General features: G+C 36.1%; 4 protein-coding genes across 6 annotated transcripts in view; 2 read left to right on the forward strand and 2 right to left on the reverse strand.

Annotated features, from left to right (window-relative positions):
- Positions 1 to 18,970, forward strand: part of LOC113228555 (sodium-independent sulfate anion transporter-like) — a 90,448-nt gene extending 71,478 nt beyond the window's left edge. For 2 of the 3 annotated variants that reach the window (XM_026461903.1, XM_026461904.1), the window contains exons 7-13: positions 3,080 to 3,234; positions 8,765 to 8,926; positions 9,199 to 9,311; positions 12,060 to 12,233; positions 12,647 to 12,797; positions 13,896 to 14,069; positions 15,730 to 18,375. In XM_026461903.1, coding sequence (XP_026317688.1) covers positions 3,080 to 3,234; positions 8,765 to 8,926; positions 9,199 to 9,311; positions 12,060 to 12,233; positions 12,647 to 12,797; positions 13,896 to 14,069; positions 15,730 to 15,926 — 1,126 coding nt within the window. In that variant the 3' untranslated portion in view covers positions 15,927 to 18,375. Of the gene's footprint in view, positions 1 to 3,079; positions 3,235 to 8,764; positions 8,927 to 9,198; positions 9,312 to 12,059; positions 12,234 to 12,646; positions 12,798 to 13,895; positions 14,070 to 15,729; positions 18,376 to 18,893 lie in introns of those variants that run through there. The other variant, XR_003310319.1, reaches the window with a different exon arrangement.
- A 739-nt stretch (positions 18,971 to 19,709) lies between these two features.
- On the reverse strand, positions 19,710 to 28,313 carry LOC113228557 (FK506-binding protein 3). Its single transcript, XM_026461905.1, has 8 exons — positions 28,175 to 28,313; positions 27,803 to 28,008; positions 26,422 to 26,517; positions 25,902 to 26,333; positions 22,903 to 23,107; positions 22,203 to 22,707; positions 21,191 to 21,325; positions 19,710 to 20,072 (listed from the first exon to the last, which is right to left on the reverse strand). The coding sequence occupies exons 2-8, from the start codon at positions 27,999 to 28,001 to the stop codon at positions 19,935 to 19,937; spliced, it is 1,710 nt and encodes a 569-aa protein (XP_026317690.1). The 5' UTR covers positions 28,002 to 28,008; positions 28,175 to 28,313; the 3' UTR covers positions 19,710 to 19,934.
- Positions 28,314 to 54,368: 26,055 nt separating this feature from the next.
- LOC113228591 lies at positions 54,369 to 121,470 on the forward strand. The gene is made up of 24 exons (XM_026461947.1): positions 54,369 to 54,578; positions 90,506 to 90,658; positions 91,107 to 91,264; positions 100,317 to 100,483; positions 105,165 to 105,234; positions 108,099 to 108,228; positions 111,202 to 111,394; positions 111,916 to 112,053; positions 112,255 to 112,484; positions 112,738 to 112,863; positions 113,009 to 113,161; positions 113,299 to 113,474; positions 113,595 to 113,733; positions 113,817 to 114,088; positions 114,286 to 114,459; positions 114,683 to 114,859; positions 115,099 to 115,302; positions 115,560 to 115,802; positions 116,105 to 116,289; positions 116,495 to 116,763; positions 117,304 to 117,453; positions 118,772 to 118,918; positions 119,641 to 119,797; positions 120,130 to 121,470. Exons 1-24 carry the CDS (start codon positions 54,562 to 54,564, stop codon positions 120,316 to 120,318), a joined length of 4,017 nt encoding a protein of 1,338 aa, XP_026317732.1. The 5' UTR covers positions 54,369 to 54,561; the 3' UTR covers positions 120,319 to 121,470.
- Positions 121,471 to 122,237: 767 nt separating this feature from the next.
- Positions 122,238 to 142,024, reverse strand: part of LOC113228592 (serine-threonine kinase receptor-associated protein) — a 21,581-nt gene continuing 1,794 nt past the window's right edge. Inside the window, exons 2-8 of the mRNA XM_026461948.1 lie at positions 131,029 to 131,163; positions 130,023 to 130,181; positions 128,560 to 128,681; positions 128,119 to 128,200; positions 127,447 to 127,614; positions 126,692 to 126,903; positions 122,238 to 122,544 (exon numbers count right to left, since the gene is read on the reverse strand). Coding sequence (XP_026317733.1) covers positions 126,713 to 126,903; positions 127,447 to 127,614; positions 128,119 to 128,200; positions 128,560 to 128,681; positions 130,023 to 130,181; positions 131,029 to 131,163 — 857 coding nt within the window. The 3' untranslated portion in view covers positions 122,238 to 122,544; positions 126,692 to 126,712. The remainder of the gene's footprint in view (positions 122,545 to 126,691; positions 126,904 to 127,446; positions 127,615 to 128,118; positions 128,201 to 128,559; positions 128,682 to 130,022; positions 130,182 to 131,028; positions 131,164 to 142,024) is intronic.

Raw genomic sequence — 142,024 nt, forward strand, 5'->3', positions numbered from 1 at the left:
TTACACTTTACTATGTATATTATTATTGTCAATGTATAACTTTACTCATAGTCGTTATATTTTTGCTTTCTAATAACTTAATCCCTCTCGTTGGTTCTGACTGAAAACCAGCGCCTTAGGAAACTTTGGCATATGCTGAGTCAGCGCCGTTTCACTGCTATGACAATCATGTTTTGTTTTTTCTTTTATGCTTAATCTGTATTTGTGTTATATCAGTGAATAAAGTGTTTATCTATCTATCTATCTATCTAACTTTTTCTTGACATCTTTATTCTTTTATTATCTCTCTTATTAATTTTTAACTATGTTATTTAATGTTTATTTTTCCTTTTTGTATTAGGTAGAGTAGTATTTAATACTTGTTCGTTTTTTTGTTGTCTGTCTTTTAAATGTATTTTCTTTTTATAAAAACCTAAAATATTTCAAGATGGCGCCGTTTAAAAAGAATTCTGAAATTCAAATGTAAATTTTAGGCAACCTTAACAACTGACAACCATGCCGGTGAATCCTGTCTTTTGTTCAAATTGCGAATAAACTCGCAGAACGCTGGGTGAATAATTTTCAGATTTGCTCGGATAAGTCCTTCACGTGGAGCCGTCAAACTAATTCTGGGAATACGGAGCCTTTAATCTAATCGGGAATTGATAGCTGTCCTAACTTGCTATGATGAATAGTGCAATACAACCACTACAGGATCAACATGTCTGAAAGCCGATATTTGGAGTTAAAGGATTACATAACATGAAGTTTTATGTTTCTTCAGTTATTTAATTCGTAATTTCGTCAAGATATTCATTTTGTTGATAAAAAAATATGAAAAATACGACTTTTATAGTTATTTTATAGTTCAAGTATAAAGGGACATGATTAATTCGATGTTTTTGTAACCTACTAAGATAACCTAGTAAGTAATACAATTTTTTACAGAAAAGTTTTTTTTAAATACTTCGATACCCTAACATACCCCTGAAACACATGTTCATTTATTTGGTAATAAATGCCAAATAAATAAACACTACTTTAAAAAGTATCTAAACCAAGTGTAAAACAAATCATACCACGCGTTAAACAGTTTTTTAAGTTTACAACCGACTTCAAAAAAAAAGAGGTCTCAGTTCGACTGTCTTTTTTTGTATGTATGTTACGCGATAACGCGATAATTTGTGAACCTATGTTAATGATTCTTATTTTGTTGGAGAAAGGGTACTAGTGGTCCCATTTATTTTTGAAGAAAATATTATTTTATTATGTATATAATAAATAAAATGTAAAATTTTATTATGTATATGATAAATAAAGTGTGTAAATATTATATTATGTATATTGTAGTACTCTGTACTGATTAATGTTTTAGGGGTCGTTTTGAAAAAAATGTAATGTCAATCTTTTGCCATTTACATTATTAAATGTTGTACTATGTTTCATCTTTATAAATTCAAGGAATACTATTTTTCATAAGTATCTTTTTATACTTTTTCACCCTCTTACGGCTTGGCCACGACTTTTGGCTTAGCTAGGTGCGAGGCGGGTTCGGCAAGCTGCGAGTTGTCCATACCACGTACGTTTAGCGACGGCAACAGTAGTGTAATTATTTAGACATGGCGTTATCTAAAGTTGTGCTTCTAGACACGAGGGAACGAATCCACAAATTGAATAAAGAGCGGTATAAATATGGCGAATTTTGTAACATGTACGAACTATACACAAAATATCCTGACAAGTTTTACTAATACACGTAGATGTACAAATTTTTAAAATGTATATTTGTAACACCATATTGAATCAAGAAGGGTTGTCAGTGTCACCAATTCAGAAAAGTTGTTACTCTCATTATAATATTTTTAAATTTATGCTGACTGTGTTTTGCCATCCATGTTGGTGGCCAATTTAATATTTCACCAATAAATGTCTTCCGCTCTGGAATGTTTTCAAATATTTTGTTTCTCTGGTCGCCGCTGAGTGTGTCACTCGTTTACCGCTGGCGCCGCTCTTGAGTCGCTCTGAGTCGTGGCATCTCCTTCGTTCGCGAAAATCGCGGGCGATGTCACTCAGTGAGTCGCCTCGTGGCGTGATTCATACATTTCAATACTTTTGTACTTGCCGCTCGTCGCCCCGCACTAAGCTGCCGCTGACAGCAGCACGGGCGTGGCCAAAAACTTAAGAGGTTAAATTCGAAAAATCCGTGCTTAATACGACTACACTACATAAAAGTAACGAACCCTCGAGTGTTCATGTTTCTAGGACATAAGTTTTTGCTGTGCGTATACCACTGAATTGCTCTGGATCCTACTCCTTCATGTAACTATAGATTTAATTTAAAGAATTAAACCAAAGGTATTGAAAAAAATAACTTTACAGATACGGCGTAAACACATTTTTTGCAGTCTCGTTTACATTGCAGTAAATGCCTAACTTCAATGTTTTACAGAAGTCATTAGTCACCTTTAAAGAAGTAATACCAATAATACACAATGTTTTAAGTTGCGATGCAATGTTTATTATATAATTGTAAAAAAAGTTTAAAAAAAAGTATTATGTAGATACATTAAAGGCGGATACAAACATTTGCTTATTTTCCATAACTATCAAAACATTATATTGCCAAGTTTATTTTGAAAATTTTACGACGCAACACACACAAACGACAAAACACATTTGATTATTTTACGACGTATTTTAACTATATGAATTTTTAAATCCATTTTTTTTTAATTAAAAGTAAAGTAAAATAAATTTATTAAACCATATTACTTCAATCTTATATCTGCTTGAAATTTTACATCACAGCAATTAATTATTGGAGCCCAAACCGGTGACACGGAGAAACCTAAAAACCGACTTCCTTGTTGATTTTTTTTTATTTCAAAGGCCTCTCGCAGCACCTTGAGTTGATAACGGTCTTCTTTTGCAACGAACTCGGGTTTGTCGAACTTAATTGTATATGTAGGTTTATCTAACAGACTGCAGTTTGTTCCGCATCGTCGCGTATTATTTAATATCTAAAATAGAATGAATAGCGAGGCCGGGGCTATTCTCTCAATATAACATTATGTCCTAACTTAAATGTTATTTGTTTCAGAGAAGGGCTTCCATCCTGGTCGGCGCCGCCATTCAGCACCGAAATCGGTGAACGAAAAGTGTCTTTCATAGAAATGTGCTCCGACCTCGGATCGTCTATTGTGTTAGTTCCTATTATTGGCGTACTGGGAAACGTCGCCATTGCTAAAGCTTTCGGTGAGTGTGTTATTGTTTTAATAACCGAACTGGTATACCATCTGCAAAACCTATTTATATCTAATTATCATAAAGAGAATAACATGTGTATGTTAACAGCATTGTGTATGATTCAGGGATTGTGTAGAATACCTAGTCATTGTATACAATACCGGTCTTCTTCAGGCAATATATATGATTTTTAAACTATGATACACATTTCCTAAGCGTTGTATAGAATACCCAGGTATTGTATAGAATGCCGTAGATATGACAAAGTATGAAATAAACAGTTTCTAAGCTTGTTCGACATGAAAATTGAAGCTGTGTACAGTAGTGCAGTGAATCAATATGTTACTAGAGTTGCTATAAAAATTGTATTTTCTATAACGATGAAAATTATGAACTCTTTTCCAACCTGCGCTTAACTCCATTATCATTGATATAGTCTTTCCCATCGGAATGCAAAGACAAATATAACGCGATTTACCGAAGTTTCTTAATTTGTAACAATATTGCAAAAAAAGTGCGCACAAATTCATAACAAAAACGTTTGTTATTCAGGCATAAAGTTTATTGCACACTCATGACGCTTAACCCTCACCTGGGGCTCGGACTGAAATTCTCAACTTGTTTGCAACAACCTTCGTTCCGCCCCAGTAAGTCGATGTCAAATTTTTAAATGACAAATCCTTATTTCTTCTCCTTCTTTCAAATGTTATGGCCCCGTCGAAATAATCAATGATTTCGCTAATGTCAAGTAAAAATGACTATATACAATTGGCGAGGCGTGAAAATTCTTTTTGGCAAAGCCGAAGCTTTAACTTTTTGAAAAAACAACAATTTTTTAACAATAATTCTCAAAAACTTCTTTTCCAGTTGAAAAGGCATTTTAGGCAATTACTTCACTTCATATCACAGATTAACTTTTTATACACATAAAATAATCATAGCTTTTAAAGTAATTTTACAGTTTAAGCTGCCCGTCGCGATACGAAAGTTTGTAAACGAACTCATGAATGCTATGTGTTGCTATTTTAATTACCTACGAATTACCATAACCTTTTGCATACATTATTTACGTAGTCCTATTAAAAAGAAACACCCAATTAAATATAGATCCTTATGTAACACTATTTATCGTTAAGATTTACAAAATAGAAATTAACCATATTTTGTATTAATTTGCTATTGTAATAATTTTGTTATATTATTTTATGAAAGTTTTACATCTGGCTACGATTATGACATTAAAACAAATTAAACTACACTCTTTTGCAAAAAAAACGGGCACCTAAGGAAATTGACGTTCTAAAGTCGATTTGACTTAATTAAATGAAATTTATTTCTTTGACTTAGTCTGTATACTTATAATCGTGTAAATTAATGCGCGTGAAGTGAATTCGGGCAATTAAAAGAAAAAAAAACGATGGGTTCTTTAAAACCGATGTACACGCCCAAACAATAACAAGTGGTCGGCAATAAAATCAAGATTTTTTTTACTTTTTTTAATTAAATAAAGTTACAAATGTAAAAACCTAATAACGAGTGTGACCTCCTCTTGCCTAAATCACAGCTTGAATCCTTCTGGGCATGCTTTCCACGATGTTTTTAATAACGTTTTGAGGAATACGTTCCCACTCTTCTGCAATGACTCTTTTTAGCTCCCTGATGTTTTGTGGAGCAGGTTGCACTGATCTTACCCGTCTCTTTAGAACATCCCAGACATGCTCAATTGGATTGAGGTCAGGACTTCGAGCTGGCCAATCTAAACGACGGATCCCAACTTCTTGCATGTACGCTTCCACGTCGCCAGAACGGTGCGGGCGAGCATTGTCGTCCATAAAAATGGAATCTTCCCCAAGTGCAGTCAATGTGGGTTGTGCATATGGAATTAGGACTTCCATTATGTAACGGTGTGCATTTAATGTTCCATTTTCTATGAAAACTAACTCCGTACGCTCCGTCGAATTAATTGCTGCCCAAAACATAACGGAGCCTCCGCCATAAGGAGTGATTTCTTCGAAACACACTTCCGCATAACGTTCCCGTGGTCTTCGCAGCACTCGCCGGCGTCGGTCCTCTCCACACAAAGAGATTCCAGCTTCATCAGAAAACAATACTTTATTCCAGTCCTTCAGAGTCCATGAAGCACAGTTCCGAGCAAACTGAAGTCGAGCAACACGGTGCTCACGGAGTAATTTAGGGCCCCGAGCTGGGCGGTAACTCCTGATATTGGCAGCCAAAAGCCTCCTCCTGACCGTCCACAAGCTAACTTCTACTCCTCTTACTTCTTCAAAGCTCTTCTTCAGGTCCACACTTGACGCGTTACGATTGCGCAACGCCTGACTCACCAAAAAGCGGTCATCTCTTGGTTCTGTGCATCGTTTTCTTCCCGAACCGGGTCTTCTTTTGATCGAACCGGTCTCTTGATACCGTTGCCAAGTCCTCTGGACAGTTGAACGACTCACATTTAGCCGCTGAGACACGTAAGATTGCGAACAACCTTCTTCAAGCAGGGCTATAATTTTACCGGCCCTTATCACTTTATCACTCATATCAAAAAGTGGTATTTAATGTAAAAAGAAAGATTAAATTGTTTAATTTGCAGAAAATATCCAAAAAGTTTTAAAATATCGTAATCAGTTAAAAATCGTTTCAGCAATTCGCGCCATTAGTAAAGCAATTTTAGAATAATCCACAATAATCATTATTTTTCTTTCATTAATTTCAAATTTTAAATTTGGAACGTAAAGAATCATGCCAGGTTGCTTCAAATAACATGCCAATATATCGTCAAATTAATAAAACCTATTTCTTGTTCTTCTTCATTGAAGTAGAGAAAAAAATCTAAAGAGCCCGTTTTTTTTGCAAAAGAGTTTATATTGTTGGAACAAGGTTTAAATTTAAGTGAACGCTATTCGATAATAACTCGAATTATTCCGGCTTCTTGGCCGCCATTTCTTTAGATGCATAAAGCGGATTTTTGCGAACGTGTGCGTATATTTTGATGGGAGCGCGTAGATTTAATGAATAAAATAGAACGTTGAGATGCATCGGGACAAGTTATTACGCGTAGTGGTGGAGTATGCGCGCTGCCACTGGTACGCGGAAATTTTTAGGTAAGCCGCACAGTGGGTCCAAATTAATCATTCTTGGACATAGGAATAACTTTTGGAGTATCGAGCTAATTTTTTACTTTATATGATAGATAAATAACATTCCTTACAACGCACCTTTACTTTCAAAGCCGCAAGTACATGTAGACAGATTATTTTTTTCTACATAGAAAATGATTGGAACTATACTGTAAGTAACCCACGCTTATTACATTTTCGTATATTTTGAGATAAAAAATAAAATGTGTATTTCTCCATACATAAAAATAATTATTATTATTTTTACTCTGAAACTATCAACTTTTCAAGAAATTATAGTTAAAAGTTGTTAAGGATGTTATTATCTATCATATAAAAAAAATTAGCTCGGTACTCCACAAGTTATTCCTATGTCCAAGAATTATCAATTATTATTTAATCATGGGAACAATTTTAGGAATACAGAGCTGATTTTTTTCATATGATAAATAATAATATTCCTGATAACTTTTATTCTTATGTAATTTCTTGAAAAGCTGTTTGTTTCAGAGAAAAAAAAGAAATTTGTTTTTTTTTTGTTTGGAGAAATACACATTTTATTTTTTATCTCGAAATGTAGGAAAATGTAATGTGCATGGTTTATTTACAATATAGGTCCAATCATTCTCTTTCTTTCATTCATTATCTATCATATAAAAAAAATTAGCTCGATACTCCACAAGTTATTCTTATGTCCAAGAATTATCAATTTGGGCCCGTTGTGAGCCGATCGGAATCGAGTTATAAGGACTTCGCCACTGCTATGTACGGTACTTTTGCAAAAACAATATAAAAATTATGGCGGACGACGCCATTAGCAAGGCCGGTACCTTCCACAAACTCCCGACAAAATCCTTAAATTCGTTGTCAAATTTTTGACATTTGTGTATTTATTTTGACGTTACTCAAATTACGATTAGTATTTTGACATCTATTTATATTTTACAATTAATATTAATAAATTTGACCCATGTAACTATCATCGCGTTGACTGACTAACCTATTGAATCTGTCTTTAGTGCACGACCATTTCTTGCGAAAGAAACATATTACACCTAGCTTAGTCTGTCAAAATACACGTCAATGAATGTATACCTTCAATATTTGTATGCCTAATGTTTGACTGGACACAGTGAAACTTTACTTATTTTTAACCGACTTCAAAAAAGATGAGATTCTCAATTCTTCTACATATATCATTTTTTGTACCTATGTTACGCGATGTCTCCGCCATTTGTGAACTGATTTAGATCATTCTTTTTGTTGGAAAGAGGGTACCTCAGTTGTGGGTCCATTTAAATTTGAAGAAAATATTCCGTCTCTAAAGGTGGCAAACTAGGGGATGAATCCGTTTTCGCACACTCTCCGGTAACCGATTTTAATAAAACTTGGCAAGTAGTCATAATTCCACGAACTTTTGAGGTCGGTTTTTTTAGTACTCTGTACTGAGATTACGTACATGTCAGCTTCTATACAGCCTGTGTTTTCACAAATAAATTAATTATGAATTATTAAATTTTTATTAAATTTGAAAAAGAAATAAATAAATATCGAAAAAGTATAGGTAAACAGCAAAAATTGACAGCTATTTATTCCAACATAAAATTCGCTTTGCGGACTATGTCTATGTTATCGCGTAGAGTATTTGCAAATGAATATGAAGTTACTCAATTTTCAGTTTCTCACAGGAGCGCTGACGGCGAAAAGCCCTTTAAACCTTACAAAAAAATTTGTAACGACTGATGACATGGTCTGTAATTAGTTATGAGCATTGAGTAAGAAATAGAGACGAAATGTCATTTAATTTGTTTGAAAACTATTCTGCCAAATCATTACTGTGACAACTGCGCTCCGATTGGCCAGCCCGAATTCGAAACAATTTTATTCTAACAATCATAATGGTATTGACGGGTGTCGTCAATTGTTTTACTTCAAATCGACCAGCTTAACTTGAGTTTTGCTATAATGGGCGAAAATTGGAAAATCATATTATATATTTAATTACCGATGATATGTGATTCCGTTTGTTTTGTAATTAGATGTTTTGCTGTTTTTCCCACACCACCGAATGGAACAGCCCTCATTGTTAGAGATTATTATCTTTATTGCAATAAATACAGAATACTTTGGGAATATACGGAAACGTACACACAGGTCAGTAGTTGGCGCTGTACTATTTCAGTTTTCTAATTTGTGATTTCAGCGCAAACGAAAGTTGATATATTACCATTTAATGAGTTGCCAGTAATGGATGGTCCTTATTTCGTCTCTATTTCTGGTTATATACTCGATGGTTAAGAGCGATGGCTCCAGCATGGAAACAGATATTGGTGCGAGTTCACTCGATCGAAGATTTTTTTTTGTGTTCGATCTTTGTATTTATAATTACAATGTACTACTTTCGTCAATTCCAGCCAGTGGAGAATCAGTTGACGCTACGCAAGAGCTGTTAACGTTATCACTTTCAAACATTCTCGGATCATTCGTCGGAGCGATGCCCATCACTGGTTCCTTCTCCAGAAGTGCTGTGAACCACGCTAGTGGCGTCGCCACGCAATTTGGCAGCTTGTATACAGGTATTGCCAATACGAATGCATTTTTATAGAGCATAATTTTCTCTTATCACACAAAGTACTATGTAAAATTATGCCAGAACTTAAAATTGCTGTTTGGTTTGTCAACACGATTTTTTAAAACCTTTTATTACTAATCCTCCATTTGAAAGAAACGTATTGCATAATATTCATTTTTAAGCTGCCCATGTTTGTGTGTGTGCTGGAAATTCGTTCGAAATATATAAGAATAGCGTTACGATGTACTAACTAACCATTCTGCTTATTTGTTTCAGGTATCCTGGTACTGCTTGCATTAAGTCTCCTAACTCCATACTTCTATTTCATTCCGAAAGCGTCTCTCGCCGCCGTTGTAATTTGTGCTGTGATATTTATGATAGAATACGAGGTAAGTAATACATTTAATTATTTATATAAATACACACATCAAAAGTGTCTAGGGATCAAGTGAATATTTTTTAAATAAAAATTATTTAAGCAATATTTACCAAATCCAGTCTTCCAGGACGACTTCTTACTTTAATGCTTATGTTTTATTTAACCGCTTACCCCTATATTTAATTAAAATAAACTAAAATTGATGTTTTTGCAAATTGTGGGAAAAAACTCAAATTAACGGCGTCAATTAAATGACAAAAAAATGGCGAAAATGATGATTTTGCTCATTTTTATTGTAAAGATAAGAAAATTAATAATCTGTATTTCCACCATTAACACGAATCACACAATTACTGCGATTTGGCATGCTTAAGATGAGTTCATCAAAATCACTTTGAGGAATGGCCGCCCATGTGTTTTGTAACAAGTCAAAATATTGTTGTAGAGTATGTACGGTATGCATACTCGGCACAGCTCTTCTTTGAAGCATATCCCATGCGTGCTCAATTGGATTGAGGTCTGGCAATTGAGCAGGCCACGGCAGAACGTTGTTACGAGCTTCGGCAAGAATGCGTGTTACGACTCTAGCCGTGTGTGGACGTGCGTTGTCATGCATTAGTTGAAATGAATCACCCAACTGGCCTCGCAAAGGGATGATAACATCTGAAACAATCCTCTCTTACGCAGAGAGGTTACTTGAGCATTGAGGTTACCCCTGATCCAAATGAGATCGGTTCTTCCGCCGATCCAAATACCGGCCCATATCATTATTGTTCCCCCACCATATGGATGAACTTCCTGACAATATCTCAAACGTTCATGACGTCCAGATGTTCTCCAAACTCGAGTACGTCTTGTATCCGGTCTCATACCGAAGCGGGATTCATCCGAAAAGCACACATAGCGCCAGTCTTCTTCCTCCCAGTTTCTGTGTTCGCGAGCCCATCGTAAACGGGACCTGCGATTGCAGGGTGCAATAGGTGGGACTCTGAGCGGCCTTCGGGATCGCAGACCCACTTCACGTAAACGATTTCGGATTGTTTAATCGCTTATTAGTAAGCCTGAGGAGCTGTGGAGCCTCGTAACCAACATCATGGCGGTCATGGTACGATTCCGTCGAGCAGTATTTTGGATATACCGGTCCTGTCTGCGAGTCGTGATGCGAGATCGTCCTCCATGTCGCTCGGCCACGCTGCCCGTCATGCGATAGCGCGTCCAGAGGCGACTTATGACGCTCTGTGTAGTGTTAAGAGTGAAAGCCACAGCACGTTGCCTGGAACCAGCTTCCAACATTCCGACGGCTCGCATCATCACTTCTCGGGTTAAATGATGTCGTCTCTCCATAATAATGTAAATTGTTTCGGTTCCGATGCAGATATTGTAATGATTTTGTCAAAACGCTATAACTCATTTTTATACAAAACCACATTGACAATCGATTTTCTTCTTATTATCGAATTTTAAACAATATTCCTTATTTAAATGTTAAAACTCACTAAAAAGTATCAATAGCGATACAAAAAAGTTAATATAATTAACCCTAATTGCAGCAATACTCTTAAACGTACTTGATCCCTAGACACTTTTGATGTGTGTATTAGCCAACATCACGTACGTTGCTCCCATCCCAAAGTAAGTAACTAAAGCACTTGTGCTATGGAAATTGTAAACAATGACGGTCCCACAAACACCCGGACCCGAGACGATATACAAAAGTTAGTTTTTCTACATTGACCCGGCCGACGATCGAACCCAGGACCTCAGAAATGGCGACTTCATGAACACTGGTGCGCGAACCACTCGACCACTGAGGTCGTCAAATTTGTATTTATTTATATACTGTGAAATAAAGCAAGTAAAGATAAAAGTAAATTTATTTCAATACAATACAATGCAAGTAAAACAAATGAAGATAATTTGACTTACACTAATATAATAAAAACTTCGTGCTCTCTTTCTTAAAATTGAGAACTAGGCTCTTGTCGGTGTAGTAAATACCATCCAGTCCTGTAAAAATCCAATAGACCTACTACTTTTTTATTTTTAAACAACTTCAAAAAGGAGGTTCTCAATTCGACTGTATTTTTTTGTATGTATGTTACGCGATAACTCCGGTATTTGTGAACCGATTTTGATGATTATTTTTTTGTTGGAAAGAGGGTACCTCCATAATGGTCCCATTTAATTTTGAAGAAAATCGTCCACCTTTACGGGTGGCTGTTCACGCATGAAGATTCATTTTTATATATAGTGCCTAAATTTTATTATAAGGAGCAATAATTTTTATGATTGATTTTGCTATTCTCCAATTCAAGGCATTTTTCTCTCTCAATTACTTTGAGTAGTGAGAACCGATTCTTATTATCTCCTGTGTCAAGTCCCGTATAGTGGCGAACTAGGGGATGAATCCGGGTTTGCGTACTTTCCGGTAACCGATTTCAATAAAAATTGGCAAATAGATGTAATTCCACGCACTTTTGAGGTCGGTTTTTTTAGTACTCTGTACTGAGATTATGATTACGTCAATTTAACATTTAACACTAAATAGTGTAAAAATAATTAACATTTATATTCACCTTTAGTTTACTTACAAAGTTAAGTAAAGCCCAAAGCGTTGTTATCTATATATCCAATATAAATTCATAATCAATACAAACAATCATACATATAATATTATACATTACTTTTAAAAAGTTTTTGCCTTGTGTGCTTTTGGATTATTTGATATATTGTGATTATCAATCATTACTCTTTGTAGGTGGTTAAGCCGATGTGGCGATCTCGACGCGCTGACCTTGTTCCTACGTTCGCGACTTTCGCTCTCTGCCTCATAGTCGGCGTCGAGTTAGGTATTTTGGCTGGAGTCGCCATCAACGTCATATTGCTGCTGTATCCCAGTGCAAGGCCACAGCTTGACGCTGAGATTGCTACGGTATGGTTTATAATAAATTATTTATTAACTGATAAGAGACGCGAGAAAGAAATGTTTTCGTCAAATCGCCCTAAAAGTGTCGAGCAAACGCTGCCTCTAACACACACACACCGGCATTTTTAGTGTAACAAAAAAAGTGATAATAAAAAATTGTTACGTTTATATTTAAATAAATAAGAATTAGATATAAAGTAGCAACTAAATTAGCGTCTTTTAACATCGCCCCGGTACAGTATTACTCAACTTTTTTTGGGAAAAAAAAATAGTACGACACTCTTTCAATTTATGGTTTATGGTTCCAGAAACCATAAATTGAATGAGTGTCGTACTACTAAATAGTTACTCTGTCCTCGACTAGAACTGGATTGCTTTAATAGAATGGTTATTTAATACGATTCTTTTCATATTTCCAGTCACCTTCAGGCTTCAACTACCTTCTAGTGACAGTCGGCAATAGCTTATACTTCCCTGGAGTGGAGTACATCAGACAATATGTGGAAAGAGCTGCTAAGAAGAAGGGTGGATGCAGCATGCCCATTGTTATAGACTGTCGATATGTACTTGGTAAGCCATTTTTTAAGTGAAAATGAAATATAATACGAGTATAATACATATTCTCACGACTTTGCGATGCGGAGGGAAACTACTTTAAATGTTGTAGATATAGAGAGGTTATTTTATTTTTAAGATTTTTTTATATATATATATAAATATATTTTGTGGGCAATGCCCGGTTACTGTCCTATGATCTTATTTATTTAGCTATAGTTAGTTTAAGACTTAGGCTACCTTTCCACCAGAGATGTGGGAGGTAGCGAGGTTGTGTAACGGCGCTGTGAAACGGTGGGATGTTTTTCCACCAAAGCTGTGCGAGGTAGCTAGGCGGTGACATGATATGCAGCGGCGAGGTGCGAGGATGCGTTATGGACTCTTTCAGCTTTACGCGGGCGGAGTACGGTGTGGTGGGGTGAGCGATGGCGATGTGTTAGTGTCAGTTAGTGTCATAGTTTTTGCTCTAATTTCCTACACCGGTTTGCACATGTTCCTCGCCCGCATCCCTCGCACACAGCTGTCGCACACATCTCTCGCTATTTTGTTTGTACAAATACGTTCCGCTAACCCTGTTCCACCGGAGCTGCGCTAAGCGAGGCTAGAACAATGAAGTAATCCTATTAGTGGATTTTATCCTCGCACACAGATCGCTACGTCGCACATCTCTGGTAGAAAGGCAGCTTCTGTGTTTAAATTCAACTGTATGACACTGTGACTCTACCACGAGTTTACTGTGACAGTTGTCGCATGATCAGAACTGTGACTCTGCCACGAGTTTATTGTGACAGTTGTCGCTAGCGATTACTTCACAATTTTGTATGGCAAACTATTCAGCGCCCGTAGCGGTGACAAGAAGAAACAATATTTTGTATACAAACTTTTTACGCGGTCGCTAGCGATGACTGACACTGTAATCTCATTCTAGAGGCACTGCTGAGTGTCAGTTTGTAACAGCAAGTATTTCGGTCGAGTTTAGGCTTTATGAGGGAACAGACAAATACATATACATACATTTCTATACTGCTACAATCATAACCTTCTTTTCGGCTTCGCTTTAGTCGTACAGCAATAAAGTCAAATCATTTTAAGAGCTGCTAATTTTTTTTACAGGTGCCGATTTCACAGCAGCGAAAGGTATCTGTGCGCTGTCAAGCTCGTTACGAGCACGGGGTCAACCGCTAGTACTGCTGTCGCCGCGCAAATGCGTCACGTCTGTTTTCAGCGGGGCTGGCTCCAACGTGGTTATTGTCATGGCCCTGAATGATCTTGATAGCACTTTACAAGGTATTGTTAAAAATAATAAACTCCGGTCATCCTCGTTAACAGCTTGACGCGGTTGGATATCTGTGGCTTGTCACTTCCAGCACAAATGCAGAAAGCGGTTCTGCTCAATACTGCACGTATTGTTCGCCGGTTGTTGAACCTGAGTCCCTGACCCCAGCTAACTGTGCCATTGCCGGGGAATATCGCTTTTCGAAAATTCAAAAATTCATAATTAATATTTTAGGCTATCGCTATTTTGTTTGCGGCTATGACACGCCCCACGTCAGTTAGCTTAGTAGACTCTAGATTTTTATTTTGTCACTCAGAGTGATACGATGACGCGTTCCATCTTTCTTTGTGCCGCCCGCAGGTTTTAGATGCATTGTTGTGTGAGGGTCTAGTAGACCATACCAAGACTTGGCCTCAACTAGAAAATTCCCTGTATTCTAAACACCACCAAAGCCACGACGTTAACTTAGTGGTACTACCCAGAACACCCAAACCAATTTATAAAGGTTTGTTTCCCAAATTGGTACTCTTATATCATCTTAATGGATTTTTCAAGACCTCTTCATTCAGCGCAGCGCCCACATTGTTGACTATGTATTTGTTGATCGATGTTTGAAATACAATATAATGGTCGAAACACACTTATAGACTGCAATAGGCATTATCGAAGCGGGTATGAATACCAAATAAATTACAAATTTAGTAAAGCAAAATTCCTTTATTGACTAAGATGAGTCATGTTTTAGATATTCATTTTATTTTGTAATATTCCAAATTGATCATTTACTTGTTACTTGGTCCACATTGCTGGTCCGCAATGAAATAGTAATGTCTGGTATCATTCATATGTACTTTGGCGTCCTGATTTCATTTGTTTTGCTTGTTATGTTTTTATGGTGTAACTGTATTAATATATATCACTTCTAACCAGTAAATATTTTCTGCCGCCAAGCAGTAATGTGAGCATTTACTGCCTTCCGATTTTGAAAGGTAACGGTGCTGGTAAAATTGCAGGCACATGGGTATTTTCTACTTATGTCTCAGGGCGATGGGCGCAGAGGCAGTGCATCTCAGATCTTTGCGATTTAAAGCTCTGAGTGGCACTGCAACTATTATGGAAAGGCGTTCGTAGGTCGTTTACGGACTTGTTCGTCCCATTACTTAGTATCAAGAAAAGAAGAAAAAAATAGTAACATTTAAATAAGATTAACGATGATTGTTTTTGTGGTAGACCTTTTGTTCCTAATTGTAATTTGTTTTCCGTTGTGTGTTGTTGTATTCCGACAATGTCTTTGTTGTGCTAACTGAAACTGTAACTGTATTTTTAGCAACACCTCCCGCGTGTTGTAATTTATAAATATAATTTTAGTGGTGGGTGCTGTCTTTTGCTACCGCACAGACTTATCTCCGTTGATATATCTATATTTGTACGAAAGTAAAATCTAATGAATGAAAATGAAACGTCGTGGAACAAAAGTTGTTGTTTATGATGTTTGTAATATAATCCTGCGAAGTATAATAAAGAAAAAGAATATTTGATAAAATATCCTTGGGTGTGTGTGTGTGATTGTTTTTCCTGAATAAAATCCTATTTATTTATTTCATTCATTATTTATATTTAAAGTGTACTTTTAATATCCATAACTAGTATTTATTTGGTTTTTATTTTCAGACCTCACTGGCCAAATTCCCTTACCATTAATCAACAACACGAGCAACGTATCGCCTCCGCCGACATACGAGTCTTTGAAACAAATTGACGAAGATTTTCCTGAAGTAGTTATCGCACAGGGATCCAATAGTATACCTTTGTTAAATGGCAAGAATGGTACACTAAAATCGCTGCGAAATGAGGTCAATGACACGTAGCTTTAAGATTTTCTTTGCATTTAAATTGACTTTAAGCATAAATGATTTGTATTATATATATTTTAAAAAGTCCAGTACCGATGTTTTTTGTCTTCAATTCGGAATTTAACTTGCTCTCAATTATTGTACGTATTCGGTATTGTCTAGCAAAGGAAATGCTAATACTGTTTTACCTATTCTTTAACCTTTTACGACCCAGCAAACTACAATAGGAAATACGCTAAACGTCCAATGTACATTAATATGTACTAAATATTAATTAATATGTACTTGCTTCAGGCTCACGCAAGAATGCCTTCATTTTGTATGAAAAATGTTATTTTCCATATACTCTATGGCTATATAGATTATATTTATAGCGCTAAATTTGAATGCCAGGTTTTCATTATAATGAACACAGCGAGTTTACGTGATCAAAGGAATAATATTGCCTGGGTCTGAATCACTACATATTATATACAGTCACGGCACGTCAAGCTGCACTTTGCCCAAATATTGCCTTGTCACTCACATTTGTGAGATACTAGGATGATCTACGTGGTCAAGTGGTCACCTCTGTCGCCACCTCTGAGGTCACCGGATCGATCCCCAGCCGGGTCAATGTAGAAAGTAGAAAAACTAACTTTTCTATATTGTCTCAGGTCTGGGTGTTTATGGTACGGTAATTGTTTCCGATTTCCATAACACAAATTCTTTAGTTGCTTACTTTGGGATCGGAGCAATGTATGTGATGTTGTTGTCTAATAATAATACTAAGAACAGATACATTCCATCCACATACAACGTGCGTTCAAAACATATGGGCTCGAAGCGGCGAAGCTCTTTACAATAACATTTGCCGGCTTTACCTATGGTGCAGGGTGTGCGGCGCAGGGGCGCGGGGTCTTCAGAGGCGCCAAGTGCCGCTCGCTTCACCTCCAAAAACTGCCTCGGTGGCGTGACCGAACGTTTACCATGGTCAGCCAAGCATAGGTCCAGGGTGCGATTCCCGGACCGAGTGAAATATTTGTATGGCCTACATTTATTTATCTCGTGAGTTTGGGTGTATTTGTGGTTTGCTTATGAGTCTGTCCGTGGTACCCGCAACACGGTTTCTCTGGTCCGGGGCTCTGAAAGCTTCACAGCTTTCAAAAAAACACTTCACAGCTTTTAAAAGAGCTTATGTCGCTCGCGGCACAGACGAAATAAACGGACTATTGCTTCCTAACATCATTTGAGGTTATTAGCTCGAAAGTGGTGTAACCCACATTCAATTTTTTTTTCTACAATATTACTTTAAATGATACTAAAGTACATAATTATTTTATATTTTAATGCTATTGTCACGTAAAAATATTTAATTATTATAATTTTTAAATATAGTGAAACAAATTTAATGTCAGTTTCACCATTTTTGCGCTGACAGCCTCGTTTATAATTGCATCATTTGCACACGAATTTCCGATCACTGGGCAGAATATAACATTGTAATCGCGTGCATGCCAGAGAGCGCCAGGGTAATGGGTGCACCCGGGCGCTATATGGGCTGGCGCTTTACGCAGTCTTCTTTCACAAGCCTCTCTAAGGCTTACGCGATAAGCCGCGATAGTCCAATGGTTTTTTAACTCACTAATTAACAATTTCAAATGTAGTACTTCGAATCCCCTGCGTTGCTGCAAGTTTTTTTACAGTTGACGCAAAATAAAGGTGCAAATACACATGCTTAATCAAAAACGTCTTTACATTTAAAAAATCGTACTTTGTTCTACTACTTTCGTTTTCAAAAATACACGCATGACGTTATACTAGGAATTAACATGTGTGTTGCTACCTCAACATTGACAATTATTGACCGGAATTAGAGCAAAATGTATAGAATTGTGTGATTAGTAATTAATTATTAGAATGTAGTTTATTTTTAAGTGATGTGAGTGTACAGGTAATAAGTAAAAAGTACTTTGGAGTATGAAAGGAATTTACCAAAGATTGGAGGCAGTCATATTGTTTTTGTACATATTTTTTAAATGTATGGAGCAAAGCCCCATCAGAGCCTTTTAAGTATTTAAATTGGTTGTGCTCATATCGTACCTTTGGTATAATAAAGCCATATGTCATCATATATCAAAAGTATTTTTATCACATGATTTACATGATTAAGTCTTAAAAATAATGCGAACTACATAAAACAAGTCGATCCGTCCTATGTAAAAAATTGTAAGCCCAAATTCACAATTCTACAAAGAAATGTTTTAATGTATTTGAAACGACTATAGTGAGCTTAATACTTACGATTCTCAAGGTATTACAATTAAATCTGATACATAGTCATTATTTTTCACGTATAATTTTACTGCAAAGTATAATATACTAATAATATACTTGATATAAAAATAAAATTATTTATTACAAAATTTACCTTTTTGTGATTTACGATATATTATGGAGGAGGAGTCGAAATTACGTATATATGAAATTTTATAAAGTTCCCATTGAACTTAAAAAGTTATTAACTAAATTCAAAATTTCTTAGAATCTCTCCTAAAAAGTTGTTACTTTGCAGATGTGGCCTTATTACATTGAGGGTGCGCTATAAGGTGTTTTTATGTAGTTCGCGCACTCTACCGGCCGCCGCGGCGACACGCGACACTAGTATATCGCATTGAGTTGCATAGAGTCGCTGACAGTGTAGTTATCGCGTAACAGAGTCGCGTATTAATGCAACAGACTTAAATTGAAGTGTCGCGCGTAGCGCTGTGATAGCCGCCTTAAATTTTATACTTAGCGAACTGATTTAATAGAAGTTTTGCTTTTTTCATTGTGTATAAGAGTACTATCTAGAAGTCCATAATTTTAAATATCTTTGTAAAAACTGTTGTTGTTATGGCTTATTTATTTCATTTTTTTTATTATTTACTTAGATTGTAAGTTTTTGTGGTTTTACGTTTTTCGTTTTCGTTTGTGTACTTAATTCACTACATAAATCAACAGGTTATCTAGCTTTCTAAATTAAACTTACATAGGAAATTCGCATACTTAACTACTTTTTTCTACCATTTTTGTTTTTTGGCTTCCTTAAGACAAATGAAACCCAGTTTCTATTATTAAAAAAGTGTAATATTATGTCGTTAAATAAATAGCACCTAAAAGTAATCACTAGGTATTTGTTTAAATAACTTAGCACCATTAAATTACATGTAATAAATGCATTATCGACTATACAAAAATAATGAGTATCTTATACAACTTAATTGTTATTTTTAATTTTTCCCCACTTCAACGAGAGCTGTAAACTTTCACAGTCACCAGAATAACATTTTATTATTGTTCTTAAACAGGATCGCCTCCTTTTGCAAGTATTTTGATTTCAGCTCTTGTTCCAATAAAAATCCAATTAAAATACTAAATGCACTATTCTGCCGTAAATTCGCTAAAATCAGTCTAACATCTTCAATGGTAATCGTTGTATTAAGCCAATTATTTGAGAGGTGAATGTTTTTTATAGTTTTTGAATTTTTTACGTTTATATTGGAGCATGTAATAGCTTCAATCTATGCATGAACGCATGACCACCAGTTAACACTGACATCCATTAACTCTCGACATAAACGCGAGTGAAACTTTTATTTGCCATTATTGGTGGTACTATTCAGATAGAAAAAACACTCATATTATGCTTTATACAACGAATACCCAATCTTAACCTACAACTATAAAGTTCACAATGATGTATTTATGCCGTATGAGTAATAGCATTTTATAAGTGACACAGAAATTTAAAGAACCCGTTGACTATATACGACAGTAACGTCTAAAAAAATCTTTCTTGGTATGTAAAAATATAAAAATAAACCTATTGATTACGAGAATGTTGTCAGTTTAGTAATTGTTTATATAATACAGCTCTTTGAACTTTTAAGCTTAAATCCATCATCCATTGGTTTTTAAATGGAGAATATTGTGCCACAGGAATTAATTACACATCCTAATGGAATTATAGTTCAAATGCACCAATTGAACAATAAGAACTATTTATTGCCTTTCGACTATTTGTTGATGGAACATGGGTTTGGACGCCGATAGCAATTTCTCAGAAACGACATGGGCGATTCTCGCGCTACGTCGCCATACTAACTCACGGGTGCGTTCATGGTTGCTGTCCACGCGAACCTGGGTATAATAGAAACACTTTACATGACAGTTTGAAACAAGTGGAATAAATAAATATAATAATAGAAAAAAATAGTAAAATTAGAAATTAAACTATTTTATCGAATCTAAATTGCGTATATTTGTTTTTTTTTAAAAAAAAACGATATTTCGGGCCCTTTGCAGATGCCCATGGTCACGGCAGACTGTCAGTCAGTTGGTTTGTTTTGAAAAAAAAAAAAACAAATATACGCTAGGAAATGAAACTATTTTTCCGGATTTAAATCGCGTATATTTGTTTTTTCAAACAAACCGACGTTTCGGGCCCTTTACAGGTCCCATGGTCACGGTTGACAACCGTGACCATTTCATTTCCTATGTGTAACAATCGCGAAAACCTAAGAACTCGATAAATATACGCTATTTGAATCCGAAAAGTATATCATTTGCCATTTAAAAGGTTAGTTTTAGTAACATACAAGAGCAGATACACAAGATACATTTTTTTTAAATATTAGAATGAAGAAAACAAATGAAGGAAAGAGGAGCCCTATAAAAATTACTGTCATCAGCATGCTGATTTTGATTCAAATCAGAATCGAACCGATCGGGTAGTCTCGAAAACAAATGGCTTTCCGAGCGAGAAGATGAACCTGGGGTCTTCTCTCGATCTCTGTCTGACATCCGTCCGAAACAATTACTGCCAAATAAGCAATACTTGACCAAATGAAAAGACGCGTGATGCAAATGAAGCGTCATACTGGATACTTTTATTTTAATTTTGTCGAATATTACTTATTTGACAGTAATTGTTTCGGACGGATGTCGGACGGAGATCGAGAGTAGACCCCCTGATTCGTAGTATATCTTTCTAATTTGTGAGTAAAATGAACTATTGTTCCGATTTGAAATGTCAAAAGTTTCCGATCGGCCAGTTGTGAATCGCAATTATGCGTCTCGACTCTGAAGAGACACAGATTCCGATCGGGAGAGGCAATCAAAATGACGCTGACATAATTATATATTTATATATTTATTTCTCAAACTGATTTTTAAAGTACTTTATGTACTGCTACGGGGATAAGAATCTGTCTAAACAACAAAATAAGGTAAGAGTAAGTGATTTGATTTATACACACCTGCTTAGGTTGGAGAACCTTGATAGCATGTAACGAAGCGACTCCTTGGTTGTTCACCCTCAAACTGATCTTTCCTGTCATTTCCGCTGTAGTTGCAGTTGCCGATTTGATTTCCTTTTTAGCTCCACGTCCAACCTTAAAATGGATTAACCAATTATTTACAAGTAAGATTCCTGTCGCGAACGTCTTGGCTGGCAACCTTAAGGACTTTTCAAACTGACGCAAGCTTTGCAGGAACGTGTCTTAAAATGCCGTGATATAAACTTTGCTTTATTCAGCTTCTCACGTGTCTGGCTTAAATTTCGCTGTAATTTATACGAGTTTTCGCATATAGACAAACTGTAACTACCATGCCTGGGATGACTTAAACTAGTTCTCCTGTAAACTAATAGACCGCCATCCACGTGATATTTCCATACCTTTAAGATTGCGTTCGAAGATTAATAAGGTTCCGCACTATGACTTTGAATATCATATCCTTTTAGACCACAGACACTAGATGTCTGTGTTTCAGACCATTTTCAGAAAGCATGCGGATCATACATAGCATAGGATCAAACGGTTTTTTTTAAATGCAGTTTTGTTCGAGGAAACTGCACGCAATGAAGCTACTTTTTCAAACAAATCAACGTTACAGGTTCCATGATCGCAGCTATGATCATGTCTAACATTAACGCAAACCACCCTGTTCTGAACTATAGTTACAAAAATTATAAATTTAAATACCTACCTCATTCTTAATTTACCTAAACACATTCTAATTTACGCTACATACGATTCTCCTTGAAAAAACAAATATACGCGATTTAGTTTGTTATTATTATTTAAACAAAGATCGAACAAATATAAAGAAAAATTCCTTCGATCCGGCTAAACTCGAACCTATTTTTTTCGCTAAACCGGTGCTCTCCCAACTGAAGGGAACAAGGTAGCAGACCTAACATCTAAATAGTCTGAAATTTTATATAAGCTATACTATCAATCATCTTAATAACCATCATTGTTTACGCACCTCCTTTTCAACTCTTAATATTAACGGACCAACAGCAAAATTGCTCTTCACAGTAGTATGATCACTCATAATATTCACAGCTACGTCACCAACTCTTCTCAATGACGATAGGCCATACAAAGTGCCTTTAGCTCTGGGCTTGCTCTTTACACTTGTAGTTTTTACTTTACTCGGTTTCGTAACAGGTTTCTTTGTTGTGGTTTTTACGGGCGGTTTAGGCTTAGGTTTAGTGGGTTTTGTAGGTGCTTTAGGTCTGGTACTAGTTGGCTTAGCTTTTCCACTTTCAGTCACTTTCTCTTTCAGCGCTCTAGATTCAGACGCGACGTTTAGAACTTGCTCTGATGGTTTCTCCTCGGTCATTGGGAGGGTGGGTTTTTCTTCCTTGACTGCGTTTTCTTCCTTGACTTTTTCATTATTTTTCTCTGGTACTGCCGTGACAGCAATGGGGTCTTTTGATTTGTTGACGGTGCCTCTAGCACTATTCTTCTTCTTGTGTGAATTTTTCCTATAGTTAGATGTTTAGAAAATGATAACAATAGTTAATTACATTATAATAAAAGTTTTTAATTCAGGTATTTCAGATCAAAGTTTCCTTTAGTACTCATTTCACTATGTAAGTTACCTATATGAACACGACTTTGTTTCTAATTATTTAATAATTCTCTTATAAAATTTTCAACAATATGAATGTTACCCTTACCTCTTGTTTGATTTTGTCTTATTTTTCTTTGGTTTTGTGATCTTCTTGTTAGCATCAATGGGCTGTAACTTGACACTGACCGGATCGTATGAACGGCGCAAGACATCGTTCATCTTCTCGAGAATGTTGTCAATGAATCGATTGTATTTGACTATGTACACCGCTGGTACGGGCGTCCTTTTTATCGGCGTTTCAGTGAGGGCACCTGCGTTCAAATACCATTACGTTACGATAGTATTCTTTATCATTATCACCTAATGCACGAACTGTACCTATTACAATGCCATCATCAGAATTTGCAGATTTTGTTTAAGCATTTGCTTCAGATCAATGAATTTCGTTTTTCAGGTGATCAATGGTATTAATTTACATACGCCTATGTCCCATATCTTTCTACATAAGTTTTGTTTATAGTGCCCCTCCCTATCAAACACTTGGTTATGTGGCATGGGCACTATGGCCTGTGCGACCGAACCCGAACAGGGACCACCTGAGACAGATCCTAATCCTAGTGCCTTAGGTGGGTCGCCCTGGGTGCAGGTACAGCACCCTTCCTATTTTTAGATAGGTACCGTAGCTGCAGGCACGCGCCCTTCCCGTCGCGCTCCTAAGTACTTACAGTCAGCTGTTGACTGTATGTACATACAGTCAACAGCGCATGAAGGTGTATAGCTGTATCAAATATTGCCTCCATTGCAACGGCACAAGACCCATCAACATGTAGATTGATATGCTGCAAACAAACAAACAGTCAGTATGCACAGACGTACATACTGCCTGTTTATTTTATGTTACTTACATCAAATCATTAATAGCTTTTTTCTGTTTTTTGTTTAACACGATTGTCTATTTTTATATTATCTTAATTAAAAATTATATTATTGACTTGTCGTGTGTGTTACGTACCTATGTAGTAGGTAACTACTTAAAATCAAGATTGTTGACCAATAGAGAGCTGTGACAAACTCATAACGGGAAATTACATTAATAAACAATTTCTCTTTCGACGGATACTATTCTTGTTATTCAACTATACCAATGTTTACTTCACCAGATATGCGTATGACATTTTTTAATTACTTATTTCCATACGTATATACCTATATAATTTATGTGATTGGTGCACATCATTCTAACCACGTCGCTTTAGCACGCGAACACCTAACTGTATCGGTTTGTTCGAGTCCATTGTTGAATTCTAATAGCTTGTCACAATTAAAACAACCACTCAACGGTGGATTTTCTATTTTCCACACGTAAAAGAAACTGCGTGCCGGACTGGGTACAGTCGAAGAAATCTAATTGCGACATACATAGCACAGAACGCTTTTACAGGCCGTTTAATTTGTTGGATCTCTGTTCAGTTAACGGATAGTTATCATCCAAGTTTCAACTGCTAATAACCTTGTCAGATCATCCCACGCATTTTTCTCATCCAGCTGTTATGCAACCGTGGTTCATAGCTGTCTTACAGGCTATTCTATTTTTGTTACGAGCTTTCAACAATTAATCTATTTTAATATTAATTAATACATCAGTCAATAAAAATTTTCGAATTACGTGAAAGGAAGCAACGACAGCGTCTGGGCGGTGCACCTTGTAGACAGTGCCACTCGCAAACAAGTTCCATCTGGGTCGAATATGACTCCTCGCGACTCTCCCAACATTTCACGACGACAAACATTTAAAATTTCTCTTTTCGCATCTCATTATCTTGTTTTCACTATTCCGGACGTTCCGACATGCAAATTTCGCGGTAAATTTGTCTTTAAGTGAGAGTAAACATTCAATGCAATTTACTTTCTACAGATGATGTCGAAATACTGAGATGCATCAAGGTCGGACCTGGGCATGACCGCAGCAAGGTCAAAGAAAGTGTCAAGGCTGGAGAAGAAATCGAGCGGGTTCATCGTTCGAGCGACTGTTGGGAAAGTAAGCGGACGCGGACAGGCCGCAGCCGACCCCTTAACACACATCTATATCGAACTAGTTCCTCCTCAAGAGCCCGGACGCGTTGCCTTCGTTGCGCCCGCCTCCACTTCTAGATCGCTATCTGATACCACTCCCAATATATAAGTATATAACAATGTCTATAATGTAATCCAGCCTTCCTATCTCATATCCACTTGTCGTTGTTCCATAAATAGACGGGATAAAGGGAAAGGATCATAGATTGGTTTGTGCGTTAGATTACATAGATAAATCGGTCAAAAGGCTAGTTATAAAATTATTTAGTAATCTACATTTTAATCTGTACATATACAATAATATTACGTAACTGTACTATAGAAATAATATGGGAGTTTAGGTAAGATATATGAAAATATAATAATAAATCATGTACAACTATGAACATACGTAATACTGATGGGTAAGGGTAAGAGGAGTATTTATAAATACTTGATAATATTGACTAGTACACATTTATTGTCACAATCAAAATTAAATTAATATCACTAGATAATGTCACTCATTTAACTGACAAATGAACGCAATTTTAAACAACTAGAATTCTGACCGATCTAAGGTGCCCAAAGTTACTCTAGACGTATATAGAAAATACTTAGTACGCACAAATCGTAGGTAAAGTAATAATTTCACACAACAAATTAGAACAACAGATTTATTTCAAATAAATTGCCACGAGACCGGTGTGACATGATCTAGACATTAATTCAACTTTAACTCTTTCGGTTCCATACTTACACTTTCACACATCAAACACACTCACTTAATAAATAAAATAAATTAAATAAATAAATAAATAGTCAATAAATAGTTAAGCTAAAGGAGGGGACCGCGAAGGTCTCTCAGGTGGATGTAGGGGCGCGGCTCGCCCTGGGCTACGCGGCGTACTCACTATCTGAACTTTTTGTGTTCAGGGACGGCTGCCGCGGCGGATGTCGCTTTGGTTTTCTTTATTTTGCCGATGTAGTTTGCTTTTTTGCCGGTCTTTTTCGCATGCGCCGCGACGCTCGCCTTTAGCTTTCTGGACTCACGTGAGTGCTTGACGGAGATATTTCTGCCGAGCGCGTCTGTGATGTCGTCATCGTCATCGTCATCGTCGTCCTCCTCGTCGTCCTCGTCATCGTCCTCGTCGTCCTCAGGGTCGAGCGCGTCCGCAATGTCGTCCTCTTCATCATCGTCCTCCTCCGCATCCGCGTCAGCGGCAACTGCGTCGTCAGAACTGGCGGCTGCGGCAGCACTCTCTACTTCGGCACTAGCGGGCTCTTTTTGTCCAGCTTCAGGTTCGATTTCCTCAGCGGCGGCATCAACATCACTTTCACTGGCAACTTCCTCAGACGCAGCTGCTACTTCCTCTGCAGGAGCCGCTGCGGCGGCAGGAGCCGCAGGAGCAGCCGCAACAGTGTCGGCCGGTGCTACGACGGGCTGGACGGCTGATGGTTCATCATCGTCATCGTCGTCCTCACCTAGAAAAAAAGTTGTAATTAGTAAGTTCAATGCTAACACGATTAAGGATGGAAATACGATTTTTTTTCTAATGCAATTTGTCCTTACCTCCTCCTAAGATGTCATCAAAGAACCTTTCGAGGTAGTCGTCGTCATCATCATCGTCACTCTCTTCATCATCCTCTTCCTCGTCGTCATCATCATCTACAATAAAAAAGAAACTTCTAAACTTGCCAATAATTTCAAACCAGTTGCAACCCTAATAACCAGTATTGTTACAAACGAGTTACTGTTCTTTTCTGATGATTCTATTCCATTACCGGCATCCTATATTTAGAAACGAGCATTTAATAAATACATGTGCTATTACCGCAATTATTGACACCTACACATAAACCGTACGACAAACGGTTAATCAGAACTGGCGGTACGGTGATGCCGGCGCCGGTGCGTGACGTCCGGAGCCAGGCCAGTAGAAAGCAGGGGAGCGTCAATTTCTCTGATTGAGTCTTTCTGTTTGAATTAATTAACGATTGAGAGCGGCTGTCACGCTGGCCGCCTCACATTCCGCTTTGCCCGCCGCGTCCTGATTCTCAGGAATTTTTATCGATGAAACGTAACACTTTCTTAGTACAACATGATTAAAACTAACATTATTTTAATTACGATAAGACAGCTTGTTGTAGATCGAGAAAGTTATCAGTTTGTGTATTAGCTTTCGATTGTAAAAATCGTTTAGTGACGGCGACTTTTACAAATTTAGAAAATTTCTGTTGATTTTTTTAAGAATTAATAAGTGAAAACTGGACATTGCAATACAACAACACGATATTTAAAAATTTATGTTAATAAATGCATATTGGCATAGTTTACTGATGGATCAATTTTACATTTAGAGTTGGCACATCTGTAAGCTAAAGCATACACGACAATTTCAATTCCTATTGAGGATTTCAATAAACCGCACAGGTGTTTCTAGAGCGCGTAATATTTTGTAAATTGTGTTAAACAATGCAAAATGCTGCCTGCACACGATGAATGAAGCGAAAATCGCACGAGATGGTAGTCTTACAGCTACCGTTATCACTCCTGATCATTTCAACGGTAAAGCCCATCAACAGGTCACTAACTTTATCTGTCTGCAAATTCACACTCACTATAATCGGTTATTTTACGACCACCTAAGCGTAAACTTGTCATAAAAAAACAGACGTATGTAATCGTATAATATGTACAGTATGATTCTACTTAACTGTATTTTTATGATTTATTTCTACCTGTAATCTGATAAGTTAAGACTAGTCTAATTTACTTGATTTCTAATTTTAGACATCCTGGTAAAAGAAAGTTCATATCTGGATTACCTTGCTATAACTTCTACCTAGTATCACTATTTGTTGTTCTTCAAAATGGTTTAAAACTGTGGGCTACTTCTAAAACTAACATTGTACAAAACTTACGATTGAAACGAATATTTTTATAGACGTACCAGATAAGGCATCATCAAGGTCTACATCGTCATCATCATCGTCGTCGTCATCGTCTGAAGATGCGGCTGGTGCAGCAGCAGCTGCTTGTCGGCCTACTTCCTTTGCAGGCTCAGCAACCTCCTCTGGTCGCACGATGGGACTTCCGTACGCCGACAACACTAAGCAGCACAACGCCGCTAATAAGAATAACGACCTCATCTCGTATCTGAAACAAACAGGAGGCCTTTAATTAGAGCACCCTCGCTGACACCGCGATTGCGACAGTGCCAATCCACATCAGACACTATCACTTGGCCACTGTTGCTATCACGATATCACAACACTGCATCACGAACACAAAAGCACGTGCACTGGTATCCTTGTCACTTCACCTTTTGTTGAACTAGTCACTGTGGGCTCCAGCGGAAGAGGTTCCGCTCGCGTCCTTCTTTGCCGGTGGTCGGGACGCTATGGCCGAGCCTGGCGAGCGGAAACGGTATAGCGGCGGCGTCTTCACCGCACACTCTTTTATAGAGTTACGTCACACACGCAGGGAAGGAAAGTAGTGATGGTAGTCGTAGTGGGCACAGATCACCAACGACACAGAAGCGACTCTCTTACCAGAGCCCTGGCTGGATTATTAAAGTCCCTTCACGTGTCCCCTCAATTTTATTTTCATATTTATTAATGATACTTTTATAATACTAAACTAATAATATGAAACCGTACCTGTGCATCAATTGCAGCTTACAAAGTGTCATAAGTTACATACTTTGTCGCGTATATAAATGTTTTATCTATGATGCTTCAAGAGGGGTTGGTGAGGTTAGATTGATTAATTTATTCAACTTATTTCCGACCGACATGTCTCGTCGGAGAAAAGTATGGACATCGGTCGTGTGAAGCCAGAATCTTAAAACATTTTGAGCATTAGTATGGGGAGGCCTGCGTCATACTTTCACTAAAGATTATGTATGTAAATTAGCCTAAAGCCATTGATAATGTGACGTAAAGCGTACGCGGTTGATAAAAAAATTATGCTATTTATAATTTGTAATATCGAGCTATGTAATTATTGAAACTAAACAATGAACTTATTTTAATCAGTTCTTTAACTTTTTTTAATAAAAACTTTAGTCAATGGTTAGATTTTATTAGTAACTAATTTCTAAACAAAATCTAAATTTCAATGATACAAATCAATTCCCAGAATACCAACTTAATAACATAATTAGGTCTAAGATTTACAAAAGCTATGTTACACAACAAAAACACCACTCCTCAGCTTTAAGAACAAGAAGGAAAAACACCGATAAATGTACATAATAACAATGAAAGACATACAAGATGGTTTTAATTTAATAACTTTCAAAATCTTTTGTGTCGAGGGCATACAGTCAAGGCCAATATATTTCGTGTGTTACTTTTACTTACCAACTCATGGAGTATTTATCTAACACATAATTGATGACATTTAATTGCATTTATTATTTATTTACTTAACTTTGAGAAGGTTGTAACAAACGTGTTACAAAACTTAGCTTAACATCACTCATGTTTCCATTTTTTTATTCCGTCAACCATAGCGGCTCTATAATAGTCTAGAAACTAAGTGTAGAAGGCTTTTGAGCCAGAAGATGTATCACAGTTAATTTTGCTTAGTAATAAAGTAATGCTTTCATCTAAACGATGCAGCTGAATAGCGTCTTGATTTTTATTGCACCGATAAGAACAAAAATAAACGTAAATAACTTCTGAAAGTTTTGTGTACAGCTGGAGTGCATGTACCTAAATATATACACACAAGCAATGTACACAACTATTAATGAAATTACATTTACAAAATACCTATGTAATTATAAAAGTAACTTCATAAATAATGTTTTTGTTGTTTGCGGTCGTCGTTTACACGCAATCTTGTAAATTGCGGGAAAATATTATCGATTCGATACCAACTCATGTACGTCTATCAAAACGAACCCATCTACATCGCTCCATATAAACATGTCCTCCTAAAAGTCAGACCCTGAAATTTGTTGCAAGTTTTTTTATGTGAATCTGCAAATGGGTTATAAACACGACGACGTAAAGGCAAAAACTTCAACACTTAACGTGTAAGTACAAAATATTAACAAGATTATTCTTCAAACATGACTTTAAGCTATGGGGTGCATGAAAGAAGCCTTCCCGCACGAGGTATTACCATCCTTTCCTGTACCTTACGCCGATTGTCAAATCCTTCCATTATAACAAGCATTACAGTGTAAGCCATTGATATGATAAGAAGAATTTTAATCGGCAATTGAATCGGCTAATATGACAAACATCGTTTGCTGTTTTTTCTTGTAATGTAATCCACATTATATAGCATGCACAGAAACGGTTTTTTAGTATTAAAGCGTTACATACTTTTATGATTTTTATTAAACACGCAGGACTTTCTGAACAAAGGCGTGTCTAGTATATGAATGGGTAAGATTATTTAATAAAATAAAATATTATTAAATAGGACACAAAAATTGTTATATGCGTAGTGGAGCAATTTTTTTTATATTTAGTACAAACTACGAACGCTCTTACTTTTCTAATCAAGAAATTCATATTCGTAACTGAAAGCGAGTGGTTTTACAGTTCCTAATACACTAACAGTACTCAAACCTAGCACAGTCTAAGTATTTAATATAATAAACATACTTAAATGCGTAATGTACGAGTATCAAGTGAGTTACTAATTTTTGAAATCATTTATCATCCCTGCAACTTTTCACTGCTTATAAAATATTATAAGCGTTAGGTGCTTACGACTTTATTTTGTAATTACGATTGTCGTGAAGCTCATTACATACAGGTCGTTGGTAGAACTGAGAAAGGTCTAAACCCGTTTTTGGTATAGTAGGCGTCCACAAATATTTGTATGCGCCTTGTGAATGGCCCGAGGACTTTCTCTCCGGCGAGTCTCTAACTCACACAAACGTAGCGTATACAATATATTCTTGTTGCTGTTAAATTGGTTAATTAGAAAATTCTTTGATTGGTTATATGATACGATTCATCATCCAAAAAACCATGTCCTGCTACTGGACACAGGTTTTCTGTAAGAAGTGGATTTTGGGCCTAAGTCACTTGGGAATTTACTTATCGTCGAAAAGTTCGTCCAGGGTAGTACTGCCAACTTACCTATTTCTGCCGCCAAGCAGTAATGTCAGCATTTCTGTGTTCCGGTTTTTGAAGGGTACCTAAGGGTTCTGGTGAAATTACAGGCACATGAGACTTATCAACTTATGTCTCAGGGTGACGTGCGCATTAGCAATCCCCTCAGATCTTTGCGATTTAAACCTCTGAGTGACACTGCAATTGTTATGGACAGGTGTGTAGCTTACTATCAGACGCATGACTTGTTCGTCACGTCGCTTCACTTAATATTATTATATTAAAAAAAGTTTTGAGAACCCTCTCCGACTGAATGGTGAATTCGTTCACTGTTAAAGCAAGGAATACTAAATGAATGAAAACTACATGATTAAAGAAAATTCAGGGTTTCCTCTGACCTATATCGCAACCAGCACCCCTCCTACATAAGAGACAAGCAAAATGTTCGATTGCATGAATCTGATGTAAGATCTAAAAATGTACCTCTATTATCTTTTTGCGAACTATTATGTTATTTTTTTATAATATCAAGGTATATATAAGATGGGACGTACAAGTCGTGCGCCTGGTGATATATGACACGCCTATCCACAGCAGTTGCAGTGGCACTTAGAGCTTTAAATCGTAAAGATCTGAGGGTCACTACGACTGCTACTACTCAGACATAAGTTAACAAGTCTCATGTGCCAGTAATTTTACCAGTACCCTTACCCTTCCAAACCGGAACGCAGTAAGACTCACAGTACTGCTTGGTGGCAGAAATAGGTAAGTTGGCTATACTTCCCTGGATGAACTCTTTCACAAGGAGCTTTACTGCTACCTATGTATTACAAATGTTGTATTAATTATTTTCCTGTAAATTTCTTCTGCTTTGTACTGTTATCTGCATGCTGTTTTGTGGACGTAATAAACTGTGAACAGTTCTTCGTGTACTTACTATTTCACGGAACCAAACTCACGAACCTACAGTGAGTACAGTAACATTTCACTGTGTAAAATTGCAACTTTAGATCGGTTTTACACCTTTCTCCTCCATCCACTCCCAGTCTATCTCCAATCTTTCATTAAAACTACCATATACCCACGTCCATTTATCACAGGTATATTCATATTTATGGGTCATGCATATTTTGAGATATAGCTATGTCTATGAAATGAATTCTATTCATTCACATACTTTGCTTACTTTCCAGGGCCTTTCCTTATATACTTAAATACTAGACATTTTAACAGTTATCTTATTTTTCGTTCAACTACGACACAACCACATACAAACAGTGTCAACATTAACGCGCTCGAATCGCGGCACTTGTCGTAAGGTCAACGTATTCGCAACGCGGCACAGTTCCACGAATATTTGTGTTAGTCATTCACTTCCTTCGGCACATACATACTTTCCTATATGGGAATGCACACTCTGGGTCAAGCTTTTCAAATATGATTATTTATGACACAACAAAATATCAAATATCATTATTTTCGAGGTGGTTTCATAATTATCGAGACTCTAAAACATCTTATCTTCTATCACTTCGTTTATCACTGTTTTTTTATATATGTATATAAAAAGAAAATGCACACGTATGACGCGTGGTTTTATGGTATGGGGACGAAATTCGAACGCAGATTTGAAGGATTCCGTCTATCAACCATAAAAATTCATGATCTTTATGTTTACTTGATTTCTTATTGAATGTGCTTCTCAGTAACAATACTCATCTATCGATTAATTTAACAAACTTTCCTATACTGGAATGCACAGACTAGGTCAGTCGTATAATTAGCAATATTGTTGATGATATTATAGTCGTTTTATTTTATGGCCGGCCATATGCGACTAGAACTGACGGCTGAGTGTAAATTAATAATTAACAACCAGTTAGACCGTCATTAGTTTTATAGTCTGCCGTATTGACACAAAAACTAAGTCTGTTTCTTGTACCCAATGTAAATACTTACAGATACTGTATATAATAAAATACGATGAAAATAATTATAAATTAATTATTATAATATGTACAGATGAAATAATAAAAGACTAAAGAAAAGAAGAAAAAGTAAAAGAATATTAATTAACATTAAAATTTATACAATACAATTGCTAAAAGAAAATGTTATTGTTTTTCCAGGCACATTAATAGTAGTCTGCTGAATTTCCAATGATGTGTTTGAATGTATATCTGTTACTATATTTTTGTTATCGCTCTTCTCACTAGCATTGATTTTCGCGACCGAAACACAAAAAAAAACGAAAAACAAAAGCATACCAAAACACGTAGTTTAAATGTTATTGCCATTTTCTTTTTTTTAAATAAGCGGTACAGGTAGGTATTTTTAATTCTAGCAGTTATGAACACTGGGCTGTGTGAGTGTTTCTTTTTGACTGTTCACGTAGTTAGTTATTATTACGTACATTTAAAAATTTAGAGAAGAGGAAGTAATAAATTTTCATACTTACTTTGCAGGCCTTGACTGGGAAGAAGTCGTATGGTTCATAAATGACAAACTTTCTGTGTTCGTTTTTTGAAAGTAATGCAAACATTTCCGAGCATGTTTGAGAAATAATAATTTATCATCAACGTTGCCGTTTACGATCTTTTTCGAATTGAAATTAAAACAAGATTTCGTGATAAAAAAACGATTTTTTTCCTTTCTAAATAACCTTTTATAGGTCCCATGCTCACAGCTGACTCACCTGTAAAGGACCCAAAACGTAGGTTTGTTTAAAAAAACAAATATACGTGATTCAGATTCGAAAACATTGTTTCGAATAATCGAAGTTATCCTTATTAAATAAGGATTTTGTAACTAATTAGCGTTAATTCAAAGAAAATTTACAAGTACGCAAAATCATCTACGTACCACTCGAAAAACCTGTATTACAAGAAATTAAAACAATGGAATAAAAAATGACACTCGGATATTATTTTGTTTCAAATCAGATCCAAAATAAAAGAAGGAAAATAACCGGCCAGTCTTTTATTATCTTTCACTATTCTGGGGTTTTTACAAATGTTCCGTCAAATGTGCTAATGTGTTGTACTACAAACTCTAATAGTACTTATCTGTGGTAAATTTCACCAGGGAGCTCATTGCCAACAAAGGAGCGAATCCGTCGAGAAACGAGAGTGCATCTCATTATTGAATGAAAGCATTCGTCTGTTGCGCAATCATCAATAAATATTGACTTTGCACAATTGTACTTTACTACTCTTTTGGTCTATTAATGTCTTTTTATCCTAAGTTCAGTTAGTTTTAAATTTCAGACCAAAGTAACAATATTAACCAAATTAAAGCTATTTTCCATAAACTGACACCTTTCTGTTGTTTGTGTTTTTCATTATTTATTTATTGAAAACAATTGAAAGCTTATAATATTTGCAGTACGAAAGCGTTTACAAGTCAAACTGATTAAATTTAAAAAATAAGAAAAATGAGATTGCAAAATAAAATTATAAGTTGTACATAATGAATCAATAAAATATAATCGGCGATATGAAAAAAAATTGTTGTTACTCAACAATTTGTAGTTGTGTAATTTTCAGATTAGTTTACTCTACCTAATTTCGGTGAAATTTTTTATTATTTAAGTATAATATCGTAAAATATTATATCATATTTCGGCTCTACACTCGAATATTCCGTAATATTTCATGATGGTACTTTCGAATATTTACATAATAAAAATTGCCCCCCAAATTAGGTCGAGAAAGCTAACCTAAAAATAACACAATTAATATTTTTATGGTTTTATTTTGTTGTATATACTAAACAACATACATTACGATTCGTTCAAGTAGTTATCTCCAAACTTTTACCAATGTTCTAAAAACACCTGTGCCTTTATTTTATTTTCATTTTCAGTGTCATAGTTAGCAGATAGCTGTCAATCAGCTCAAATCGTGCAGTTACCGTGTTTGTTCAAATAACACTGGGTAAACACGTTTACAGTTCGACTTACCGTTCAAGTAACTTGCAAAGTGGATGTAGAGAAATGCATTTTCACCCTCGCTCCATGTCAAAAGAAAAAATGTAAGCATTACGCTTTCAATACAATTTCTACTTCCAAGTTTCATAGTTGCCACAATTAAACTAGTTTGTGAATACCTGATCACTGCGTCTCATAAACCACTAATATCTTATTACATTTTATCAGTTTTATTTTTATTGTATTTAATGTATTATTAACGTTTGTTAAATGATTACTCTATATCTTGTAAAGTTGGACCGCCTATATAATATTCATGACTTTATGTTGTTAACTTTTTTAAATGTGAAACATAAAAAACATATGTACTTATATAACATATGTACTTACAATCACATTTCGTATGCCTTGAAGGTACATCATGGCAATCGTAAAATATTGTGTTAACATCTTTGTTGTACACTCATAATGACGAATAAAATTATATGATGATTGTCTCATTTTTTACATAATTTATGTGAATTAATAAAATAAAATTCGATTGATTCATAATGTCCTTACACGTTACGATTACATATTAATAAGTAATCGTAGCGTGTAACAGTTTGGTTCTCATACAAAACATGGCTACTTTTCTAAAACAGCTTCTATTCTTGAAACACATAGCTTTTTTATTTTAGAAATTAAAATATATTTAATTTCTAACCAGCCAGCAGCCCTGTCACCGGCCTTGATAGTCCAGCTTGAACTCGGCTGGCCCACAAACGCGACCGGTTGCCGCTGTACTTTCTTTCGGTTCTCACTTCCGGCTATAGGCGTACGCGCCTCCACGCAACCGGCACAAGGACCAACCTCACCCATTTTGTATATGACGGTATACTTTGTGCGATTTTAGAATGACTGACTATAACACACACAACCGCGAAAATTTTCATTTCATTTTTCCCCACTCTTGGTGAAGCTATAATTTAAATACGAAAAAAAATAGTTTCGTTCCATATGTGTAACATTCGCGAAAACCTTAGAACTCGATTCATTATATTATATATTATTAAAGTATGTATCAAGCGATTTTTTTAAACTTAACATCATGCTATTTGTGTATAGGTTAGCGCTTTACATATAAGGGTTAAATTATCTGTCCAATAGTCAGTTTAGGAATTTGAAGTACGTTTTTCAATGGAAATTAAATATTTATTGTACTTGAGTACACTAACACAAAGCTGTTAAAGCAACACACTGTAAAAACAAAAACACCATTTAGAGAAAAAGCTACAATTACAATACAATATACAATTTTTTGTTTTTTTTTTTTGTGTAACATTTGAGGCTAATAACATAAAAATAATCATAATTAATTTGCTTTTCATTATTATGCATCGTTTTTCTATATAAATACTTCGACATCTATTAATGACGAAGTATTTATATAGAAAAACGAATAAGTTTCTATTTCCTAGATGAGAGCCGAAAAATTCTTGTGATAAACTATAAAACACTGAACTGGGACTTACAGGGTTTTGGTTTAACACAATTACATAAGATGTACGTTCCTCTGTAATCACGTACCTATATCAATTAATTTAATCGCTTAAATGCATTCCAATACATCGGTTTATCATATTATTATATCAAATTATGCCTAGGATGATCAAGGAAATAATAACATGTTTTTAAGTACACTCGTATTTATGCATACTAGCAATAAAAACAAATTAAACATACAGTAATATAAACGCTCATCCAAACTAAAGATTTTTTGTCTCCATTAATGGTAGGTACAGATTTATAACGGAATAATATTAACTAAAACCGCTTCGAAGAAACCCACACTTTAAAAAAAATAAAATGACGGACAAAACCTAAGCTGGGTTACACAGCGAAATTTTCAAACCCTTGTGTCCAATTTTATTGATTAACAATAAAATATGCATCGTCCATTATCGTTCCAAAACCATGAAGAACATAGAATAATAAACAAAAGATCATGGCCCATAATTTGACCCGGTTAAATAAATGTTTGCGTACAAAACCAAATTAGGTTTAAATTATGCAGTTATAAACCACTTTTTATTTTGTGTAAAGAAAAAAAAATAAAATCTACGGGATTAACATGTAACAGGGCAATACAGATTTGATATTAAATATATTTTTAATTGAGTGTAAATCCTTATTAGCTTATAGTCAGACCTTCTGTGAAAACAAATAATATCACACTCGTGCACGAATCCGGTACAGTTAGTTGTAGTAGGAATAAGACCGAAATTGTTTTCTAGGTGATCAACAATAAATACAAAATACACAAATATTTTGCACTAACATACACTTTTTATATCAAAATACATTTTTTTAATTCTATAATTCCCAGTATCCACATAAAAATCTTACCAATGTCATTTCTATACGCTATGGGTATGGTTTTTATACTTAGATGGTTAATCGTTACTTAAAATTTTGCAGATTACTCGTTCGAGAGAAACCGATGAAGTAACATCAAAATGAAAGTTCACCACACTTTCATTTCCTTGTTCTAAGTTTTCCGGTTCATCATTATATGAGATTCCTATCTATGAACTTCCGTAACAATAATTTTAATGATTTTTGTACAAATAATTGTCAATTCCGCTGCTATCAATCTCCTAGATATATCACTTAGATCAAAACACGACAAAGTCGAGACTGTAAAAAAGGTCTATTTTTGATGTCATGTATGATAACCTTGTAGCAATAAATTTGGTCACACTAAAGCACTATAAACAAATAAATCCTTATAAAAGACATCAACGAAGCAGAAGCTACAAATAATATTTCTTAGTTACTAACTTTCGAATTGTTTCTGTTGTCTTTGTGTATCAAACTTCTTTCTACAGATAGTATTTGTCTACATAATGTTATTTTGATGTAAAATAACACTCTATAGATATATAAATATTTAAATAAAAATTAAACTTCAATTTACTAGCTATTACTTGGATTAGAGACGCCATCTATTGATAAAGTGGGGAATTATCAAACTAAGCTCAATACTTTAATTCCTTTGCAAGAACTTAAACTCACTTAAAGGCTCAAAGTTCACCAACACATCCACAGATGGCGCTAGTTATGAGATTTTTAAACCACAATAGGAACAACAATTTCTTGTTGACAGTTTTCCGAAGGTTGTTCGGTTAATTATTGCAAAAATTAGATTTTTTTCCATGATGGTTTAAGAAATTTTTGAATGACGAATTTAATTGCTGAAGCTGCTATTCTTTTAATGCTATACATAACTTTGAACTCCATCATTACAAGTTTAAGATCCATGTTTTGATAAGACGAAAATAAAGAAATTTTGTTACATAACAAATACTTCATAATTTACTTGAATAAAAGAAAAAATAAATACATTAGTACGTACACAACTAAACGAAGCTTTTTTTATGCTCCGTGAAAGGTGAGAGGAATCAAATAAATGTTAATTGGTTTTTTTTAATTTGTTAAACAACTCAATAGCGATGAAGCATGTTTTGCTTCATGGCTTTAAGTAATTAAGCGAGGTAAGAATAATAATATTAATGTGGAAGGCAACCACACCAATCGCCGGGTCTCGAAGGGCTTTGTAGGGCACTACCCAGAACACTCAGTATAGAGCCAATTTTGAAAAGTTCATTTCCAACACCTTGATTATTTGAATTTGTGAAAATAATAACTTGTTACCAAAGACAACTAAATGGTAAACTAAGGATTGAAAGTATAAATACTAGGACTAGATAGAATAGATCAATGCAGATGGCGTTTCCTTCCACTTCATGTGGCAATACTAACACGTCTCAAATTCGTGCATTCGACATCAACCCATTTATACGTCCAATTCCGCTTGGCATGGGTCTCCATAATCAGCCACGCTAGGCCAATGCGTGTAAAGGACTTCACGAGTTTTTTGATTGGTTGATTTTTGATAGGTTCACATCAACCTTCTTCGACATGCGGGATCACGATGTTCTCCTTCGCCAAAAAGCTCACTGTAAATTTCAAATTAAATTTAGCACATAAATCCGAAACAGTTACTGGTGAGCTTCGATTCAAACCCACTGCTAATAATATAATATTTGTTCATTATTTCTTGAATACAGTGGACTACTCATCTTACTTATTTTGCTACCAGTAAAATATTTTTTTGAGCAAATAATTTATCAAGAAATTAACAATAACAATTAAAGATCAATTGCTTCCTCTTCATTTAATACATATTGCTTTACCCATAAAGGTGCCATTAATACACCTGAATACGGATAAGATCGGCTGTTCATGGAATCTTTAAGGTAAACACTATATTTAGCATAAAAAACAAGGATGCAACTTGCATGATTTACTGCTTATGCGTAAATTGGAATTCGATGGATTTACGCTACGACCATATAGATGCCACTTCCAAGTGAACATAGCTCAAATAACTTGTCGATACAGCCGTCAGAAGAACAATAATTTATGAATCATTTTAGATAAAAAATCAGTAGTTTGCCAATCAATAAACATATTTAAAAGTAACATAGTTTTAATTATTTAGATAATATAATAAATAAACGTAAATTTGCAAGAACACTTTTTCAAAGAAAAAGATATGTCTCTTTTTGAAACTTATTCTCTTTGACCTACTTTCAGCAGTTAATAATAATTATAAAGAAAACATATTTTTTGTTTTCTAACATTGGAATGCGGTAACAAGGGCATCAAAGAGGATACAGCAAGGGAGGGGCCCTAGCATGAATATAGTAAAACATAAATATTTAAGCGGCGCATCATGTGACTGCGACCACCTTAACACAATGACAGCCTTGACATTTCCGCTGAGGACGCCAGCGACCGGTTGAGCTTACAATGGGCGATTCGTTGTATGTATACGACATGTTCTAATCTAGCATTTCCTTGCGAGATCCAAGGACCATTACGAGTCCAAAGTTCTGCCCAGAGAAGTTCTGCAGACTCATAAACTATTTTTAATTTTTTTCGTTAATATTTTCTTTTGTTCCTCGTAGATACGCGAGCTCGGTAATTGAAAAAGACCGGGATCCACTGTTATAGTATGTTTTTATTCGAAAAACATACGACATCTATGTCAAATCGGTATAATATAATATCTTCTATCGACCTCTGTCATTGACATAAAAGAAAACAACCAATAATGTTCCCGTATATATACGTGCACGTGACAAAATGCCACAAGTCTTCAATAATAAATTCTTCTTCTTTATTCGGTAGGCTGGGGTTTCAAGGATTTACGCGAAAAGTTACGCTTTCACATTTATATGGCTAACGGCTATGAAGTGGACTTATTCCCAGACCGCTATGACTAGAGCATTTTCAGGGCAAGAGTGAATAGACTTTATTTAGGTGTGCATGATCCATCGTCGACACTTTCCATCGGGTGAGATGGAAGTCATATACTTACTTATTTTTAAATAAAAAAAGAAATAATATCATCAAGAAGAGAAGCACGGTGAGTTTTACAAATGACATCTAATTTCTTTACCATGTAGCAGTGGTGAAGACCATGTGAAATGTATGTATGCCGTAGGAAATTGGTTAATCGAGGTAATGTTATGAATGTTACGCACTATTCTATATACTAACTTCTTATGAAAAAATATTCGCGTTCTCGATTCCGAATAAGTACGAGAATTCATAAGATCGGTAACCTCCAGTGACGGCGAGTCGATACAAAATTATGAAATCAATTCATATTCACTGTTGCCCAGGTGATTTTCTGTTCAAATCTTTACAGCCAGAATTCTTCTTTGAGTCCAATTATTCTATACTACTGCTTTGTAGCAAAGTTAGGAAATGTATTTAGACTAGTCATATTGAAGGCACTATTTATTTTATCTTGAAAGTCATTTACAGTTTTAGATTTCGATCTTCAATCGTTTTCAGTAGTGCGTAAAATGTATAGCTTTAGCTTCAAAACGAAAGTATGAATCGAAAACACCCGAGAAGACTAATTAATATTGCGCAGGTGTTTTGTTTCTTGTCTGTTTTAATTGACACCGGCGGCGGCGCACGCGAACGTAACACAAACGTAACGTTAGCCCAGTTTACGTAGTTTTGCAACGGTTCGTGGAGCATTGTAAACGCGCCCCTCGTGGTCACATGACCTGGTAGGGTTGCTAAACTGTGTAGAAAGCAAAAAAAAATAAGTCAAAGATTTAAAAAAGTGTGTGAGGGAAGTAAATAAATTTCCCAGACGTATATGACGTGAACAACGTGATATACATGAAAATAAAGACATAAAATTGTTTCGAGAGCTTTAAATAATAAATAACATACAATAGTAATCCAATCAAACTAATTTAAGGTACAACGGGTCACACCTAAAAATATAAATTGTGTCCTTTTTTTGTTGAAATTATGCCTTACGTCATTTCTATAACGTTCAGATTAGATTTTTTTTAAGTGACTGTTTGTTTTACCCTGTAATCGAGTGTATTTAACCTATTGCCTCACATTAATGTGTTCGCCTAAATAAAATGTGGAAGTGTATATACATATATCGATTCCTACTTTATTGAATTGCTACTACTATAGTCAAATTTTCTCGAATAATTATATATTATTTACAATTGATGTCTAAAGACACTACAACTCAGAGTTAGCAGCCCTATCCCAATCATAATATGAAAGGAGCATCACATGACAGTATTACGGAAGAATTTCCTGACAGAAACCGCCATGTACACCCTAAACCTGTCAACGCCAAACGGACAAATTAAACAGGGCACTTGCAGGTAGCATAGATAATACAAAAAAATGATGGAATTTGCTATTGTTATGACAAATTTTATTTTATTAGTAATTAAATAATTTAACTATCTCGTAGAGAATAAATGGAAATGTTCCAGTAAACAGTATTAATACAATATCAATAATTACAGAAAACCGTTGTTGAAAATCATTATAGAAGCAGCTGCACCTAAACTACATTCCAATTGCTATCTTATTGCGATAAATGATAGCATTTCGTTTAAATACACCTTTACCTAACTGTTTAAGTAAATAGTCATAAATAAATGGTAAAATGATTCAGCTTCAGCTTCTTACTAATTCTTCGCTGGTGAATCTACCTTACGAACAAGTAGTAGAGTTTAATCGAATTGACGATTTCAAGTCTTATTTGGTTACCTATGAAATAGAGATCTTTTGTGTTTAAATTTTATTACCACGTAGTATATTAATTAGTCTGTGGCAGTTCCGTTTGTATATGTCGTTGTGTAGTATGTTGAAACCCTTCACTGGTCATATGACTCGCCACGTGTGTAGTTGCATCGCCGAAGATCTTACTTTCTCCCGTAGACGCGTATACCCCCACCAAATGCCGACCAAAGGGCATTTTATTTCTGCAATTGCGCCAGGAATTTAGCATAACACTACATACATCGCTCTAAAACCTAGGTATGATTATGGGCATTATGTTTTTAGTAAACGTAATTATAATAGTAAGCTTTCGACGACGAAACGAACGACCAAGACATTCGAGCGAAAGGGATGGCAAAAACTGAAAGTAAACAATATTGGTGTACGACACCCTTTCAAATGTAGTTTATTGGTTTAATGCTAATAATTTATTGCTCAATGCCCAGAAAACAAAGAGTGTTAAATTTGAATTACCTAATGTAAAATCGACTAGTCCAATCATAGAAATAAATGGAGAAAAATTAGACATTGGTAATAAAGCTGTCTTTTTGGGAGTAGATAATAGATAGTAAACTTCAATGGTTTCCACATAATCTTCCTTAGTGAGCGGTTTAAGCTGTGCTGCATACGCAGTCCGTAGAATACGTGAACTCACCGAGGTTGCTACTGCTAGACTAGTTTACTTTAGTTACTTTCATAGTATAATGTCCTACGGGATTCTCGTGTGGGGTAAAGCGGCAGACATGCAAACCATATTTGGGTTGCAAAAACGAGCGATTCGTTATGTGTACCATCTAGGCTCTCGGGTTAATTATAAAATAATTTTACCAATTGCAAGCAGATATGTCTTAATGCATAAACATTATGTTTCGTATTTTCTGTCGATTGCCATTTATATCCAAGAACGAGCTTAATAGACCAAAATCAATATTTCTATATTTATAGATTGTTGGATATAATCTCTTTATTAGTTCTCATAGCTCTATAAAGGCTATTATTAGCCCATAATCTCCTAAGGCCTCGTGTATTCAGATGTATACAATATTATCCTTGTGGTCACTTAATACCTAATGTACATTATAATGAAAAGATCGCATTCAAATTTAGCGCTGTATATTCTATATGACCAAAGGGTATCTAGGAAAATACAATTATTTTTTTCATTACATAGATGAGGCCGTACTTGCTTGAGTCTGAAACATAGTTAGCACTTTTCCCATTGCAGTTTACTGAGTCTTAGGAGGTAGAAATAAGTAGCAGAATACGCATATAAAACACTTCCATGTATAGTGGATCTCCTATCCATAATGGAACAGCACGGGAACTGCATTTTAAAATTCTCTTTTTAGACATTTATTTTTTTATAATACCAAGTGACGGAACGAACAAGACGTGCGTTTGGTAGTAAGCGACACACCTGTCCGTAACAGTTGCAGTGCCACTCAGAGCTTTAAATCACAAAGAACTAGGAAACACTGCCATTACGCTCGGCACCCTGAGACATAAATTGATAAGGCCCATGTGCCTGTAATTTCACCAGCAGAAATTGATAAGGTGGCAGTACTTCCCTTGACGCACTCTTTCACAAGCAACTCTACAATTGCTAATAATCCAACCCAGCTTAAAGAAGACTCGATACAGTAATAAATACTTGGCTCACAGTAAGTTATAGGAAATAATAATAAAGTATTTTTTCCCGGAAGGCGAGATGACCGCATCCCGGATCCTAATTTTATTGGAGTCGACATCATGTGAGTTTACAAAAACACGACAAAGACACGTTGGCTAAGATTTCAAATTACGTAACACAATGTTGCCATCTTAAACCGGTTGAAATATTTACTTAGCTATAATGCGAATCACATGCTTCGTGCAGTGACGTACGTTACTGGGCCCATTCACAGTAGCTCTACAAAAAGATAACGTTATTGCGATAAAATATAAACAGAAAGACTGAAATTGAAAAGTGGTAAAAGTTTATTATTATGTATGCTGACATAAATATCAAGAATGGTGACTTGGAATAGTGTTTTTTATTAGATAAAAATACTTTAACAGAATAAGACCATTGCGTGTTTAATGGGTACTCTAATTTCTGCAGAATAACTGATCCTCCTGGCTTTGGACCTAAATTATTTTATTAACAGAAACAACAAGTTAAGATACCACCGCTGGACGTAGGCTTTATCTATGAGGAGAATATAATAATGGGAGAAACATTTCTCCAATAGTCACTGTGTGTGGTACCTGGAAAACCAATTTTCTCTGGTAGTAGAGCTCCTTGTGAAAGAGTTCGTCCAGTGAAGTAATGCCACCTTACCTATTTCTGCCGCCAAGCAGTCATCTGAATATTACTGCATCTTAGTTTTGAAGGGCAAGGGCGCTGGTTACAGATACATGGAATTGTCTACTTACGTCTCAGGGTGGTGATGGGAGCAGTGGCATTACCTCCCAGATCTTTGCGATCTAAGGCTCTCAGTGGCACTGCAACTGCTAAGGACAGGCAGGCAAGGCGCACGACTTGTCGGTATCATAAAAAAATCATAAATTTAATTCATTAAAACAAAACATATTAAAGTTGAACAAAGTTTCTTAGCAGTAGCTTAAGTGAACAAAGTGCGGTTTTAATTATGAATTCCAACAAACTCTGCTAAGCAATACATTATAAATTCCATTATAATTAAAGACCATTATATATATTTTTTTTCTTTTATATATTACAAATTAAAGACTATCTTTCTTCAAATTTGCATCATGTAAAATGACGGATCTCAAAATCTTAAATCCGGTTTATTAACCTTTATACAATCGGCTTTACGACTTGAAATATGTCAAATGTCACAAATAACAGAACACATTTATTAAAAAATGCTAATGTTGGTAACCAGTTTATTCCTGAGTATTCATTCACATTTAAACAGACATCCATATATAACATCTTCAATTTATAAACCCTAGGATCAAATTTTCCAAGTTTTCATTGCATTATTGTCCTTGATTTTCTGGACAAAGTCTTAGAAAATACGTGCCGTACTTACTTGAACTCTTCTCATGAAGAACTGTTTCAAATCATTTCAATTTATTAACTTTATGGCCTATAGGATAAGGACCACACATCTCCCTTTTCTGAATATTGATAACACACATCCCCGTTTGATGATACCCGATAGATCGTATTACTATTCATAATGCTCCCTTTCCTTTCTAGCGTTCTCTTAATCTTACGCCATTTACTCGCGATTTTCCAAAGCCGCTAGAAGGGAGTCTTTCCACCAAATTGCAACCCAATTCCTTCAGCAGTAACAACTAAATTTATTGATATATATTCAAACTTACACTACGCATTTATAGATAATACCTATCCTGCCATAAGAAATATACATAATCATAATAAGATGAGTCAAGTCCAGATACTGGTAACAGCAGGTTCCAAGAGTTCTTAAAATAGACTTTTATGTAGCTCTGTGTCGTACACTTATTATACTTTTGTTTCTAATAGGCATTTCCAGGAACGCTAGAATATTGAACAACGTTTAGTGGCCGAACAGCGAGGTTGTTTCAATTACATAAAAGTCACATTACATATATAATAGAATATCTAGAAAATAAATAGTACAAGGAAAACTACCTACTGAGTTGGCAATAGCATACAATAGTATCTTCTTAAACTATGTATTCGGGCCATGATATGTGTCTTATAAAATACGTGTGCGCACTATAAGTTTCTGGAATGAATAAGAAAAAAATACTATGAGTAAATGGTCAGAAATGAATTTATTGTTTCTCAAAATATTCTCCGTTAGCCTTAATGCACTTTTTCATACGAATGAACCAATTTTGAAAATATTTATGCCACTCCTCCGTGACAATCTCTAACATATTTTTTATACTCTTCGACAGCCTCTTCGGGTGATGAAATCGTTGACCGCGTACTTAACTGGTTCTTAATTTTTGGAAAAAAATAAAAGTCACAAGGTGCCAGGTCGGGACTGTGTGAGAGACGGGTCATAAGTTCAACGTTGTTCACCTTCAAAAATTCATTTGTTTGTCAGGCCATGTGAGAACTGGCATTATCGTAGTGCAAGATGATACTGCTATTACGGTTATTTTTACGTAATTTGTCAATAACTTCCGGCAAACAAATGGTCATGTACCAATCACTATTCACAGTACAACGACTCTCCAAAGCAACAGTAACCACGTGTCCAGTTTTATTAAAAAAAGAAGCAATCGTCCACTTAGAAGCACTTTGCACGCGCGCCACTTTGGTTTGTATGTTTTATTTTGGTGTGGATGTTGTATGCCTGCTTTGTTTTGGGATCGTAACTATAAATCCATGTTTCGTCACCTGTTACTATGTCCCCCAACAAATTTGACGCCCCTTCGTTGAATCTGATAAGAATGGCATTGCACCAAGTGACGCGATCCGTTTTTTGAGCCTCAATCAAATTGTGTGGGATCCACCGAGAACACAGTTTTTTCACACCCAAATATTTGTGTAGTATTGATTGCATTTGACTCTTGCCTATGCCTAAAGATGCTCAAATCTCATGGTACGTCACATGCCTGTCTGTTTTGATCATACGGCGCACAGCATCGATGTTTTTGTTGTTCACACCAGTGGACGGGCGACCATCAAGAATTTTGTCACTGACATTCACACGACCGCATTTGAATTCTGCAAACCAGCTATAAATAGTCATGCATTGCTTGCATGGTGCTTCATCGCCAAAAGCAGTTTTAAAGCCGAACGAAGCTCCGCTGAGCTGTTAAATTACACTTAAAGTCATAGAAAAACATACTACGAAAATTTTCTCGAGTGTAAAATTTTCTCGAGTGTTAAATTCAAGGTGATGTAGACAACCAATTTCAAAAATGACGCCACAACAAAAAACAAGTGACAGTCATATGAAACCAACTGTATTCTACAGCCAAAGAGTTTTATTTTCAAATGTTGTAATTACTTTATAAATATTGTTTATGTAAGTGGCTAGTTTCGGAAACTTATAGTGCGCCCTATGTATATGTCACGAAAAATTGTCATACACTACATAAAAATAAATATAGTCCTGTTAATCCACAGATAATAAACGAGTTTAAATGTTAATATTTCATCACATTGTAGTAGTTGATCTACTTCCTTGGATGGTTCACAAAATGCTCAGTTATGCTATTGAACGTTAGGCAATTTTAATAATAAGTATCCATTGTTTGTTTTCTAATCCAAAGGTGGACGTTTGTTTAATACGCAGAGTATAACAATATTAAGCAATTATTTATTTAGCAGTGATATTTAATTTTATTACAATCTTTACTTTTCTCGGCACTTTTGTGGATATAAAATACAACAACAGTCAAATTTAAAAGCACCCATGTACTTTTGTAATAATTAAAGTCGTAAGTTCTAATAACAAAATTATACCTAACTAGTTGCCACGTAGAGTAACTAATAAATATATGTACCATTGAGCTTAAACAGTTAATTTGTAAGTAGTCAATTAATTTTATTTATTTTTTAATACTCCTATGTATAAACGCGTGCCGTAGCAACTTCTAAAAGGAAATACATAAAAAATTCGAGCCACAATATGTATTGTTTTGACCACAAATGAATGAATGAATAAATAAATCGATAAATAAATAAACAAACAAATAAATAATCATATTAATGAATTAATTAATTCGTTTTTTTGTGTTTTAAAAAGTCGTTGAAAATTAAATACAAAGATGCGACAATAGGAGCGTAGAAAAATTTGTGAGTCCACTGGTTCGTTCAGTGGCTTAGTTGGCATAGCTCTGACACGGGTAGCTAGGAGACATCGCTTCGAATCCGGCTGCATCGAAGTATTTTTTTCTAAGTGTTCGATTTTTGTATTAATAATTATAACCTTACAGTGTTAGTCTATTTGTTTTAATCTGAAAAAGGGAAATTAAGCCACCACTCTAAACATTAAGAATTTTGTGACCTATAATGACAAGCAAGAACACTTTGAGATCCTTTATCGGTTAATGTGATAATAAGAAAAACATACTGTATATAACTATTATCGAATATCAGTAAATCACTATTCTGAGGGCAACAAAGATGGCGCGTCACGAGCTTAACTCACGCGCCTGCGCATCCTTGGCGCAAACGATTGTCCCTTCTCCATGGGTTATTGGCCCTGACTGCTAGACAATAAAAGCTAGAGCTTAGTATCTTAGAAGAATCCATAATGTGTACATACAGAATAAAAGTTAAGACATGTGTTTATACATAAAGAGAATTATATATTAAGGAAAGCATCGCTCTAAATTTCATCAAACTCTATTTGGTCATATTTATGCAACAAATGCCCGAAGTTTAGGTGATACGCAAAATGCTTGTGTGTGCTTTGACAATTTTTTTTACAAATGTTATCATGTAAACTCATATAATTCCGACGTGTGTACCTATATCCTTGCCAAGAGGATGCATTCAAGGCATAAGAATGACTCTTGACATAATTGAGCATTACGTTAAAATTAATTTATATTTCTTGTTTCTATGAAAAGATAACCTGCTACTCTAAGCCGATTCGCCGATCGATAATCGATTATAATCGGATGCTAAATTTATGATCATTTGCTTACAAATGATGTTGCATGACTTACATATTAAATGAAATTTATTATTGGAGAGTATTCGTAATAGAATCAAGTGCGTAATTATCCTGACTGGTAATATAACAGCTTCGGAAAACAAATTCAGAAGTATATGTAGTTTCGGCGAGGAGAGCACTGAGTGGGCATTTCTTTGACTCATAGTGAGGCTTGCAAGTGCGGATGTAGTTTTATGGTTTACGTATTAAGTTATGTTTGTAGCGATAGGTTTGCTAAATTGTGCATTCTTATATTATGTTTCTATTTATGATGATCTGTAATTGGCTCTCAATTGTTACTAATATTATATAAGTTAGTTTTAAGCTGTTGGTCTTCCTTTAAGATAAATGAATAAATTCAGCTATATTTCTTTTATATAAAATGTAAGTGCGTATTTGACCTCCATCTCACCCGGTGGAAAATGACGATGGAGCACGCACACCTAAATAATGAATATTCACTCTCGCCTTGAAAAGGCCCAAGTTATAACGTTCAGGGAACAAGTATGCAGGCAGGGAATTCCACTCCATAGCCGTTCGTCATATAAATGTGGAAGCGTATCGTTTCGTGCGAATCTTTGGAATATCCACAATAATACATACAATAATCTATAACAAATATATTTTCAATAAGCATGCCATAACTCCTTCACTTTTAGGCTGATGCAGCAGATTTTCAAAAAAAAACGTGCTTTCTTTATTTCTTTATTAATACCCACAACTAATAGCCAATTCGGCAATACTGCGAAAAGACCTCAAGATAAAAGGTAGTTGTCCCTTCACCACGAATTTCTTGTTAAGCCGACACGAGCTCCCGGGCTCAGGTATCGTTTTGAAACTGATTGCGGTCATTATGAAACTTCCTTGCTGACGTTTAGTTATGGTTTATGATGGATTGCGCAGCGCAGTTGAAGGAGTTTTTGTTTATTAATTATATTTCAAGTAGCTATTCGAAACATTAAAAGGAGGAGGTTCTCATTTCGACCGTATTTCCTTGTGTATATTATGCGATTATTCCGATTTGTGAACCAATTTTGATGATTCTTTCTTTTGGAAAGAGGTATCTCAGTATTGGTCCAACTTAAATTTGAAAAAAATATTCCACCTCAAACTAAGGGATCAATCTGGTTTCACAGACTTTCCGAGTACAATAAAACTTGACAAATAGGTGTAATTCCATTTAAAAAGCCTAGCAAACTTTATATGTCAGTTTTTTTAATAAAAAAGTTATAAATATTTTGTGACGAAACGAGAAGACAGAATACCTAAGGATTAAGTCTTAGCGTTTACGGAGGTTAAAAGAAACGTAACTTAAATGTAACGGATCCTACGGAAATTTATATAAAACCCTAAAAAGAACTCCAGAAAGACGGTCATTAACATGCTGCTGTTTGCACAGAATACGGTTGCCCGTATTCTTTGTTCAACTATTCGTGAGACATTCTTAACTATATTTCACTTGATACAGTCCTCTATGTTGATACTGGAATTGTGATCTACCGCTTTAAGACAATCAGCTGGCACTACGAAAAAAAAGTCGTTATAAAACCAAAACAAAGATATGTAACAAGTACGTAGAAAAATTCGGGTGCGCTGGTTCGTTCCCTGGCTTAGTTGGCATAACGTCTGTCACGGTTTGCTAGAAGACGTTGGTTCGAATCCAGCTGGATCGCAGGATTCTTTCTGTTAGATGTTTCTATTAACAATTATAACAAACTACTGGAGTAATTTCACAAAAAAAACTCAACTCAAAATATCATGGTGGTGAAACTAAAAAATTTTATTGCATGTCAGGAACATTCCATAAAATTAATTACAAATAAATAGTGGTTACAATGTAGAGTCGTCTAGTATTACCATTCTTTGCCACCTTTTACTCGGACGCTCTCGCCAGTGTTTATATGAAAATTTCTTTTTTTATACCAAGTGACGGGACGAACAAGTCGTGCGCCTAGTGGTAAATGACACGCCTGTCCATAGCAGTTGTAGTAAAGCTCACAATACCGCTTGGCGGTAGAAATAGGTAAGCTGGCAATACTTCCCTGTACGAACTCTTTCACAGGGAAATCTACTGCTACTAATAAACTTCATGTCATCTGGTGCCCAATAATGAATAGGGCCATAACACTGTAGAACATTTACATCATAAAATAGGTAGCGGCAACGCTCTTGTTTTAGATTGCTGCTTCACCGTCAACGTTTACTTGCCAGCCACGTGTAACAATTTTGGAAATTTACTATAGCTGGTAGGTCGATCATGAATTCCAAAATTACAGTCCTACATAAACGACTATAGAAACCTAATTTATGTCGAAATTATTTGCTCTACATTATACCAGTTGCAAACGTAAAGAGTTCTTTGTTTTCTTGGAAAGCCTGGCGAATCGTCGTACTTTTGTACCAAAACACTCGTACAACATTTATTAAGAAAAGTGAAAACGACAAATATTTGTCTTAAACACCTTCTTCGAATTGCGAAACCATGTATAATGTTCATTTATCTTTTAATAAAATATTTATAACAATATCTTTTCTACGGTTTTCTAAGTTGTCTGAACTTATTGTTTTTGCAAAAGATGATAGGTAACCTTCTCTTGGAAGTGAAAGAAAGGTGTTTTGTTCATTTCATTTCCCTTTGTATATTTTACACGACTTGGTTGGACTAAGATCCCGCTGCCGCATTTACTTGGCATGCTACTATGGACAGGAATTCCATTCTTGTAGGTTCAATCTTTGAACGCTATAACTTGGGTCTTATTAAGGTTGCGGTGAACAGGCGTTATATAGATGTACGTACTACTAGGTGTACTACTTGGTCAACCTTATCGTCACTTTCCGTCAGGTGAGATAGAAGCCAAATGCGAGCTTGTTTTACTAAATAACTCAAAAGATTGCTTATCTTTTTCATTGTGTTTCAGTGTCATTGGAATTACATTTATGCGCCAAGTTTCTATCCAACAAAAAAGAATCATCGAAATCGGTTCACAAATGTGAGAGCAATCGCGTAAAAAACAAAAAAAAATAGAGACGAATTGAGAACCTCCTCCCTTTTTGAAGTCGATTTAAAAATACTAAGAATATTTTCATATGTCATTTTACTTTCATTTTTAACCTAGATTAAACTATCATTTCATTTACAGTAAAACCAATTTCTACCAATATGACTGTATAGAGGTCCGATTGCACGAAAATCTTCAATACTAATTGAAAAGTTCCTTATGATGTCATCGAACAAGTTTCGGAGTTCCTTCAACAACTTTCACTTGATCATCATGTCGCATTACTACACTTGCATAACCATTCATGCTTTGTCCTGATTTATTTCATCCCAAGTATGGTTCGGAGTAATTTGCTTACATCGTGCTTATTATTTTCTTTTTTTTTTATGATACTAAATTACGGGACGAAAAGTCATGTACCTGGTGTTAAGCGACACCGCCTGCCCATGGCAGTTGCAGTGCCACTCCGAGCTTTAAACCGCGAAGATCTGAGGGTGACTGTCACCGGGCCTGTCACCATGACACATAAATTGACAAGTCCCATGTGCCTGTAATTTCACCAACAAGTAAATTCTTCAAAATCGGAACGCAGTAATGCTCACATTACTGCTTGGCGTCAGAAATCGATAAGGTGGCAGTACGTCCTTGTACGAACTCTTTCACAAGGAACTCTGCAGTTAGAGGAAATTGTTTTTCTGGTACCACACATAGTGATTATTGGAGAAATCTTTCTCCCAAAATATATTCTCCTTCTATTTATATAAAGTTTACGTCCAGCGGAGGCAATTAGCTTGTTGTAGCGCTGTGAAGACATAGTCTGTACATTTTTCAAATCGATCTAATCATTTATTGTGTACGCACGTCTACAAGGTCTTAAACAACATTATTGTATCAATACGCATTGCCAATTTTACGGCACACAAGTTACTTAATTAAATTAATTTAAGTAACAGCATAATAATATGCACAAAGTCAAATCTTAATTTCAGTTCTTAATCTCATTATTTTGTCCTAGTTAACTATACTATTCTATTCTATTCTATGTTTTTATCATTAAAATAATCGCTAAGTTTATAATATACCTACTTTTATATATTTATTTAAACTTTATTGTACACAAAACAGTATAAATGGCGGACTTAATGTCATTAGGCATTCTCTACCAGTCAACCGGAGAGCTGGGTGTAAAATAATTAACAAGCGTGCATAAAATGACAATTAAAAACAGAATACTTTCCTAGTCAATAAATAAACGCTTTTTAAAAGTAGCAATGTTGTTTGTATGTATCAGATTGAGTATGTATATGATTCGACAGCTTATGATATTACTTTATGGTGCTTTTAACGTTTATGTACGGACAACAGCACATCAGACTACACATTTTGGTTCGAAAATCGCCGCCAGTGCAACGGAACAAGATACCTCGATGTGCTGTTGACTGTACATCACATTACTTTTAAAGTATGACTCTTTAAAAACTAAATTTTTCATCTATTTTAAAATATGAAAATAAATGTTTACTTTTTGACGAACTCAAATTCAAAACCACAAAGTTGGTTATCGAAAACCACTAGATACTTCATACGCCTTGACCTTCTCATTGTTGAATCTAGAACAAAACAATTATTTAATTTTGAGGCTATAACGTCTATTTCGCACAGTGGTTCTCCCACAGCCTCGGCGACACAATTTCAGCTTATCACATGACTTTTCTCGCTTACCTGCTATTCGCAAAAGTGAAAGTCGCACGGTCACCGCTTACAATCGAATAAATATTTAACCCGTGTATTATGCAATAGCGATCAAAATTTAATGCCACATCGTATTCTTAATGCCCCTTTTTGTACAATGCAGGCAGAGAAGAGCTTTAGATTTTATTCTTTTGACAACTGTTGTTTTATCAAAAAAAATCTTACACATGTTTTCATTAGTATATTTAGTATTTTTTTGTTTTAAAATTAAAAATCACCTTTTTTATTTGTTTTGTCCATAGCTACAAATGAACAGCTTGTTTTAAACATTACTGTAACTTATATACACATTCAGCGAGTCGTTTCATTGAAAAAATACAAGTAAAAATCTAAATTAAACTTTGACATTTATTATTGTTATCGGTACAGGCTAAGATGACACAGAAGGACGAGTTATCACGATATTTTACTGTGACTGAGTCCATTTATGCTATTTGTTCAGAAATAAACGGGGATGTCGTGAAGGATATTCGTAAATATCTTGGTTAATGTTCACATTCTAAACTATACTACCTACGTTTTACATGCAAGAAATAATCAAAATTGTAAATTTATTAATTAGTTGTTTATTATAAACGTCGAGTCATGTCAAGTTCTCTATTAGTATTAATATGTTATTGCCATATATTCCCCTATTATACATATATTCCCCACTATAAAAACCCATTGACCAAAGTCCAATAAAGTCACAAAAGTAGAACTTTCTGCCGTTCACCGTGTCAGTAGCGCGTAAATCGTAGTCACGGGGACGAGTAAATTAAATTTTGTCACCGCATACGCAATCGACAAGGAAAACGACGCGTCATCATCGAACGTAACCGCGAAGTTTGATAACTCGACTTTCTCTCTCGACCGGCGCTGTATGGTGGCGAGCCAAGCGAATGAGCCGCTGAACGCTGAGCGCACTTGTGAGCAGAGTCGGGGAAGCCTTTGCACCCAGCCTCATTCCGTTCTCGACGAGCCAGCACGTTGGCGGCGAACGGCGCGCGCTCGCCACCCGGTTTGCACCCTATCGCACATGCGTTCCAAGATTCTAAAGTCCGTTAATAAGATCAAACCCCGATTCGAAAATTTTCAAGACTAGTCGTGATTTGTTTTGTTTTTAATTAATTAAATGTTTTTTTAGTGATTCTTGTTCTGTTGTCTATTGTCAAGGCGGCGACATGGGAACTTATAAAACGTAAGTTTGAAGTTTTTGCCATATTAGACAATTGACTGGCTTGTTTACTTCTGCGTAGCGTGCCTTAAGCAAGAAAAACTCATTTATTGCTTAAACAGCGACTGTTTTAAGAAAATCTTATATATAAGTCAGGCTTCTGATAACAAAGAGATATGTCGTCTGTTCACTGTAAAGTTTTGAATGAACTGCGAATTCCTTGCAGCTCACAATGTGGGACAATGCCAATCAATGGCATAGGTTCAACCAAGTTGTATGCTGATTTTAATTAAATCTTAATTGTTAAAGTATTGAGGAAAATCATCCGTACTTAATGGTATTAAGTGTCATTTATTCAATCTGATAGAAGTTTGTTTAAAGATTGCTATTAAGAACTGTAATATTATACGTACATGTAATAATGTCAATTTATTTTTCAATTAAATCACACTCATGAAAATGCTATAACGTTGGACAAAACTTTTAAGGAATGTTGTTTACCTTAATATAATTTACTTCCTTATTAATATGCCAACAAGAGTATTCATTATTGATTATTACTAATATTCTTATTAATACTAATTTCGAAAGTAAAAAAATCTAGTGGTATAAATAATAATACTTCATCACGGTAATTTCAATATCATAGTACAGATTTCAGAAGTCGAAAACTTAAGAACAAGAACAAAAGAGAACGAGTCAAGCACCATTCTGGAATAAACTTTGTTAAATTATCTATTTCCACATTTTTCATTCAAAACAAAATAGAACAACGTCTACACTAAAGTCGTTTCGTTACTTTTTCGTATATAAAAGCTTATGATGTGCTATTAGTATAAACAACCGTGTCTACTATTATGAAAGCGCGTAGATAAATTTTATGGTATCTACAAAATGAGCGAATAATTAATTAATCAAATATTGCTTTTAACATCATTCGTAAAACTATAGCTAAATAATAATACGTTGTAAAATTTTAAGAACTAAAGTTGCCTCCATAATAAATCCATGGTGTTAATAAACTTTAACTGCCTCCGTGGCCGAACGGTTACCATGCCGGACTGCCACGCAGAAGCCCCAGGTTCGATTCCCGGGGCGGGAGAAATATTTGTATGGCCTACATTTATTTCTCTCGTGAGTTTGGGTGTAATTTGTGGTTGTCTATGTGTGTGTCCATGGCGACACAGGGTTTCCCTAGTGCGGGGCTATGTTGAGTGTGTGCGTTATTATTATTATTATTATTATTAAACTAGTGTCGTGCATACAAATATTAACCGTTTTTTTATCACACAGTTTAAAAACTGATAAATTATGATAAAAATATAAATTTAAACCAACTTCATTTTTGAAGTCGGAAGAGGAAGGGAGAAGGAAGAATTAGGTTCTCAATTCGATTTTATTTTTTATGTACATTATGCGATTATTCTGTAATTTGTGAACCGATTTCGATGATTATTTTTTGTTAGAAAGAGCATACTTCGGTAGTAGTCCCAGTCTTCTGGTTTTTAATATATATAATAGACACACGCTTGGCCACAACTTCACCTTTCTCACATTCAAATTTGAAGAAAATGTTCTACCTCCAATTGTCGCAAATTAAGGGATTAATCCGGTTTATTGGATTTAACTCACTGTTCTTTAACCGATTTCAATAAAACTTGGCAAATAAATGTTATTGCACAAACTTTTCAAGTCGGTTTTTTTAATAAAAAAATAAGTTGAGAACGTTTTGTTCAACTTGTTTAAGTTTAATAAGTTTTAGACGCCATCAAATATTTTTGATACTAACAATAACGTGTATACATGTAAATTAAAAGAGTTCATGGACATTCATCCAAAGTAAGTAAATATTCTTATCAGTATTTTTGTTAAAAGCGCATTTAATTTAAGCGACGATTTTGTAAATTAATGTAAGCTTTTTTAGACAGAATCCTGTACTTGGCTGCCAAGTTGAAAATGCAATAACACCAATACTTGAGTTTAGAGGTGGGCGCTTAAACGAAAAGCACTTAAAAAGTCTGCTTTTTAAAATAAGCACATAAGCACGCTTTTCATTTTAAGCGTAAGCGTTGGTCACTGGTCAGTTCTATAGGTACTCAACAATTTCATTTTTTACCGTGTCTTCAACGTGCCTAAGTTGCAAGTAGCGCCATGCATGTTTTCTAAACAAACTAATTCAACATAACGTTGCAAGCTTTTTTAAACATAAAATCTATGCGCTTATGTTTTTCTAAACGACTTTTTAAGCGTCAAACTAAAAAGCTAAGTGAAAACTTAGGCTCAGAACGGATGGAATGGAATACGACCTTTAGACAATTTTTTCCATCCTCTAAGAGTGAAAAGCGCTTTTACAAGCACGCTTTTTAAAGGTACGTTTCAACAGTAAAAAAATAAGCAGTTTTTTTTTCATTTCAACGGTTAACAACTACAAAAGTTAAACAACTTATGTTTTTGAACGCTTTTAAACGTCAATGAACAAAATGTAAATATAATAATGTTATGTCATAAATAAAAATATAACTCGTTTTCTTACAAAAAACTTACTTATCTTAAAACCTTCAGTAGTCTACTCTTGCGTTTCGCTATCGACACAACGTTGCAAGTTCTATGCGCTTAAATGGTTTCTAAACGATTTTGTTAGCATCAAACTAAAAAGCGTTTAAGTGAAAAAGCGTTTAAGAAAGCACGCTTTTTAAAAAAGCATAATGTTTAAACGTTTAAAAAAATAAGGAGTTTTTCCCATCTCTATTCAAGTTTTTGAGTTTTCGCAATTGTTACACATAGGAAATTAATCTATTTTTCCGGATTTGAATCATTTAATATTTGTTTGAAAAAACAAATATATGCTATTTAAATCCGGAAATATAGTTTCATTTCCAACATCAATACTCTTTGTCTTTCTGTATTTTAATGTAATAACTTAAAAGTAATATCTTATAAGTAATATGCTAATCTAACTTCTGATCTCAATAATTAATCAAGTAAGATACACATTGTAACAAAAAGAAGCGATCATATTTCAACTAGTGATTCGTACTCATAACAAAAATAACTTTAGTTAAAAACAATTATTAATTATTAAATTTCCGATGACACGTATTTTGTCATCATCATCAACCCATTTATACGTCCCACTGCTGAACACGGGTCTCCTCTTAGGCGACAGTTTAGGCCACAGTCAGCCACGCTGGCCCAATGCATGTTGGAAACTTCACACATTTTCCGAGGATTGAGAACCTTCTTCGAGGCGCAGGCAGTTAGCAGTAGAGCTCCTTGTGTAAGAATTGATCCAGGAAAGTACTGCCATGTTACCTATTTCTGCCGCCAAGCAGTAATGTGAACATTACTGCGTTCCGGCTTTCAAGGATGCTAGTGAAATAACAGGCACATGGGTCTTGTCAACTTATGTCTCAGGATGACGGGCGCAGTGACAATGCCCCTCTGATCATTATGACTTAAAACTCTGAGTGGCACTGCAGCTGTTATGGACAGACGTGTCGCATACCACCAGTCTTGATGTTGGTATCAAAAAAAAAGGTTCATCAAGATGTTTTCCTTCACCGAAAAGCTCATGGCTTACCAACGTTTTGTCGTAAGACAACTAACTGAAGTTAGTTTAGACATTTTAATTACACCCTGTTAAGTTAACTTTGTGTTAGATCATTCTGTATATAAACATCACATCATTCTGCTTATAAGTATTTAGTTACATGCACCTATAAGATTTTTTGCTGCCAAGAATAAAAAAGGTAATTACCTTGCCCAGACCGCCAACTTTCCTGTTTCAATGTCGTTTTCTTACAGAGCAAGTTTCCCATTTGTTACTTGTCAAATCTTGGCTTAGAATAATAACTTCAATAATTAAAAGAATTACAAGCTCTGAGGAAGTGTTCGTGCATTATTATATTAATATATTAAGGTTTTTGTTTCTGATAAGATTACGTTTGGGGGTTAAGTTAACTAATTTGTTTTAATCACAATGTAAGGATAATTATTAACATAAAGATTGAACACACAGAAAAATTCTTTCATATTTTTTTTTGTGACACAAAGTGACGGGATGAACAAGTAGTGGGAGTGATGGTAAGCGACACGCCTATCCATAACAGTTGCAATGCAACCGTTCTACCAACTGAGCTACAAATCGAGTCAACAGATCTTACGAATTTCTCTATGTGTTTGTTACAGATCTTTTGTATCGGCGTAGTTTGGCGTACAGATTAAGGTTCTAGTCCTGTCAGATGTAATGAAAATTTATTTGTGTTCGATCTTAATAATTATAACAAACTAGTCACGACGTCATGAAATTTAACGGTTCGCACTGTAGGCACGGGATGAGAAGGTCCCGGTAGGATCTATTTAGGATATGATTTCTAAATTACTTCTGGTATGTGTGTTCTGGGAAATACTCCAGAGGAATTCTGTTGCTCTGGTGCTCATTATCATCGTCATCCACAGCTGATTTCACCCACTGCTGTGTGTAGGCCTCCCGAAATTTATGCCATCAACCATGGTCCTATGTCGTCGACCCACCATGCAATTGGGCGCCTGTCGACGTCTTGCTCCACCTGTCACCACCTCGCCGTGCTGTGTGTACGTTATTTCTGGAAAATGTGATTTCGGATTTCTGATAAGTAACCTATGTGTACCGCCCTACCCCGTTTGAGTTCCATGACCCGAGTTCCAGCATCCTGGACTTTCGTTCGTCGTCAGATCCCAACGTTCGGAACTCGGTCTACAAGGCCGATCCCGTATCATGCACGACGCACTCCCTGACCCTCTGTGCAACTCTCAACCTGTTTAAAGTCTCCTGCGTGAGCGTCCATGTTTCGGCACCATACGTGGTGGGCAAAACACATTGATTAAACAAGCGGGTCAAACAAGGATGTCATCTTGCTTGCCAAACGCAGCCCATCATACTCATAGTACTGGGAATCCCCTAGTTTGAAGACCAGACAATTGGATTTTTTTTAACACATTTATTTGTAAAATCATAATTCAAATAGGATTTTTGAACCAGGTTTTTAACCATTAAATTTCTATACCCTGGTTGACTTTCAAAAATATACATATATAAATTTATATAGTATACAAGAAGTTTTAAATAATTAAAGAAAATTTAAATATATCTGGTATTTAACATTTCTTAGTCCTTGTTATGGATTTAAAATATATAAAGATACTCATTTACATACATACGGGTTTAGTAAAACGGCAGCTTGATGACCTTGGTTTATATAAGGAGTTAAACAAAAATGAATGCATTATTTTACTTATAATAAACTTAAACGGTTAATCCATTTGACTGTCGTAATTTAGACCAAAAAAATTTAAAGATAATAGTTCATTATTTTTAACTAAACAACTATATATATGTAAGTATACTATATCATTATTTAATAATAATATAATGTAAGTTTTTTTATACGTTTCAAATTTTGCCTGAATAGCTTTCCCGCACCTCAAAGATTGTCTGCCTCCTTTGCCCACGTTAGTTCTAAGTTTTTTATGTACGGTTTTTGTTCTTGTGCACGAGCAATATAGTACATATCTATCTATCTAAACAACAAAACTATGCAAAGTTTATATAGAATATGTAGCAATAAATTAGAACTTAAGCAGTTTTATCGGAATTTTAATGAATAGTAACCTTTGTATCCTCATTTGAGTTGTAAAGAGGATTTTCCCCTGTTAATTGAGAGGGGAATGAACTTTTAGACAAACCGTAATGACGCTATATATGGAAAAAACTTTATAAAAACCACCGATAGCTCGTGGAGAGCTGCTGGATAGGTGAGCTCGCAAGTAAAAGGTGGTAGCCGTGCTACCACCAACCTTTATGTTCAAAACGTCGAAGGGCTCGTACTACTTCACCACTTCACTTGCGGCCGACCACCAATAACGCCACCTTGTAAAAACTTGCTTACACAGCTTAATGCGGATGCGGATTTTTCAGTTCGAATGTTAACGTCACACACACTATTTTTAATTCACTGGCGATTTATGCGGCTTTGGCGTAGCACGGATGGGAAAGGAAAAGACTAACAAATGACTTGTCGAATGAGTGTAATTCACAATCGTAATTGTTGGTAAGTACCTTCGTTTTTATAAACTTAATACGAAGAAAACATTACATCTCCCGTTATACATAAGATTGAAATTGAACCATATACCACCACAATAAAACAATTCAAAGTGCAAAGCCCAACACGAAATTTACTGTGCAGTAGTGGGAGAAACAATGGTGTTTAGAGACACTTGTTTGTTTTACAAAAAATGAAAAGTTTTTACTATTAATTACTGTTTTAAATATATACTAATACATACAATAAAAACGATAGTTTCCGTAGTTGTAAAGCTTCTTTAAAAGAATTCGTCCAAGGAAACATTGCCAAACCATAACCAAACCACTAGTTCTAGGAATACTATACGTTGAAACAACAACGCACAGAGGTCATTGCAATGGCCAATGCTGCCGTCAAATTAATTTTGAATGTAAAAAAAATAATGTCCGCACAAAAATTTTGTTTATGTTATTTTATTTCTGCCGTCAAGCAAAAATGTAAAAATGACTGCATTCCGGTTTAAAAAAGTAAGAGTGCTGGGGAAAATACAGGCATGGGTCTTGGCGTGAGATATACTGTGGTGTCCCGTATCCATGATCTTTTGATGCCTCTCGCACTTTACCTTTTACCTTTATGAGTTTTCTTTGACGTTAGACTTTACTACAAAAATAACAAATTTTATTATAGGCCATTTATTTAAGTATAAAAAAATTATATAACTAATTTAACAATACAAAAGTTAACAAAAGTAGGATGTATATAACCATACTTTAAAATTGACTTTCTCTTAATTCAAATTAAAGCTAAATAATTTTTTAAAATAGTTTTTCAGCCCCGGTGTAAAGTCCTATTTTTCGAGATACGACAAGATCGCTTTCCGAAGTCGATATATAAAAGGAGCTTACGAAAACAACCAGTTCATAGACAGCACTATATATTACCGCACACAAAAATTTCACTTATTTTCTTGTGTTTATATTGATTAAATATAAAATGTTCAGTGTAAATCATTTAATTTTATCAGTACGTTATTGATACTTCACAGTGGAGAAACAGTAAGCGGCAATTTCACGAGAAACATTTGAAAATCACACTATAAACATACAGTCGAATTGAGAACCTCCTCCTTTTTTAAAGTCGGTTAAAAACAGATTTTTTTATTCTTTAAATATAAAACTTCTTTACACTGTATTCATAAATAGTTCTTAATGTAGCTTAAAGGGAAAATACACAGTAATTTCGCACAAAAACATTATCTTATTATAACGTAACAAACGCATAACGTTCATTAAATCTAGTTCTCGAGTATATCAGAGCGAGATTCATCTCGTTCAAACGAGCTCGTTATTCATAACGAGCTCATTTTAACATATTACACGCTTATTTAGATGGCCGATATGTCCATCAGCTGACTTGGTCCGTCTTCCTCGTTTCCAGAGTTTTTATTCAATTTTTTTTTTAAAACAACTCATGCGCATGATGGTAAGCGAAATGCCTGTTGATAACAGTTACAGCGCCACTGAGAGCTTTATATTGCAAAGTTATGAGGGGCACTGCCACTGCGCCCATCACCCTGAAACATCAGTTGACAAGTCCCATGTGCCTGTAATTTCACCAGCACCCTTCCCTGAACGAACTCTTTCACAAGGAACTCTACTCCTACTCTACTGTTTAAATAGGAGAGATAAAATTTCTCACATGCTCAAGTCGTTTCATGTAGTTCGTATTACTTTTATAACTTCCATATCATAAAAACACTTTTGACATACGATCACATGTGGCTTTATTACACATAATATATATTAATAAGAAAAAATATTTTTAAACAGATCAGAAATTAACTGCAGAGCTATGTTATTTATACTACGATACGGTATTATACAGAGAAGACCATCGATACGTGCAACAAATAATTAATTATAAATACAATGTAAAATACCAAAAATGTAAGTATATATGTAATGACAGGTTTCTTAGTCATATTATATGCAGTTTTCCAACTTCACAATAATTTCCTCACGCTCCAAATACAAACACCTATGTGTCAACCAACGTTTACACTAAACTTCCTAAATTTGGACGATTTCATTCATAAACCCATTACTGACTTACAATTATATAAACCGAACGCCTACGAAGGGCTATTAAGAACATGTGATGTCATGTCACCGTAACTGTGAAAACAGTTTACATGTTTGTTGCATTAGTATCAAGTTCTTATTTCCGAAAATTATTCTTAAAAATAGAATCAGAGCCGGCCCTAGTGGTAAACGGAGTAGCCGCTTCATATTTAAGTGGCGGCTCGGTAATAAAAATAAAGAAAAATATGTGTTCGTCTTTAGATAGACAGAAAAGTCTGCAACAAGCACATGGAAAATTCGTGAGGTCCGTTGGTTCATTCCGTGACTTACTTGTGCATAGCGTCTGGTACGGTTTGCTAGGAGACGTTGGTTCGAACTCAGCCGGATCGAAGTGAATTTTGTTTATTAATTTAAATACATTTTTAAATATTTAAGTTGCGAGCGCGTGGTTAGTGTGTGAATGACCTCATCATACAAAGCCAACGAACATAGAAGTTTTCAATCGATAAATTAGACAAAATCTTTTCGAGATCTTCCAAATTCCATTATGGTATGGCAAGTAAGGGGGGCGTCGTAGTTGAATCTGGTTCAATCCTAAAACTAGCCTAAGGCTATCACTGAATAGAATATAATCATTTATTTCGTATTCAATGTCACTATATCGTAATTTATTATACAATGTCAAGGGATACGAGGCTATATCTGACATGTCGTAACAGTGTAAGACGTATGAACTTCTCCATTAATTGTCGTAATACTACTTTTTGTATATTAGTATGAGCTCAAGATATGAAAAAACTACAAATATGTTGCCGTGAAAAATTGTCTGATTCTAGTTACGACAATAAAGTAGATATGACAATCACCAATATAAATAATTAATACAAAATTAAATTGTAAAACATAAAAAAAACAACATACAAAACATTATCGAATTAAAAAATTCCAATTTCTTCGAAAAAGAACGAAGTAAGCTTCAGTAAGATTTTTCGTATTTTGTATTTTAAGAACATATATACTGCCCAACAGCGGTACGTCTAATAATTGATGTCAAAATACACAAAATTTTTGTTTTATTGACTGAGCAGCGTGGAGCTTATGCAATGCTATTTAATTTAGTTGGTATTGGTTGCTGAAACGCAGCTCTATTTCGCTTCGCTTTGGTAGACAATGAACAAATAACGAGATAAGTCACCTAGAGCTAACTCTAATTTTCAGAATCTATAAGAGGTGGATTTGACTAACAATAATTAATATAAAAAATTATTGGAGCAATATTTCCGGAACATCCTACAGATTTGCTCGATTTTTGACAACCAAATTTATTGGAGCAATATTTCCAGATCATCCTACAGATTTGCTCGATTTTTGACGACCAAATTTATTGCAGCAATATTTCCAGATCGTCTACAGATTTGCTCGATTTTTGACAACCAAATTTATTAGAGCAATATTTCCAGATCGTCTACAGATTTGCTCGATTTTTGACGACCAAATTTATTGGAGCAATATTTCCAGATCGTCTACAGATTTGTTCGATTTTTGACGACCGTTATTGTCGCTCGATGTGTTGTGTTTTGACGATCAATAATATCTGTCAGCTAACAAATTTACTTCATTTTGTCGATCGTTACATTCGTTAAATCGAACAAATTTGTAGGCATCTATTATAAATGTGCTGTCGATCATCTGTTGCTTAAACGATCAGTAGATTTTGTCTGATCATATCTACGTGTCGATTGGCAAAAAAATGCGATATTAATCGTCTGTTGCTTACACATTAACTCGTTTTTTTTTTTTTTTTATCACGCGTATGCTAAATCTATAGGCACATTTTCAGCACCGTTACTGTTCAAAGCGTACCGTTCGATTTCCCAAACATATGAACACCTTTCCTTGATGAAGAATGTATACAAATTTATAACAAATGGCCATGATGCAATGTCACCCTGACTCCGTGAAAATGCAGGCCACTATTGATATGAAACCCGCGTAGTCGATGACTGACTACAACCATTGCGTAACAACAGCGCAACTGTTTCAATGGCTTATGCGTGACAACGACTTTTTATTTAAAATGTACCCGACAAATTATACCGTGAAAACGCAATAAAAAATTCCAATGGATATTAGCAACGGTATTTTGGATTAGAGGGACCACAGAATGCAGATACGAATGCAATCTACGTTTGATATGCAACACTTAATATACATTGTGAAATCAAATTCCTGTTAATACTAGAAATTTCAAATGAAATGTCGTTTTAAATATAATCTTGCATGTACATTCAGAATATTAAATGCATTAATGGTATCATTTATATTGAAATATATGTCTACAAGGAATGCCAAAGTTAGAAAAAGAATGTTTACATAGAAAATGTTTGTTTCCGTACAACTGCATATTTGCACAGTTATAATAGACAGTTTAGGAAAAATATGACGCGTTGTTTTTACGCATACGTAATACAGAATATTATGTCCCGAATATGGACGGCTTTACGCAAGAGGGGACCTCAGCCTTGTTGGTTACATAAGATCGTTTTCGATTTTGTCCAGCCGCGGGCGGATTCACTTTCGTCGAGACTTCATCGTACATATTTATGTACCATTGATTGAGTAGATACCAATGTGCGCTACAGTTAATGTAGGAAAGTAACGTATGGAGTTTTTTGTTTAAATTAAGCCTTTGGTATTGGTATATTTGTTTGTAAATTGAATGTTCTATACAAGATTAGTAAATCATAGGCTTAACATGATTAAATATTTTCAGAAGAACTTACTTATTATATGAAATAAACTTCAGTTATATAATTAACCACTCACAGGATAACTATGCAAAGTATGCACGCACGTACGCACGTGTACGCACACACACACACTCACACACACTCACACTCACACACACACACACACACACACACACACACACACACACACACACACACACACACATACTTTGATCCCTAATTCATTGAACTTTTGTTGTACCCCTGTTAGATAAAATTTGTACATTTACAATAATCTAGGAAATTGGTAAAGGCTCTCGGCTGTGGATATTTTCTTTGTTGTACGTACACCAATGTGATTTGAGCTGTTAATTTCTTGAATATAAATAAATAAATAAGTCATTACTTACAACACATCTTTCAACAAAATCACGTTTCACAATTTTAGAATACCTAGAACAAAACGCTGCATAGTTATGCACCATCACAGACCGTAAACACTTGTGAAACTTATATTTTAATAAATACAACGTCAGTGAACTCGTCATTTGCTATTGCTGCTTTAAAAGACTATTCAAATACATTTTGTTGCTACTTAAACTGTTAAAGGAGATATAATAAAATTAATATGGTGGATATACGGCGAACAAATACGTATGTAACTGTTGGACAGAACAAGTTCGTAGAACCAATTCTTCATTTATTACCAATTTTACATTTGTTGCAATAAATAGCAATTCATTGAATTGCACATTATTTTAAATTGTTCTCCTTGTCACACCTACCAGACGTATATTTACATAAATAGTAATTTTATAACGATTACTGTCACGTAATCATTATATTTTGTAACAGTAGAGCTCCTTGTAAAAGAGTTCGTCCAGGCAAGTATTGCAACCTTATCTATTTCTGCCGCCAAGCAACAAAGGTGCTGGTGAAATTACAGGCACATGGGACTTGTCAACTTATGTGTCAGGGTGACGGGTGCAGTGGCAGTGCCCCTCAGATCATTGCGATTTAAAGCTCTGAATGACATTGCAACTGTTATGGACAGGCATGTAGCTTACCAGCAGGCGCACGACTTGCTCGTCCAGTCACTTATTTTATTAAAAAAAGTTTAATCAAGCCCCAAAGTTCAAATCGATCGATCGATTGTACCTTACAGGTGGACAATACATGAAGTAGAAAAACAGTTGTTATAATGTTACGATCGTTGGTCTTGCTTACCTAAGCGCGCATCATTACTAACATAACAACTGAGTAATATGAATTTCTTCCTTCCTCGCCTATTACACAATATTACCTCACGATAATTGCTCAGGTGAAATGTGGTTTGCTCGCTTGTTTGCTTTTAAGATGAGACTTTCTGTTGGCGATCGACAGAACGATGTTAGTGAAGGTATAGTGAGTAGGTTTTACTCTATTGATTACCTTTCAGACCTTTAGTTGAATCATGTGACATTTTTTCAAACAATTGTTAGGTATACTGCCGGGATCAGTAAAAACAGGCCGATCTATTCACTATTTTTATTTTTTCCTAGGCGAATATATGTAAAAATGTAGAATATATATATTTTTTTAATTTAATTTCTTTCAACATTATTTTCTCGGTTTTGAGTTTTTGTTACAAGCGTCATTATAACAAACGGCGGGAGGCGCAGTAATCATGTGTAATGAACAAAAAGAGTTGTTGAAGTTGCAAGAATAGTAGATTGTACAGCAAGTGCATAAAACGCGTCATTTTACTTGATACGAATATGGATACTCAAGTTGAGGGTAAATGAATTTTATGAACGAGTTATACATTCTGCTTTTCACTTCGATTGCGAGGAAATTAAACAGCAATATTACAAATAAACGATTATGTAATTGAAAATATATATAAATATTAAATAAAGTACTGAATTGATTGAATTAATTAAAATTGAATGTAAAATTACAACTAAATAAAATAAAAATAGACATATTTAATGTGATGGTTTTTTATTTTATGCACTAGAGCATAAAACCTTATTTTATGCAGCCTACGCCCAGCATAAATACGAACTTTACGAGCATGAGAAGTGAAAAATATTTTTTTATGATAGGTATGTGACTGGATAAACAAGTCGTGCGCCTGATGGTGAACGACAAGCCTACCCATACCAGTTGAAGTGCCACTAAGACCTTTAAATCGCAAAGTTATAAGTGGCCTGTACTTTGCCCGTCACCCTGAGACATAAGTTGTTCACCAGCACCTTCACATTTCGAAACCGGAAAGCAGTAATGGAAAAGCAGTATAATTACTACTTGGCGACAGAAACAGGTACGGTAACAGTATGGTTACTGTAATAAAAAAAAATAGATTTCCAAACTATAATCTTCAGTATCTTCTTCAACAACTCAACTAATTATTATTATTATAAATAAAAAAGTGGTCTTAGATTTTGTTGTTACATAGTACTAGGAGTGCTATTGCTATATTGTAGCAGTAGAGCTCCTTGTGAAAGAGTTTGATCAGGGAAGTACTGCCACCTCATCGATTTCTGCCGTCAAGCAGTAAAGCGTTCCAATTTTGAAAGGCCAGGGTGCTGGTGAAATTGCAGGCACATGGGACTTGTTAACTTAATTACTCAGAGTGACGGGCGCAAAGGCAGTGCCCCTTAGATCTTTACAATTTGAACCTCTGAGTGGTACTGCAACTGTTACGGATGTAGCTTACCGCCATGCTGACGACATGCTCGTCCCGTCACTTTACATTATAAAAAAAAACCATAATGCTTACTAAAGAAGCTAAATGGTACTTTTCACATTGTTAATGCATTATGCACTAAGCAAGCTTATGTCATACCAAACAAAATTGCCCCCGACGTGACGCACTGTAACCTCCAAGATGCGTTTAAAACACCAATTTTTACGTCGTTTCATCTGCAATTTTTCTTGATGAGTAAACTATTAGATATAATAGTCTTGGTTCCGTACAGTAATCGCTAGGCTGAAGGCTGGGCAAACGATTAGCCTAAAACTCGTTTTGTAGCGGTAACAGATGAATAAAAGCAATATTGTCTTCGTATTTTGATGTCGGTTAAAGAATAGTTAGAATACTTACCTATTTCTGCTGCCAAACAGTGATATGAGCGTTACTACGTTACGGTTTTGACGGGTAAGGGTGTTGGTAAAATTACAGGAAAATGAGACTTGTCAACTTAAGTAGCGGGGCAGTGCCCCTCAGATCTTTGCGATTTCCGCACGGCTTGTTGTCTCATCACTTTGTGTCATAAAAAAATCTTAATTATTAAGTTTCTACGCACAAGGACATTGAGATTCGATACGGAAATTAGATGTACAGATATCGCATAAAATTAAAAACATATTCTTCATTAAAAAGTATGTATATAACCACGACGTCACAAGTTTATTTTTTTGTGATAAAGGTCATGCCTACCACACGTTAGGAAGTAATTACAGGCCAATCAACCTATCTAACCATTATCGAAGGTGTGCTCGTGAGTGCACGTAAAAAGATGTAATAAAAAAATAAACAAAGAGCGGAACCGAGATTTCAAGTTTTGTGAACTGATTTTCTGATTCCATTCTATAATTTGAACTCGTCAATAACAGACATGGAATTCCATGTCTTGTCGTTTAATTAACCGGGTAAAATTAAAATATTAATAAATCATTGCATAAAATTTTATACAAAACGTTTATGACTATGTATATATTATATATATAGACTTGATACGACTGTGACGGGTGGAAGATTATTATTACACTATGTGAAATATATATTTTTAGTAAGTCTATAAATATACTATAAGCATGAACAAGTATAGCGCACATAATTTAAGTAATAATACTTTAATATAGTTTAATAAATATTACGACATTACAAAACTTGATTGAAGATTCTATTCTAGATGTACTTCTTCTAGTATCTAACTACAAAAACCAATAAATATTTGTAACAAAAGTAAAATTGTAAAATGCTTAGTGAAATTATGCATACGGTATCTTAACAGTAACAATAAAGTATCAATAAAACTACTTACACGCTAAAACAACTTGCATTATGGTCCATAAGCGAGCTGAACGCTTTTATCTTGTTTTGAGGCCTTGCACATGCGTTTCAGTTGTGAACCCAGAGAAAATGGATACGCAAACTATTAAGGTTTTTTTTTATAAAAAGGTTTTATATTACTTATTTTTTCACATGATGACATGTCGTAAAATGCATTACGCGTATAAACATGGGTTACGATTATAACTGTTGTTCACACATTAATTATCTACAGCAATACCCACGTGGTTTCCATCATAATATTATATCTATCAAGCTAAACACTCTCTGTTAACCACAGTCAATGTAAGCGTGAGAAATTGCAAGAAAATTAATGTGCAGAATTTGTATTGTTTCCATGAATACAGCGCGACTTATATATAACTTGTATGTAGCCTATATCTAACCTGTCTGAAATTGTAAGGTTCGAAGAAAATAATTAGCACGAGAATAATGGAGGAATTAAATCATGTAAAAGAGTTATGCAGCATACTACGACAATTTCTACTGTGGATCTTCTTTCATCCATCTGATATATTTTCGTTTAAGTAGATGTAATGAATGAACCATGAAATCATCATTGTCATCATCAACCCATTCGTACGTCCCACTACTGGGCACGGGTTTCCTCTCAGGTGAGGGTTTAGGCAATAGTTCGCCACTCTGCCTCGATGCAGGTTTTTTATTTTATTTATTTATATATTTTATCTTAGAGAGTACAAACAGCTAAATATATACTATATATATTATTTATTATACTATAGTATAAGCTAGTATTATACTATAAGTACTATATATATAGTATAAGAAATAATAAACATAAAAAAAAGACAAACGATAAAACACAAGACATTGCGACACGTCACACAGTTGATAGGTAGGGCACTAACCCATATAATGGTATTAATGTAATAATAACACTCGCAAAACCAACATAAAAAATGCATAAAATGATCTATAGGGTTGAGGACGTTTTCCGACGGTTGTGAACCTTTTTGGACGTGCGGGTCTCATCACGATGTTTTTCTTCACATAAATTCCAAGAAACTCAACGGTACGAATCCTGATTTGAACCCAACGGCCTCTGCTTGAGCGGCGGTAGGTCAAACCATTAGGCTACCACGGCTTCATCAAATTATTAAGATAATTAGATTCACCAAGGGTAATTCGAATAAATACCTAATTAGCAAGAAGCTTACTTGAAGAGAATTTAGTTGCCTTGGTGAGTACTTATTTGCTCACAATACATATAAAAATTAAACGAATTTGCCCTTATTTTGTTTCTTATGTCATGTATGAAGCTTCCTATGTCATTTGTAAAAAAAATTGAGTTCCGTGCACTCTGCAGCATTCGATAAAATGTTTAGCTTGTAATTTGGCATTCATAAGTATAATATAATATGAAACGACTCGTACCTTGAATTACCTTTGCCCTATTATAGTTACCTTTCAAATTTCTCTGATAAGGTCAATGCACAATAGACAGAAAAATAACTTTTTAGAGCCTTCAAAAACAATAACAATTTGGACAATTGCGATTTTTTTATTTCGATTTTTATTATGATTTATTTGGGTAATCAGTTTTCAGGTTAGTTTTCTCTATCTAATTTCGGTGTAAATTTATATGATTTAAGTGTTGTGGAATATTGTCTTGGAGTAGTAGTAACTTGAAATGTTATTTAATATTTCACGTTAATTTACACGGACACTTCTTATATAATAAAAATTGCCACTGAAATTAGGTAGAGAAAATTAACCTGAAATTACCAATTTCCTTTATAAATATATAATATAATAAATAATTTATATACGTTTTCTGTCCATTTAACTTATCATAATAACATAAAAAATGTAAAAATAATATACAAACGTAAAAAAATCAAACAAACATCAGGAAACTACGGAATCCTGCAATAAACCCAGTACCTTAACCTTAGTAATGATATATAGTGTTAAAGACCTTAAAGTTTTCTCGTGGCTATGATTTAAACGTATAATTATGTAGAGTGTAACGACACTTAATACAGCACTGGCCAGACACTGTTATACAACTTCACATTTAAAGTTACACTTTCCTACTTTGAGATAAGATCTAATGTTTTTCTCAGAACACTGTCACTCAAGGGGCCATACCGACAAGGTTGATATAACCTTTTATAAAAGTCGTTCTACTTCTTGGTATGCATATTTTTAAAATTCACGTTAAAAAAGCGAAGAACATTTCCCATTAAGATTTATACTTTAGTACTGGTATGATATCTTTACAAGACGCATACCCGAAAGTACCATGATACACCCTCGTTGACATTTTAGACCAAAAGCTCTCTAATATTTACGTCAACAGGGTTCTATAAATTAAATCATCTAAATGGAATTAACTCATTCATTAATACCGCGCACAAAAATTTCACTACTTTTCTTTGTGCCGAAGTGCTTATATTGATTCAATACGAATTGTCCCATATAAATCATTGAATTTTGTCACACGTTGTTGATACTTCTCTATGGAGCAGTATTAAACGGCAACTACTCAGAAAACATTTGGAAAACGCACTGTAAAATTTCCATACTATCGTATTCTGATATTTAATTTTATGGTAAACGTCGTTACTGACCATGAACGGGTTATAATAATATTAGTACACGTTCGTCGTCATGATAGCATAAGAACTACTTCAAATTATATAGAAGTGCATATAGGCTACCATTCATTCAGACCTGTGCTATGAACAGCGTAACATGTACTAACAACCTAGTTGCTTAGGTGTTAAACCATAGGTACTTAGCTACATCGATGTAATACAAAATCTGTACATTAATCTGAATGCATAACCTTACATCGTCTTTTGTTTATTACTACCGATTCTTAAGTTTAGCAAATGACCCTATATAATATAAACAAAAATGTACAGTCAGTTATAGCGTAATTCGACTTCAAGGGTACTTAATTACCTACTCCGTTGGCTCAGCGATCCGAAGTAAATAAGCGTTGCCGCCAGCGCGCCCTATTTTGTGCGATCTCCTCCAAGTTCTCTGCGTACAGGGCGCGGAAGTCTTTCTCCACTTGTATCTCCATTGGTATTTGGGTCGACCAACCGATCATCAACCACTAGGACAACCCATGCACGCCCTTTTCACCGCCCTATAGGCTGGCATCCGAGCCAACGGAGTTCGACTCGCGGACTTCCGAGTCTACTTAGGCAAATATATATCAAGTTCTTGGGTTTTCGTGATTGTTGCACAATGAGAATACTTTTTCTTCTTTCGGGTTTAAATTGCGTATATTTTTCTTTTCAAAAATCTGTGACCATGGAACCTGTAAAAGGCCCGAAACGTTGATTTGTTTGAAAAAACAAATGAACGCGAGTATATACTTTTCACCAAGAACTCCTTCTGCAGTCATTTAACTTTTAACAAAAGGTACGACAGTTTAAAATCAAGCCCTTAAATAAAATTGAGGTGTTAGTGACAGCCACCAGACTACGTGTAATCTCACACGTACCGAACCAGGCTAGCAGCATTGTGAGAAGTTAGGTAATCGTGTTTCCCCGCGCGAGCAGTTTTCGCAAGACATTGCCACACCAAGTCACAAGACCGTTTTATCCAATATTTACGCCTTTCTGCGGATACTGCGTTCAATTTGGTAGGATTACGCTATTGGTATGAAACATCTTTTAGTGCAATTTGTAGTACAACAAATAGCACCAGGCGATACTATTCTATTCTTCATCAAAGTTTGTACCTCGTACAAAACATTTGTAGTTGATACTATTTTATTTTTATTTTATAATATCAAGTAACGGGGCAAACAAGTCTGCCTGAATGAAGAATGCCTGAGGGTAAGCTACACGCCTGTCCATAACAGTTGCAGTGCCACTCAAAGCTTTAAATCGCAAAGATCTGAGGGGCACTGTTACTGCGCCCGTCACGCTGAGACATAAGATGACAAGTCCCATGTATGTGCCTGTAATTTCACCAGCACCCTTACCCTTCATAACCGAAACGCAGTATTTACTGATTGGCTGCAGACATAGGCGAGGTGGCAGTACTTTCCTGGAGTAACTCTTTTACAAGGAGCTCTACTACTACTAAAATACTATACGATATTGCGCACTTGCATATTTTATTATGAATCTATGATATTATTCCACCTCATGAATTGAAACAAGGTTGAACTTTGTCAATAATGCATATTTCTAAAATTGAACTTAACTTGTAAATTTTATATTGCTTCTACGTTTTTATTAACGTTCAGACAATTCAAATTATTTTTAATTTTACTTTGACTTTAATGATCTTTAGGTCAACGATACCTTCTAATTTCGCGATTTGGGCAGGCCGAGAGTCACTTGGAAGCGATAGGTGATCAACCATGGCCCATCGATAATTGTACTTAATATCCGTTTTGCAATGTCACGCCAGTTTCATTTATTATCCAAGAGGAGCCTAATTAAAAACGCTTCTTCAAAAATCTAGACGCTGTATAACAGAAATTTAATATTTTTCTTACTTATCTTGATTTGTTTTCCTTGTTTTAGTGTTTTATTGCTTTAGTGTGTAATTTAAACTTATTGCCAAAATGTATTAATTGCGTTTTATTCCATAAAGGGTTATGGTGTTTTTTTTATGATATCAAGCGACGGTATGGACAAATCGTGGGCCTAATGGTAAGTGGCACGCCTATTGAAGACAGTAACAGAGCCACTAAGAGCTGTGAATGCCTGCCACTGCGCCTGTCACGCAGCAATGCTCACATTATTACTTGGCGGTAAAAATAGGAAAGGAGGCAGTACTCCGATGGACGAATTCCTTTTCACAAGAAGTTCTACTGCTACAACAGCCAAAGAGGTGGTTTGCGTACTCCTCAAATGCTGAGTAATAGTACTAAAGAAGTAGTAGTAGATCCGTTTTATATTCCCTATTTAATTTGATTCAAATTATTACTATTGCGATTTTGCTTTGAAATGTTGTTTTTTACAATTTCTTAGTGATTAATGTAATTTTGCATAACAAATGAAGCCAATTTTATTTTATTTTATGATTACAGGAACTCTATTATTATTAGTAATAAGCTATATAATGGCAAATTTTCGCCGCTTATGACACCTTGTCTTTTCTTTTGCCCGATTAATTGTGTCGTGTGCTTTTATAACAATATGAATTTTGGTAACAAATCACTCGATTACAAACCATTGTCAGAACAATATGAGAGTTTAGCAATAGGAAATTGTTTACTAAAAAAGACAATGGCTTTATCGCCATATAAATCGCACATGTACTTATGTGCAACGAGAATAAACAATCAAAAACCAACAATAACTTTTAACCACTATTATTAACAATTAAACCTACTAACCTCAATAATTTATATACGTGGTATGGTGCTCAACATTTAGATTTTAGTGAAATATTCTTTAGTTACTAAGTTTTTTGTTGTATTTTTGTTGTACAGAGCCATTGCGCTAAAGAAGGAAAATAAGTTTTTAAAATTAAAAAATATATTTTTTTTAGATTAAAAGTTTGAAATTGGGTCACGGTGGCAGGGTACCCAAAATACTGTACCGCTTCCCCTTTGTTTCTTTCTATCTAACAATGTTAAAACATTGCCCTTAGGTCTCTCATACAGTCCGTACCATCAATTGTATTTTAAGTGCAAATTGCAATAAAAATTAAACGGTATTACTTTCTCAGAAGCCTCTATGAAGGTTTGCTTTTTTGTCAACAAATACTGTTTTGTTATTATGAAATTATTTGCAAAGTTTCATGTCAACGTTCATAAAACATTAAGTTCAAAAACATGTTTTTATCTGTACCATAGAGATATCTATTATCTGTACATGTTCAAATACACATTGTATACAGAATTATTTGTAAAGTATTAAAAATCTTGCGGGACTATCTTACTAATATCATAAACAACAACTTTTGTTCCATGACTTGAAAATAAAAATATTGGAATAGATCGCTCTAAACTAACTGATAACTCTGTGCGGTAACGAAAGAAAGAGTTAGCATAAAATACGATGCAAAACGCAGATGTGGGGGTGGAGATCATCGGGAAGGTCGCTTGCACATTTGAACTTACTAAAAACTACCTATAAACTACTATCCTATAAACTATAAACTGCTAACTTACTAAAATTATAATTATACGGACTGTCCAAACAAACAAAAGCACCTATTTCTCTACCTTTAAGTAATAAAACTCAATCTTTTATCACCTATTATTAAGAGCAAGGCGTTAATTTAAATCCACATTTGTTTTGAAATACATATCATTATGTTTGGAATGGAAAATGGACGGGTTCATGTGAACGTTGCTAAAGACCCGCATAATGACGTCACTTTTAAATATTTTAGTACGGAAACACTAGCGTGCGATTTTTTTTATTGCAAAAGTTTAGCGTAATTTCTACGTAATTAAATGCAATTAGAGAACTGTCGGGCACGTCCTTTATTTTTGTAGTGTTTGTATGTTGTTGTTTGTATGCACGATCTTACAAATGGTTTGTTGTTTATTTTTATTTAATTTAATTAAGGGAACTTAGAGCTACTTTTACAAAATGGATTATGAATATTCACATGCAAATCAAAAGCTTCCACGTATGAACATAAGAAAATAACATCTACGACAAGACAACAATCGCCATATCGGTCACTAGATATGACGTTATTAGTCATAATACTTTTATATTCTTAAGACTATTGCAGAAAAGATTTATGCGATCATCATCATTGAGTTCGTTATAAATAATGCTAATAATCTTGGCATATAACTCTTAATTCTAAAATTAGCATGACTAAATTAAACACGGATCAACTTACGAGTATTTTTACGAAATGTATTGTTTTTAATTTATGAAATTATAATTTTTGAAGAGTATTATAACCAGCAATCAATTATACTGCCTCCGTGGTCTAACGGTTACCATGCCGGACTGCCACGCAGAGGTCCCAGACTCTATTCCCGGGCCGGGAGAAATATTATGTATGGCCTACATTTATTTCTCTCGTGAGTTTTAGTGTAATTTGTAGTTATTTTATGTGTGTGTCCATAGTACGTTTCGACACAGGGTTTCCCCTAGTGCGGGGCTATGTGGAGTGTGAGCGTTATTCTTATTATTATTATTATACTAGGTTGGTGTTTGATAGAACCGCATGGTGTATATTACAAAATAGTGATACTTTTGTTTTTAATTATCTTGTAAACAATATTATCACCGCAATCTACCATTTTCGTAATTGCTTACAAGGTATTCGCGTGACGATCATATTTCGTGCGTTCACACCTTTACAAATGCGAACTTGATTGCGTGACAAACACACGTATTTACATATATTTCAATAAGCTTTGTGGGCGTGAGAGCGTTATTCAATGGATACCTATTCAACATTATTTAACTAACGAAGTACTAAGTGATTGACATATATTATAAGATTTGGTAATGTTTGTATCTCCTAATGGAATACTTAAATGTTCATCTAGTTTTTATATCGTGTACCCAGAAATGTTAATTATATGAAATATTTGTTCACCTACATTATAACTCATCATCATATTAAGTAAACTAACGAATAACTCGTGTATTTACGTCCATTTTTGCACGATGAGTTTCGAACCTGTCCGTGGTCCTTGATCATGAGCTTTACGACACTGACTCGATGAAAAAAAGGAAAGGAATGAATTGTTATAGTTAAACGAGGGTAATTGCTGCACCACTACTAAGTGACCGGCCTGTCAATGAGTTTTTGTGATCTCACCAGCCTTTTGTCACCCTATATAATCCTTTTTTGTTAATACTCCTTTGTAATCCTTAGAAAAATATTCTTCCTTAATCAATGTAAAAATAGCAAAACAGAAGCCACGCCCACATATTAGTTCACACACAAACAATCGAAGGCACGTGCAGTATCAGGATGCTTTTTAAGGTCACCGGGTAATGTGAGCTCATCACGAAGTTTTTGCTAATCATCTGCCATAAGAAACGTGTAAACAAACTGTAATATTTTTGGTAACCACTATACAGAGAGTAATTATTGTTTAAAGGTGACACAGAAACAAAAATATCGTACACATCTTTCACCGTATCAACAGAGTGCTGAAATAAAAAAAATAAACACATGAAAAAAAAAATATAAGTAGATACTAATGAACATCCAACGCTACAGTCCTTTTAGCCAAAAGTACAAATAACTACGTCATGAAACGTGACATCCTGATCAAAATATATCTTTTTGTAATCTGATACAATTAATTCACGATTGCTGTTGTTGCTTCGTCCATATCAAAGATATCTATCATTGAAGTGTTGAACATGTTGTCTTGTTTCTGACGATCTTTCTAAACGTCGAGTAAGTATAAAGCCGATTTTAAATTGTGACTTTGGTTTCGTTTTTCTTTTACTTTGTTGACTCTAATGAGTTAAACAATTAATATTTCACTTATTAATCAGAGTTGTCCCAACCGCATAACTTATTTGAATAAATAAAGTACCTACATTATAGAAAAGTGCAAAAGTTATTCAAAAATATATATTTTGAAGATTTATTAATTTTTAAAGTTCATAGTATTAAATTCAAACAAAAAAGTTTTACTAAATATCAAATTTAATCAAATATTTGGTATCTTGCTGAAAGCAAATTTATTTTTTTGCAGTACAGTTACCTTTGTCGATAATCATGTAAGTTGTGAAAAAACGATAGACTGTAGTTGTAGAACTCCTGTAATGTAAAGATGACTTATTCGGTAGTATGTATGGCGTTATCGTGTAGAAAGAGGGATGAAGATAGGTTGACTAGCTGTGGTATTTAATTTATACAATCCTCTATATTTCGGAAACGTCCGCAATCGGTAATTAAATATCAATATGTAATTTTGCAATTTTCGTCCATTATAGCAAAGCTCAAGTAAGCTGGTCGTTTGGAAGTAAAACAATTGACAACACCCATCAATTGTTTCGAACTCGGGCTGGCCAATCGGAGCGCAATTGTCACAGTAATTATATGGCAGTATAGTTTTCAAACAAATTAAATGACATTTCGGTTCTATTTATGGATTATATACTCGATGATTTATATATAAATTAATTAAATACTGTGAAACTGTACAAAATAACACTTTTAAATGATAACTACGACAACACAATATATTTCTTTAGTGAAAATATGATACAAAATCCTGTTTTTACACTTTACTGCAGTAATTTTTACAAGTTATTATTATATGGTACTGCATGACGAAGACGAACAAACGAAGACTTGCGCGATTGACGCTCTGATTGAATCGCATGATTTGAACGCCCTATAGGTGCGGACACTTTTTAGCGCGAACCCATCGTCCATTTGTTGGTAGGTCAATGCATTAACCCCTAATATTACTGAGACTATTATTTTTTTAAATCTCGATGCAAAAAGAGGGATGCTAATAGTTTTAAACCCTTTATCTCTGTATACATGCGTCTACCTGTCTGTGGGTCTGTGTGTCTGTTAAAGCGATTTCTTTTTGTTTGAAAGCTAATTTCATTGGGATGGTTCTTAGCTACGTTTGATAAACATCGGTTCAGTTATTTAAAGATCGTCAACTCTTTTCCCATTTATCTTTACGGATGTCAGTCGTAAAATGAATATTTATTTCATTTCCACTTGTCCGGTCGACTTGAAATTTGGTATGCTGTGAAAATTTAATGATATTGCAATAATATGCTGCAACCAGGACAGTCTGTCCTATTCTCAACTACTTGCAGTGGTACTTTTTATTAGAATTCATTAAATTGACCTCCACGAATTTTTAGCTTACAGATTTGTATTAACTTTTTTTATAGTACACACAGTTTTGTATCATAGGTTTCTTTAAATTTTAATTTAAGTTTTATGAATTCCTAACACATATTATATGATGTTATATAATATAATACATATTATTATATGATGGTATCGATGTAGTAGTGATTTGGAACTTGAAAGTTTTTACTGTTGTGCGGAAGATTTCGTTGAAGTCTCCGATAATTATAAAAAGACATGTTGCTCTACAGAGAATTCATTTTATTTGAGAAGATATCCTGTAAAACTGTAAATACTGGAGGCTGTAAAACAAAATGCCTTCTTGTAAACATTAAAAAAAAAATTTGTTCTAAATAGAACGAACTGTCAGAAAATTATTACTTGTACTCGTAGCAACCAGATCAGGACAAATTTAAAAACGTTTCATTTCCAAAATAGTGCCTATCGGGAATTGACCCCGGGAACTCTTCATCCAACCTCACAGTGCAAACCATTGGGCCTCCGAGGTGGTCTAAATTTCTTAATAATTCGAGTTATTGACTTCTTCTTCTTCTTAAGGTGTCTCTCCAACTAGGTCAGCTCAGCATATTTATCTTTATTCTGGCGAGGTTGAACAGCTGGACGGCACTCGCTGTCCCAGTGCACTCTCGTATGTTCCTCAGCAACGATTTTTTCCTACGATCAGCTTTTCTTTTCCAAGCGACTTTTCCCATCATTATCAGTCGCAGAAGCTCGTATCTGTTATGCCCAAGTACATGACCCAGATATACAACTTGTCTCTGTTTGATGATCTGCATAAGTTTACGCTTCTGTCCAACTAGTCGTAGAACTTCGTCATTGGTGACTTTGTAAGTCCATGATAAGCGCAACATTCTTCTTTAGGCTCACATTTCAAATGCTTCAATACGTTGCCTGAGATGCTCTTTTATTGTCGAGGCCCGTATAGAAGTAATGGCCAGATATAACACTGAAGAAATCGAGTGCGCAAAGGAAGGGACTTATTCACTAACCCCCTACAATTCAAAAACGATTGGCCGTAATTTTGTTTGCCTGATAAAGTTGTAGTTCATTCTTCGTGGCTTCTATTTCACATGCATATTATGGTGCAATATTTTTTTAAACAATCATGTTTAAACCAATATTTCAAAAATGGTATCCGTTTCTTTATTTCGTAGCTTGCCAGTGAACCGGTATATTTGGCATATTTTATATATAAATTATTGCAATCACTCGGACCTGTATTATTTGTACAAATTTTAGCAATTAATTATTAGTAATTAATGCGAAATAAACGTGTTGGTATTGTTTTGTGGTTTACTTAATGAATTTTATTTGCCAATCAATGTAAATACGTGATATTTATTCTTTTTTACAGGTAACTATATTTTAAAATACGATAAGAAATAAATAAATATTAGACAACATCACATACATTGCTCTGATCCCAAAGTAAATAACTAAAGCACTTGTGCTATGCAAATCGGAAATAATAACGGTACCTGGCACACCCAGACCCGAGACAATTATATAGAAAAGTTAGTTTTCTACAATACCACGACTTGGCGTCTATTAAATGTGTTACATTCTTAGTTATCAATATAATACAATACAAATAGTATCCATATATACAAATAGCATATAAGAACCAAAGTACAGAGTGCGACCTCGGTGGCCCAACGTTTGACACTGTGGACGCTAGTTAAAGAGAAATTAAAACTAGCCTGGATGTTCTGAGTAGTAAGTATCTCGGAGCGAATTCCTTTGCTCTGGTACTCATAGTACATGGATTTTCCTAGTTTGAGAGCTGGTAATTGGCGTGGTTGTATAGCACATTATACAAATTAGAGCGACACATATTCAGATTAGAGTACAATAGGCAGCCTTTTTGTCAAAAGATTCTTTTTGTAAACACGAGTCTTCAGGTAAAATCTAAATACGATCTCCTTCGATTCAGCTTTTACGAGTATATGTTGGTAAAATAATTTACAAATCGTGTATGTCCCGAACCCGAGAAAATTTCAATTTATTAAAAATTCTTCATCGTGTCACGATATATTGTACCTTATATTATTTACACAACAATCACGTTGTCAGCTTACAAAATTGACTGTTTGGAAAGCTTGTTATATAGCTGAGTATATTTCTTTATCGTGTAAGTAATATTACGCCTAAAGAAAATAATGACTGTTTTACTACTGAAGAACTATAATCGATAGTTTACTTGTTTTAGTTTTGTTGTAACTTTTTCTATCATCACTGTCACTGTCTAAACTTTACAGTGATTATGAATGAAGCGTAATGTGCTTTCACACTCTTACACATAATGGTGAATTTGCAATACATGTAACTTTTATTCTTTTTTAACTTTATTGAATGTCACAATATTTGACCGCCATGTTGTTCAGTTTTTTATTATGAAATTACTCCTCTAGTTCGTTGTAATTATTAATACAAAAATCAAACAGAAAAATTCGTTCGATCCGGCTAGATTCGAACCGTCTTCCAGCAAATTGTACCGGACGCTATACTGACTGAGCCACGGAACGAACTAGCGGACCTATGTGATTTTTCTATGTGCTTGTTTGTTTTTTGGCTTTAACGTTTTTTTTGCCGTAGCGCAATCTGTGAGAATTGTATTTCTGCATTCCATTAACTTTTATAAATATAGATTTAATGAATTAAATCATGTAATTCCATCGCATACTCTCCGTCTCACATATATACTGTAGAATACCTAGAAGCAGGCAACTTTACAGCGGTGTCCATAGCTCTGCAGTTTCATATAAACCACCTCAACACAGACATCAACAGAAATGAAACAACACAAACCATAACGATATTTCTACGAATGCAATACTGTGGCCTTACCATTCACACTCTGCTTCAAATGCTGGCATCAATGAACGTGGTCTATTCTGTGCAAATCAGCTTCTTCGTAACCTTAAATAAATTCTTTTCTTGAGGTTAGACAAATCTTAAACGGAGTACTCGACATTATCTATGTACATAAATACTTAAGCTATAGTGATCTGTTTTGATAGTCTGGTTTTGAAATGTGTAAATGTATTCTAGTTTTTTTTTTATTTACAAGATATAGTACCGTTTTCTAGATATCAAGCTTCCGAATTATCCGAGTTTTATGTAAGGGTATCAAGCCCTAGTGGTAGCCTAATGGTTTGACCTAGCTCTCGATCAAAGGTTGGGGATACGAATCCGGGCTCAGACCTCTCAGTTTTTTGGTATTTGTGAGCGAAATTTAATTCGAAATTTATGTGTTGAAACCTGCATGTCGTAAAAGGTTCACAACCCTCGAAAAAAGAGTTAAGTCCTCAACCCGTCCGTCCTTGAGAGCAAACCTACCCGGCATTGGGCCGTATAAGTGGGTTGTTAATGATATGTAAGTGCACGATTACTTCGTTAGCAAATTTCAATGTAATGCATAATTTGACATAAGATTTATAAGTTCATCAGTTTGCTACAATTATTAAAAGTTTATCTTACTGTCAATTGACTTGGGTTTAAGAAAGTACTATTTGAATTGGGACAAATTCTTCTTGGGTCATATTCAGGCGTCCCTCTTTTTATTATACCTTACTTTTACTTATATTTAAATGTTTTTATTATATAATTAAATTGATTATTTTAGTACAAAATAACATAATATGGTATTAAAAATGAATGCGATTATCGTATAATTTGTAATTTATATAGCCAATAATATCCCAATTTTACTAAATTAAATAATGCAAACTGTATTTACCGTGAATGCTTGCAAATAAATATATTTCTAAGTTGTAATGAAAGGTTATATTCTACATTTAACTTATCACATATTTTTTGTATCATTTGTAAGTACAGTATAATACATTCCGTTGACTCTACAAAAATATAAATACAAAAATAAGAGAAAATAAAAAAGGTCATAATAAGCCATGCCCCATTTCAGCACCTGACTAAGGTCGAAAGCGTGTCACATTCTTAGAAATCCTCGAAAAAAGATCAAAGTAAAAAAACGATTACTCACACTTCTTCAAATAATGTTTAATGACTAAAGTACCAACTATTTGCTCTAATACATCCAGTTGTTGAACATTCGTATAGTTTCGCCACGTGCCCCGACCTTGTCCAGCCCTGGTCTGTCAGTGACCATTTTAGGTGTTCACCTAATAACGTGTTGTTGGCGAACGCACTTTGCCCGCCTAATATCCACCGAGGCTGTAGGTTGCGGGGACTGACAACATTGCATTTACAATCAAAAATCTCAGTAAACGACATAACTGAATGACGATAGAGAGGAGTTAACTGAATATATAAGTTGGTTCTACCAAATTAAGTTTGCAGTTACTAAAGTTAGTCATATCTAATGCAGTATAGTCGTGTTTTGTTTTGTAACAGCAATGTGCAATTTGTGAACAAAGAGTATTGAAACATATGGGAAATATTTGCGAATGCATTGGCATTGAAAACTGGAAGATTATTTAAAGACACTGTGATTGATTAATTGGTCAATTTACAAGAATGTTACCTTGATGATTTGGCGTAATTGGGTTAATAAGACATGGTTGATTTGTAATAGTGTACCGTGGTACCTATAAAAACGTTAAAGAGAGTTTATTGTTTTAAAATTTTAAAATGTATGGTAGTTATACAGGATGTAATCAGTAATTGTGTCCAGGCGAATATTCCGTAAATATAAGAGATGACTATTATTATATAGAAATATAAGATATTAAATATAGAACCTTTGACTTGATATCAAATTAGATACATTACCTAATTAGTAACATGACATCAATAACTTTTTAAAATTAAACTAGAAATATCCAAAATTTTAACGTTAAACGCTCCCATACATTTATAGGATATTCGTAGAGAAGCTTTGGTTTCCAACAATTTGAATACAAAATTTTGTACTTATTTAAAAATAAACATAACTTTGTTTTTATTCAATTAATAAATAGTTTTAATATTTTATTTACAGCAAATTACTAGTATATTCGATATCAGTTTAAAGGTTTTTGATATCTCTTATATTCACGGAATAATCGCCCAATCGCCTTTAACATTCTAAAACATAATGCGAGTTTAAATTAACCAGTGCGTTACCATATAATATCTCTAAGTTTAACTCATGCTTAAACTTCTAAAATCTATCTTCATCTAACTCTTATCATCTCTAAGAAGTGTCTGCAGTGACGAAGTCTATGGATTTTAAGATAGAATTTTAACGCATGCCGAGTGAATGGCGAAATGATGTTTTCGAAACTAAAAGAATTGTTGTGCAAATTAGACGGTTTCCCATCTGGGATTGTCTTTTTTCACTTTCTTTCATTTCTCTAATGACAGAGTCCGCAAAAGTATAAAATTAAGCATGACCAAGCAATATTTTTGATTTATAGTTTTTAGTTTTAGTTTTAATTATTGTTGAGTATAGGAGGCTGGTCTCTTGGAATCTTATTTTTAGTGGGATTGAAAGTAATAAAATTTATAAAATAACACGGGTATATTTTATGGAGCACAAAGGTGAAGCAGTAAAATTTGCCGTCCTTGAAGATAGGCTACGCCTTTTAATGGGCTATGCTGTCAGATCTTAAATTGTAATTTTGTTCTATAATAAATTTTCTCACATTTTTGGCGGGAAATCGGTAGCTGTTGTGAAATTCCGTAAAAAGGTGATTGTTTTTTTTTCATACTTTCTGTAAAGGAAAAAAATAGTCAGAAAAACCATACAGCTAAGTTTTCTTAAATCTTTATTTGGTGTGAACGAACATTGACGGTTTAGACAGTTTCTTTACAGTTTGGCATGCGTTTTCGTGCATTCAATCTATTTTAAAATCTACAAACAGTTAAATACAAAATCAATTTATCTTAATAAATAAATTATAATTGAATTACATTTAAATAACAAAACAAATACCAAGTATTTAACAATTATGACTCAGTCAATTATATAGATGTAGATGCATATTAACCTGTCACAAAATTAAGTATTTTTTAAATAACAAGAACATTTCATAGAACAAAAACTGCAAAATGTAAACCAGCCTCAGAAATCCAATGTTCTATTAAGAGCATAGCGTCTCACGAAGATTAACAAACCATTTAATGTAAATAATGGCATACAATGTACTAGACTGATCTTTTTGTCCAATGTCAATGACATGCGAGAAAGTACAACCTCTACTCTACATGTCATAAGAGACGTTCGTTAAAAATGAAAGGCATGTTTGTGGTTACATGTGGTCGGAATAAGCTTCCTTACTTCACGGTTGATTTTATAAATAGTTCCTATATATGTATTACACTAGATCTTAATTTATAATTTCATTTTAGTGCAGTTTATTTTTAAACGTACCAGTTTAGAAGCCCAAGTGCTAGAGCGACTTACTCGACGTATTAAAGATCCCCTTAGCGTTGCTATCCAATATTTTGGGTAAATACCCCCGGGAACTCAAATTCATTCAATTAATGTAACTCAAGTTTTAGGCTGAGATTTATAAAAAATACTTTGTCTTTGAGTAAGCAAAGATGCCGAGCTGAGCAGGTTTTTCGTATTTACAATATTATTTACAAAACAAATTTTACCTAAGTTTACCAAGAAATTAAATTAAATCTGAGATTTTTCTTGCTATGTTTAAACATAGGCGACTTTCGTTTTTTAAATAAATTCAAATGTACATAAATATACATGGCGAAAATGATCGTACAGTGAAGTTAGGTGTCTACGAAGTCTATACTGTTACTTATATATAAAAAAATTCGATGATATTTACTCCTTATTGTATATACATTATCAAGTATAATTATTCTACGTAAATGCAGAAGTTATGATAAATGTCAATTTAAATATGAACTCATTACCTTTATTACGAAATATGTTCCAACATTATGTAACTTACACTATTTGTACTATGTGATTATGAGTCAAATTCGTAATTTAAAATATAATATTATATAGGGTGTCTAATCATATCCGCTGACTGTTTTGTTAGTCGAAAAATCTTTCTAAATACTTTTTCTATAGAAAAATACATCATGTATGTACCGACTATTGGGTCGATACTTTTTTATGTCCTGTGTAGCGAACCGCAACATTCGCTACAAATCTTTTTGTATTTATAACCACTTCAATTTTTTAGTCATTGTGTTCAAATTCTAAATTTCATTGTTTTTTTTTGGCGACAGGACACATTTTCTATTTATGACTTGTAGTTGTACATTCGTTAACAACCAATATTACTCAGTTAATTCTGTAATACATTTTGTCAGGCGCTTCGCACTACATTCATACAGTTTTCTACGCAACCAGTAAGTAAAGATTTCAACTTAAAAATGCAGACAAAAGACATATATATATATCAGAATGACTTAAACACGAACAAATACATACGTAAATCTCAATTTTAGCCTAGTAATAACAAATTAAACACAGTTGATTAGAACTTCAATCCTAATTTATGAAACTCTATAAGATCACATTTCGAACACTTTAAAAGCTCACACAATTAATTATGATACTTTTACAATCAACTTTATAGGCATAATAGGGTTATGTCATAATGTAAAAATTATACAACCGAAAACAAGTTTTCGCCAAAACTATGAATAACTTAATGTCTAGTAATACTTGGCGAGTTCGCGTGATAGTCCATGTAAAATGGTATGATGTTATGACATTTTAATTCTAAGTTACTTAACAATAAGCTGTAACACACGTGCATAAAAATCAAATATAGAAGAATAAGTAAATATCCCCCATATTAAATCTTTGCATTCAAATTCATGAAACTATTATTTCATTTAGGAAATGTATTGTAAATGTACATGTAAATGTACAATCGCGAAAACCTAAAACTCGATATTATTTCATTGTAAGATGCAGATATTCTATTACAAATTACACGTTTCACAAAAAGCATTTTCACAATTATAATAACGTAATAATAATTATTTATTTCGCACCATTAAAAATATCCATAGTATGTTACTACGAGAATTTAAAAACAAAGTTAGTATAATACAGTACAGACTTAATTTATAACTACACTATAAATTGGGCTACGCCCTTAGTTTGCTCTATCCAGAATTTTACTATTGGACAGTCAAAACTTCCCGATATTGCACTTAGAATGCTGTTGCGACTTTGCCTCACGCGACTCAACAGCGAAACAATCTTTTCCCGTATTACGGCCTGGAAGCTGTCCGTGTGAGCTTCCGCAAACATGGCCGAGGCACTGCACCAATTTGGCAATCACATCAGCACTCTAAATGCGTTGTTACATTGAACGCGCAGGGCGCTATAGACACGTTTCGTATACCTCACCCAAAGGCTACTCGAGTAGAAAGATTGGCTATAGGCTTTAAATAGCGTTATTTTAACTTCATATGAGCATCGAGCAAACCTGCGGGCGAGCATATAACTCCGAACCGCTAACGCCCTACGCTCCCTTTCGATATCCTGATCATCGTTCAGATCACTCGTGAGAATATGACCAAGTTATATTATTATGACCAATAAACAAATTTGAAGTTGCGTGTGCTGTAGGGAAGTAGTGAAAACCAGATTTTTAATAAACTTGCTCATATAGTAGGAACTATCAAATTTTGCATGCTTATTTGTAATAAAAAAACTTATTCGTATATCTCATAACTATGTGTATATAACCAATAACTCGTTGATTCATGGATCATGGCATCGTAGTCCGGTATTTTTACTTTTTTTTCGATGTTGCTGCAACTTGTTCACTGTCACTTCCTGGCTAAACCAGTTGTGTGCTCGTGAACGATCAATCTTGTCTTGAATATAGAAGTTAGGGTTGGGATCTAATAATCCTAGAATTTTAAATTATATCATAATGAAAGTGATCAGAAAATTGCCTTTTGAAACTGAAGTCCCTAAGCTTTTCGGTGAAACGAAATTTTGTGTAAATAAAACGTAATGATACACGAATTACATTGTAAAAAGTTCGTTAAATAGTTGAAGTTTCAGTCCCTGTCTTAATTTAAAAAAATATATAAAATTAATTAAAAATTAAATGAACTCACATATACATTTCAAACTTTACTATAATACGCAATAATAACATTTGGTTCATCGTGTTAGAGATTAATATTGCTATTCAACAGTACATTAGTTAGCAAATTGAGTTCCCTTTTCTTCCAAGCTAAACCTGTTAGTAAAACTGATACGAGTACTTAACTAATATTGATTTATAAAAACACTGTGACGCATACAACAGAATTAATAGTATATTGCCCTTAGCTGGCTGGACAATAAACTTTTGCCTGTGACATTTAATTTTTTTTTGTATTGTCTGTATCTCGATAGTCAATAGCCGGTCATTTTCCTTATTCAGCTGTCGGAAATTATCGCAGCTTTTGAAGGCTTATTTTTTATTTTTTAAACATAACTGTGTTCAAGAATCTGTTGCTTGTGAGGAGTAGATGTACGCTTTTATTGTAAAGATGAAACGATCGGAATGAATAAAAAGACATTCTTCGTGAAAATAAGGTTACGGATATCTTACATTGGTACATACGTATGTACTTTTGCACTTTTCATCATAATTTAATCATCATCATCACATCATCAACCCGTATAGGTCCAACTGCTGGGCACGGATCTCTTCTGAGGCGAGGGTATAGGACATAGTTTGCAATGCTGGCTTAATGCGAGATGGGGACAATACACGCTTTTTCCGAGGGTTGTGAATCTTCGTCGACGTGCAAGTTTCATCTCTACAATATTCTTTCACCGAAAAGCTCATGGTAAATTTCGAATTAAATTTTGCTCATAAATTCCGAGAAACTCAGAGGTGTGAACGAATTCGAACCCACAGCCTCTGCTTGAGAGGCGGTTGGTCAAACCATTAGGCTACCACGGCTTCCAATGCAGCTATTTAATCCTACTTTGCAATTTTCCATTTCCGGTCAATGTAATATTATTAATTTTACATCTTAATATGTTGCTTTTCAAATAAACGATCTTGCATTGAAATTTAATTATTATATTGAAAAAACCTGTCAGTTTAATTCTTCAATAGATATTATACTTTACATTTATTGTCAAAGTTTTAACATTTATACTTCGGTGGTCGCATTGTCTGAAGTGGTATAGCATCTTATTCATGATTAAAATTGGATATTTTTATGTTATTGCAGTTCAATATACATTTTTTTTATAATAGAAGTGACGAGAGACTGCTCCCTTCACCCTGAGACTCTAAGTTGACAAATCCCATGTGCTTATAATTTCACCAGCACCCTTACCCTTCAAAACCGGAACGCAGTTATTCTCACATTCTGCTTACCGGCGCAAATAGATAAGGTGGCAGCATTTCTCTGGACGAACTCTTTCACAAGAAGCGCTACAGCTACTAAATATTGTTATATTAATATTATCCATTATATATGTATATCGTGGTAGCTGTAAAGGTACCACGATATACATATATGCGTGAAGAAACTTCCACAAGTTCTCACAGGTGCCGCTCTGGCAAAAAATCCGTTTAAATCCAATACCAAAGCCGCCATCAATCCAATACCGAGCAAATAATTACTTTGTGACTAAAATGCTATTGTGACTAATACACCTGTAAGGTTTATTAATAATTACATACGTAAATATATAACACTATCATAACACCGTGCTAAATGCTTGATGGTGTCACATCGTAGTTTACAAAGCGCACGTATATTGCTCTTGATGAAATAGGCAATTTATCTAGTGTTTGATATCCAATCGCTGCAATAAAGTGCTTAATGATTTTCTTTAATTTTTTTTAGAAACCTATTGATCGACAAATTAAACATTTAAAAAAAAATTTATTTATCAATTCTTTTTAATACTTTTTATTATCAATTATTTTGTAATGTTGGCACCATGTTATATGTTACAGTGAAAAACCAATTATGTTTATAACTACGCTTTCTACAGATTGTATTAAGCTACCAAACTAATTTTAACTGACATGCCTTGTAGTTATATCAATTGACATAAACATACTTTAATTTTATAAAATTAAACACACTGTCACAACGAACGAAATGAACAACGAAGTATTGCCACCTTATCTATTTCTAACGCCAAAGGGCATGTGAGCATTGCTGCGCGCCGAATTTAAAGGATGCTGGTGAATGTACAGGCAATACATTGGACTCGCCTCCTAATCAGGATCCCCTAGTCTGAACGACTGGATAAACTTGTTATTGTATAACATTTTATATAATATTTTTAATAATTTTTATTTTGTTTCAGATTACGACAATGTTTATTGCTCCTGGCATTAGTAGCGGTGCAGAGGAGCAGTTCTGAAGACATCAACATTCAAGCAGTGCCAAGTGATCTGAGAAGAGCAGCTAGCGAAGCCCTAGCTTTGGAGAGGAGGTTTCTCTTAAGAGCTAATGATGCGTAGGCTATTTTTATCATATGTAAACCGGTAGCCATGAAACAACTAATTAAGTTCCAAAAGACTTGTTGCGGAAGTAGTAGGTACATAACATAACATACATAACATTGCAGATCTAGCAGATAGTGGGGACGGTTCATTCGTAAAACTATCTATTGTTATCTGTACTATAATGTTATCGAGTGCAATGCAAGAAGACGCCTTAGCTGTCTGCATTACTCCATGCAATCAACTACAAGCTTACTTTAGAAGATGCGCCTCTGCACTTTATTGAAAACTGTACATATTCCCATTGTAACCGACTTTCAAAAGCGAATAAACATAATTGGTAAACCAAAATTTGACTCAAAAACGTTCGATACAAATTGTGATCACGTCTTAAAACTGTACGGCCAAATCATGCATGATATTTAACCTTGATCCTCTACATCTTATTAATTTGACTTGCAGAAACAATTGCACATCCCAGGAGGATGATGTCAGCAGTACGCCTTGTCCTCCAAGTAAATATCGAAGCGCAAGCGGAGAGTGCAACAATGTAAGGCATAGGCCGTGGGGTAGACGAGGAGATGTCTTCCTTAGGTTACTGCCACCTAATTATGCTGATGGTAAGCATCTATCCTTTATCCTATGAGTTAAATTACGATATTCAATAGCTGTGTAGATTTTTTGGCGTATCGTCAGGTATTGTCTACAATCATCATAACAACGTAGAGCATGAAAGACATCCGTTGAAGTGCATTTTCATTTTTAAACGGAAATCATTCTTAAAACAAAGAAAGTAATGTCATGAAAATAAGGTTAATTTTATCAAATATACAAACTGTCTAAACGAGTAGATTATGTTGATGTGACCTGTGCTACTGTAGCACTTCTAGAATCTGATGACACTTCACATATATATATTATATATTTATATGTGAAGTGATTATATATATATATATATATATATATATATATATATATATATTAGTATGTATAATAATTATATATATATATAATAATTCTACATACATATATCGTTTGCTACTTGTAATGCATGAATCCACAATAATTAATATATTAATAACAATTTCATTTATTTAGAATGACTAAATGTATTGCAAGATTAGAGTTGTAGGGTTAAGAAGCGACGGGCCCCCAAATATAAGAAAATTCCGCAGATTCAGTTTTCTAAGCCGGAAGCAAAGATGCATTATTTATGATTATTAATAAACAGTGTCGAGGCATATATTAACAATAAATGTGCCTTTGTGATTTTCCTTAACTTCCTTTATCCTCTAATTTGTGGATTTTCCTGCAACGAGCGTAATAGATACTTAATTTTTATTGTGTCGCTGTCTGAGAGCAAAAAAAAAACGTTTGTGTACACGCACCCCCATTGATGCTTGGACTCTCGTGAAACGCGATTATATTAATTAGAATTGTGTGTGGTCTTCAGGGTCTTGTGTATCTTCTCATACACTATGGAATAATATCGGAGTTTTGAACCTAATTAATTTCTTTCTAATAAATAATGTGACATGATATCCAAATGAAGTTAGAAGAAAGAATACTGAATTCTGCCTCCGTGGCCGGTCTGCCATGCAGAAGTCCCGGGTTCGATTCCAAAGCCGAGAAAAATATTTGTATTTGGGTGTAATTTGTAGTTGTCTATTGTGTGTCCTTGGTACCCGCGATACAGGGGTTTTCCTAGTGTGGGGCTATGAGTGTGTGCGTTATTATTCTACATCTAAATTACACTAATAAGCCCTCGCACATCATCTACATCATCAACCCTAATGCGGGTCGGGGTATTAACACGTTTTTCGGGTAATAAACCTTCTTCAAAGTGCAAGTTTCATCACGATGATTTCATTCGCCGAAAAGCAAATGGTAAATTTCAAATTAAATTTCGCACATAAATTCCGAGAAACTCAGAGGTGCAAGCCCGGATTCGAACCTACGGCCTCTGCTTGAAAGTCGGTAGGTCAAGCCATTAGAATGCCCAGGCTTTTTTAGCCTTCGTACATTGGCAATGATTTGTTATGCTATGTTTACTTACTCATGACGGATCCGTTTAGCAAGTTACTCATTGGTTTTTCTCCACAGTTGTTTACCAAAATCTTAAAGGAAAATATCAATGATAACGTATCGATGTAGTCATGCATGAATTCCTCGAAGTGCCTATTGGTATAACAACCGATCAATCTGAATTGTAAGATAATAGTTTACCATTTAATGTCGCAAAAAAATATAACATGATTATCTTACGTAGCTATAAATATTTTGAAACTTTATGAATTACATCTGTGAAATATGTATATATTATTGAACTCGATAAGATAAAATACCAAATAATAATACCTGTATCAAAGCTTGTCGGTAATTAATGAAAAGTCAAAGTTGTAATGGTATTAATATATGTATATGCTCTTAAAACCGGATCATGTACAAATCTGACATGATATATCAAATTGTAAGGTCAACCTTAAAAATGAGCTGTTTTAATATAAATGTCGACTTCTTATTTCTTGCAATATATTATTTTGACCAAAAACGGCGACATTCCGAATATTTTGTAACATAAGTAATTTCGCAATGGAATTTGAAACTTTATGAAAATAACTCGTACTCGTAAAAGCCACATACGATCGTACGCCAAACGTGCTTTTAACACATGAAGGCTGTAAAAATAATACGAACTATATGAAACTTTCATAGATTTTTCATAGATGGCGCTACGGCTAAAAAAGTCGTTGAAAACCAAATACAAAAATCCGACAACAACCACATAGAAAAATTCGTAAGGCCAACTGGTTCGTTCCGTGGCTTAGTTGGCACGGTCTGGCATGGTCTGGCACGGTTTGCTAGGAGACGGTGGTATAAATTTTTTCTAACTTCAATCTTTGTATTAATAATTATAACAAACTAGTGGAGTAATTTCACAAAAAAAAATATCATGATGGTGAAACATTCTATATACAACAAACATTCAATAAAAAAATCAATTAAATTAAACAAATTATATAATGAAAATAAAATTTTACAACTCTTCTGTTTTACCATAAAAAGTTATCGACAAATGTTGTTCGTAGAATCTTTAATCTATCCTGAAAAGTTGTCAGTTTGCAAGTTTGGTCTTTTTACATCAATTGTGCGAATACTAATTAGTGTTATGCGTCTTTTGCAAAGAGACATTGTTAGCAAAAGAGTATACCCAAATATTAATTGATCTTACGTCTGACGACGTTATAAATAAAACAATTTTTCTGATAGTTCGGTCAACTTGTGGCAACGACAAAAACTATAAAAACATGAAAATTAGCTTAATAGTTACTTTACATTTATTACAGATTACCTTTCTTCCTTTATGGGAACTAAATATTAAGATTTTTAACCGACTAAAAAAAGAGTTGGTTCTCGATTCAATTGTTTGTTCTTGTATGGATGTTACGCGATAACTCCGGCATTTGTGAAAGAGTTCATCCAGGGAAGTACTGCCACCTTACCGATTTTTGCCACCAAGCAATAATGTGAACATTACTGCGTTCCGATTTGGAAGGGTAAGAAAGAGTGCTGGCAAAATTACAGGCACATGGACTTGTCAACTTATGTCTCAGGGTGACAGGCGCAGTGGCAGTATCGCTCAAATGTTTGCGACCCCTAAGATCATTTTGATCGTTGATAATTTAAAGCTCTGAGTGGCACTGCAACGAGACTTGTTCGCCTCGTCAGTTAGTATTATTTAAAAAAAATTGAAGAAAATTATCCGTCTCTAAGGGTAGTAAAATAGAAACAACTTTGAGGTCGGTTTTTTTAGTACCCTGTACTGAGATTACGTTATTATGAAGTTATTAGAATATAGAACTATAAAATATTATTAATAGGACTATAATAATAGAATAGTCTTTTCAAAATAAATAGATAGATTTTAAATTATTGTTTCAAAGTTTAGATATACACAGGCAATCAGAAATTAAATACACCAATAAATCAAGCCAAACCTAACCGATTTACAAAACAAGCAACAGCTAAATAACTTTCGTCTCAGTGACAAAGCGAGATAAGCAACAAGTTTGAAACAATGTCGCAACGGCTATTCGTATAATGAGCGCCACTTACTTTGTGAAAATAAAAAATACTGTAGGCGATCAACCATGATAACTATTCATTAAAATTGTGGGTGATTTGTCTCGCTCAAGACGCGGAAGCTTGAACGGACAATGGGCAATCTTGACTTCTTGAAAAGTGACTGGGGATGGACGGTTTGAAATGAAAAATGATTTCAAATGAGTGGAAACATTTCGACTTGTAAGAACATTGTTCTATTACTTATATACAAAATTTACTCTTCCAGTTATGCTGTTATGTAGTTAATCGCCGTATTGCAATAACACAATTTTCTAAATATTAGTGAGACTATAATGGGCAGTATTATAAATAACCTAAATTTACCGTATCTATTTACCGTACTAACGTAATCGACATTCTTATCGATATTTAGTTATTAACATAATATTTGGAATCAACGAAACGATGTTTACATATAAGCGGTTTTTTATACCTTATTTAATTTCATTTTTAATGTTAAACAAAATCAGCGTTAGTGATATATTTCGAAGAATAAAAGAACTAGATGCCAATATGTTGAAAGTAACCAAATGCAAATGCGTTAGTTGTGACTAGGAGGGCAGAATAAAAATAAATTACACAAGTTTAAGGTTAGACAAGTGCACAAAACGCGTCGTTTTACTCGAGTGTGCCTCGGATTGGATACTTAAGTCGAGGGTAAAATGGGTTTTATGAACGCGTTATACACTCTGCTTTTCACTTCGATTGCGAGGAAATTAAACAGCAATATTACAAATAAACGATTTTTTTCTACACGTGACTCAGGTCGGACTACATAATGCACCGTCATATTTTACAAGGTTTTATTTTTTTGCATTTCTATTTCCTATAACTTATTAGAATTACTACCTATTGCCTACTTTTTAATTTTGTAATATAACAAGGATTAAAAAAACAAAAGTAAAACTTTATTTTATAAAGCTCTAGTGTGTGTGTCTGTTGGCGCAGGCGTCATTGCCTCGGTCTTAAGCGACGATTTTATTTTATGCACTAGAGCATAAAATCCTATTTTATGCAGCCTACACCCAGCATAAATACGAACTTTAAGAGTATGATAAAGAAAATCATTTATTGCAGACAATTTACAGTTCATTTTTAACTGACTTCAAAAAAGGAGAAAGTTCTTAATTTGACTGTCTATTTTTTTGTATGTATGTTACGCGATAACTCTGACAGATTTTGATGATTCTATTTTTGTTGGGAAGAGGACACCTTATTATCGTTAGTGGTCCCATTTAAATTTGAAAAAAATATTCCACCTCTTAAGGTCTATCCACACATTACCGGGCCTGTGCCGGGACTGGCCCGCAGTTCATACAAACTAGCACGCCCCTTCCGCGTCCCGGGCACGGCCCTGATGTGTGTGGATAGTCCTTAAGGGTGGCAAACTAGGGGACGAATCCGGTTTCGCGCATTTTCCGGTAGCCGATTTCAAGAAAACTTGGCAAATAGACGTAATTTGCTCGAACTTTTGAGGTCGGTTTTTTTAGTACTTTGTACTGAGATTATATTACACCCTTACTTATAAATTTATCTTATTCTAATGTTAGTACAAAAATTGTATTTTAGAACTTTTAATTATATTTAATTAAGGGTAAAATACTACATGATACATGCTAAGATCACCGCGCTCCCAGGAAGTGAAGTTCGTTAACCTAGCAATCATATCAGCATAAGTTGCAGTAGAGCTCCTTGTGAACCAACGTTTCGGGCCCTTTGCAGGTCCCATGGTTGACTGTCAACCGTGACCATGGGACCTGTAAAGGGCCCGAAACATTGGTTTCTTTGAGAAAACAAATATACGCGATTTAAATCCGGAAAAATAGTTTCATTTCCTATGTTTTTAATTTTTTTTAAATTGATAAATTAGTAAGTAAAATAAATTTAATGCTGGTTAAAAATATGTTAAAAATATTGATAATAAGTCAAAATATTTTATAGCTTACATTTACATTTTAAACTTTGTGCCACCTACGATAAGACAGATGGAATTCCAAAGTCTAAAGCCCAACACTATCAACAGATAGTACATTTAAACGTGTACGATCTATAAAAAATATTCTTCGTAATAGGATCTATAAATAAATCGGCGCATCAAAATAGCATGCACACCAACAATATCATTTTTGGTATAAGAAGATTATAAATAAATTACCAACGTGAGTAATAAATTACCGATTATTCAGCCTTCGTGACCTAATAACAACTCTAATAGCACTTACGAGATAAATGCGTCGGTTAATGATTAACAAACGCTTATATTTTTCGTCGTCAATGAAGCAGTCGATGGTTAACTTAATCACACGGTCGGCCCATCCCGTTAGAGGCATCATTGTTAACGCTCTACCATGCAATCAATAGAAATAAGTATCGTTACATACCTATGTCCGGCGTAAATAACAATGACAAGGAGTTAAGTTAAACGAACATCTATAAACATTTAGAAGTTTCGGGGTTTTTTCATCTAATAAAACAATATTTAAGTATATTTTAATGGCCGTTCGAAAGTTGTGAACAACGTTTCGTTAGCTTTGGGAATTAAGTATTTTTTTAAATTATTATTATATTAATTTTTCTAAAATTACTTACATTTTTTTTTTTTTCAATCAAACCAACTGTTTGGGCTCCTTACAGACTCTTTGACTGAGGTGATATTTATAATCAAACAGTAAAGTCTGATATAGTCAGTACGCATTAAACCACCCTGATTCTGAAGTATAGTTATAGAAATAATTAAGTCGTTTCGGACTCTATACAGGTCCCATTGTCACGGCTAAGTCTAATGGGGTTAGTATGCATTAAACCAGTTTTTCTGAACAAAAGTTACAAAAATAATTAATTCGAATTACCATATTATTAATTTACCGAAAAAATAATGCTTTAAAAAAAGTAACACAAACAATTTTAAGACGAAGAAATTTTCTAAAGTAGAACGCCCAACACGATTCAGACACTAGATGTTACTTATTGATTTTAGGATATGGGAAACAATCATTTCCTTTGCAAAGGTTAATTAGCTTATTTAATCATATCTACCTTGACAATATTACAGGTAATGCACAATAAAAGCTTAAATACTTGCAAGTAAAACTAGGATTTTAAATTATATGAATAAAATTGGTGCCCAAGATGCTGGCAGCGTTCCCTCTGGACTGCCAGAGAGTTAAAGGTAGATACTGATCTACCTTTAACTTCGTAACGAGACAATCGTAGTAACTTGTATGTAGTAAATATTCGATTGAGATAACAACATCTTATCTCTGACATCGCGCATAATTTAACTAGGTACCTATGTCTTGGCGAAATATTGATCTTATCTTTATTAATAAATAGCGCATGGCGAAATTAACGGTAAGGAAGGTCTTTGTAATTTCATTTTATAGCAAGTTGGAGTTTATAGGCGTTAATAGAACGTACTATATAATTTATTACTTCGTTTGGATTAGAATACGTATTGTGTTTATGCATAATAGGTTTACATAGGTGTATAATAATAATAACAAAATTCATTTATTCAGACTAGATCTGTAACAGATTGTTAATATTTCACTTATAACAAAGAAACTATATACATATTTTATATAGGACAAAGTATTATCAATTAATGTTGCATTATTGAGCACTCACTTCTTACGGCAATCGTCATCAGGAAGCTGTTTTTATGATAGATTATGATTAATGTGACATTAGTGCTATCCGTTTTTTAAGGGTAAGGATGCCGGTGAAATTACATACACGTGGGACTTGTCAATTTATGTCTGAGGGTGACGGGCGCAGTGGCAGTGACCCTCAGATTTTTGCCCTTTAAAGCTCTGAGAGGTACTGCAAATGTTTTGGACAGGCCTGTCGCTTACCACCACTTGTTTGTCCCATCACTTGGTATCCTAAAAATACCGAAGCTCTTGCCTGACGACACTATCAGAGAAAACTTGGACGATGAAGGCACGACACCGGAAGGAATGGCGTGCATTTAAAAAAAACCTACACTCATTATTGGGAGAATAGTGGTTGAAAACACACACGTACTATTTTTTATTTATTTATTTTAATAATTAGCGTAAATTTATTTAATTAACAATACGATTATGACTATGATTTTTTTGTTTTCCTGATATTTCCTACCATGGGAAGAAAATCATTTTTTTTAATTGCCACGAAAGCCTTAAAATCTCATTACACAATCATTAACTCTAGAAAAGATCTTTTCTAGAGTTATTCCACTTTTATAATACGTGCTTGATACCACGTGTTATTTCTTTGTCCAATAATGTGTAGCGCATAGTAATTCAAAATTACGTTAATAATTTAAAATCTGATTCACTTCTGAGGCACTTGCAAAGTGAATTTTATAGCATTATGGTTCGTCACTAATAACAGTAATAAGTGTATAAGTTTATGACCCAGTGCTGATTATATTCGATTCCTTCCAGATAAATGTGTAATTGACTAGCGCTTCTTATAACAACTTTTTGAATCTAACTGCCTCGTTGGCCGAACGGTTACCACTCTGGTCTGCCACGCAGAGGTTCCGGGTTCCATTCTCGGATAGGGAGAAATATTTGTATGACCTTCATTTATTTTTCTCACGAGTTTGGCTGTAATTTGTGGTTGTCTATGTGTGTATCCATGGCATCCGAGACACAGGGTTTTCCCCAGTGCGGCGCTATGAGTATATGCGTTTTTATGATTATATGCTTATTCAATGCTGTGTAGATTTCGCCTAATTCGTTGCATTCCTTGCAATCCTCGGCCTATCGTAGAGATAGGGATATAGAGATATATTTATTTCTAAGCATACACGGTAAACACAGTTTACATGTTTAAGATTACACTTATGGTTCAGCGTGTTGCGCCGGTAACTGGCATACAAATGTTAATAGCAAATATTATACATTCTTCGCATTCATTACACTTAGTCATATTACTTATATAATTATAATCATGTCGTATTACATTATAAAATTAAATTTTGTTCATTAAATAATATAATTAAAGAAAAATTGCGGTTTAATAAAAAAGAGGAACGCATGTTAAAGCAATAAAGATGTAAAGGGTTGCAGGCTTTAACATTGAAATGTCAAAAACTCATTTACATTATAAAAACAATTTGTGACAAGCAATTAAAATAGTATTTTCGTAAATCTAGACATAGGTAACATTTTTATGTTGTCAGGTAATACATTATATAATTTAACGCACATGTTATAGCAATTCCTTTGAAAACATGTAGTAGTGTGTATATGTCGGGCCAAACGATAGGGATATCGGGTTAAAAAAGGAACATTTCTTGGAACGTATTTAGATCAAACCTGGCATCCTGGACCTCGTTGTCTATATAAGTCCCAATATTTTAGTCGACATCCTTCCAGTGTTAAACACGGAACTCAACAATTTTACTAACTTTTTATTACTTTTAATGGATTTTTGAGATAATTTAGGCCTTATAATCGCGAACAATGCTCTCAGAGAAAGTAATTTAGTTATATTGAACATACCCATTAATAACACCTTTTAATTAACAAGAACATGTATAATGATTATTTGTAGGTATATCCCAACCACTATCGTCGCCGCGTTTGCCAGAGCCCCAACTGGCAGTCCACGCTGCGGCTCAGCTGACGGAACCTGCTGATCACGACTACGTCACAAGTTTGTTGGCGGCTTGGGGACAGCTGCTTATGGACGATCTCATTGCTACTGCTAATGGTAACAAGGTGGGTGGGTCATGAGTGTACATTGTATAATAAAAAAAAGTCGCAATTAACGATTAGGGAATAAGTCTGCAGGCAAGGTATTCCACTCCAAAAGCGAAACGCTTCTTGCGAATCCTTGGAATATCCACAACATAGGGGTGAAACTCCAACCTACGTCTAGTCCAACGATCATGGAAAGCGGAAGGCGGAATTAAATCGTGCAATTCCCTCGCACACTCAATTCATTCATTCATATACTCAATCGCACGCTTAGCTGGCAGGTTAGCGAATAGAACACTACAGATTACACACAAGCACATGATACTCGTAATGCCGCCGAATATCTCTATAATTTATCAATTATCATCTCAATGAGATTCTATTCATTTCAAAGCAATAAGTTCAAAATTGAAAACGTTAAAAAACCCATTCGAAATAAAACAACATAACAACAGCCTAAAGTACTGGTAATAATAAAGGCGTCTCAGTGATATTAAATCATGTAACCAAATTATCAATTAGCTCCACACATGATTGGTTGAGGTGAAGGACACCGGATGTTAGTTTTTGTTCCTCATGTCCTAATTTGACTTTAAGCGATCAGCAATCATCCTAAAGCCGCATTTACATTTGAGCAGCTCACATGAACGATGCGCTAATATAATTTGAGCACAGTCTGCGCAATCGGCACTGTCACGCCGGTTATTCTTGTAATCGGCTCAAATATAACGTTGGTTAATACAAAATTTCGAACGTACTTAGTGTTTTTACATGGCCAACTTGAACTTGGCCTTTGTTTTGATTACTACTATTGTCAATTATGTAATTAGATATAGGTATTTACTGTAGAATTCATGGTAGTCTCACGGACGGTAGATAAATGCCGGGATGTATAGAGACTGTTGTAGGTGATTAATTACTGTTCTTTTAATTTGTTAGACTTACATAAGATTATATAACTCTAACAAATTAGTAATATCTACTTTAGTAGCAGTAGAGCTCCTTGTGACAGAGTTCGTCCAGAGAAGTACTGCCACGTTATCTAATTTCTGCCACCAAGTTCCGGTTTTGAAAGGTAAATGTACTGATGAAATTATAGGTATATACAACTTATGAACTTACGTCTCAGGGTGACAGGCACAGTGGCAGTGTCACTCAAATGTTTGCGATTTAAAGCTCTGAGTGGCACTGCGATTAATATAGACAGGCGTGTCGCTGAACAGCAGGCGCACGACTTGCTCGTCCCGTCACTTGGTATCGTAAAAAAAGACAGACAATATCCAAATTCGTTCACAAATTTTCAGTTGTTATCTGTATAACATTGACATCGACGTGAGAAGTAAATTAAGCCGCTGTAGTAGGTAAACAAGTAGAACAGGAATCATTTGACAATTGAAATACCTTCAGTACTTACACAACATAACATGAACCAACAAGGTACTTAACTCTTCCCATACGAAAGCTATAATGCATTGAAAGTTATGAATTACATAGAAACTTGCATTCCATCCACGGCTACTACGTTGCAGAGCATCCTTCATTCATACGGCACGTTATACTTGACGTGTTACTAGGTTAAATTGACCCTGTATGTTTCATTTGGTGGCAGCGTGTTGCATAACTTTACGTGATAGTTCGAAGGGTCACATGGAGAAAGGTTACGTGGTAGAAAGCCGAGACTTCTCAGTATTTAGTTCCTGATGGGTGCGCCCACTTGAGTCGACATTTGAGTTGATAGGAAGTTGGCTTCATCACTAACGTGACCACACGTCCCGGTTTTAGCGGGACACTTCTGCTTTTAAGCTTCAAGTCCCGCTGTTCCCAAATACTAAATGTGTGGAACATTTAAGAAAACACGACATACGTGACAATAAATTGTAAAAAATGGCGCAAGAGCGAAATATAAGTAAAGCCAGCCCACCAGATCGCACAAGATTTTTTTTTTTGTAATTTTTGGTCATTAAACATTTTTGGTTCTTTTTGATTATTTTTAATAATTAACCATTACGTAACTATAATAAACGTATATTTTATTTTTAAAACAACAATAAATTTACAAGCGTCCCGCTCTGAGGAGAAAAAATAATGGTCACGTTATTCATCACCTTTAATGAATGGTCTGATGCTCAGTTATGAAATCCTGTCAATTGTATTGTTAATTAATTTATGAAGGAGGAAACACTTAACAGGTTCTATTTTATTATGGTCTTCAAATCTGCAAACAGCCGACGAACCACCTGATGCAAAGTGGTAACGGTCGCGCCGCCTATGTGCATTTGAGATATCACGCAAGTATTAATTGTCTGCCTTCCGACATAAGGTTCTAAATCTCCTATTTCCCTACTCTTCAATACGGAACACAACAGTCATCATATTTCTTAATAGATAATATATATATCTCATGTTCTCAAGATTTCACATCTGTCAAATTTGTTTTTTCCGCGTTTTGGATTTGGTCCATCGTAGCGACATTTCTTTAAAATCGTTAAATTAATTTATTTGCCTGTTTTATCGACTGACAGACTATAGTGCTAAACTCTTTAGATTTTGAGTGAAGGCTTGAAGTCCCTCGTCACCCGGTATTCCTCTTACTCCACCTGACCCTAGTATTGTTCGCCACCGGTCACGTCTCGGTTTTCGCGGGGGAGAAGTGGACGGCAAAAAGCCACTGTGCTACTCCGAATGTTAGAGACGGGGTGAATAATAAAATCTATGAAAGCACTAATGCGTGTTAGTAAGGCGTAGTACATATGTGTGTCAAAACCGTAGCAAGTGGAAGACTGTTCTTTCTGCCGAAAAAGGGCTTGAATGTATGTATCGTACAATAGGTAAATTAAAATGGATCGGCAGTAAATAAGACCGACGCTACCATTTCGTTGCTCCCAATACATTTTAACAACGAGCAAGTTAATCACATAAACAATCTGTGTACGACTATCAAATTAACTCTCTACTAATAAAAGCACAGTGAATTTATCAAAAGTGTACGAGTGTATGCTATTCATATAGAATCTACTTGACAAATACAATCATATAATGAAGAGTTACGCAATGTTGATTCCACAAATACAATTATGTGAATTACGTATTCGAGATGCGTGTAGTGAAAGTTTTGTAACACTTTTAAGACATTGTTCGTTGGCGAATAATAATAATAATAAAAACCGTTTTGCAGAAGACACAATTGTTTGGGCCAAATTATTTACGCTACGTATTTTTTTTTGTGAATATGTGTGAACATTATCTCCTATAAAACATAGAATTTGTAATGAAAACGTAAAGTACTCAAAACTTGAACAAAATGTATATACCCTGGCACACTTAGCTGAAAAAAAAGTGAGAACATACAATGGTAAAGTTTATCCCTAAGTAAATAAGAATTAGACATAAAGTAGCAATTAAATAAATATCTTTAAAAAAAATCGAAATTACAATAAATGCATTTTTTTAGATATTGTACAAAATGTAATTAAATCAAAGTTTAATAAATAAAAAGTGTATTTCTTATTGAATAACATGATAATTTGTTTTCTGTCAAATCACCCGACTAGTTTGTTATTATTATTAATACAAAGATCGAACACAAAGAAAAATTCCTTCGACCTGACAGTACTCGAACTTGCATCTGTGCCAAGCCAGGGCTACCGCTATACCAACGGAACTGCAGATCGAGTCAGCAGCCCTTATGAATTTCTCTAAGTATTTGTGACAGATCTTTTGTATTGCATTGAGCGACACCTGTGTGAAATCTATGAAGCGTTTCAGTCATCCGGTACCTTTACATCTACCAGTCTTTTTTTTATAATAACGCACACACTCAACATAGCCCGCACTAGGGAAACCCTGCATCGCGGATGCCATGGACACACACATAGACAACCACAAATTACACCCAAACTCACGATAGAAATAAATGTAGGCCGTACAAATATTTCTCCCGATCCGGGAATCGAACTCGGGACGTCTCGTCGTCGTGACAGTCCAGCATGGTAACCGGTCGGCCACAGAGGCAGTTTAAACTTGTTTAAAGTTTAAGCTTAAACTTTTTTATAACGTCTTTTTGGATTTTACATATTTTTGGTTTTACTATCGTATTTAGTTTTTTGACTATCTCAACCAGGAATTTTAATGATAATTTGCAATAAAAGTTTATAGTGCCTTATTGCAATAATATATTATTATTACTGATCTCTAGTATTGCGATATTATTCATTGAATATTATAATGTTTTTACTACTAAACTAAAACGATCTTACACAATAACGATCTCTATTATGCTATAACCTCAAAAATGTAAATTTTAATACATATTAAAATTTGTATGCCATTGCAGTTTACAACAGGGTTTAAATAAAAAATGCGTTGCAACATAATAGATAACAAGGTAGATAAGGTTAATAATTATTGTGCGATTTCCCACGTCATGTTTTCATTGAAGTCGCTGTTCAGTGGCTAATCTTATCATAATAAATATATTTAAATATCATGGAGATATTAATTTTATTGTGAAATTATTTCACTAGTTTGTTATAATTATTAATAAAAAGATCGAACAATAATAAAAATTCCTTCGACCCGACAGGACTCTAACCTGAAAAGTTAAAATTATAATTAAAAAATATCACAATCTTTTGTGTTATTATTAAATAAATGTCCTTAATTACCTACACAATGAACATTAAAAATCATTAATCTATTTCAGAATTGTCAAGAAGCTAACTGTGAGTACGTTCGATCAGCTCCAACAAGAAACATCGACTCTTGTGGCTTCGGTGAGTAAGACTGTACAATTAAACCCTAAATTAGTTATAAATTTAGTTTAGTTAAAACTCAGTAGTGTTTTTGCACTACTAACTTAACTTTAGGCTTAAAGACGCCTTGGTAGCCTTATAGTTTGACCTACCGCCTCTCAAGCAGAGGGCCGTAGGTTCGAATAATTTATTATAAGCTTTTCGATGAAGGAAAACATCGTGATGAAACCTTTTATAATATCAAGTGACGGGACGAACGAGTCGTGTGCCTGATAGTAAGCTACACGTCCGTAACAGTTGCAGTGCCCCTCAGAGCTTTAAACCGCAAAAATCTGAGGGGCACTGCCACTGCGCCGGTCACCCTGACACATAAATTGACAAGTCCTATGTGCCTGTAATTACTCCAGCACCCTTACCCTTCAAAACCGGAAAGCAGTAATGCTAACATTACTGCTAGGCGGCAGAAATAGGTAAGGTGGCAGTACTTCCCTGGACAACAAGCTCTACTGCTGCTTAACCTGCATGCCGAAGAAGGTTCACAACCCTCGGAAAACATGTTGTCTCCAACCGCAATGGACCAGCGTGGCGGACTTTTTTTTATAATATCAAGTGGCAGGACGAACAAGTCGTGCGCCTGGTGTTAAGTAACACCTCTGTCCATAACACGCCAAGACCCTCGCCTGAGGGAAACCCGTGTCAAGCAGTGAGTTGATGAAACGAATGTTTTACTACCATGCAATTTTTTTATAAAATTACTCCACTGTTTGTTTACAAACCGCCTCATCCGAAGAACAAAGTCCGATGTGATTATATAGCGAAAAATAAGCGCCTTGTCGTCGAGTTGCGGACACCAGCCCGTTACACCAAGTACCAAGTACCATATAGCGAAAAGAGAATAAGTACGTTACGACATTAATTTCGTTATTCAACAACAACAAAAAAATCGAACAACAGTCGATCTGACATCCACAGCGAAGAAGAACGAACGAAATGTGCTATGTCCTGAGAACAAGTAGCCTTGCACACAGATCTTTGTTGCACGCATGAGACGAAAAGTCATCTAAGTCAACGACACCCGACTGCAAAAGTGTAAGATCACCTTCTACCAATTTTTCTCATCTTTCTCAGCTAACAGAAAAAATGCGTTCTTCAAATAACACATGATTTTAACATTATGATCTAAATCATAGTTTCCCAAAGTGGTCCAAAGGTGGGTGCTGAAGAGTATTAGAGAGGTGATAGGGGCGTCGGAAGCAATTGGGGGGCGTTGATGCTGTCCAGCGGATGATACCGCATTTGAAAAAGAAACTTAATTATATATATAAACTATACAATATATACATACATATAATTTTTCCCTTGTGATTTTTTGTGTTAAGTTAATATAAAAAAATACGTATTTTTTGTGGTGGTGGGCGTTGCAATTTTTTTATCTTGCCTAAATACGCGGTGAGCCAAAAAGTTTGGGAACCTATGATCTAAATAGTGACTTTTGATTTGGTCATCCTTGTGGACGGACTTATAGCCTATCGTAACACGAGATCCTATCCTACGGCGAAGGTAAAAACACTCATTCGTCAGGTGGATACATAAACCTGATTAGTGACCTACGTAATGAAACAAAATAATACTTATATCTGACCCCAATACAGTCTAAATTGCTAAAATCTAAATAAGTTTGCATAATGACGCAGAATCATGTGATAAATTATTAAATATGCATGAGCTTCATTAAATTTACGTTCTAAATTATCAGGCCTTACATACGAGTGCTTGTTTTGTGCGTACCAGGAAATAACTGAATTGCAACTGGTTTCGTTTAAAACGTAGAATTATGTAAGTGAACAAGTACTTAGATAATTTAGAGTTTTTACGTTTGACATTTCCTCTTCATACTAGTTAATGAAAATTTTATTTCTTTTTCACAAAAACTTAAATTGGAGTTTACGATTGGATTTTCTATGTAGGTATTAGGAAGACCCGCTCTTCCAATATTCTTTAGTATACAGAAATAAATATTAATTGGTTTATATAATGTACTATATTACACATATTATAGTTAATTTGCATTTAATTAGTAGCAGTAGAGCTTCTTGTGATAGAGTTCGTCCAGGGAAGTACTGCCACCTTACCTATTTCTGCCGCCAAGCAGTAATGTGAGCATTACCGTGTTCCAGTTTCTTGAGGTTGTATACCTTTATAGATTTATACTGGCCGTTTAGTTTGTTTTCATAGGTATATCCAATAGCTATACGTCGATATGCGCTTTTTTATTTTTGCTTTATCCCCTAAGATATGTACTGTATAGTTTCTGTAATGATGAATATATAATATTATAATCAACATCTCCCGTCTTTTTCGCCATTTTAAACACGGTTTTGAAGAATAAGGATGCTGGCGAAATTACAGGCAAATCATATCAGTCTTAAGTCGACGGGAGTAGTAGCAATGCCCCTCAGATCTTTGCGATTTAAAGCTCTGAGTGGCACTGCAACTGTTATGGATAGACATGTCGCTTACGCACGACTTGTTCGTCCCCTCACTTAGTATCATAAAAAAATACTAAGGCTTTTGCGGAGTTCACCCGTAGCGGAACACCGTACGGAGCAATCCGCAATCACTGTAAAACGATGTTGTAACGCCACACGTGTCACTCCGCTCCGGTGCTCCGCGCGGATGGTCCACAGAAAAATTTCAGATATCCGAACGTTCCTACTTCAGATAGACTAACTCGTTCAATTCTGATCACTACATATCATCTATGATATAAAATATGCCACAACAGGTTAAAAATGTCTTAATAGTCTATTAACAAATATTGTTTACATTCTCGTCCTGATGTACGAAATAAAAAAAATCGAAAATTAAACTGTATTTTTCCCCAGAACACCGTGATCAAATGAACCTAGCTACCGCCTTCGTCGATGGCTCTTCTTTATACGGTAGCTCCGAGAAAGAACTTCGTTCTCTACGGCTCTACGATGCTGGAAAAATCGACTTGGCGTCCTGCCGCAAGTAAGTTTTAAAATTATAGATTTCAAGGCTTTCGTGGTTATTCACTAAATTGCAGGCTTCTTACTTTTTACTGTGAACTTTAATTACTAAACAAAATACCCAGATCACAGGTACATATTTAATTAGAAAAAAAATATATTAAAAAAACATAATTATTGAAAAGAAAAGCAATGTATATTAAGGTCCATACACATTAGCGCTGCGCTAAACGGCAAACGTAACACGATGCATTAAAAAAAAATTGTATGAGTTTATAAGCAGCGACGCGCATGCTCCTGTGGGTGGGGACTGCTCCGCGGGGAGCATGAATAGAATGAATAGGAAATTGAAACCTGTGTAAACATTGTCTGTAGATTACAACCGCTACTATGTGGTTAATACTAGGTTGCAGAGCAGCGACGTACAAGACAGCGCCTCGTCACGCAGCTCAATGCCGATACGTTTGGACCTTTATTAATAACAATAACAACGTACACACTCATAGACCCGCACTAGGGAAACTATGTGTCGCGGGTGCTAAGGACACACACATAGACAACCACAAATTACACCCGAACTCACGAGAGAAATAAATGTAAGCCATACAAATATTTCTCCCGACCTGGGAATCGAACTCGGGACGTCTCGTCGTCGTCGTGAGTCCAGCATGGTAACCAGTCGGCCACAGAGGCAGTTTAAACTTGTTTAAAGTTTAAGCTTAAGCTTTTTTATAACGTCTTTTTGGATTTTACATATTTTTGGTTTTACTATCGTATTTAGTTTTTTGACTATCTCAACCAGGAATTTTAATGATAATTTGCAATAAAAGTTTATAGTAGCTAATTACAATAATATATTATTGTTACTGATCTCTAGTATTGCGATATTTTTCATTGAATATTATGTTTTTACTACTATACTAAAACGATCTTACACAATAACGATCTCTATTCTGCTATAACCTCAAAAATGTACATTTTAATACATATTAAAATTTGTATGCCATTGCAGTTTACAACGGGGTTTAAACAAAAAATGCGTTGCAAGGTACAAGGTAGATAAGGTTAATAATTATTGTGCGATTTCCCACGTCTTTTTTGTTCAGTGGCTAATCTTCATTAGCGTTATTATACTCGTTCATTTTTTTAAAACTAATTTGAGTACATTTTTAATAATCTTTGTATTGCAATACTAAGTTTATTGAATATCACGGTGTTTTACTATCGTAATATTCAATTTTATTTGTGAAATTTTTCTGCTAGTTTGTTATAATTATTAATACAAAGATTGAAAACTAATAAAAATTCCTTCGATATCGGCTGAATTCCAACCAGTGCCTTCATCATACCGTGCCTGACACTCTCCTAACAGACTTACGATTTGTCTTTGCTTGTTGCTGATCCTTGTTTTTGGTTTTTACCGACTTTTATGCGCCATCTGTGAGAAATCTATGAAAGTTTCTTCCCTTTTGTCTATATTGCATTTTTAAACACTTACCAATTAGAGGTTAGAGGGCGTTAAAACGAATTAAAAAAAATCTTTTTAACACAAACACGCATGGAAATTTCGAGTTGTAAGCGTTGCACAGCTCAATTAACAACTACAAAAGTTTAACAAATGTTTTTGAATACTTTAAAAAAAACCAAGAAACAAATGTGTACTGTATATATTTTATAAAAATATAACCCGTGTTTTGCAAATAAATGTACTTACCTGAAAACCTATCTTTATTGGCCTACTCTCGTTTTTCGCTGTGAATTTTCCTGCTCAGTTTTCACTTACTTATTTTTTCCGTGGTTTTGTGCTAATACTAGCGTGTACTTCGTGTTTTCGTGAATAGCGATTTATTATAACAATATTGTCTCGAGGAGCGTCTTGCGTACACGAGTTTATAGCGTCATAATATCCTTATTAATATCTTTCTTGACAAATTACTATGAGTATACGAATACGCACGCAATAAGAATGTACGTTATTACACATGATGGTACGCAAGTAATAATTATGTAATTTAAATAAAAGCGTACCTAAAACTTATGCACAATGGTTTTTTTTTTACTTGTATGTCGTCACGTAACAGATTGTATGCAAATTAGATCGACGCCTTGAAATGCATTCCGACATTTTGATCTCGAGATTCCAACCTGCGAATCGTCATTAAAATTTATTGTAATTGTTCCATAGTAGGAAAATACTTGATTTGTTTTTTAAATGTAAATTGAAGATTTACTTCCCTGTCACGTGTTGTGTGTTTAGGTACATTTACCTAAATTAACTCCTTTAAATCCGTTTCATTAAAAGGATCTTCGGTAATTTTTGAATAGTTCTTTAGATACTTAGGGATATATAAAATTTCTGTAGGAAATAATTATTGAAACTAAAACAAAAAATAGAAGAATTTATTTAATGTAAAAAAATATTTAAAAGTTTTATGGATAAGTGCGCATTTGACTCTCACCTGATATAAAGTGACGATGAGGTCGACGATGAAGTATGCACATCAATATAATGCCTATTCACTCTCGCCTTGAAAAGGCCCAAGTTATAGCGTTCAGGGAACAAAAATGCAGGCGGGCAATTCCACTCCGATGCCGTATGCCTTGTAAATGTGGAAGCGTAACGCTTCATGCAAATCGTGTGTACACACAACGTAAGGGTGGAACTCCAGCCTACGTCTACACCCCCGATGATGAAAGATAATAGCGGAATTATTCCATCGCACATTCTCCGTGATATTACATCCTCCGTGATTGTACTCATATGCGTACTTCTGTTATATTAATTTTAGCGACAATAATGTATAATATTTTTTATGTACTTAAAAATTGGGAAATTCAAACATTTTACTTAACCTTATTTGTAGTATTTAAGCTTATAATTAGATTTGCAATATATCCATTATTCCTTCTGATATATTACTTCACGTTTTCACGTATTCACGTTTATTATTGTCATTCAAAACGTCTTCATGAAAATACATTTTTATTATCACAGATGTAACGACGGCACACCCACAGCGCCTCTTTACAAGGCGATTCTGTCCGAACACAATCGTATCGCTGGCGAATTGTACTCCCTTAATCCTTTCTGGGATGACACCACATTGTTCTTGGAGACGCGACGAGCAGTAGCAGCCATTATTCAGCACATTACTTATAATGAATTCTTACCAGTACTACTGGGTGAGGTAAGTGAAATAATTTAAATTGAATTTATCATTTGAACCCAAATAGCAAACCAGTACCTACAACAATACTCCTTCAAACTGCTATGAAAAATCTTTTTCCTGTTGTGAAAAATGGAAGCCGTTATAATACTAATTGTTAAGTCGCAGCTGCGAAGCTGAAATGGAGTTATGCTGGTCATATCTGCCGCATGCCTGAAAACTTGTGGGCCAAGATAACCATCCAGTGGAGCCCCAAAAGCGTGAGGCGCCGCGGCAGACCTAGGAAGCAATGGCGTGATGAACTGGACTCTTACGACAAAGCTTGGGTCCAGTTAGCTCAGAATCGGGATGCTTGGAGGGATCAGGCCTCTGCCCAGCAGTGGAATAAATACATCATGCTAATAATGTTTGCACACTACGTCCGATTCGTCTCAGTTCCAAATCCGAGAAATGACGGTCCGAAATCTAAACGAAAGAGACGTTCAGAAACAATATTTTTCATAGAAGTGCAAATTGTCACAGCAATATAATATTATTGACAGGTGGGCATGGCAAAAGCGGAATTGAAGCTAACATCACTCGGCTTCTGGCGAGGGTACTCTAGCGCGAACCGCGCCGGCGCGTACGCTGAGCTCGTCGCCGTCGCACCTGTCTTCAAGGCCATGATGAACGAGAAACTGGTAAGGACAATACTCATTAGTCGTTATACGTTTTTAATAAATTACGTAAATAAATAATATCAACCGGTGACCTAGTCTCACAAATAGCAATTACGAGGGTTCCGAAGTAACCGGAAAAGTTACGATCCTTTACTTTGAAAAGAACTTTACCAAAGGCCCCCATTTACATATGTTAACAAACATGGGTTTTTTCTCTCACAGGTCAACGGTACTATCACTCTGCAAGACTTAATCCGTACAAGTGCTCACAAAGTCTCTCGCTTCCCATCATCAGCTCAATGGGATGTGAACCGTGCGAGAGATCACGGTGTCGCCTCTTACTTGAAGGCTTTGAGACTTTGTGAACCAACGATGAATGTGAAGTCTTACGCAGATTTTAACAAGCTGGGTTTTGATAGAACACAACAGGAGATGATGGCTGATATGTATCGGTAAGACGCACTCGTACCCTCCTCCAAATGTCATCAATTCGAACTTAAATTAATATAAGGTTCTATAACACTCTGCTTTTTAAATATCAGTGCAGCGTTGCTCTATGGTCTGGAAGATTAAGACTAAAAACAAAACACTTTCACTTCTATTTCTTTATCCGTGGTACAAGAGAAGCTTACGATTTCATACAATAACCATTGAATTGACTCTCCAGTATCGAACGTAAAAACGCTAATTTTATTTGAATTTTAGAAACGTGGAAGACATCGAACTAGTTATTGGAGGCGTAATGGAGAAGCCTGCAACTGGAGCCGTTATCGGGACAACTCTGGCTTGCGTCTTGGCTCTACAATTCGCCAATCTGAAAAAGAGTGACAGGTAACCGAATACCAATCTAGTATTTAACATTTTATTTAGAAATATGGTAAGTATCTTGCGACTGAACTGAAGGCTACTTACTTACAATTTCTGGGTGTCTGTTACCAAGATGTTATTTATTAACTACATGACTATATTTTTACAGGTTCTGGTATGAGAACGATCTTCCTCCGTCTTCTTTCTCACCTGTAGAACTCGCTGCCATCAAGAAAGTGTCTCTATCTGGCCTGCTTTGTGACGCCGACAGTACCATCGTAAATATTCAGCCTAAAGCCTTCGTGAAAGAGGATCCTTATTTGTAAGTTCGTTTTGTCTTCAATGTAGTTACACTTAAGTTTGCTCTCACTATTAATAGTGTTCAGATTTCCTTATTATTGTTGAAAATCTGAAAGTATGTTTTACTCGGCAAGTCTGTAAACGTTTTATGTCCAACAGGAACGCAGCGCAGCAATGTAGTCAACACAACCGCCTGGAACTATCAGCTTGGCGCGATGAAACCGGTGCCAAAGCGGCTGAAAGACTCAGTCAGGATATGATCGCCACAGCCCTAGAAAAGGCTAAACAAGAAATGGCAGACAGGAAAAAACTCGAATACATGCTTTGGGAAGCCAGTAAGTAAATCCAGTTTTGAATCCTGCGAATGTTTACATGGTAGAATATAACGTAACCGATTAATTTCAAGAATTCTTTAACATTACCTTGCAAGGTTAGTTAAAAATCTTCGTTTACAGATGGAGGAGCTGATCCCAAATCTCCAGTTGGAACTGCTGCATCCTTCTCAAAGGCCAATAAATACGCCTTAAAACTCGCCAACACATCCCTCTTCTTTGAATTCGCTACCAATGAGCTTCTGAACTCCCTTAACACTGGGTAAGAATATTAATTTACTATGTACATTGACTTACGTATTGCTAAGTGCCCTTTTTTATGTAAGAATAATTTCATTTTTTTAGGCACCGTCGAAAGCGTCAAATATTTGATGATGCTCTTGGCTTCAGTACAACTAATGATTTTGTGGACTCCCTACAATCAGTCGACGTTAGTGGTTTCGTAGGTCAAGACCAATCAGGGCCAACTATTGAACCTCAATGTGATGACAACGGTTCTTGCGATCCAGATAGTCCATTCAGAACTTACACTGGATATTGTAACAATTTGAGGAACCCCAATTTGGGCAAAAGTTTGACCACATTTGCAAGATTATTACCTCCTGTATATGAAGACGGTAAGGGTTGATTAGTTTGTACACTGTACAAATATTTGACAAATATAAAACTTCAACATATAAGTAATACCTGAATCATTCTTAATTAAGAATAATAATTCTTCACAAAACTAGTGTCAAAAGATAGGACCATAAATCTGCAAATTCTTTGAACATGTGTTCCAAATACCAAGCTAGAAGTTTATATTCTTTTCCAGGTGTAAGTCGTCCACGTATTAACTCAGTGACAGGCACACCACTGCCTTCGCCCAGAATAGTGTCCACGGTGATCCACCCTGATATATCTAATTTGCACACACGATACACACTCATGGTGATGCAGTTCGCGCAATTCCTCGACCACGAGCTTACTATGACACCTATACACAAAGGTAAATCTAATTTTTTGGAAATACAAAATTCTTTCCTTTTTGCATGATTGTAAAATTTTGGCGAACCAATATAACTTCAGTTCAATCAGAAAAATAATCAGTTTTGCTTGATTTTATTGTATCTGCCAGCGATTTTATCTATAAGTTACATAGTTACTGATTCTTAACGGCACATTAATGTCATATATGTTCCTAATATATGGACACATTTACTTTTTCTCAGGTTTCCACGAGTCAATCCCAGACTGCCGTTCCTGCGACTCGCCACGCACCGTTCACCCAGAATGCAACCCATTTCCAGTACCAAGGGGAGACCACTATTATCCTGAAGTCAACGTCACGTCTGGGGAGAGACTGTGTTTCCCCTTCATGAGAAGTTTGCCTGGTCAACAACAACTTGGTGCGTACATCCTTAGCGGGCAAATATTTTGTCGTTTTGCCTAAAGAACTGTAAATTTGTGACATACCTTCAACAGTCACATAAAGATTAGTTGAAATATTGGTATTTGGTTCATAGTATTCAACAGACAGGTTTCCAAAAAATTTGTCGTAAAGTGAGTCTTCTTCTCATTAACCAGTATTAGGTACGACTTGAAGAATGGGCGTAGGAGGTCTTCAGGCTCTTTCTTCTCATTTTAGGCCCTCGTGAACAAGTGAACCAAAACTCTGCTTTCATCGATGCATCTGTAATTTACGGTGAGAACCCGTGCATTGTACGCAAACTACGAGGTTTCAACGGACGCCTAAATGCCACTGACAACCCACATCATGGTAGAGAATTGTTGCCGAGGTCGGACAGCCATCCAGAATGCAAAGCGCCGAGCGGATACTGTTTTATTGCTGGTAAGGGTCTACAGCTACAAATTGTTGATTCGCAACAGAAACTTTGTTGATTTATGGGCAAAAAAGAGCAAGTGGTGGTTAGTTCTTGCATATCTTTCCATCTACGTGGATGTAGGAAAATAGCTTTCAAAAGGATAATGTATCTTTGTTTAGTACCACAAAGCTCGTCCAATATAGTTTATTTCTCTTTATTCCCAAAAACTAAACACTAAACCAACGAATACCAAGGTTGTCACAATACCTACTTTGTATTTTAGGTGATGGCAGAGCATCCGAACAGCCAGGTCTTACAGCGATTCACACGATCTTCATGCGAGAACACAATCGTTTGGTAGAGGGCCTTCGAGGAGTCAACCCTCATTGGGATGCTGATTTACTCTTCGAACACGCACGCCGTATTCTAGCTGCTTCATTCACACAAATTATCTATAATGAATTCTTGCCGCGTCTTCTTTCTTGGAATGCTGTCAATCTTTATGGATTAAAGCTGCTGCCTGCAGGTAATTTCTTTTTTGTCGAAGTTCTGTTTAAGCAAAAAGTTTTATTGTTTGAGAGAGTAATCCAAATATTTTTACTTTAATTATACAAAATATTGTAAATTCCTAAATGCAAAAAATTGTCTTCAAATAGAAACGCACAAGTTCGCATTTTTATTCATTAGGCTCAGGCTCTATTATAAGGATAACTTCCAAATTTAATTTCAGGCAGTTTGTTATTTACTTTAATACTTTTGGCATGTACCATGTATTTCCAATTTTTGTATTATGTAACTGAAGTTTTTATAAAATCGTTATTCTACTAGGCTACTACAAGGAATACTCTCCGACCTGCAACCCAGCGATCGTAACAGAATTCGCCTCAGCCGCATTCCGTATAGGACACTCCTTGCTGAGGCCACACTTACCACGACTTAATCCGAACTTCCAGCCCGTTGAACCTCCGATTCTACTGAGAGACGGATTTTTCAGGCCCGATTTGTTCATGACTGTAAGTATTTCCTATTTGATAGAATGAAATGGGGAGAAGACATGTCACCGATTACATATTATAGTCTGCACAAATTTCATCTTCTCTTTCTTCCAATTACTATTTGTAGACTCATCCGGATGTAAATCACCTTATTTTACATATAAACAATACAGCGTGGCTTTCTTGTCTTGGGCACCTTCACTATACTTTGTATTACTTTCAGCACCCTGGATTAGCAGACGAGCTAATGCGTGGTCTTGCATCCACTCCCATGGAAACCCTCGATCAGTTCATCACCGGTGAAGTCACCAACCACTTGTTCGAAGATAGAAGGATTCCATTCTCAGGTGTAGATCTGATTGCACTAAACATTCAGAGATCTAGAGATCATGGTATTCCAAGTTATAATAACTACAGAGCGCTTTGCAACTTGAAGAGAGCAACCACTTTCGAGGATTTGTCTAGAGAAATTCCGGATGAAGTTATTGCAAGGCAAGTCAAAACAAAATGCACTTCAGTTTAAATTTAACGTAGCTAATTCCTCAGATGTTTTTCATCTCATCATTTGCGCACGAAACCAAATAATGTCGTAACTCAAAATTTTAGAATTGAGAATACCTACACGATTTGAAAGTTCACAAAATTACTGAATGATACCAATAAATATACATTCTCGTTTATAAATGCAAAACTAAATATAATGTAAAAATAAAAATAATCACGTTACTCGTAATAAGATCCATTCAGTATCTTTTTTTTAATTTTCAAATCGTGTTTTCTCAATTCCGCTATTTAGAGTAAGGACAGTATTTGATTTCATAAGCGATTTATAAGATATTCCGACAGCGAAGTTTACAAACGTTTTACTTATCTGATTAAGTATATTTTCACGTGAAAATGTTTACTTTTAAATATCTGGGAACTGCTGTCAGAGTGCACCCCTTAGAATTTCCTTTGAATGCATGAATAAATGTAGCACTACGGAATCTCTTTAATCAAAAAATATTATTTATTTAAAAATTTAAATCACAGATTCAAGAGGATATACCCAACGGTGGACGACATCGATCTATTCCCTGGAGGCATGAGCGAGCGACCTCTGCAGGGCGGTTTAGTCGGCCCTACTTTCGCCTGTATCATTGCCATACAGTTCCGACAGCTGAGGAAATGCGACAGGTTTTGGTAAGATAATTAATGATTATTGTGTACAAGGAAAACTATGGATATGTTATTTCCACCAGTGTTGGGAGTTAATCAATTAAATTTCAATCAATAATTCAATCAGATTAAAAAATCAATTCAATCGCGTCGCAATTGATTTAATTGCGATTGATTTTAATTGCAATTGAATTTAATTGCAATTGATTTCAATTGAATTGATTTTAATTGCAATTAAATTTGCAATTAAAATCAATTCCGGCCGGTTGGGGGCCCCGGTTGGGAACCCGGTTGGGGCTCCGGTTGGGGGCCCGGTTGGAAGCCCCGGTTGGGACCCCGGTTGGGGCTCCGGTTGGGGGCCCGGTAAGGGCCCGGTTGGGGCCCGGTTGGGGCCCCGGTTGAGGGCCCCGGTTGGAGACCCGGTTGGGGGCCCGGTTGGAGGCCCGGTTGGGGGGCCCGCTTGGGGCCCCCGGTTGTGGGCCCCGGTTGAAGGCTCCGGTTGGGGGCCCGCTTGGAGGCCCCCGGTTGGGGGACCCGGTTGGGGCTCCGGTTGGGGGCCCGATTAGGAGCCAGTTAAGGAACTTGAACCTCTATAACCGGGCCCCCCAACCGGGTCTCCAACCGGGGCCCTCAACCGGGGCCCCAACAGGGCCCTCAACCGGCGCCCCAACCGGGCCCCCAACCGGGCCCCCAACCGGGCCCCCCAACCGGGCCCCCCAACCGGGGCCTCCAACCGGAGCCTTCAACCGGGGCCCCCAACCGGGGCCCCAACCGGCACCCTAACCTGCCCCCAGCAGGAGCCCAACAGGCCCCCACAACCAACGCCCTAACTCACCCCCATATGCTCTATAAATTTATCATAATTGTCAGTTTTAATTGTTAATTGTTAATCAAAAACATTGAAAAGATTGAAAATTGATTAATTGTTAATTGTAGATATTTGCGATTAACGATTGATTAATTGTTAATTGCGGTTCTCGCAACTAACAATTGATCAATCATTAATTGCTGTTTCGCAATTGACAATTAATCAATTGTCAATCTTTAATTGCCAGAACAATTAAATTTTGCCCATCACTGATTTCCACCAATTAAAAAGTTTGCCGTTGCATCCTTAAAGCAGTTAACGAGAAAGCTCTCACAAGAATTAATTATTGTAAATGCATTATAAGCAAACTTCTGGTGGCAAAGAGCAGTAGAAATGAGGCGGTAGATAAATGCAACGAATGCATATTGCAGAGTGATTTTTGAAATTTAGTTCACAACGGAAACCAATTTCATAACAACATAAGTGTACAACTCTCCTAATGAACAAATATTGATAAATGCAAATTTTTTTTAGGTTCGAGAACGACAATCCAGCCGCTAGGTTTACCGAACAACAATTAGCTGAGATCCGCAAATCTACAATGTCCAAAATTCTTTGTGAAAACTTTGATGTACCCACTGACATCCAACGTGCATCGTTCGATTTGCCCAGTAACTTCTTGTAAGTAATTTCTGTTTGTTGATGTTTACAGAGTACGTAAATTAAACTTAGTAAGTTCAGTGTGTCTCTATCCTAATAGGCAATACAAGAACCTAAGGTTTATATTTAGTTAGGTACAAAACAATAACGGTGACAAGTGATAACAACTAGAAATTTTAATATATTCATAGAATGATGAAATTTATTTCTTTCCCTCTCCACCGCGAGAAATTTGAACAAACAACTAACAAACAGCACTGATATTCAAATATTGCCAAATTTGCGATTTTTTCAACAGTTAACATTTTTCTGTTATGTATTTGTTTGTATTATGGAATAAATTAATCGGTTTTATTAAAAAGCAAGTGACCACAATTAATCAAATCGTCAATATGAAAATGCAATCATTCAGTAATCAATTACGGCGATACGCGCTGTAAACTGGTCGTGACATGTTTACGGCAGTGGGTTAGATATCCGGCTGCCGAATATCCGGCTATCCGGCCAAGGTGCTCGCCGGATATCCGGTATACGGCCAAATCACTAAGCGTTTCATCTCTAACGTTTATGCTGAAAAAATTTAGAAAGTACTTTACACACCAGCACATTGTTTTTATTGATCGATAACCTCCGCTAGGAGAGGACCCGGGTAGAAGAAGCCGTTACTTAAAAGGCTACATTTTTTATTCTATTTTATTAACTATTCTATTCTAACATTGATGTCAATATTTCCATCATGCCAGGAACCCGCGTGTGCCCTGTTCATCGCTACCACAGATAGACCTCTCAGCGTGGAGAGAGAGCTCGGCGCAGGGCTGCCTCATCGCCGGCAGGAACGTCGCTGTTGGAGACAGCGCCTTCCCTTCGCCATGCACGTCTTGCATCTGTTCTGTAGAAGGGGTCAGTATGACTTACATAACTATTAATATAAGTAAACGGGTTTTCCACCATTAAAGATAAATGAAGTGCGTTTTTCAATGGTTTTTACTGTAAAATAATTATACAGTAATTTGTAGGAGCAACTACAGTTGCATGCAACTACACTGATAAATAACCACTTTTTAGAACGATGCAATCGTACTATAGAAAACAAAGAAACAAAACTGAAAATAAAAGCAAAGTGCTCCGTCTTTCGTATGGATGGTAAACACTGTGATTCCTGCCAGATACTAATCATTGAGAAATTAATACAGATGCTTGAATAATAAAATAACGAAATTATATATTTACAGGCACAATGTGCATCCCTACGTATCACAGACTGTGCACAGCTCCTTCGCGAATGGCCGCGCGAGGCGGTTTTACGTGATGACGTATGCACAGCACAATGTGGTGCAGCTGCACCAGCGCGTGCGCCGCGGCGTCCAAACCAACCACTCAACTTCAAATTCCCTGACCTTACACCTTTTATCGCCAAGTGAACGTGATCAGTTGTATAGACGAGTAGACGCGTTGATACTTTTACAATGATTTTGAATGATTCTTCAAAGTATACCAAAGGAACAGCTTATTATTATCAGAAAAAGAAATGTATCCAAAAGTGTAAAAATTAAAGTAAATTATGACATTTTTATGACGTGTTAACAATTATAGCTTTGTCTTTAATTGTTAACACGTGAAAATCTCTTTGTCAGTTACAAGGCTATAATAACTATACAGAACATGGCCTTTAACTTGCTTCACAACACACGTGAATCACCTGTGCAAGACAACGCAGGCTCTAGACTCAAGTGAACAAGACTATAATGTGAAAAGTGGAACAAACGTTCATGAAGGCTGTGGCCTAGTGTCACACTGGAAAATGTAAATAAGTCCAACGTTAGATAAGTAAACGAAATATTAAATAAGACAATATGAAAGTCCTACCAAACGCCATATATGTACTTTCAATATCTCAAATTATACGTTGTTACTCAATATTAATATAAGGCGTACATGTAAAAGTCCAAAATGCTTAGTATTTTTCATGAATAAAATACTCCCAAGGGCCAAAAATAGCGAAAACGCTATTTATTTTTTAGAACAAGGTGCTTGAGGCCTTTAGCTACAAATTGTAAATTATTATTTTTAAGATTTTTGACATACAATCATGTCAGCGAACTCAAATTCAATAACAACGAGGTGTCCATAATTGTACATGAAACTATTCTACATAATTATATTATGAGATAGCTGATCCATTGAATTAAAATGGAATAATTTGTTTGAAATTCCAAAATATAATATCAGCCTTCGCCTTGTTATAGATTTTTAAGAAACTTGATGCCATTTTATGATCAAAGTTTGACCCGTTTTCAGAGCGAATTGGAATTTTAGCACATGACATTATACCCAAACTTGTACACACCGCACAACATCAAACTCAACTGCAATCTATACCATACATGATAAGCTGGCATCCCGTCCTTAGGCGAGCCATAGCATCGATCATGCAATGCCAATGTGTAATTTTCAGGTTAGTTTTCTCCACCTAATTTCGGTGGCAATTTGTATATAAGTATTAAAGTATATATTATCGTAAAATATTAAATAATATTTCAGGCTACAATACTAGAATATTAAATATATTCACAACACATGATAATATTCTAGAACATTTAAATAATAAAAATTGATACCGAAGTCAGGTCGTACGGAAAACTAATCTGAAAATTACGCCAATACTTTATACCCAACACACGGTTAGTATGGACGCGGTACTGATACGTACTGATAGCGGGGTCAAAGAGTATCTTGTCAACGTTTCAAATATTTTAAAACCTTTCATTTTTTTCCCTTTGTTGAAAAACTGTTTATGGACACCATATTAAGCATTTATGGCCATCTTTAGCTTTAAACTAAAAGAGAAGACAAAATACTTTAAGATTACATAAAATATTATCTATTCCGTTTGATACTGAATTTTCGTTACCTCCTAGTTACCCCTTATAAGTTCACGTTACCAATAAATTAATAAAAAAAAAAAAACAGAAAAATAATTTATCTTCAAAGTCATGTCTTCTATACATTTCACTGCCTAGTTGAGTGCCTAGGAATCTAGTATGTGTAAATTATTTTGTAAAATATTACTATAGATATACTCTTTTATGTAGGTGAAGTAATTTTTAGTTTTTCTAATTTTTTTAAATACAAATCTTGACATAGTGAAAAAAATCAATACACTAATGAATTTTGGTTAATTTGTTGTTTTTATTTTACATAAATGAAACATTTTATACCTTTTCACTTTCTTTCATATTTGGACAGAGAGAAAATAATTTTATATTCATTTCATTTTTATAAAAATTGTCCAAACTAATCGACAAATTGCTGTTACTTATTACATTGCTTTGCTGTTAGTAACCTATTATATAACTATACGTAACAAAAACTTGGTTTATACTTACAAATCTCTTTATTTTGTTGCAAATATCAAGTCTATTCTGTTTCTTTTTACAATAAATACATTCGCGCTTGAGTATAAAAAAGAGCTGTTGCAAAAAATAAACAACACTTAAAATATAAGTTCGACAATTTGTAAAGTCTCGATTTGTCAGGTTAGCCCCTCAAGTTCATTAACACACGGCCTGGTCTTGTGACTACCAACCACTGCCGCAGTCGACAACAAACGACCAATTTTGATTGCACTCTCACTGCTCCTTAAAGTCCTGTAAAAGAAAAACTGGTTATTTTCAACCTTGTTATTGAACCTTTCAAAGGAGAATATATCTTTAACCGACTTAAAAAAAGGAGGAGGTTCTCAATTCCACTGCGATTTTTTGTGTGTTACACGATTACTCAGGCATTTGTGGACCAATTTCGATTATTATTTTTTTGTTGGAAAGAGAAGAAATTTGAAGAAAATGTTCCACGGCATAATAAACTTTGTCAATTGTGTAATGTATAAATTAGATACGAACCAAAAAAACAGGTCGTACGTCTTCCAGACAACACTCGCAGTCTCGGGAATTCCCGTAGCTACAGTATAGGACAGTGTTTTTTTTAAATGGGACCGTATGGGGAAATCCGAAACCATAGAAGATACCAGGTGTCTTAGGAACCATTAAGCATTTTTTTGTAAAAACAATTTGCATAGTAAATTTTATAAAATTGTTTTTTTTTGTGCTGACTGATTCAGTTTCATGAATGGATAATTTCATTGTATGGGACCAAAAAAATCAGGACCGCAGAAGTTGGTCAAATTTCATAAAATATTTTTTTATACGCAATGAATAAAATTAAGTATTTTTTAATGCTATGTAATCTATATACACTGAATTTCTTATAAGAATTACTTATCGGAATTTATTATATTTATTTTATTTTATTTATAAATTACGTATCGGAAGAAAAAACTGGGACAGCACAAATTGAACAAATTTAATAAAAATAACAATGCGTTACAAATTAGAAAAAAATTTTCAAATGCGTTTTTTTTTTATTATACTTATCGTGTATTAATAGTACATACGTATTTTTTTTGTAACACGTATAATTTTTCAGGTACGGCTATTAGCAAAATGACTGAAAAGTAAACACCCAGTAATAAGTTGCAGTTTTGAAAGCCTACGTTATAAATTCTAACTGATATATTGCAGCATAAACATAAAATATAAAATTAAAATGAAATAGTGTACACAAAATAAATAGGTTTTTTTAACTTTTATGTTGAGAAGAATATTCTTACGTTACAATCCAGCAGTAATCACTTAGCGACATTCTAATTACCGTCATACTATTCGTCAATTCTTTTTACATCCTATGAACTGTTCTGTTCACCACTAACAGGCCCCAAGATTCAAAGTGGTAAAAAGAGATATGAGAATAGGCAAAATTATTTTTTAACAACATTCCGCATCCATCTTCTTCATTAACGTGGTAACAAATTATGCACTAACAGTGCCACATATTTGACTCTGTGATTACTGTGGTAACCCAAAAAGATGTTTACGATAGCCGTTAGTGACGTCCATGATAATTATGATCAGAATAATGTGCTTGATAACCACACTCATGGCCTGGTCTAAATAATAATAATAATATTAACAATAATAATACTATAATACTATACGAGCTTATAACTCCCCTGGGTCATGCCTGTTCTGATGTACACATTTGGCGTGCTCAAATGGACTCAGACGGAATTAGACGCTCTGGATAGACGAGTCCGCACGACGATGACCTCTCACCGAATGCATCATCCGAGATCGTCAGTTATGAGATTGTATGTCCCGCGGAAGTGTGGAGGTAGAGGCCTATTAAGTGTCAAAACCATGCACAACCGCGAGATATGCAGTCTCAGAAACTACTTTTTGACGATGACGGATGACGTAATTCGTGGAGAGGTTGTCACATGTGATAAAGGGCTAACTCCCTTATCGTTGGCCAAAGAGGAATGGCGAGACCCGGTGGTGCTTAGCACTTCTGACCGCGAGTCCGTATGGAAAGAGAAGGAGCTCCATGAGAGGTTCTTCAAGGTACTCCACGAGCCTTTTATGGACCGTAAAGCCTCCCTACATTGGCTGCGTTTCGGGGACCTCTTTGGGGAAACCGAAGGTTTTGTCTGTGCAATACAGGATCAGGTTATCAAGACGCGGAACTATCGGAAATATATCCTAAAGGACGGCACAGTAGACATTTGTCGGGCATGTGGCCGTCCCGGAGAGTCACTTAGGCATATTGTTTCCGGTTGTTCCGCTCTTGCTAACACTGAGTACTTGCACAGACACAACCAGGCAGCCAAAATATTACACCAAGAGCTCGCTCTCAAGTACGGACTAGTGCAACAGAGGTTGCCATATTACAAGTATTCACCGGAGCCAATACTCGAAGATGACCGCACCAAAATCTATTGGGATCGATCTATTATCACGGACAGGACTATTCTTGCGAATAAGCCTGATATTGTGATATTAGATCGATCGCAGTCGAGGGTATTTCTTGTGGACGTCACCATCCCGCATGACGAGGGTCTCGTGAAAGCTGAAACCGAGAAACGCCGGAAGTATCTCGACCTGGCGCACGAGATCACCGACATGTGGGATGTGGCCTCCACTGAAATAATCCCAATTGTTTTGTCCGCAAATGGGTTAATTCCAGTCAGCCTTTCTAACAGCTTGAGGCGGTTGGATTTCTGTGGCGTGTCGCTTCCAGCACAAATGCAGAAGGCGGTCCTGCTCGATACGGCACGTATTGTTCGCCGATTCTTGGACCTGAGTCCCTGACCCCAGCCGACTGTGCCACGAAATACCGCCTCTCCCATTTAAAAATTCAAAATTAATTTTTTAGGCCTTGGGAGAGGCGAGAGTTTAAAATAAATACTACTAATAATAATAATACACACACTCAATAGCCCAGCACTAGGGCAACCCTGTGTCCCGAGTGCCATGGACACACACATAGACAATCACAAATTACACGCAAACTCACAAGAGAAATAAACGTAGGCCATACAAATATTTCTCCCGGCCCGGGAATAGAACCTGGGACCTCTGCGTGGCAGTCGGGCATGGTAACCGTTCGTCCACGGAGGCACTTAAACTAGACAATTCCCTATAGTAGAGTACTAGACCAAGCAACTTCACTCTGGGGCACTGCCTGAAACACCCAGACCGCAACCAATTTAAAAAAGTTAGTTTCCCAAATTGTTCCTACCGAGAACGGAACTCGAGGCCTGCTCATCGAGCATCCACAAAGCAAGCCGTTGGGCCATCGAGGTCGTCTCATAATCATAATAGTAATTACTGCGTTCACGCCACAGTATCGGTTACTCCAATGAGCATGAATGCTCTGTTCTGCCAAGACAAGAGAGTAATATAGTAAGATACGCAAAACAGTTCCGAAATCTAGGACTAATCATGATGCACAATAATATGTCTAAAATATAGAAACCAAGCCTAGTTGATAAATTTTTGTACTCGCGACAACTTTTCGGCATTCATCTTGAAAAACTATACAATGAAAAGAACTGAGAACGCTCAGATACCTGATTCCAGAAATATTAACATCACATTAATAGATTTTGTCAATTACGTTATTTTTCACTTATATTTCACGTAAAATGAAAATAATTAAAAAAGATATTGGCTGGTACCTAAAAAACTAGACGTGTCACATACATAAGATATATTACTAAACACATACTATCAGGTAATAGCAATCTATTAAAGGTATCAGTTTTACGGGTACTGATTTCGTGTCACACAGTGTAATTTTTCATACCAGATACAGAATTTAAACAACCAACAATTCGACAAAAAAAAACACAGGTCACACACTTTCCAGGGCCAGAAGAAATATTTCTATGGCCTACATTCATTTCTCTTGTGAGTTTAGATGTAATTTGTGGTCTTCTATGTGTGTGTCCATGGACCCGCGATACAGGGTTTTCTTAGTGCGGGGCTATGAGCGTGTGTTAAATTAATATAAAAATATATATTATGCTATGTACAATTTCGTTATAAATTTCGTGACACAGCAATGTAATTTGAGCCTTATAGTATTAGGCAGTAACACCATTTGCAAAGATAAAAGAAAAGAAAATTAACCAACCAATATTTTCCCGTTCCAAGCCCATGGTTTGATGAAATTTATATTGCAATACTCATATTTTATTTTGTTTGAATATCATGAAAAATTAAAGACATAAAAAGTAAAGATCTGCTGGCTCGATCCGTAGCTTAGTTGGTAAGATCGGTAGCCATGTTGAGACGACAGACACTGCTTTGAGTCTAGTCAGATGGATATTTGTATCAATAATAAGAACTTTACATTATTCAGCTCATGGTTATAGAATGAATTAGTTGTGACAATCACCTGCACAAAATAAGGTAAGAGTCAGTTGGCTGCAACCTCCTTAAAACCATTTGCAATGGGGTGCTCATTCGAGCGGCGCCACAGGCCGTACACTCGGCCCGGCACGCCCTGCCACAGCCGCACTGTGCCATCTTCAGATCCCGTCGCGTACAGTTCTCCGTCGGGCGACCATCGCACGCAGTGTACAGGTCCGAAGTGGCCTTTATTTGACTCTGAAATTAATAATGACAAATGTACTTTTTATTTAATTATAAGCCTAATGGTTTGGCTTACCGCCTCTCAGGCAGAGGCCGTGGGTTCGAATAAGGGCCTGAGTTTATCAGAATCTTATGTGCGAAATTTAATTTGAAATTTACATCGACATGAAACCTGCACGTTGAAGAAGGTTCATAACTCTCTGAAAACGTGTGCAGTCGCATTGGACTAACGTGGCGGACCATGGCCTAAACCCTCGCTTGAGAAGAGACCCGTGCCCAACAGTGAGACGTAGAAATGGGTTCATGACTTTTTATTTAGCTGAAATACGGTAGACCGCAAAATTACAGTATCAGTAAATAAAACTATTTTCGTGTCTTTTGGATTAAAGTCCGGGCTACACGGACACAGACAGTGGCCAACAAAACCGAAACACGTGTAGGCGGCATAAACTATTTATTAGGCCTATTTAAACGTTCGTGCAAGAAGCCATGTCCGGAATAGTCCGGGTCTAACGGATGACAAGGGTGACAGTGTCAGATAATCGCATTAATTCTTACCAAGCTCAGTGCCGGTGTTGTAATCGAACTTGTATACTTTTAGGTCCTCGCCGCCGCAGACGAACGTCGCGCGACTAGGCGCTAGCGATGCCGAATAACACTTCGTGGGCACAGGGATCTCGCGCATTTTACGCATCGTGTCCGACGAGTAGAATGCTACGTTTAAACCTAAATATGTGAACATAAAATAATTAGAAAAATATATATGTACGTTAAAATATTAATTTGTGCAAACTCATTCGGGTTACAAATCGATCGCCATATAGGTTAACCGGTCACGGGTCCTAAAGACACACGGTGTACCTTACGAATAACGTCCTTGAGCCACATGGTGCTTCTAATCGGCAGCTGTTTTCATGAACCAATAAAAAAAAATATATATAAAAATTAAAAATGAAACTATTTTTTTTTTTCGGATGTAAATCGCGTATATTTTTTTTTGTTTTCAAACAAACCAACGTTTCGGGCCCTTTACACGTACCATAGTCACGGCTGACTGAGTCAGCCGAAAAAACATACGTATGCGATTTGGATCCGAAACAATAGTTTCATTTGATTATTTCGAATTATTTTCATTTAAACAGTTTCATATAATTTATTTGTCTAACAATCGCGAAAACCTAAGAGCTCGACAAATGTAACATTTTTTATAGATCTTCATTAATTGCTTACCATGTGCTACCGTTAATATAGCTCCGTCTCTTGATAGCTCTAAGCTGTTTGGAATGGTTGGGAAGTCTATCTTGTGCACCTCCTGAAATGTTTATGTCACAGATTAGCGATAAATTAAATGCGAATCAATCAAACACTCCTGCTTTGTCATGTTGTGAGTAATCTACACGGTGGATCTTCGATGGAACTACAATTGGGAGGAACAAATTCTTGTAAGATTGACAACGTAACAATGGTTCTATAGACAATGTATCGTGATACGATATGATAACATCAGGTGGTGAACCGTTTACACGTTATGTATGGAGCTAATGCGTTAGGGTTCTTACACAAAAACACGATATGGCGTCGCGTCGCGTACCGTGTTTATGTGTAAGAGTCCGGAGATACGACGTCGCATCGTGTTTATGTTTAAGAGCCCTTACTCAAGGTTTAAATTACCTGCCCACTCGTGCGGTCCCAAACGCGCATTGTGAGGTCGTCGCTGACACTGACGACGCGCGAGTTGTGCAGGAAAACGGCGTGCCTGATGCTGCTCGTGTGCGCACTTATCTTTTCTATTGCTGTTAAAGAAATATTGGCAAGTGTCACTTACGACATAAAATAAAAATGAAATGACACTTTCACTAAAAGCAGTCAAATGAAGGAAAACAAACAAAAATCCGGTGAAAACTACAATTACCACAATCCGGTCGCTTTCTTATCTCTTAAACCAACAACTCAGATTTGCGGTTTGCTAAACAACACAAAAGTTGTTTAGCATACCGCAAAAACTGCCTAAAACTAAGGGCGCATTCCCATTATGTCGTAACGTTTTATTTATCGTAGCGTGTTCCCGTATCACGACTTTCAGTAGTGACTGTGTCGTAGACGTTTATTTTATCGTTGAACGACTGTCGTGTCTAGCAGGTGTCCCCACTAGATCGTGACGACAATTTATCGTTTCACGGCAGCCAACTTGTCGTTTGCACGACAAAATCGGCAGAAGCGAGCCGAGGGTGCGGATAAATAAAACGTGACGACAATAGTAGCAGCGATTATTTGTTTATATTTATCGCCGGACGACTGTCGTTCTAGCTCTTCCCATTGTCTCGATAGTTCATCGTGTTGTACTATATGTGAACAACTTCATTTAAATATACAAGACACGACAGTTTAAAGCGCACGACTATGTGTCGTCACGACATAATGGGAACTCGCCCTAAGAGGCCACTCGTCTCAGCCAGTCTCTCGTCACAGACGAGTTTAAACAACCAACTGGCTTTGAATTATTTCAACAATTATTATTATATTTCGATGAATAACTGACTGAAGTAATAAAACCCTACTTGGCTATTTAACATTACGACGCATCGGAAGAACAGAGTCCTACGTGATTATATAGCGAAAAGAGGTAAATACATAATATCATTATTAAAACCTAGACCTATCTATATACAAGAGTTTATCAGAATTTTTATATCTTATGTCGTTTTGGAAATATAAAGTCGAACAACGATCGATCTGATATCCAAAGCTGAGAACAACGAACAAAATGTATGTCCTGAGCAGCGTTGCCAATGTGTGGGGAATTTCAACTCACTTGAACTCGATGGAGGCCTTTATGGGGATTGGTGCTATGTAGGTTTGGTTTGATTGGCTCTATTGACGCTATGCTAGAATGCCCGCATTGTCCCCACACAGCGCCAATCCCCATAAAATGATTTGAAATTCAGGACTCCTGAGAATAAGCAGTCCTGCACATAGGACTTTATTCTACGGATGAATCGATTATCTCTACTTAAATGGATTAAGGATCTTAGTAGATTCAATCAGAATCTAATCTGAATATGAGTTAAATTCCTATACCGGCGCAAAATAATTGCATTCAGCTAAAAACGTCTCATATAAAATTGTACACTTACGTCCAGCATCAGGTTTGTTTAAGTCAAACACCCTTATGAGTTTCTCGTTACTGGCGGTAAGCAGCAGCGAGTCGTCAGAGTTGAAATTCACACTCTTTACTATGTGCTCGTGGTCGAATGTGTGGACCACCTCGCCATATCGCGCATCCCATAACTTAGCTGTAAAATAGATAGGCTTGTAGCAATTACGATTAGGATCATCAGTGGAGATGCGTGATCGCTACCTATTCCACAAGCTTGGAAACATAAAAGCAAGTATCATTCGCAATTCTCCATGGGAGTGAAACAGCTTTGATCAATAAATAATATTGCACCATAATTGTGCGTGAAATCAAAGTCAAATAATCTTTATACCATGGGTGAGTAAATTAAACTTACAATAGTCAAAAACATTAAACTCTACTGCTCATTTGTAAGGCAGATTCCCTTGCGAAGAATGAGCAAGAAACTCTAGCTAGGGGTTGCTGTTTGTTAAAAACATTTGTACACATTTATAATTTACAATATTTATTTCAATATTCATCCTGCTAAACTAAAGTTTTAAACCTCGTGTGTGTATATATTTCACCTTAAATGAAATATCGACGGCATTACCCCGAAAGTAAAATGCCGTAGGAAATGCTATTTTTTTTAATCGCGTACACTGCAGGGTTGACCCGTTTCGATAACTGACTTATTTGTGAGTACCATAGCAATTTAGGGTCTAAAGTTATACCGAAAAAACACAACTGTATCTATTGTAATGTAAATTTCACATAATTTGTTTTTTTCTCTTTAAGGGCAGGTTATTAACTGCAAACCAATCTACATGAGAATCACTGAATACTTTAATTAATCCAAGTACAACATTTTACAACTGATATATTTCTAACTACTAATTCCATGGTCTGCATTTACATCATCAACAACTCGTAAGTGCGTATGGAAAAATCTACATCACAAATCTTGTAAACATTCAATCCCACATACTATTGATGAACTGTTCAATTTGAGCTGAAAGACTTACCCGAAAAATCAGCTGCTCCACTAGCTGCCAAATTAGCGTTTTGTGTCAAAGCCACTCCCCACACTGCTCCTTTGTGGCCTTCAAATGTCCCAATCCAGTCACCCGTCTCACCTTGACGCAACATGGGTTTCCCATCTGAAAGAGATATAATAATAAATATTAGACAAACAATCACCTACGTTGCTCTGATTCCAAATTAAGAACGAACACACTTTTGTTATGCAAATCGGAAACAACGGGAGTACCACAAACACAAAGTTGATTTTTTGAACAACAGAAAAGTTGGTTTTTTACATTGACCTGGCCGGGGATTGAAATCAGAACCTAATAGATGGCGACACCATGGAAACTGGTGTGCAAGTCATTTGACCACTGAGGTCATCATATTTATGTAGTATATTAATTATGACCTGTTTGTCACATGTGTATGGGTAAAAGAAAGAAAGAAAGAAAGAAGGGTACTGGGTCATTCCAGCGAAAATGACACTGCAGTTCAAAAAAATAAAATACACAATTTGGTTTTAATTGTATGACTAGAATGCGCCCAATAAATCAAATCATTAGAAATAAATGAGATTTTTCGGATATTGTACAATTATTGTATTTTTTGTCTTCATTAACGCAGCCATAGTGCTGTCGTCTATAGTGAAGCATTTTTTTTCTATAATGTTAGCAACAATCGCGGTTATTTGTGCTTCTTTCTAAAAAAGTTATTACTGTCGAAGAAAATACAATTCACGAATTTTAAATCAGTGGCAAGTGATTGCATGGAAGTATATATGGTGAGGAGTTATTAAAGTTTCAATAAATAGTCATTTCAAGTCCCACCCGTCACAATAAAACACATATATTTTTATTTTAACCAATAAATATGCAATCTATTGGCATTTGCCTTAATAAAAGGTACAATTATCCTAAGGGTCATTATATTACATATACATATATATCACAGCGATGGGTGGGACACACTTCTAAACGTTTTTACTTTGATTAAATGTTTGTATTTTCATGGATCCGAGTTTTTACGATGTTTACTAGGTGTAATAGTTGCGTTAATTTCGGAGTTTAACATTTGATGTGTTAAATGGTGACGATTGGGACACCATTTTGCGACAGGTGGGACAAGTTACATTTTAATATATAGAATTTTTTTAAATACACTGTTTATATGTAGATCCATCATTTGTACGCAAATTTTTTATAATTCTTCTCATACTTAACACATTTAACACATAAAAAAAGACAATTAAAAAGTGACAACAGTTTTCCTGATGATTTTTAGTATCAAGAAATTCATGAAAAGTCTATCTCCACCAGTTTTAACTATACATTCGAGCAAAATTTATAAAATTTGATATATTTTGATATGATAAACAATCTTCAACGATGCGGCAGGATTTTTCAAATTTATTAACGAATTTTACTTGTGACTATGATTTCATGTCGTCATAGAGAGTGTTTATCACTAGTATCAGGTTTCTTACCACGGTATGACTTCTTTTTATTTTCCTGATATTTCCACACGCCCGATATTACCACCTACCACAGGAACAGGAGCACGTTAAGACGGTTTTGCGACAGAATGGATACAGAATAAAAACATTTAAACCAATACACAAAAGGAAGAAGCAAATTGACGTACAGAGACTACCAGTTTTTCTGCCCTATGTACAAGGGGTGACAGATAAAATAGCCAGGTCGCTAAGGAAGTTTTCCATAAAAACTGTTAAAAACTCCTTAACCAAAATAGGCAAAATGTTGCGTTCACCAAAAGACCGCCTTCCATTACAAACACCGGGTATCTATAAAGTGAACTGCAGTTGTGGGAGCTCGTATATCGGTCAGACTAAACGAACAATTATCGATCGTATGAAGGAACACAACCGAGCAGTAAAAAACAATGATGCACAAAAGTCGGCTATAGCACAACATCTCACGCAGACTGACACTAACTAACCACTGGATCGAGTTGCATAGCCCCCAGGTACTCTCGACAGAACGTCACTACATACCACGGTTGGTAGGAGAAGCCATCGAGATCACGAAGTACAAAACATTTAACCGTGATGATGGTTTTAAACTGTCCAGTGCATGGAATCCATGGAATGCGTGCAGTAACAAAAACAAAAACACCTCGAGTTTATTTTCGCTTGTAGATACAGTGAGTGTGGTTTGTGTGAAAAAAGTGAGTGACAATGGTAACGCCAGAACAAATCGCGATGAAGGTAGTCGTCGACAGCGCAAGAGGGTAGACAGATATGTCTGCTCTTAAAGCTGTCATCTGCCGCCGTCCAGTCAACCCGTGACCATGGAGCGTGCAACCGTTCCGAAATATCGGGAAAATAAATAGAAGTCATACCGTGGTAAGAAACCTGATACTAGTGATAATCATTTAGTGAATAACCACGAAAGTCCTAAAATCTATATAGATAGTGTTTCTAAAAAAATAATAGGATTACTTTATCAGTTCTTTAATTCTGTTTTTTTATGTTAAAATATTTTAATAAGACAAAAAATATAAAATATTTGCTTACTAACGATGGATCTCATATTAAACAGTGTAATTTTATTAATTCTGTGTATTCAATTGTAACTCGTCTCACCCGTCACAAAATAATGTCCCACCTGTCACAACTTAACTTGTCAATTTCCTTAAAATTTATGAAAGTTATTAATTAAGTGTATATATAAAATAGAACTTTAACATTCAAGTTATCTCATATGAAAAACTTGCTGAAAAAACTCAAACAGGCGGGTATCGTGAGTTTCCCACCCATCACACTTAGAAAATTAAAAGTTTTGAATATAAATAATGTCATAAATTTATGTAAATAAATAAATAGTCGCAGATGAATTGCATATCTGGCTTCATGATATTTTCATTTTAAGTCTAAGTAACCAATGGTTAGGGAGAAATTACTAAAAGTTCAAGAAAGAAGGAGTCAAAATGTCCAACCTGTCACTTTGGAATGGCCCTACTGTATATGTGTATATCATTTAGTATGATTTTACTTTTTTTATTCTAGCCACATGTGATTACTGTAAAGATTGCTTTTTAAATTAAAATTAAGAAATTATGCTGGACTTTTTGTTATTTACATGGACATAGATATAGTTTCGCATGTAATATATCTTTATATGAATGTTTTTTTTACTTCACTGCAAATACATAAGATCTACATACTATCTACAATATACATAGAAAGAACAGCTATAGATATGGTTATTACCTATAGGTTAATCTGACAGTACATTGGAAAAGTATCCAAATAAAGAATTGAGCGAATTTGATAATAAATGATGAAATAAAGCAAAATTGTTAAAAACCTTAAGATAATATGTGACCTCCAATGTACATAATAAGTAAAGCAATCACAATAACTTCTTAACTCCTTTCTTGACACTGGTTGACTTTGAAAATGCTAAGATTACTTTTAAGGTCATGGATTTCAATGCATGCAATATACTGTGTAAGGAAACTGAACAGAATACCTATATACTGAGACAATAAGTGTTTACCTCATTGATGAGTTTCTAATAGAAATCTTAGTTGAATTAATCAAATAATGTTATTGTTATAATTTTCTTGTTTATCCTAGTATAAAAAAATTAATTGAATATCTAACTACACTCGCGAGCAACTAAACCGACTCAATGTCTAAGCGCGCATTCAGAGTAGGTTTTATCAAAAAGTTTACAACCGAATTATAAAAACGTTATATGTTTAAAATGCTTGAAACTTCAGCTTTAAAAATGTACCATTAGCATCAATATCGATTCAGTAGTTTAAAAAAAAAAAATATGCAGTACAGGGAAATTTACTCGCGGTACCCAGTACGAGTTAGGCGACCAACTAACCCTATAAAACCTCCCGCACGCGGCTTATGCCTACAGCCGCTTTCCAGAAGTTGACCTGAACGCATCTCCGTGAATCGCCATCACTATTTTGACAAAACCATGGATACAACACCGGAAGAAGCCGTTCAAGTTGTTGCTCTTTTGCAACAGGGACTTAGTCAGCGATCTGTCGCTGCTCCACTGCACCTAAGCCAATCTGCTGTATCAAGGGTATACAGAAGATTTCTAGAGACTGGTGTATTCGACCGGAGGCCGAGAACCAGCCGTCACAGGTGCACAACTCAAATCGACGATCGGTTCATAGTCTCTACATCTCAACGAAATCGCCACCTGACTGGTGTCGACGTACAGCAAGAGCTAAGACGTGTTCGAGGAGTGGCTGTAAGCGAGTGGACAGTTCGAAGACGCCTGAGGGAAGGCAACTTTACACCAAAACGCCCTGCAACTGGTCCGAAATTGACGACAAGCCATCGACAAGCGCGCCTGCAATTTGCTAGAGAGCACCTCAATTGGAACCACGAGCAATGGCGGGCTGTCTTGTTTACTGACGAGTGCAGAATGTGTCTGCATGGCAGTGATAGAAGAGGTCGGGTGTATAGGCGCCTAGGTGTGGTGTGTTAGTTGTTCCACCTCCACGCGTGCGAAGTTCTTGAACAGTCTGTGATGACATGTTGTCACAGAATGCCCAAGGATGTAGCCGGTACACCCTGGGGCTAACACTGACAACTCTCGGCTTCAGTCTGAGTCTTACCAGTGAGAGCGCGAAGCGATCAACACAGCCCGGCCATGCTTTATGAGGGTGGATCATGGCAAGTGGTGGGCGGTCTTAACCTACACCCTCCTGCGTTCATGCCTACGCAGTTGAGCGCCGTACGCAGGGATGAAGGAATCCTGGGGGGTTGAGCCCGAGCGGGGTGGGGACCCCGGCAAGCAATACGCCCTCTTTGGCCCTGATTTCCTGCTAAACGGTAGCCCTGTGACTAGCCAACACAGGGAAACGGCAATGTGTCCCGTCAGAGGGCCACAGGCGAGGTGTGGGGGGGACGGACTCGGCCATGCTGACGGGGTGAGTATGTGCGGAACACCTGGCTGACTTTGATCGGGTCAGCCAGCCGCACATTTCGAGCTCCCTCTGCACCTATACTCTCCTGATAATCCTGGTGTCCCGAATGGGACATCCCCAAAGGTGCGGGCTCCGTGGTGGGTGGGAAATCAGGAGAGTGAACACAAGTACAATGCATTATGGATTCTGCAGATCAATCAAAACAAATCAATCACCCAAAACCGGTGGTACTGGAGGGGAAACCCAAAAGTGCCCCATCAAGCACAAAATCAAACACAGACCAGCGCCCTACGGTGAGTGGTAGGCCAAAGGGGAAACCCCAAGGCCAACCGCGTACCGATGCCGGTGCTGGCCCAACACCAGCGGTAGTGGCCCGAGCCTCGTGCTCCGTGGTCCCCGCTCAGACACCTGGCTCTGCATCGCAGAACCCAACGCACACAGCCCTTGAGGCAGGGTGGACTCTGGTGAGTCGCAAGCCCAAAACCACGGCACCCATCCGCATGGAAGGGGAAAGTGGCCAGGGCAAGCGACCACCTCCAGCTCCCAGTGGGAGCAGGGGACGCCCTGCCCGAAAGAACAAACGGAGTCGGCTCCGAGAGCGCGAGCGACTTCAAAACGCGAGCAACACCCAGCAGAAGGAGGGAGAGGCGAGGCTCCCAGTGGCTGGCGAGGATGGTTCTGGGACCACACCAAAGCGGCTCCCTAGACCGGACTCGCAACCCCCTGGAAGGGCCCCCCTCCTTTCTAAGAGCAAACCGGCGGACAAGGCGCAGAGGTCCTCGACCAATGCCAAACGGGCACGCCTCGATGAGACGATCTCTCCTAGAGGCGAGCACAAGCGGCAGAAAGTTGAGAGGCCCGCCCAGAACAAATCATACGCCGAGGCAACTAACCCCGAACTCATGGCGGTTATTACCTCGGCTAAAACAGGTTTCATACGGAGCCCCGATGCTGACACCATACAGGAGGCCCTATGTGAGCTTCTCACTCAAGGAGCTGAGGAATGCGGCGAGGATGACGTCGGCCCACAGTTTCGAGGAAAACCCGTCTACGGCGATGGGGCCTTGAAACTGTGGTGTCACGATAAGGCCACTTTCCAGTGGCTGGAGGACGCCGTCAGCACCATCAGGCTGCCTTCCGGGGAGCCCCTCTCATTGAAAAATGGGGTGGATGCTCCCCGGAGGGTGGTCTGCGGACTTCTACTCCCCGGCAAATGGGAGGATGCGCGCCGAATCGGTCGCATCCTCAAGTGGCAAAACAAGTGGGCGGAGGCTCACCGCTGGCTTGTCCACAAGCGGAATCAGCAAAGTATACCTTCGTGGTGGTGAGCCTCCCCGAAGATCTGGTCCCCACTGTCCTGGGGCATGGCCGGCGCTTCACATTCCAGTTAGGCACGGTCTACCTGAGATTTAGAACGAAAAGGGGCCTCTACACTGACGCGCCTCCAGAGAATATAGCGTCTACAATACAGGACACAGGACAAATGGATGTTTCCCCGGAGCCCTCCACCTCCTCTGGTATCACCAGGGAAGGAAAAGGGCCCTCCCCGACCCCCGACCCTGTGGACACCGACGAATGCCCGGCGGTGTCCATTAGCGACGATGAGTGTGTGTTGGGGATGGGAGACATCCGATTGAGCGAGGACGAGGACGTGGAGCTGCTGTCTGGTGATGGCGGTATCCCCCTCGCTCAATAAACTGCAAGTCGTCCAGAACAACCTCCACCACAGCCAGGCCGCAACGGTTCAGCTCCGGAAGTGGTTGGAGGTTAACAACACAGCCGTGGCGCTGATCCAGGAACCGTGGATCAGTGCCCGCGGCCAAATAAATGGACTCTCACATCTGAGAGGTAAGCTATTATCCACCAATAACTCAGATAAACCACGAACTTGCATCTATTACTCTAATAACTTGCATGTACAGCCACTAACAGAATTCTGTTCCAGAGACCTGTGTGCCGTCAAGCTTTTAGCTGACACGGCCACAGGCCTACCTGAAGTGGTGCTCGCCTCTGTCTATATGGCGGAGACTGATGTACCACCGCCACAGGAAATGGAACGGCTAATCAAGTACTGCGAGCAGAACGGCCAGCACATCGTCGTGGCTACTGACTCCAATGCCCACCATCCATTGTGGGGCATGGAACTCGCAAATGACAGAGGTAAGAACCTAACAGAATACTTATTCACAACTAACCTTCAAATCCTTAATAAAGGTACTGTACCAACCTTCGTAAATAAAAGATGCAGGACAATTATAGACCTAACCCTAGCATCAGAAGGAGCAGTAAATCTTGTCCAAGACTGGCACGTGTCCGAAGAAGCATCCTTCTCGGACCACAGATGGATAAGATTTAGCTTAGACACAGCCATCAAAGAACAACAACCGAAACGAAATCCCCGAAAAACTGATCGTAAACTATACACTGACAAACTACACCAGAGTCTGGGGGAACCTGGCAGACTACTGAACACAGCACAGATAGAAACACAGGTAAAAGAACTAACATCAAACATAGTGAACAGCTATAACTCCGCATGCCCACTGAGTGACTCAGCCCCGCGACAAGGCCAACACTGGTGGGGGCCTGAGCTTGAGAGGCTTCGAAGAAGGGTAAGGAGATGTTTCAATAGAGCAATGAACACATGCGCGGATGAGGACTGGGAAAACTACAAGACGGCCAAATCCAAACTCAAAAAGCGCATACTTTCAGGAGCACCGCGTCATGGCGAGGCTACTGCGGGAACATTACGTCTTGTGCACAAGCGAACAGAATAAGGAAAATCCTAGGCAACTCAAATTCAACTGAGCTAGGTTCAATACGCAAAATAGATAACACATACACAACTTCCCCTGCGGAAACGGAGAGAACCCTACTGGAAACACATTTCCCAGGATGCAGGTTCGTCCAAGATGACAGGTGCGAAGAAATGAACCATAACACATCGATCCATAACTGGCGATACGCTGAACAAGTAGTAACATACGAAAAGACAAAATGGGCAGTAAACACCTTTGAACCGTACAAAGCTCCGGGCCAAGATGGAGTATTTCCCGCACTCCTACAATGGGGCGGGGACACACTGGTCCAGCACCTGGTCGACATCTTTCGGGCCTGTCTAGCATTCAGCTATGTGCCCCACAGCTGGCGAGAGGTAAAAGTCATTTTTATACCGAAACCAGGAAAAAACGACTACACTGACGCGAAATCCTTCAGACCAATCAGCCTCACATCGTTCTTCCTGAAAACATTGGAAAGGCTATGTGACAGAGAACTGAGGGATGGTGCGCTTAAGAACATACCATTACACGGAAACCAACATGCATACAGCCAAGGCAAATCCACTGAATCGGCCCTACATGCCGTTGTTGGCAAGATAGAAGAGGCCCTCAAAAACAAAGCAATCTGCCTAGGCACCTTCATAGATATTGAGGGAGCCTTCGATAAAACCAACTTTTCCAGCATACAATCAGCACTGAGAAGACACGAAGTGGATGAAGTGCTGATCAGCTGGATTAGCAACATGCTAAAACAAAGAACAATAAAAACAACAGCAAAAGAGACCCCACGGGCCATAGTAGCGAAGGGGTGCCCTCAAGGGGGGTACTGTCGCCGCAGCTGTGGAACATGGTCGTAAATGACCTCATCATCAAACTAAACAAAGAACATTTCTATACAGTAGGATATGCTGATGACATAGCTATACTGGTAACAGGAAATTATGCCAATACTCTCTGCGACATAACACAAGCTGCACTCCGGATTGTGGAAAGATGGTGCAAGGCATACGAACTATCGGTAAACCCGACAAAGACGGAACTAGTAATGTTTACAAACAAAAGACTACTGGGTAACTACCTACTACCCAAACTCTTCAGTACAGAACTAAAATTATCAACCGAAGTCAAGTACCTGGGGGTAATACTAGACAACAAGTTGAACTGGAACAAGCATCTGAACAACAAAATTCAAAAAGCCACTATCACCTTCTGGCAGTGCCATAGAATGGTGGGTAAACAATGGGGACTTTCACCCAAGATAACACTATGGCTCTACACAGCGGTGATAAGACCCATGATCAGTTACGGCGCTACAGTATGGTGGCCACGAACCCAGCTGACGACCGCAACCGACAAGCTGGACAAATTCCAAAGACTTGCTTGCGTGGCGACGACCGGCTGCATGAGGACAACACCAACTGCGGCCCTCGAAGCGATGCTGGACCTGCGACCCCTCCCACTGTTCATCAGACAGGAAGCGGCGTCAACAGCAGTGCGTCTAAATAGAGCCGGCCTTTGGAAGAACATGAGGACCCCACACACAGAAATCCTCTATAAGACTGTCAATGAGGAACCGCTACTGGAGGCGGCTGTGGATAGGATCCCAAAACAATACATCTTTGACAAAAAATACAAGATACAATTGTTTGAAGAACCCAACGAAGGACTAAACCCCAAAGAGGTCCGCGTCTTCACTGATGGATCTAAAACAAATTCAGGAACAGGTACTGGGGTATTCTCAGAAGACCTCAATATCAGGATATCAACACCACTTGGTGACCACAACACAGTATTCCAGGCTGAATGCATGGGCATCAAGTTGGCGGCAGAAGCAATCATAGCGAGAAGAGTTAAGAACCACTCCATTCGAATACTCTCAGACAGTATGTCAGTACTACAAGCACTGAACAGCTATGACATAAACTCAGGGCTCATTTATGAATGCCATCAAGCACTCATGGAGGTATGTATACAAAACCACGTAACCCTACAGTGGATTAAAGGACACAGCGGCTCACGCGGCAATGATGCAGCAGATGAACTAGCCAGAAAAGGATCGGAGGCGGACGCTGTAGGACCAGAACCCATAGTGTCCCTCCCCTACCAATGGTTCAAAACAACCATACACAAAGGTACAAAATCATCACATAATAATACATGGACGACCCTTACGGTCTGTAGACAGGCGAGGGAAGCACTCCCAACGCTCAATGCCAGTCTATCTCGAATATTTATTAAACTCAAAAGGCAAGAGCTTCGCACTCTAACTGCCGCCCTAACGGGTCATGGTCCATACAATAAACACCTTTTCAATTTAGGTATCACAGACAGCCCTCTATGCAGAGCGTGCATGGAGGGGGAGGAAACGGCTGCGCACATCCTACTACAGTGCTCCGGCGTGGCCAACTACAGGGCAAAGTACCTTGGAGTGCCAAGGTCGCTCCCCGAAGTCTTCAGCAAGCCGAGGAGGCTGCTGAGATTCCTGGAGGAGCTTGGGTGGCACGAGTAGGACCCTGCACCCACCACACGCAAAATAGGCGCCTTGACGTCGAGTTGCGGACACCAGCCCGTTGCACCAAGTACCAAGTACCAAGTAGGCGCCCAGGTGAACGATTTTCGCAGTGCTGTTTCGCTGAAACTGTTGCATATGGCGGCGGCTCTTGTATGATGTGGGCTGGAATTTCTTTAGACGAGAAAACCGAACTCGTTTTCGTGCCTGGGGGGACCGAGGAGGAGGATTGACAGCCGATCGGTATATTACCGATATACTCCTAGAACATGTTGTTCCGTACACGGGGTTTGTCGGCGATAACTTCTTATTGATGCACGATAATGCCCGGTGTCACACTTCGCGTATAACTAAGCGGTTTCTGGAAAAAGTCCGTATACAGACCATGGACTGGCCAGCGCTTAGTCCAGACATGAATCCCATCAAACATTTATGGGACGAGCTCAAACGAAGGGTCCGAGCCAGAAATCCGGCACCTTCAAATATCAATGAGCTCAAGACGGCGTTGTTAGAGGAATGGGACGGAATTCCTCAAGAAGTTATTAAAAAGTTAATCAGGTCAATGAAAAATCGACTACAAGCTGTTACTAGAGCTAGAGGGGGTAACACCAAATATTAGGGGTTAAAGTATGAAATTGCCGTTTTATTGCAATAGGTTTTTTGAATTTTCATAGAATCTTCATGGTTTGAGGTTTTTGAATGAAACTTTTTTCAAATGGTTTCTGTGATTTTTTTTTTAATTTGAATATCGACTTTCAATTGTTTTTGTTATTCAATTTAGACAAG

This window comes from Hyposmocoma kahamanoa, unplaced genomic scaffold (genome assembly GCF_003589595.1).
Source record: "Hyposmocoma kahamanoa isolate Upper Pololo Valley unplaced genomic scaffold, ASM358959v1 232, whole genome shotgun sequence".
Taxonomy (NCBI): Eukaryota; Metazoa; Arthropoda; class Insecta; order Lepidoptera; family Cosmopterigidae; genus Hyposmocoma; species Hyposmocoma kahamanoa.

Excerpts from the sequence above, each read along its gene's own strand:
- LOC113228557 (XM_026461905.1), bottom strand. The coding sequence starts at position 28,001 with ATGAGGTCGTTATTCTTATTAGCGGCGTTGTGCTGCTTAGTGTTGTCG. Across the intron at positions 26,518-27,802 it reads CCTTGATGATGCCTTATCTG|ATGATGATGACGACGAGGAA; the intron begins GTACGTCTATAA and ends TTTTTATTGTAG. Across the intron at positions 23,108-25,901 it reads TATCTCCGTCAAGCACTCAC|GTGCCCTCACTGAAACGCCG; the intron begins GTGAGTCCAGAA and ends ATTTGAACGCAG.
- LOC113228591 (XM_026461947.1), top strand. Across the intron at positions 114,089-114,285 it reads ACCTCCTGTATATGAAGACG|GTGTAAGTCGTCCACGTATT; the intron begins GTAAGGGTTGAT and ends ATTCTTTTCCAG. Across the intron at positions 114,460-114,682 it reads TATGACACCTATACACAAAG|GTTTCCACGAGTCAATCCCA; the intron begins GTAAATCTAATT and ends ACTTTTTCTCAG.